The sequence below is a fragment of the Phoenix dactylifera genome, chromosome 18 (genome assembly GCF_009389715.1).
Source record: "Phoenix dactylifera cultivar Barhee BC4 chromosome 18, palm_55x_up_171113_PBpolish2nd_filt_p, whole genome shotgun sequence".
Classification (NCBI taxonomy): domain Eukaryota; kingdom Viridiplantae; phylum Streptophyta; class Magnoliopsida; order Arecales; family Arecaceae; genus Phoenix; species Phoenix dactylifera.
The window spans coordinates 7,775,099-7,898,956 of NC_052409.1; the positions used below are offsets into that span (position 1 = coordinate 7,775,099).

A 123,858-nucleotide genomic window follows, 5' to 3' on the forward strand; every position below is an offset into this window, starting at 1 on the left:
AAACTAATCCCCAACCCCCTGTTCCTAGTTCCTCTAGAACTGGTGAACCGAGTGAAGGTCAAACCTCTTCTCGTAAGAGGACTAGTACTGTATGGAATGAATTTGATAGAGTTATGGTTGAGGGAGTCTGGAAAGCTAAATGTAAAAAATGTGCCAAACTTTATAGTTGTAGTAGTAGTGGGGGAACAGGGCATTTAAAAAGACATCAAGAGAGTCATAGGATACATGATTCTCATGCTCAAACTCAAAGTACCCTTAATATACAAGGGGGATTACTTGTAGGTAATTTTGCATATAATCATGAAAATCAAAGAAAAGCACTTGTAAAATGGATAGTTAAGGATGAATTACCTTTTAGTTTATGTGAATCTTTTAATTTTGAAGAATATGTTCAATTAAACCTACAACCTGCTTACAAAAGAACTAGTAGGCGTACATTTAGAAGAGTAGCTATGACCAATTTTTTAGCAATGAAACAAAATTTAATTGAAACACTTTCTACTTTAAATGTAAAAATTTCATTAACTTCTGATATTTGGTCAGCATCTGCAGGTAGTAATTGTTTTATTGCCATTACTGCTCATTATATTGATAATGATTGGCAATTAAATAAACGTATTCTTGCTTTTCGTGCTTTTGATTTTCCACATTCTGGGCAACAAATTTCAAATATAATTTATCAAACTGCATGTTCATATAATATTAATGATAAAATTATGTCTATTACTTTTGATAATGCATCTAATAATAATTCTGCTGTTGTATTATTAAAAGACTCATTGCATCCCATATTAGATGGAAATTTACTGCATATTAGATGTGCATGTCATATCTTAAATCTTTCTGTTCAAGCTGGCATGGGCATGATTCAAGATGTGATTTCAAAAATTAGAAATGCAGTTTCTTTTATTCATGCTTCTAGATCAAGACTTCAAGAATTTAAGGAATTATGCATAAATCATGGTAAACGTTTTAAAAAATTTAAACTTGATGTAATTACTCGTTGGAACTCCACATATAGCATGATACATGATGCATACCCATATAAAAATTTATTAAGTGCATATATTAATGATCGTGGATTAGGATTTACATTGACTGAAACTGATTGGAATAAAGAAAAAATTTTGGAAGATTTTTTGCTTAGTTTTTATAATGCTACCAATGTTCTTTCTGGTATTTATTACCCTACTTCATGTTCATTTTTACAACAAGCATGTATAATTAGTCAAAAATTTGCAGAACATAGATATGATGATGTTTTAATGCCTATTATTGACCTAATGGAATCTAAATGCAATGAGTATTGGGACATGATATGTCCTATGCATAACTTAGCTGCTGTATTTGATCCTAGAGTTAAATTAAATGGCGTGCTAATTTTACTTGATGCATACTCTGAAAATATGAATCAAGATGCTGAATCTGCTAAAGATGAGGTAAAAAAACTTCTTTATGATATTTATGCTATATATGATGAAAAAATTCGTGGATCTAGAACACAAATACAAACCTCTATTTCTCCTTCTAGTAGTTCTCGTTCGTCATCTATTTTTTCATTCATTGCACAGAGAAGACACACACATGCTTCAAGTTCCTCTTCATCTTCTTCATCTTTAAGTAGTGAACTAGAATTTTATTTACGAAATGATCTTCATTCTGCATATGATGAAAATCAAATAGAGAATCTAGATGTATTATCTTGGTGGAAGAGTGTTAGAAATCAATATCCTGTTATGTCTGCAATTGCACGCGATATTTTAGCTGTGCCGATGTCCACGGTAGCATCGGAATCCGCTTTTAGTGCAGGTCGGCGTGTTCTTGACGAAAAGAGAAGTAGGATGACGGGCGAAACGGTGGAGATGCTTCTCTGCTTCAAGGATTGGCTGGATGCTGAGGCAAGACTTCAAGATAAAGGTGGACATAATACAACATCCTCTGATGATGATGATACAAACACTACTGAAGACTGAAGACTGAAGACTGAAGAGTGAATACTGATTCACTGAATCACTGATGATTAGTAAGATTTCTTAATTTTTTATAATTGTACATTTTTATTGTATTCTGGAGGTCAGACCAAGGTCCAAACCTCGGCCCTTTCTTAGTTTCTTATTGTATTCTAGAGGTCAGACCAAGGTCCAAACCTCCCTTCATGTACCATTTTGATTTAAATTAATAAACTGGTAGGGGTCTATGCCAAACCCCCCACCATTAAGGTGGCTTTATATTCATAAATCATAAATTCTTAGTGTTCAATATTTATTAATTTATTAAAAAAATTTATGAAGCATTAATTTTTATCGGGCCGAGCCGGGCCCAGGCCCGGACCGTGCCAGCCCGGCCCAGGCCCTTATGGGCCGTGCCGTGCTGGCCCGCGGGCCGTGCCGTGCTTGGCCCGCGGGCCTAGACCGGGCCGTGCCGGCCCAGGCCCGAAGCGGGCCGTGCCAGGCACGGCCCGCTGGCCAGGACCCTCTAGCCCAGCACGGCCCTCTCAAAGGGGCCGTGCCAGGCACGGCCCGGCACTGTAGCTGGCGGGCCGTGCCAGGCATGGCCCGCTTCGTGCCGTGCCGTGCCGGGCCGTGGGCGGCCCGGCCCAGTGCCCATCTCTACATTCATGTCAAGGAAAAGAAATTCCTTCAGAAATATTTCCCTCCACGTACACAGAGGAAAAAAATTTAAAAAATTTCGAATTTGAGCGGAGGCTTCTTATTTTAGAAAAAAATAAAATTTGCAGTTCTTTTTGAAAGCTGTTAATGTTATTGTTAATGTTCCTTTTGAAAGTTCTTAGCACAAAAAAAAGTTGTTAATGTTAATTATTTTAGGGAAAAAATTATTGGCCGTTCCGAGTTCACACACACAGTAAAAAAAATTGAATTAGAATTATTTTAGAAAGTTGTTAATTATTGTAAGAAGCCTTATTAAAGTTAATTATGAAAATTTTTCTTTCAAAAATTTATTTTACAAAGCCTTTAATTAATTCAATGCATGCGAAGAAAAATTTGAAAGAAAATTCAAATTTGAATTGGACTTTTCTAATTGTTTTTAGGAAAGAATTATTGATCATTTAAAGTCTAAGGATATAGAGGAAAAAAATTCAAATTTAGAGTTATTTTAGAAAGTCATTAATTATTTTAGGAAGCTATTATTTACGGAAAGTTTTCTTCCTCGATCCTTACAAAAGGAAAAAATTTTCTTTTAAGAATATTTCCCTCTCCGGATGCAGAGGAAAAAAATCAAATTAAATCTCAATTTTGATTGGAGTCTTATTAATTATTCTTATAAAAAACAAACTAAGCTTTAAGAAAATAATTATTGTCTATTTAGAGTCCGCACACACGTACAAAAGTAAATTAAATTCAGAGTTATTTTATAAATCTATTAATTAGTTTGAGTATCCGTGATAGAGTTAATTACAAAAAATTTTCTTGGACTTATCTAGAGAAAATAATTTTAAAAAATTATTTTTGAAAGCCGTTTAGGAACTTATCCGTATTTTTTCTTGCATTTAATGTATCAATTCATGCCATAAAAGCTAAAAAAAAGTTCGTTTCTATTTTCTGAATTTGACCCAAACGAGGATAGATGGTTGCAAGACTCCTATCAAACATAGACTCTTTTAATTTAATTCAAATGTTTGACTAATTCAACTATAATTTAAATAAGGCTCTTACTAGGCTAGAATTTTTTATAATATATGAAAATAGAGTATAAATCACTTAAGACTCTTCCCACATCACACGAGACCTCAAATACATAAGGAATTAAGAACTCTTTAATGCCACAGACTCAATGTGACTTGATATGCCCCAAACATGGACTCAATCCACCACATGCTCAAGAAGATTTCGGCTCAATGCTCCTACATCAAAATTATTTGGTACATTGCACTTACTTTTTTATTTAATTTTCTGAAAAATTATTTATTATTCTATTATATGAATTTATATTTATAAAATTTAATTCTTTAGAATATTATATATATATATATACATATATACGTGTGTGTGTCTATATATATATATATATATATATATATATATATATATTACAGCATAGCGTATGTGGGTGCCACTTATGCTAGGTCGGATCTGCACCCACTACTTTGGAACATTTGGAGCATGGGAGAGGAGTTAGATTTATTTCGAATTTCGCATGTATTTTGGGAGGCTAACAGTGCTCTAGACTAGGTCGCCTTCTATGCAGCCCACCATTTCGGGTTTGTATGTTGGGATCCTTCTGATCGGGTGCTGCAGGCATTGGATTGTGTTTTGTTATGTAATTGTTCTGGACTTTTTTACTAGCAAGAAGCAGATTCACTTAAGTAATTAAAAAGAGAGAGAGAGAGAGAGAGAGAAGGGACGGACCTGTAGATTATATTAATTTTGATTTAAAATTATTGTTATGCGATGCATCCATGATCCGGGAATTAAACTCGGAAGTTCGCTTCAGTATCCGAACGCAATCCGAAACTCGACCCCAAAGAATCCAAAAACGACTTGGATTCGGAGTTTGTTACCCTTTCTTATCGTGACTGGCCTGGAGCACCGTCACAGAACCACTACGCTTTTTTTTTCGTCAACCTTTTTTAAACCCTTTTTTGAATAATTTTGTTTATACTCTCTCTTTTCTCTCCAATAAGCTCTTTCGACTCTTCGCTTTTCTCTTTTCCCCACCTCTTGCTTCTCCCTTCTCTCTCTCGGTCTCCTCATGGTTCCATTCAACCTATTCGACGGTTTTCCCTCCCCATCTCTCTGAGGGGAAACCCTAATCGTTCCCCGAATCGGCGAGTCTATTTCTTCGGAGGCATCAGGTGAGAGATTGATCTTGAAGCCCTCGATATCGACCTCCGGCATTCCCCGATGCCTCAGAGTTTGGTTTTTCTTGTGCTAAATTTTGAATCTTTGTGTTATTTCTAGTATGTTTGTTTTTTGTGGGATTGACGGTGACAAAATCTAAGGGTTTGTTTGGTTTCGATCAGTTGCTGGGATCTTTTTCGTCTTTGTTGTTTTTATTGTTTTGAGACTGAATTTTCTTGGTGTTGTAGGTGGGTGAAAGAAAGGCGGATTTATGTCCTTCAATCAATCCAAGGTGGAAAAGAGCGAGGGCCAGCAGCTGAGGAAGACCGATCGTTCCGGCAGCTCCGGCCAGCAAAGAGGATATTCCGGCGGCAGCGGCGGGAAGGGCGGCGGCTCCGCCCCTCCTCCCCAACTCTCCTCTTCCTCTTCGTTTCCCTCCTCGTCGAACAACCCACACATCTTGCCGAATCGGAGGTAAAGATTTTATCTTCGCTGCCGCCCCCATGATTCTTGATGAAATAGGCCTTCTCGTTTAATATGGGCACATGGGCGCCCAAAAGTTAGGGTTTTTATTATTTTTTGTTGTTGTCTTCCAGTTTCAAGAACTCCGGAAATGGACAAGGAGGGTCGTCTAGGGCGAATTCATCTAATTTGAGGGCGAGTGATGCTGTTGCCCCTGCAGCTCCCGTTGCTCTGCGGGGCGCGCAGAATGGTGGCCATGTCCAGCCACCCTTTCATGGTTGTCCAAATTCTTTTTTTTCTATAATTATTATTTTTATTGAAATTTACGTGTTTTGATTGATTTCTTGGATGAAGATTATGATGAAGAGTAGATTAGAATGCAAAAAATAAAAGAATCGTGCTATACTCTTAAATTTATTCATTATCATCTTGTTCAGGACCATCTGATGCACCAGCATCAAGTGCTTCAAAACCTGTGGATGTACCCATCCCAAGAAACTCCCGAGCCCATCCAAGGGCTCCAATTTCTCAGTCTGCTGCAGGACCTTCCAATTCCGCAACCCCTGTGGTTCCAGCCAAAGGTACTTTGTTGTGCATTTGTTCACTTTGTTGTTTGAATGCTTATGCCAGTGGATTATGTAGGTTTAGACGTCTTTCCTTTGTTCTGATAACTTTTGCAAGTTGGTTCTTGATTTTCTGCAACTGATGATTTTTTCGGGGGTCATCTTCATGCATTGAAACTATTCTTTTAATTTATCATCCTGTCAGTCTTTTTGGTTCACTGCTTCCTTCCTTCAGGTGATGGATCCAAGACATTTACTCTTCAATTTGGATCTATAAGTCCCGGTATTGTGGATGGAATGCAGGTATACTTCTCGCATTTTGCTTCAAGTTGAATTTTGTGTTTTGTGTTGGTTCTTATTCATGCTCTTTTGCAATGTAGCTTCTGATTTGGCAAAATTTGTTATGATCATTGTAGATTCCTGCTCGGACTTCCTCAGCTCCACCTAATCTGGATGAGCAGAAGCAAGGCCAGGTGTGTAGATATTGTACTGGATCTTTAAATTTTACTTTTGAGCAAAGAAAAAAAGTGGGATTGAAATTGATATCTAGACTAAGTTTGCTTTGATGATAGGTGAACTGACATTATATTCCTGTAGTTGTTCATCTTGCACATGACCTTTATCACTTGGTAGCTTTACAAATTTAGCTGAAACATTCACTTTATATTTTTTTTGATCGATCTCAAGCAGATATTCTCTGGCTTGGGTTAGGTCATTTTATCCAAATGTTGAAGTTCTACATAGGAAAATCTTGATTATTGTCAAATAGATACCTAATAGAAGTCATTGCAATCTTTGTTGACATTTTTGTGAATTCTCAGTTTGTCATCATTATTTACTATCTTTGAATTCCATCATGCAGGGCCGCCATGGTTCATTTAGGGGAGCATCCAAAGTGCCTATACCCACTGGACCACAGCAGCCACAACCTCCTAAGAAGGATGCAGGTGGTATTAGCCAATCTAATGCTGGAGGGTCTCTACCTCCTGCCCAGGTAAAACAGGATATGCACTCACAAATTTCAGCTGCCCCTGCTGTACCACTACCCAAATCTTCTGTTCTTCCTATAGCTGGGATATCTATGCCAATGGCCTTTCAACAGCCCCATGTTCCCCTGCAATTTGGTGGCCCCAATCCTCAGCTGCAGTCACAGGGTGTTGCAGCAAGTTCATTGCAAATGCCTATGACATTACCTGTTGGAAATGTTGCCCAAGTACCACAACAAATGTTTCTTCATGGTCTCCAGCCTCATCTTCTGCAGCCTCAACCGATGATGCACCAGGGACAAAGCTTGGGCTTTGCATCTCAAATGGGTCACCAACTGCCTCCTCAGTTAGGAAACCTTGGAATCAGTATTCCCACCCAACAGTTTGCGCAACAGCAGCCTGGAAAATTTGGTGCTCCTCGCAAGATCACTGTAAGGATTACTCACCCAGAGACCCATGAGGAGTTGAGACTTGGTAAAAGGACAGACTCATATACTGATGGCGGTTTTACTGGGCAAAGGCCCCTGCCCAATGTAGCCTCTCAATCTCAACCTCTTCCGCCATTTACTCCCTCCCATTACGGTCCTCCATTGCAACCAAATGCCTATAACCCATCCCAGATGCTCTTCCATACCTCCACTTCTCTTCCTTTGACAAGCAGTCCAATGCCTTCTGGTTTGCAGGCACCAAGATATAGCTATTCAGTTGGCCAGAGTGGCCAAGCCATTTCAATCACGAATCCATCTGTCATTAAGCCTGTGCCTGGTAGCAAATATGGGCCTCCTCTGCATAGTCTTTCTGAATCGCTGAAAGTGGAAGCTGTGCCAGTCTCTGCTTCATCAGCTCCAGTTCAGGGGATGGCAAAGTCAGTTGTTGGTTTGCAGGGAAATAAAGCTGGAACTTCTTCAGTGACAGTTAGCATGCCCATAAGCAATGCCGAAGCACCTAGGGTGTCAAAGCATTTTGGAGAAGCCACGGCTTCTCATCCACAAAGAGACAGGAAGATCACTGTAGAAAGTTCTGTTCTGCAGTCCAAATCAGCTTCTCAGTCATTGCAGACCACACAGGCTACAACTTCATCAGTTCCTGTTACTCCTCATGGGGATTTTGAACCTGATGAGACAGGAACTGATTGCGGAGGAAAAGAACCTGTCCAAAAATTGGACTTATTGAAGGATAACCACAAATTGCCTAATAAAAGGGACCTCGGACATTCACTACACTTGCAACAGGTCTGACATTCTGAATGCTTCTTATTCCTTCTCTTTTCATCTTATCTTGTTGAAGATATATTTTGCTGCTCTTATGTATAATGCAATTTCTATTTGTAACTTCTCGACATGATTGAATGGTGCAGAAAGATGCTTCTGAATCTGCAGATGGATTGTCCAGAAACTCTGAGAAAGTTCAGGAATTTTCAGGGGCAGATATGTCGATTGCTACCACTAGCTTGTCTTCACTTAGTTTGAGACAAAAAAGTTCAAGTGAAATTAGAAATTCTAAAGCTGTTGAAAGTCAATTAGTCCCTACTGAGTCAGAATCATTTGGGGTTAATTTGGTGAAGGAAATATCACAAGATGTTTGTTTGAGAGCTGACAGTGGAATTCTACTTGAAGAGAAAGGTTCTGCCGAGACATCAACTTCTTTGGGTCTTGAGATGGATGAGACTGTACCTAAGAAGTCATATCCTACTTTTGGTCAGGACAATTCTATCTTGTTAGATGTTGAACCAGGACAAGAAGCACATGCAGAAAAGGAACATGGGGAAACTGAAGTGTTTAGTGATTCCTCACGAGATACTGGTAATGCTAAACCATATCGAAAATCTGTTTTTACAGAATGTGTTGAAGTTGGAAAACCAGTTGAGTTGGCTGAGCAAGATGGGGCTGGAGGAGATAATTCAGAAATTTTGACTGCCTGTGGATCTTTTGATGCTGAAAGGCAACAGTCCGGTTCCTCCAATGGAGCAGTGGGGCAAAGCTTGGTGGTTGAGAAGACGACTGAGGAATCAGACATCTCTGCTAGGACATGTTCGGACTTCACCAAAGCTGAAGCAGTTTCTTCTAGTCACCTTTCATTTTCAAATATTGAAGAAGAAAAGCCTTCCTCTCCAGATGCCATCGCAAATACAAGCAAAGAAATAGACAGCCAGGATGTTGGCTCGAGTAATCCTGATGTCTTGCAACCAGGGATAGCTGTTTCAGCCCCTGTTACTTCTAAGGTGACAGAGAAACTGGAAGAAAAAGTTACAGAGCTGTCTAGTGAAGATCCAGCTTCAGTTTTGTCATATGGGCCAAAGGACAAGCCTGTTTTAGAGCCTCCCAGGGTCAAGCCTTCTTCTGGAAAAAAGAAGAAGAGGAAGGAAATTCTCTCAAAAGCTGATGCTGCAGGAACTTCAGATCTTTACAATGCGTACAAGGGTCCTGAGGAAAAACATGAAACTACCAGTAACACAGAAAGTGTGGATAGTCCTGTAGTAGTGGATGCTAACCAACATGTGACTGCAGATACCAATAATGACGTTGTTGCTGGTGAGGGAGATGGCCGGAGCAAAGTTGAAGTGGATGATTGGGAAGATGCAGCTGATATCTCAACTCCAAAGTTGAGAATACCTGAGAATGGACAGCAAGCCAGTCGAGCAAAGACATATAAGGATGATGACAGAAATGAGACCGTGAACAGAAAGTATTCCAGGGATTTTCTGTTAACATTTTCAGAGCAATGTACTGATCTTCCTGAAAGGTTTGAGATTAAACCTGATATAGCTGATGCTTTTATAAGTGCATCGGTTGCTGTTTCCCGTGTTGTTGACCGCGAAACCTTTCTAAGCCCCGGAAGGATTACAGAGAGATCTCCAGGAATTTCCCGGGTGGAGCGCTATATGGTCGGCATTGTGGATGATAAATGGACGAAGGCATCCAGTTCCTTTGCTTCTGTACGTGACCTTCGGCCGGAGGTTGGACATGGAGGAGCTGTTATGAACTTTCGGCCAGGACAAGGAGTCAGTCATGGGGTTTTAAGACATCCACGTGGGCAATCATCTGGTCAGTTTGCTGGAGGCATTCTTTCTGGGCCAATGCAAGCAATGGCATCTCAGGGAGGGATACCACGTAATGGTGCTGATGCAGACAGGTGGCAGCGCTCTCCTGGCACTCAGAGAGGGTTAATACCTTCTCCTCAAACTCCTGCACCAGTAATGCACAAAACTCAGAATAGATATTTAGTCGGTAAAGTGACTGATGAGGAAGAGACAAAGCAAAGACGATTAAAAGCCATACTGAATAAGTTGACGCCTCAGAATTTTGAGAAGTTATTTCAGCAAGTCAAAGAAGTTAATATTGATAATACTGTTACTCTTTCTGGTGTAATCTCGCAGATTTTTGACAAAGCTTTGACGGAGCCAACTTTCTGTGAGATGTATGCTGATTTCTGCTACCATCTTGCTAGTGAATTACCTGATTTCACTGATGACAAGGAGAAGATTACTTTTAAAAGGTTGCTTCTGAATAAGTGCCAAGAGGAATTTGAAAGAGGGGAGAGAGAAGAAGCTGAAGCTAATGAAGCTGAAGTGGAAGGTGAGGCTAAACAATCTGAAGAGGAAAGGGAGGAGAAAAGGATCAAGGCACGGAGGCGTATGCTGGGAAATATTCGATTAATTGGTGAATTGTACAAGAAAAGAATGCTGACGGAGAAAATTATGCATGGATGCATCAAGAAGTTGCTCGGGCAGTATCAGAATCCTGATGAGGAAGATATTGAAGCCTTATGCAAGTTGATGAGTACAATTGGCAAGATGATAGATCATCCCAGGGCCAAGGAACATATGGATGCATATTTTGACATGATGGCAAAACTATCAACACATCAGAAGCTATCATCTCGGGTTAGGTTCCTGTTAAGGGATGCAATTGATCTGAGAAAGAACAAATGGCAACAAAGAAGGAAAGTTGAAGGCCCGAAGAAAATTGAAGAGGTGCACAGAGAAGCAGCTCAAGAACGACAAGCTCAAGCAAGTAGATCCACCCGTGGTTCTGGCATTAGTGTTGCCTCAAGAAGAGGACCATCCATGGACTATGGTACACGGGGATCCACTATAGTACCTTCTCCAAGCTCCCAGATTGGTAATATAAACAATTTGCCACCTCAGGTCCGTGGGTATGGATCTCAAGATGTTCGATTGGAGGATAGACATCCATCTGGAAGTAGAACATTGTCCTTTCCCCTTCCTCAAAGGCCTTCTGATGATGATTCACTTACCCTTGGCCCCCAAGGTGGACTTGCTAGGGGTATGTCTGTTAGAGGACCGTCTTTGATCTCAAATGTTCCCTTGGCTGAAATTTCTCCCAGTGTTAATGACCAACGTAGGATGCCACCAGGTCCAAATGGTTACAATAGGACGCCTGATTGGATACCTGCCAGCTCAAAAGAAGAAATGCCAAAACATATGCCAGAAAGGTTCTCTGGGGCACCACATGATGTAATGAATCCTCAAGATTGTAATACTTACCATGGGAGCAGGGACAAGATTTTGGATCGTTCTTCTGATAGGTCTGCAGCAACTATCCTTCCTGCAGGTCATGCACAGGGATCTTTAAGTGGCAGTGCAGGTGCACATTCTGAAGCAAAACAGTTATCTGAAGAGGTTCTTTGTGAAAAATCAATGTCAGCAATAAGGGAATTCTATAGGTAACATCTTTGTCTTATCTATTTTCCTTTACTACTTGCAGAATAATATATATGTTATCATGCATCATGCATACCATTGGTTTTGTGTCTACTGGGAAAAATTACTAGACAAACAGAGGTTAAACAATAATAGGGCTGCATGGGAGTTGTAACCCTTACTTCCTGTTTAGGGTCAACATCAAATTTGTTTGATTATGACCATGTAAAAAGTTTAACCATGTAAATAATGACACATGGTTATGGGATTACTAACATGCCCATTTTGCAGCTAACCTTTCATTCTTTCCGAAGGGGATATTTAGATATTTAAATTTATCTTTATTATTAGCCACATATATTTTTCTTGTCCATATGCAATTCTTTGAATTATATCATCCTTGAATATTTCTGTCCATGCTTCTCAGAAAATGATGCTGTGTCATCTTGTCTTTCTATGCCATAATTCATACTGCTATAATTCTGTTGAGAATCTTATCATTTGGTCGAGTTATTGGACATTGTTTATTCTTAATCCTTTTTTTTTTTACTTGACGAAGATATAAGCCTATGTTTGGTCTTTAATTTTTTCGCCTTTTTCTACCTTCTAACTTATTTGCTGGTTTAGCACTCTCTGCCTGACCACATCAGAATAGTTCTCTTGCCAGCCACATAACTTATATTACCAACTAGTGATCTTTTTCACATTCCCTAATTCAGTATTGAAAATGGCTTCTTAAGTGCTTAAGCAGTCATTTGAACAGTTTTTCAGTGCGTCGCCGCTTGAAGTGGCACTTTATTTTTGGTAGAAAGCCCTTAGGCTGTTTTCATTTAACTAATTCTCCTCAAAACATGAGTGGTTCCTCTCCTTCTCAATGGTAAAAGCTAAAAAAGATGGATATGAGAGAGACCAAGAAGAATTATATCTGGCTTGCAAATCATAACTTGCTAATAAATGAGCGCAATGGTTTGTGAAATGACTAGAATATGAGATATTGAGGTGACAAAATTCTTGGAGGAGACTTCTGTGATCAGCAAAAACATGGGATATTTGACAAGGAGGACTACTGGAACCCTTAGAAGCTGGACAATGGACAATGCATCTCCTTCCAGGATAGCATGATAGACATTCATCTGCATCAACAATAATATCCCCTTTTTGAAATCTTGTGCTTCAGCTTGCTCAGCAGTGCAGGAAGGCAAGACAATATAGTGGCTATTAGTATGATCACCATTTGAGTTTCCTGCTATTAATTCTGCATTAGAACCCGTAAGATTGGTGCCTGCATCCATGTTACATTTTTCCCAATCATTAGAGAAAGTATTCAAAGAGTCAAGCAAAATCAATGGATATGATGTGGAGCAAAATCAATGGATATTAGCCAACTGTTTTGTAGAGATTCAATCTGGCAATCCATAAATGAGAAAGCTTTATTTGCTACTTTCAAGGGAGTCAAGCATATGGATTCAAAAAACCTTGGACTTCCTAGCTTTCCATATGTGTCAGAGAATTTTAGCCGCCAAGATAAAGAGATAAATATCATATCTCACTTAAGTGGCACTCTTTTAAACATTCTAAGAAGCTGTTCAATTTTTGTAGTCACTTTAGTGCTGCTTGAATTGTTTAGCTCAGACTAGAATGTTATCATGCGGAGTAGAAGTTCAAATGTTTTAGCAGCCATTTTATTTGCTCAATCATTTAAAAAATTATTTATCAGTTGATATTGGTATAATTCTGTTCATATTCATTTTAATATCAACTACAGTTTAGAATATAATATCCAATATACTAGTTAAATTTTTAATGCATTGATTCTGCATAATTTCATTTGTTGTTTTATTCTTGGAGCATAATTTAGAATATGTAAGTATATAAAAAGCAAGCTAAGAATAGCAGAAGGTTTGCTCTACATGCGCTCTTAAAGGAACGGTGTATCATCTCTACCTATGAAGCAGGGGCATGGAATTTGATGATTGATCGGGATATGCATTATTTGAACATGCCAAAATGACAAATTGTGAGCATTCATGATACGGATATGAGGATATTGCAATGAATAGACAAATACTGTAGAAATACATAATTACATATCACAAACATTTGTTTGTTAATATTTTGAACTCTGAAGCCACAAGTTATGATTTTTATTTATAATTTCAGCATATCTAATTTATTTACCAAGGAAAAGCCAAATTTCAAATGAAGAGGTTCAAAATAATTTAAAATAACAAAGTTTTCAACACCAATTCAGTTCTTGTATTGATACCCAACTGGTATAGGGTTGGCATGGTCTAGTTCTTGCAACCGACACTTGTTCCAGGGGATGTATGGGGTATCAACTCCATAGTAACGGCAGTTGGTATGGTCAAGTGCTAAAAACCAACGCAAAAGATATCCCTTAGTTATAACAATTGTCATAAAAGTATAAGTTCCTTCTTACTGAGAAAAAGTTGCCAGTGGAAACACATAATACACTGGAGAAAAGTTTTCAATACTAGTTTTGGTACACTTACCGATACCCAACTAGTACTACGTTGGTACGATCTGATTCTCGATTTTGACACTTGGAAGGGTGCATACTGAGTATCAGTTCCCTACTGGTGCAAGTCAATAGGCTTGATACGGATTGATACTGTTAGATACTGAAAACCATGCTGTGGAGGTAGTCGTATCTAGTTATCCACGATCCATTTGAGCCCAAAGAAGAAAAAGAAAAAAATCTGGAATTAGTACTTTTTTTATGAAAACTTTGTTATGCTGCATCCTTCTTTTTATGCTATAACAGAAGACCTAAACTAGATGCTCCAGTGACTAGGACTTGCGTACGATCAAAATTGTAGAAGATAGAAAATAAGGAAATATACAAAGTAGAAACAGAAAGGTGGTTGGATAGCTTCGGCTGCCAATCACCCTCTTCTTTCTTTTGTTTCCTGCTCTCCTCTCTCTCTTTCCTTTGCTTTCTTTCGTTTCCTATATTTTCCAATTTTGCTTTCTTCTTCTTGCACCTAAGAGGAACTAAGCATCCCTCTATCCTGGCTATGAGATGAAGGGGTACACAACTTTGTAAGCCTTCTCATTAGATATGATCCTCATTAAGTTGTCTTGTCCTCTATTTGATGATTGGGATGAGTCATCGCTGACTCAGACAACTCAGGGCCCATATATCTCTTGAGCAAGAACTATGCTGACATTTTCTCTCAGTTGTTGAATGCTAAAACTCCTGAAGCTTTTAGAAGCCCCTAAGATTTGGTTGGAACCTTTTAGTCTCACATAATGTAGAAAGTAACTGAAAAAAATAAATCTATTAAGATGCAATAAATTTAGGACTACTTCTATTCATGATGTATCTAAGGTAGGTAAGCCGAACCGTGCCGAACTGGCTGGTTCGGGCTGTACCAAATTGGCCCAGTTGGCTATTGGCATGGTTCAATCGGTTGGTTTGGGTTATAAGAGGCCGCCTTGTTCGAAGGCCTAATCTCCTCTATTTGACACTCCCCATTGGAAGAAGCCCTTCATCACTACCGAGTCCACAACAATGACGGATGCCAACTTTCCTTACAAGTGAGTCTTTTTCTCTCTCCATCTCCCTTTCTCTCGGTCCCCATTACTGGATCCAAAGCTCTCGAAGCTTCTTGTTGGTGGCTTGAAGCTGCTCAGCCTCTCTATCTCTCTCTCTTCTCCCTCCCTCTCCTTCCTCTCCCTCCTCTCACTCTCCCTCCTTCCTGCCCTCTCTCTCTACCTCACTCTCCTCTCTCCCACACTCCCTCTCCTTGTTGCGCTATGCTCGGCTTTGGATGATATTAACCCGTACTGTGTCGAGCCAGTTGCTGGCTGGTACAAGCCTCGGTACTGGTCTGGCAAACCTTGATCTAAAGCAAAACTGGCTACTTAACATACATCCTACAAGGGTTGTGCATGATACAAACCTCTTGCTCATGAGTCTCAGCTCATTTTAAAATCTCTTCACCAATAACATTTTGATCCTGGCCCATCGAGCTCCCAAACTTTTAAAGCTTGCAAATTATTTCTCCTTTGCTCCTGCTGCTCATCAAGCTCCTACAACTTCAAGCTTGCCAACTTATTTCTGCTTTGTAACTATCACTTGTCATATGACCTATTTGTTGACTTGCAAGTACAAAAGTTTGAACATGAAGTTCCTCTCTTAATGGATTTCTTGCTTAACCTGAGCCCATATATCTGTTAGTATAGAAAATTGATCACTGTTCATATCACCTAGAAAAAGAATTACTGTTCTATCTGATATAGGCCTAGCCATCGCTAAGGTCAACTTTCCTCAAAGATAAGTCTTGCTGTAACTATCTTGTTAAAATCAGGATTGAGACAAAAAATGTGGAATTGGTTAAATTGGTTGGGTCGTGGATTGAATTGCAGACTGAAAGATTTTTTTTTAATATTTTTTTTAAACTAAAATTATAAAAGAAACATGAAAATTGTTAAGTAAGTCGATTATAAAGTTGATGAAGATGAATGAAGAATACAAGGACATGCATATCAGATGTTCAGGTTCCACCATAAACCCCATATTAGCATGTTTGGTGAAACAAACATCATGTTGAGTTATTTGAGGTATTTCTACACAACCTATCAATTCATTTTTTACCAAAATATTCTGATGAAAAAGATTTTAACAAGTAGTTGTGAAAATATGTATTTATTGACTCTTGTTCTGAATTTCATTAACTCTAAATCTTTGACTTCTAACACCCTAACGAGCTTGCTAATTTTACGTTCTTGTACTTATTAAAGAATAACGAGTAAATTCAACTAGCCACAAAGTCCAATTTTGTAAAATGTACTTCTATATGATTTAATATGTGACATGATAAAGTTGGATCTTATGAACCAAGGGAATCTATGATGCATAATTCAGATTTAGATCTTATGATCTAATTAATCCCAAACTGAGAATAAGATTCAGATAATTTGGTGCTTTTTTTTATCCGGATCATGAGATCGTGGATCTTAAGATCTTGGGATCGCTAGGATTTTATAGCTTTGATCCGAATCAGGATCTTCTTGTTGGGCCACTGTATTAGGTCCTTCTATTGGCCTATGGTCATACAAACTTTAATAGAAAATATTTTTCTCTAAGATAACTTCCATTAAATTATTGGCTTGTCTTCCACAATCAGCTAGTAGCCTTTTTTGCGTGGTACCTGATCCAATGGTAGTACAATCAAATGACTTCTTCAATTTAATGATTATTTATGGGGGCCTGTTTGGGTGCGTGGAGTATATACCCCAAGAAACAGGAGCCAGATTTTCTTCCCTTGGATGAGGCTTGATATCCTGGAAGCGAAAATGTTCAATTTAATAATCCTAACTTGTATTTGGATACTGTAAGAAAATAGAGATTATACAATAGAGGTTATGTACCAGGCTGGCACATATGATGATATTGGTCAAGGGATCATATAAAATAAAGATTACATAAACAAAGATTGTATAAAGCAAAGATTAGTTAACATATTTTGTCCTTTCCTAAGAGGCCAATAAAACTTGTTTTTCCTGAATCAGACCTTAGAGAAACTAGATACAGACTATCACGGTCTATGCATAATCATAGTTCTTTCCATATTTTTAACTCCTCATCAGCAACCTTGTCCATCCTTGGAGGAGGCAGAGTGGTGCTGGGTCTTTGGTAGTGGAGGGGTGGAGTAGTTGTGATGGGCCTTTGGTGACCAATGAAGTGAGAAAGAGGTGCGGGAGGTGGGGTGGAAGGGACACTGGGCCTTGGTTGAGAGGTGATGAGGAGAAGGACTAGGGTGACATCGATGAATGCTAGAGGTGGTGATTGCAAGGAATGGACCGGTGCTTGTGAGAATTTCGTGCCCTAGCACTTATCACAAGCTTGGTTTTTAAATGCTTCTTGAATCCTTGCAAGTTAAAAAAGGGTTGACTAGTGGATCAGGCCATATTAGCAAGGTCTGGACCTCTGGACTGAGGATTCAAGCGAAGGACGTAGTCCAGCATGAGCCTTTTCTTCAAATCGTGCATTTGGAAGCCTGTTCAGAAGAAAAGGCCTGTGATGGACTAAACTATGTCTTAGCCTTGAATTCTCTAGACTTTAAGAATTGTTTAAACCCTTAAAATGCTTGTGATGGATTGAACAACTATGTTGACAAAAGGTACCCTAAATTCTATGTTTGTTTGTCAAAGCCACAATTATACTACTTACTATAAAGTTGCAAGAATTGTTTTTTAGGAATAATTGCTTTGATTATTTTTCATATCATGATCATTTCTTGTCTCAACATGATTTGTTAATTTAGCTTATTCATTCAATATATTTTTAATAATCAACTATCATGGTTTTGACATGATGAATTATTGACAATCATATTGTCCAAAATAATCTGATAGTTTTTCTTCTTGACTAGTGAAACTTTATGTGAGGATTAAAGAATCACTTATTGTGCCTGTGCCATAAGGCGTATACTATGCAAATCGCCCTAACACTTGGCATGCATTGACATGAAAAAATGTTTAATTTTGCAAATATAATGGCAATATATTGTATTAAAATTTTGACATTACACTCAATTTTAATAGCTTTGTACAAGTGTATAAGAATGAGTGCTTTAAACAAACATAGTTCCTAACTAATTTTAGTAATATAATAATCCTAAAATTTTATGTTCTTTGTTCTCTACCATTTGGGCTGCTTAGCTTCAACTGACGGGGATAAACTAATACTCATGGTTTTATGTGGGTCTAGGTGCTGGACACCCTGTATGCACTAGGTGGGCGCCTAGGTGCTTAAGTGGATGCTTAAGGATGAAATCCTTCCAAGCTTTTATTATGCATATTTTTAAACATATGCATAAATAAGCATGTGCATATATCATATATAATCTCTTTTCATCATATATAGCGTTATGAAACCTGATTTTCATACTTAAAAAAGTCCAAAGATCAAAATACACTAGAAGGAGAGTGACAACAGTGTTGCTCCCACTGTAGCAGCCAGCAGGCTGTAGAACATAGCTAGTTAGCCGGCATCTAGCAAGAAGCGGGAGGAAGACAGGATGCAGCAGCCAATAGGCTGTAGGGCCACAGCCGACGACCAACCATCAAGGAGGCAAGCAGAACAAAGAGGAAAAATTAGAAAAAAGGTTGAGAATGGCTAGATGGAGAAGAGATAGGATTAGAAAACAAAGAGGAATAGAAAAATCAAAGGAAGGAGGAGGAGGAGAAGAAGAAGAAGAAGAGATCGGTCTAACAAAGAAAGAAAGAAAAAAAATATAAATCTGGCACTAGTGCTGGCCGCCGCCACTTGTAGCTGTTGGTTGGCTTGCTAATAGCTTTGAGCTCACTACCTACTATTAGGTTGGTTGTAGCCTTCATTGCCCTCCTACATGTCCCATATGGGGTTAAAATAGGTACTCGAATGGGCTGCTAGCAGATTTGTTGGAGATGGCAAGTTAACACCGTGGGGCCTAAAGAAAATGTGAAAAGAAACGTTAAAGAAGTAGGATTTAAGCGGGCTTAGACTAGGCAGCCTAACCAAATTAAGCGCCTAGGCAGCCACTTTTAACAACATTGCTAATATTATCATCTTTATTTACACATTAATAAAATAAACAAGCTCAAACTTTGTGCTCATGTGATTGCTTGTGGTGTGGGTCTGCACACGCATGTGTTTGCTTGTGGAATTATGTCCATGCTTGATAGCTGATTGATGGAAAAGTTGTCAAATTCTAGCGATATGTTGGGGTTTCTGAAGGTCTGTATCATGAGATTTAAGCATGTGTGTTATTTTGTTAAATAATAATCCTCAATGTGGTGCAAAGGATGGATTGGAGGAAGGATGGATAGGAAAGGATGGACCCATCCATCCTTCCGTATGTATGGTGAAACATAGAAAGATGGATTGGAATGATTTCATCCATTTGGTATAGAAGGAATGAAAGGGAGGTGGATGATATTTATATGACATTTTACTAAATTATCCTTTGATAAAAAAGTATTATTATTATCATTTTATAGCATTTATTTGTACTAAAAAAGTAGGGCAATATAAACTTAATCTATTTATAATTATATAAAAATTATGTAAATATTTAATTTTAATTTAATTTAATTAACTAAATATTTTATAATCTATTTTTTATTTATATTAATTATATAATTATTTAATTTATAATTTAATTTAATTGTTAATTAAATTTATATAAATAATTAACTAAAAAATAGTGAATATAAATAGAAAAATAGAAGAGAATTCTAATTATTTTGTTATAATTATGGAATTTATGCACTAAAATTGAAATAATTAGTAATAAAATTTAATAGCATAGGGTTAATAGTATAGATAAAATAAAAATATATATAAATAAAATAAATGAAAAAGCGAAGAAGTATTAGGGGTTTGTCAAAAAATTAATGAGTGGTCATTTTGTCAATGTAGAAATCCACCTCTCACGTGCTTTATCCATCCTTTCTTGCATCCTCCCAAATTAGGAGGATGCAAATTGGTGGCCTAGGATGGATGGGCAATCTTCTCTTTTCATCCATCCTTCTTGAGATTTTCTGAACCAAGCGGTGGATGGGGGCCATCCATCTTTCCAACCCAATCCATCCTCCCTTTTATGACCCCAACCAAACACAATGTAAATCTTAGACAAGTGAATTATGTTTAAGGGTTTAAATGAGCTGAATGTGAGCGAGTTGGCCTTGGTTTGAGCTTGGCTCAAAATGTTATGGGGTCAGCTCGAGCTTGTCTCGAGCTAGGATGGACTGGCTTAAACTCAGCTTGTTTATTACTAGGCTAAGCTCGAGCTAGCTTGGATGGGTTCCTACGTGGCCGTGAGGATGAGAAGAAAGAAGATGTTGCTATTACCATATGGGTGGGCTGAGTTAGCTGCATTAAAGCTGGAGGAGTAGGCCGGCACTTGTGCCGCACGGACCGCATTGAGACCGCTAAGTTCGTGACAGCTAGCAAGCAAGCAAGAAATAAAAGCTAGAAAAACGTACTAAAGCGCACTCCAAAATTAACATCTAGATCTCTACTTGATTAAAAAAAAAAATCTAGACTTCTATCTTATTGCTTACTACAGTCCAAGGTCAGTTGAATCATCTCAAATCGGACGGTTCTGGTCGTACCGAGCCGTACTGGTGGTGGACTGGGACGATTTCGGCAATGAAAACAAAATTTGTTGCCAGAGGGGGAGAAGGAGAAGGAAAGAAAGGTAAAGAGAGCGAGCGGGGGAGCGAGGGAGAGGGAGGGAGGACGGCGCCCGGACAGGAGGGCGGCGGCTACGGCCGGGTCCCCTATTTCAAACCCTCCCTCCCTCTCTCCCCCTTCTTTCTTTCTCTCTTTCTTTTCTTTTCTTCCATTTGCCCTGTCCGCCTTCTCTACTGTGTCGGTACAGGCCTGGCACGGCACGACGCGGGCCTATATCGATTTGTGCCGCTGAGCAATCGGTCTGGTGCTTGGTATTGGTACAACAGACAATGCTACAGTTACTATGCCATTTTTGTTAATGGCATGACATTTGGTAAAGGAAGCAAAAAAAAGAAAAGAATGACCTTGTCCCAATGCGTTGCTGTATGTTGTTGAGGAAGAACAAGAAGGGAGGAGGAAATTAGGGAACCTTGATCTCAAGGTTTGATGTCATTGAGCTGGAGAGGATGTTTTGCTGACTAGAAGTTTTGATGATTAAGAATGGAGAGGAAAGGGAACTTGAGAATGGTTGTGGGATTGTGGCTTGTGACACCTTGAGGGCAAGGAGCTGCTTGGGGGCTAGGGCAACCTCTAAAGATAAGAAGCTGAGCCATTTGAATGCAATGCAATGGCTAATGTTGTCTCTTTTTACAAGTCTTGTTCGCCCTAGATAGCTTTAAGTGTGTTCGCTGGCCCCCCACTCTCTAGTTATAACCACTCATATCTTAAAACTATTTGCACCTCATACACTTGAGAAAGGTAGAAGTACATCTCACAAAATTGAGGGTGTGTTTTTGACTAGAAATAAGATTTTAGTATTAAATTTAGTGGAGATCATAGTTCTTTTTTTCTTGGTGAGTAGAGATCATAGTTGACCAACAACATGTCATATGCTTAATACTAATATAATATATATTAACTTTAATTATTTGTAATTTTGAGTTCTATTGAACTAAAATTGAGCAAGTTGAATCTAAATTGTGTTCAGCTTATTTATTTTTTAAGCTCAAAAATTTAGCTTATATTTAGCTCGTTTACCAGTTGAGTAATCCAATTTCAAGCTGAATTTTGAGTGAAACACGAGCTGCTTGCAAACAGCTTGTTTGTTTGACGGCCCTAATTGTGTTGCCAACCTCAAATTAGCTGCTCTTTCTTCATGTTTCGCCTAACTATGATAACCATCAAAAAATTTGTCTGGATCTTCTTAATATTGCTTTGGTTTTACATTAAAAAAAATCTTTTAGCAGTCCTTGACGTTGTTAAGCTCTGTTTTTTTGGGTGGCACTTGACCTGCTAATCCCACCGCAATCCATTTGATCAAGGTTGAGCTACTAATCTTTTCATCTCTATATGATGAGGCATTTCAGAGTTTGCTAAGATCCCTTGAGTTCTTTACTTCAAATTCTATTTCTATTCCAGGGGGTGGGGGGGAGTCTTAGGGTTTAGCCCCAAATGGGCCGTTTATGGATGGTTTAATGACTAATTTATAAAAGAACTTAGCAGCCCTGCCTCTTTCTTCTTTCTTTCTTTCCTTGTTCTTCCTCTCACAATCTTTTCTGTTATATGGGTTTTTGGTTATACTTGAACTCTTTACTGGTCTGTCAATTGCATGGGCAGATGACCTAATAGAATGCACCACCTTCCTTGTGGCAAGTTTTTTATGTGTCTTCCCAATCTCTTCTTTTCCCTCTTGTTTGTGCAGCATGATCTTGGACCTCTTATGTTTGCTTTATTTCTTTAAACGCTAATTTTTGTTCTTTTACCGATCATCCTGCTGTTTTCTCTGTATGCTAGACTATGATCTTAGCTTTTCATTCTTGATTGCCTTAATAAGCTTTGGTAGCGACCATATGTTTTTTGTAGCAGTATAGCCTCCTGCCTCCTTATTTCCATGTCTAGTATATGTATGTATGTGTGTGTGTATATATATATATGTATATATAGCGAGAGAGAGAGAGAGAGAGAGAGAGAGAGAGAGAGAGAGAGAGAGAGAGAGAGCTTGGCTATGCTCGAGTGGATAGTTTCTCAAATTAAGTCAGGTCTAGATCGAACGATACAGGTTCCGCATTAGTGATCTGAGTTGTTGGATGTAGTCAACTAGCTCTAAACTACTTATACACCCTAAATCATGTGATTTGGAGACCCCCAGCTTATGCATCAAATGGACAAAAAATGTATTAATTTTTTGACCACTTGATGCATAGGCTAGGAGTCTCCAACTTGACGTTTGGTGTCTAAGCAGTTTTGAGGTGGTAGATATTTTCTGATCTAGACTTAACAATATTTGAGTGGAGAGCCAGCCAAGTGTAGCATCTCCCATACACACATGCATGCGCACACAGACATATACATATATGAATATATACGCATATATATATATATATATATATATACATACATGCATGCATATATACACACAAACATATATACATACATATATACACACATACATGCACATATATATTTATATGTATATGTGTGTGTGTATATATATGGAAACTATGCAAAATTAGCAGTTTTTTTGTGAGATGATTTTTTCTTAATCTTTGAAATTTTTCTTTTCCTTATGTATGTTGGATTATTTTTTCCTAATTTTAATGTAGTTCGCGGAATTAATTATTTTGAATATCACTAACTTCACATGCATCTTATTCAAATGTCAAACTTCTTGCATAAGCAGCCATAGCTGCTTCCCCTTTCTTTCCCTGTATCTTCTCCTCTTCTGTCTATTTTTTCCTTCTCTCCCAAATGTCATCAAAAGCAATGGAAACTACTAGAAGCTGTCAATGATCTGAAACAAAAGCTTTTCCACATGATTTTGACAAGGGTCATTAGACATTGAGTTGGCTGTTAGAAAGGGTCAAAGTTGGATGTTTTACCATGATCAGTGAGGCATTTTAGTTCATAAATCCAATAAAGAAGCAAACTTTTCAATTTCTGGTGGAAAAATTGTTACTACTAAGGTAAACTAGGAGCAAGCTTGTGTTCTTATGTTGCATACAAAATTCTTTTGGAACGATGCAAGTATTGAGATATGCTTTATACTTCTGGTGGGAAAATTGTAACTACTGTGCCCTAACTAGAAGCAAGCTTATGACTTATGTTGGATATAAAGTTATTCTGGAGTGACCCAAAAATACGCTATTCTTCTATGGTTTCATTGGATGCATAAGTTGTCTATGCACGCCCAGGGTTGGTGACATGACTTTCCCTGAACAATTGGGGTATTTGGGTGAGGGCCGGGGTGGGAGGCTGAGATCTGTCTCCATAGAAGCATATTTGTTTTGTCCTGGGTTCTTTTGTGATTTTTTTGTATTAATTTTGTTTTATTATGGTCTTGAGTGGCTTCTTTTTTATAAGTCCAAAGGTTGTACGTATTTCTGAAATGAATTTTAACTTTCTCAGACCTCATGCTTTGGTTTATGATTCTCAAGGACCTGAATGCCCTGTCTTCTGATCAGACTGATCGTGATGCATGTTGTGTTGAAATGTCGGCTGTATCTCTCATGATTTGTTTCCAAATGTTCTATCTTGATTATATTTTGATTGCTGAAAAAACGTTTTTCTTTTCATCTCACCAGTGCCAGAGATGAAGGGGAGGTATCTCTGTGCATCAAAGAGCTGAATTGCCCGAACTTCTATCCTGCCATGATATCACTGTGGGTCACAGACTCCTTCGAGCGGAAAGACATGGAGAGGGATCTCTTGGCTGCACTGCTTGTCAACCTTTGCAAGTCTCAAGATAGCTTGCTTGATCAAGTACAACTCATCCAGGGGTAAGAATGCCAGTTGCTAAATCCAAATAAAGATACAGAAGCAAAATTTGATTCGATGAATGAAATCTTACAGACTCTCACTTTTTTGCCAGGTTTGAATCTGTTCTCACCTCGCTGGAGGATGCTGTTAATGATGCTCCTAGAGCTGCAGAGTTTCTCGGTCGCATCTTTGCAAAAGTTATATTGGAGAATGTGGTTCCGCTCAGAGAGATAGGACAGCTTATCCACCAAGGTGGGGAAGAGCCTGGGCGCTTATTAGAACTAGGGCTTGCATCCGAAGTTCTTGGCAGCATCTTAGAGGTGATCGAAATTGAGAAAGGGGAAGCTATTTTGAATGAGATCCGTGTGAGCTCCAATCTTCAGCTGGAGGATTTCCGACCGCCGCATCCAGTCAAGGCAAACAAACTGGGTGCCTTTCTTTAAAGATGAGGATTCTTTGTTTTTGGTTAGATTATTATGTATAGGTCTTTTAGGGTTCTCCCTTTGGAAATGCTTGTCCTGTAAGGGTTTTTATTATATATATACATATATTAAAAATTTTCCAATGCCTTGATACAATTCACATCTTCAATACTGTGAACTAGGTATCATCGGAGCAGCTTAGCTTGTGAATTAGAGTCGGAGAACGTCAGTTTGCTTTGTCCTGGAAATTGGGGGATGTATAAAATTCTCGCTTGGGGGCTTCGGTTTGCCTTTTGCTATGGCATCTAGTCCATGCCTTCTTGGTCTGTCGGAGCTTCTATGTTGCAACGCAGTTGGATGCTCAACGCTGTCTGCTGAGATTAGTGCCAGCCTGCTTGTCATGAATATGCCTGTATTTGTGTTCCATTACATATTTTTTGATGGAACCAACCTGATTTGAATACATGCATGGGATCAAGAAGAAATTCCAGATTTTTACTCAAATCATTGGAGGATGCCAGGATGATGGATGCCCCAGCTTGCTATGCAAAGATTATATCCTGCTGAGCAAGAAATCAGTTTGGAGGAAAAGATTGGAATTTCTAGGTTTTCGGATTTTGCGGCCTTTGAAATTTTGAAAGATTTCAGAGAAGAAACAAGGAGAGGAAAAAAAAGAAGGGGGGGGGGGGGGGGGGGGGGGGGTGGCCGGAGCCACCGTCCTTATTGTGGAGTTTTCTTGTAAGAAATAAAAATATACCATATATTTGAACAAATGTTATAATAATTTTTGAAAAATACGAATTAATCGCATTGTAAAAAATGATATAGCGGAGCCAAAATGAATTCATTTAATATAAATGAAAACTTTATATAAAGGAAAACAATAAAAAATGAAATAATAATAATAATAATAATGTAGTATTAAACTATAGATGTTGAGTTTTGGTGTAACTAACTATAAAAAATTATTTAGAGGGATTTGGATGTGAATGATTATAGCCTTTTCAAATTTAGTCTCTCAATTTATCACTAGGCACCGACAACTTGTTTCGAAATTTGCTTTTTTTTTTTTTTTTTTTTGAGGTGGCAAAAATTGACTAAACGTACTTAGGTTAGTGCTTATTTGGGTTGGGTTTGGATCAAAGTGATTTTAGTTAGGGTCAAGTATGGTTTAAAATTTCTGACCAAACTTTGAGTGGGTCGAAGCTTTGACCCAACTCAAGCAATGAGTGCAAGGATCTATTTGGGTTGGAACCGTTTAAGTTGTCATGATTTTGGATAAGAATTTAATAGTTCTTTTTTAACATCAATTGTTTAAATCATTTTGGTAAAGAGTAGGTAAGAATTGTAAGGATTGGATTTGATATGTTAGGTCTATTTGAGATTGAACCACAGAAAAGAGATCAAGCTGGGGTCAAATACGTCATTTCAGACCATGGGTAGATCTCAAAATTTGTTTAAAGAAAGTAAACATATTAACAACAAAAGGTTTTGTCACGAGGAAATGTGAATTAAACAATATCTAGTACATAGTTAAGCATAGTTAGGTTTAAAAATATTTGTTGTTGAGTCTTAAGGTAACTCCTAAGATGCTTAATTCACATAATTCTTACTCGTTTTTAATCATTTCCTAGAGGAGTGACGTTTAGACTTATTCTGGAAATTGAGAATTCAAAACAACCTATAAAAATTGATTAGTAATAATTTTATATTTTTATATAATTAAACTTTTCTTTGAAGAGGTTTGTGAAGGGGGAGACTAGCCCCATGAAATCAAGTTCACGAAGAAAGTACAAAAGTAAGCCATAAGGCAAGGTTCGCAGCATACAAAACAATAGCAAAATTAGGAGGGAGATATAGTTTACAATAAAGAAGATAATTTCGAGCCAAATTTGCTATTTTGATACTAGATCTGTATTGGTGCCACACTAGTATAGTATTAGTATGGTATGATACGAAATTTTTTTTGGCACACCGAATGGTGACATACTCGGTACGCCATCTGTATCGGATACTGGTACCATACTAGTATGATACGGTATATTCTGTACTATCTAGTTTGGGCCGATATGGTCTACCTTAGTTTCGAGGATAACAACTAGAACTTGGAAGGCCTCTCTGCATTTAGTGGGGTGATGGCTTCCTAAGAGAGGAGGATGGGAACTGTCTATTCTGAGAACCATCTAGTAGTTACAAGCCCTCTCGAAGAAGATGCACCTTTGCCACCAAGGTGGTAGCCTAGTGGTACTGGGCGTAATTTCTATCCTCACGGTCCCAAGTTCGAGTCGCTGCGCGCGTTGATTAAAATATGACTTCGGCCACTGCTTGGACATAAGGCATAGGAACGCTTCTTAGACCTCTAGTAGCCGGGGTGATGTCAGGTGTGACATACTCACACGTGGAACTCGAGCCAGAGCCCAGAGGGATAGCTGAGCCGGGCCCACGGGTGGGGAGGGTATGAGTAAAACCGGTCGGGGGTGCCCAACACACGACTATTTCTGCCCGCATCGAACATTCTTCTGGCGGGGCGAGGGCATAGTGGAAGCTGCTACGCGAGGGTGGGCTTGTCCCCCCCCCCCCCCCCCCCCCCCCCCCCTTCTTTAAGTAAAGAAAAAAGAAAAAAAGAAAAAGGAAAAAAAAAGAAGATGCACCTTTTCCTTTCTCTTTAGGTGATCAGCCACTAGCTTGCCGTAGAACATAAGGCTCCCAAGGCCAACTGGGAGGACTTGGGAATGATTGAAGTGCAGGCTCGGCCACATTTTTCCTAATGAGGCTCTATTTTTGAAGCACAAAGTCATGTTTTAGGAATTTCTGGGAGGAGTTGATAGAATATAAACCAATAGACAAATTACTGATGCAGATCTTTGAATTCTATGATATTGGACCATGATTCAGCATATTAAGGTGCCTTGAAGGCATCAGTTCTTTGATAGCAAAGTCAAATCGTTTTTGATTTTTTTTTAAACTTATTTTGAAAAACCGTAGATGCAACATGGCATTGGTATATGTTTGTCAACTAGGATGTCTGTTGGATCCAAACAAGTTAACCTCATTGTTTCCTTAGTTCTCTATATTAGTACCCAAATAGTGATTGGATTAGAAACAGTAAGTAGCATTAATTGTATAAATGTTAACCCTCGGATTGGTAAATTGAATTGCTTTCTTTGTCGATTAATTCTTGGTCAGAGCAGTTATTCAAAATGCTTTAGATGCTAATTTAGTGGGTTATATTGGTAAAAAGTATGATGTCAAGTAGATTTGTGATAATTTGACAATGTATGTTGGATCCTCAACTTAGAACAAGGTTCAAATGGTTAGGAGTGCAAATGGGTCAAGTCAGATTGGGACATGAGTGACTCCGACCTGATCCGGTTTCGTGCTCGGGAATTAATGTTAGACCTAGATCTAACCTAATAGAAGATTGGGTCAAGATAGGTTGGTCCATGGCTAAAGCATTTGATCGAATGGATTATTTGGGTCAGGTTGTATCCATATAACCTGTCCCATCTCGAAAAAATTGGATTGGGATCAGACCGGATTGGCTGTGGATCGGGTTTAGATCACACATATGGAGTTTTAAAGTGAAAGAGTTAAATTTGGACAGAAGAAAATCTTAATTTGATCATAAGATATGAATATCTTTTTGGAAGTACGTTATGACACATTCAACATAACAATATTTTTCCAACAAAGCTCAAAAAATAATTGAAAAGAGTTCTAAACGTCAAGCATTCCTTATGGATTATACAAATTATTATGTTTAAATATATCTAATAAATTGAAACAAAGTATAGATAGAATGCCAAGTCACTCACAGTATCCATCTAGAATCTAAATATCAAATTTTCCATCTAAGGATATTAATCAACTATTTAGTTTGACATAACATCCCCTATGTCATGCGAATAAAATTATATCAAAAACCTTGGATCGGTGGGATGATGACACTATTTATTTCAAACTCATTAATTAATGATAGATGCCATCATTAAATAGTTCTACAAATTTTGGCATACAATTTCTAGTGCTTCCGAGCACTATACTTTCATTTCTACTATATTGTGCATGGGTGATGTTTATAAATGCAGTTTATATAGATTTTCTACATTCTAAGACTTGTATATAAGTTAAACCATCCATTAAAATAAACTTGCACAACTTGGTTTATGATTAATTATTTAAAAATTACGGTGTAAAATAAGGAACAAGGTTAAAGAATCTAACAACAAAGGTAATTAAAGATTTCATCATTTATGGTGTTCAATTTATTAACCTACTTTTTTTGTTAAGCCATTCCATAATTGAAGTTTGTTCAATATATACTAACACAAAACCCACAAAACTTGTGTCGGATTGGATAATAGTCAGAAGACTGTAAATAGACCCATGTCACAATCAAATCACGTCAGGTCATGCTAGAACTCAAATAAACCCAAACCTGACTCGAAAGATAGAACAGATCTGAATTTGAAAATCCAACCTGATCCCACATATCCTTAATCTGGTTTAAGTAGGTTGGGTTGGGTTGACCCAACCCATTTGCAGCCTTACAAATGATGGTCCCAACATTTAGCTAAGACCAAGAAGACTACATGTGTGTATTCACTCTAGATCAAAATAAGCATATATTTTTTCTGCATCTTAAATGATAAATTGTATAAAATGGAGGCTTATTTTGTGAATGGCTCTCCATGTACAATGAGGAAGCTAGTATTAATGAGTCCGTTATTGATATACTTGACCATATAAATGATATTAATATTAAAATATTTAGTCATCATTAAATCCATTATTTATTTGCAACATATATTAATAATACAGGTATTAATGTCCTTAGTAATTATTAAAGCTTATTAGTTAATATATTAATAGAAATTTGGCTGTTGAAGCCTTCTATTATTGTTTATTAAATTGTTACATTATATTTTAAGTATAGTTGGAATATTGTGCAAGATCGGTATTGTTAATTCCAATATTAGCAACGGAAGTTTTAGCATGGAGATGATTCTCCATTCACAAAGTTTTGTTGTATCATCATTAAATTCATTGCTTGTTGTGTAACAAAAATTTGGACTTTTGAAGTCTTTTGTTTATTATAATTTAATACATTGTTCTATTACATTCGATGACATACAGGATCGGTATTAGTGATATTAATCTTAATGACACCAGTACTATTGAATTTTTTTGATATGATGTACTAATTTAAATCATATTATGTTCTAATTCAAATCATTATGCTAGCATAAATATTTCTGGTAATTTAAACAATATATAGCTTTCAAAGTTGTAAAAAAACAAAATTGCTGAATCCTACAGCATTTGTGCAGCAACTAAATTATCCAAGCACAAACTTGACATGCCAAATTATTCCCTCCCTCTCTCTCTCTCAAAAAAAAAGACATGTCAAATTGTCCTAAAATCAACTTTAGGACTTCGACAAGGAGACAGAACTGAAGAGGATTTCCAGGAAAATTCCTCGTTGGTTCTTCACAGGAGAGTGATGGGTATGTGGTGAGCTTGGACATCCCCTAGAAATAAACAAATTTTGAGGCAGGATCCCAGAACGAGCTCTGTTGAGACCAAAACAAACTGTCCCCACTCCACTATGTTACAAAACACTTTTGACTTTCCAAAAAGAAAGATTGAAAGAGGGATACGGAATGAGCAAGGATCTTCTGCGGTGCACTAAACTCCTAAGATAACTCCTAAGATGCTTAATTCACATAATTCTTACTCATTTGATCATTTTCTAGAGGAGTGACGTTTAGACCTACTCTGGAAATTGAGAATTCAAAACAACCTATAAAAATTGATGAGTAATAATTTTTATATTTTTATACAATTAAACTTTTCTTTGAAGAGGTTGGCAAAGGGGGAGACTAGCTCTTTTACATCGAGTTCGCGAAGAAAATTCAAAAGTAAGCCATGAGGCAAGGTCCAGAACATACAAAACAATAGCAAAATTAGGAGGGAGATGTAGTTTACAATATAGGTTTGAGCCAGGTTTGCTATCTCGGTATCGGACCCCATACTAGTACCATATTAGCATAGTGTCAGTACGTATGGTACGAAATATTTTTTGGCGCACCATATGTCATTAAGCCACTCATACTGGATATTGGTATGGTATGATATGTCCTGTACCATTCAGTTCTAGCCGATATGGTGTACTTTGGTTTCGAGGATGATGATCGAAACTTAGAAGACCTCCCCTACCTTCAATGGGGTGATGGCTTCCCAAGAGTGGAGGATAGGAAACTGCTTGTTCCGAGAACCATCTGGGTAGTTACAAGCCCTCTCGAAGAAGATGCACCTTTTCATTTCTCTTTATATAATCACCACTAGCTTGCCATAGAAAAGAAGGTTCCTAAGGCCAATTGGGAGGACTTGGGATGGCACATTTCCCTTCATTTAACCCCCATCCTCCTCAGAGATAATTTGAAGTTGAAGTGTAGGCCCACTCACATTTGTTCCTAACGAGGCACTATATAAACCAATAGACACAAATTATTGATGTAGATCTTTGATTTCTATGATATTGGACCAGGATTCAACATATTAAGGGGCCTTGAAGGGCATCAGTTCTTTGATAGCAAACTCAAATAGTTTTTGATTTTTATTTTTTACTTATTTTGAAAAACTGTAGATGCAACCAGGCATTTGTATATGTTTGTCAACTAGGATTGTCTGTTAGATCCAAACAAGTTAACCTCATTGTTTCCTGAGTTCTCTATATTAGTACCCAAAGTGATTTGATTAGAAATAGTAAGTAGCATTAATTGTATAAATGTTAACCCTTGGATTGGTAAATTGAATTGGTTTTCTTTGCCGATTAATTCTTGGCCGGAGCAGTTATTCAAAATGCTTTAGATGCTAATTTAGTGGGTTATATTGGTAAAAAGTATGATGTAAAGTAGATTTATGATAATTTGACAATGTAGGTTGGATCCTCAACTTAGAGCAAGGTCCAAATGATTAAAGGTGCAAATGGGTCAAGTTGGATCAGGACATAATTTGACCACGACCTGATCTGATTTCTTGTTTGGGTCCTAATGTTGGACCTAGATACAACCTAATAGAAGATTGGGTCAGGTTGGGTTAGGTCCACGTCCAAAGCATTTGACCGAACGGATGATTCACATTAGGTTAGATCCATATAACCCAGTCCCATCCTGAAAAAATTGGATTTTAATCAGATCCAGGTTGGCTCTGGATCAGATCTGGATCATACATATGGAGTTCTAAAGTGAAAAAGTTAAATTTGTACAAAAAAAAATCCTAGTTTCATCATAAGACATAAATATCTCTTTGGAAGCACGTTAAGACACATTCAGCATGACAATATTTTTCCAACAAGGCTGGGAAAACAATTGAAGAGAGTTCTATAAGTCGAGCATTCCTTATGGATTATACAAATTATTATGTATAAAGATATCTAATAAATTGAAACAAAGCATGGATAGAATGCCAAGCCAGTGACATTATCCATCTACAATCTAAATGTCAAATTTTCTATATAAGGATATTACTCAATTATCTAGTTTGATAAAACACCTTATGTCATATGAATAAAATTAGATAAAGAAGCTTGGATCGGTGGGATGTTGACACTATTTATTTCAAACTAATTAATTAATGATGGATGCTGCCATTAAATAGTTTCTACAAATTTTGGCATACAAATCTTATTGCTTAGAAGAACTATACTTTCATTTCTATTGTATTGTGCATAGGTGATGTTTATAAATGTAGTTTATAGATTTTCTACTTGCTAAGATTTGTATATGAGTTAAACCATCCATTAAAATAAACTTGCACGACTTGGTTTATGATTACTTATTTATAAATCATGGTGTAAAATAAGGAACAAGGTCGAGAAATCTAGCAAATTAAAGATTCAATCATTTATAGTTTTCAGTTTTTTAATCTATTTTTTTTGTTAAGGCCATTCCAAAATTGAAGTTTGTTTAATTATGTACTAACACAAAACTCACAAACTTGTGTCAGGTCGGATTATAGGTCAGAAGATCCATATAGACCCACATAACAATCGAATCAGGTCAGGTTGCGTCAGCACTAAGTAAACCTGGCATGACTCGAAATATAGAACAAATCTAAATTTGAAATCCAACCCGACCCCAAAGATCCTTAAATCAAGTTTAAGTAGGTTGGGTCGGGTCATAGGTCAACCTGACCCATTTGCAACCTTACAAATGATGGTCTTGACATTTAGCTAAGACCAAAAGATTGCATGTATGTATTCACCCTAGATCAAAATAAGCATATATTTTTCTGCATTTTAAATGATAAATCATATGAATGGAGGCTTATTTTGTAAATGGCTCTCCATGCACAATGAGGATGCTGGCTTATTAATGATATTAATATTAATATATTTGGTCATCATTAAATCCATTATTTATTTGCAACATATATTAATAATACAGGTATTAATGTCCTTCATAATTATTAAAACTTATTAGTTAATATATTAATAAAAATGTTGCTATTGAAGCCTTCAATTATTGTTTATTAAATTAATATATTATATTTTAAGAATAGTCGGAAAAAGAAGAAAACTTGTACCTCGCATATTGTGCAAGATTGGTATTATTGATGCCGGTATTACCAATTGGAGTTTTTGTATGGAGACGATTCTCCATTCACAAGTTTTTGCTCTATCATCATTAAATTCATTGTTTATTATGTAACAAAAATTTTGACTTTTGAAGTTTTTGTTTATTATAATTTGTTGCATTATTATATTACATTCGATGAAACTGTACCTGGTATATCATGCAAAATCGGTATAAATGATATTAATATTAATAACACTATTACTAATGACGAATTTTATTTAGCTATCATTAAAGTTCATTTCTTACCGTACAACAAAAATTTGACTATTGAATTTTTTTATTATTGCAATTCAAGAACAGTAGAAAAAAACATATAATGCACTAATTTAAATCATTATGCTAGCATAAATATTTCTCATAATTTAAACAATATATAGCTTTCCAAAGTTGTGAAAAAACAAAATTGCTGGATCCCACAGCATTTGTGCAGCAACTAAATAATCCAAGCACATACTTGACATGCCAAATTATTCCTCTCTCTCTCTCTCTCTCAAAAAAAAAAGGACATGTCAAATTGTCCTAAAATCAACTTTAGGACTTCGACAAGGAGACAGAACTGATGAGGATTCCAAGGAAAATTCCTCGTTCGTTTCTTCACAGGAGAGTGATGGGTATGTGGTGAGCTTGGACATCCTCTAGAAATAAACAAATTTTGATGCAGGCTCCCCTGAACGAGCCCTCTTGAGAACAAAACAAACTGTCCCCACTCCACTATGTTACAAAACACTTTGGACTTTCCAAAAAGAAAGATTGAAAGGTGCACGATTGTCTTTCTTCCATGCTTTGCTTGTGATAACCATTCATCTGATGATGATGCCATAGATGATGATGATGATGGCTTCGTATTATCATAGATTGTACTTTCGGTAGCACAGCTATATCATACTTCAAATCTGGAGCGTGACATAGAATCCTTTGCATCCATGCAGGGGCGGCTCAATACATTCTGGGGCCTAAGGCGAATCCAATGAACGAGGCTTTTTTTTTAATAATTTTTTTTAATAAATATAAAATACTTAAAAAATATATAAAAATAGATAGCTATCAAGTACACTATTTTAATAAAAATACATGAATCTAACAAAGATAGACAAAAAGCCTTTTTTATTTAATATAATTTTTGAATGGAAGTACATAAAAGTAATTATACTAAATGAAGGGCCATGAAACTGATTAAATAACTGAGATAATGCTTGCAATACTGTTTACCATGTCAAGCAAGAGCCAAATAGGAAAAGGTCATCCCATGGCTCTTCATAGTCAAGATAAAGGAAAGAATTTTTCCATAAAGGAACCTCTCTATAAGAGAAAGTAGGGTCATTATGGGAAATTCACCCCATCCCACCATCTCCCCCTCAAGTAAGTACCCAAGCGGCAACTGCAACATCACAGCACAGCAGCCATTAAACTCCCTCCCTCCTTTTCTCTCTCTACCACCCAAGAGGGGAGAAGAAACCGAGAGGAGAAAACTAAAAGAATCTCCACCCTCGAAGAAGTCCATCTCCAATCCCCCAATCTTCTTCCGGATGGCCCAGCTGGATCAGGAGTAATGTGAGGGAAGAAAAACCAAGACCAAAACCAAAAAAGAGAAGGGATGAAAGATAAGAGTGGCTTCAGGTGTCTATCAAGCCAACCAAATCCCTCCCCACTCTCTCTCTCTCTCGCTCTCCCCACCCAAAACAAAACTACTGTCCCCAACATCCCAAATTGCCCCTCTGCAGGCCAGGAAACTCTCCACCTCCTTTCCATCAAGGGAGAAGACTCGTAGCCAGCCCCAGAGCAGAGCCTTTGCTTCCTTTTGGTCAGCCTCCCGGGGGCCTTGCATTAGCTCGGGTCCTTAGGCGACCGCCTCAGTCGCCTAGGGCCCGGGCCGGCTCTGCATCCATGTTGCACATCATTACTTTATGATCTTTTATCTCCTTATCACACCAAAACCACGCTAAAAACTTGCTTCCCATGTAAGCAAAATCTCATAGCATTTTGCGTGCATGTTTATGTACTTTATATGCTGACTCCGCCATCAACTCACCTCCACCCTGATGTCATCTCGAGCCTTTCTTTGTATTTAATTAAACAATCACATCCTTTGCGGCACCAAAGGGTAACCAGAAAAGGACTTCAAAAAAAGTACCACAAAAGATCTCCGCCCGGTTTGTCTTCCCGTCTACATCCATTATCTTGGGGGGAACACAAAGAGGAGTAGTTGGGATACTGAAGCTGACATTTACTTCACATATTGGCCAGGGGGCCCACCATAATCCATTCAAGATTGTGTTGCCTTGTGATCTACACTCTTAATGCTTCTAGTTCAGGAATAAGTTATTATGCCAGCTAGAATAGTAGTACTATTCTTATTTCATTATAATTGGGAAATAAATTTGAGTAATAGCTTGTGACAACTTTCCTTGATTGTTATTCTTGGCACTGGGGCAAGCAAATTTGAGTCCATAAATGTTTCTTGTTCATATCTTTTTTAAAATTTTTTGCTAAATGAAAGGAAAATTAACCCCTTGGTTTCTCCGATAAGAAACTTACCAAATGAGCTCAACAATTCATTGTGAAAAAATATCCAACCATGAGCAATTCATTGTGAAAAATATCCAACCATGAGCAATCCCGTGCGATCTAATTGGCTGGTTGGTTCGCCCGATAAAAAGGATCATTGTTGTATCTTTCGCACAAAAAAATAAAAAAATTCTTCATGTGAATCTACCATTGGATGATGCTCCAAGATTTGAGTTTTCATGTGCCTCCTAAATAATTAAGCTTTATACCTTCTTTATTCCCAGATAAATTGCTTCCTGACAGACTCAATCCCTCAAAAGTTGGCAAATCATGAAGCAACTGACTCCACTTGATCAAACGGTCGTAATCAATAAAATCTTAAGTCCTTTTAATTGCTGGAAAAATCTTGCGTCATCATGGAATAAAGAACAATTTAGAGGAATTGAACATGGGCCGTAGACCGGGTCCACCAAGAAGTAGAAGAGGAGTTTGTTCCTTGCTCTTCTTAACCTTTTTCTTAATTTGTTTAATTATTCCTTATCGTATATATACTTTCTCCCCTTTTCTAAAGAACCATTTCGAATCCGCGCTTCTCTCTTTTCTTCCACATTCGACCGTTTTTCGAATCAGGGATTCTATCTCTTCGAAGGCTTCAGGTGAGAGATTGATCTCAAAACCCTCGAAATCGAATTCGCCAATGCGTTAAAATTGTTTCTTTTTCCGCTTTTTCGTGATGTATTTTGATTCTTCTGTGTTTTTTTTTTTTTTTCTTTCTGGGATATGGGGATGGTGAAATCTTGGATATCTCGTCGGTTTGATCGGTTGATGGGATTTGTTGTTTGTTTTTTTTTTTGACATTGATTTTTGGTGCTATAGGTGTGTGGAAGAAAAGACGGATTTATGTCCTTCAATCAATCCAGGGCAGATAAAAGTGACGGCCAGCAGCTGAGGAAGAGTGGTCGTTCCGGCAACTACGGCCAGCACAGGGGATATTCCGGCGGCGGCCGCGGGAAGGCCGGGGGCTTCGCCCCTCGTCCCCAGCTCTCCTATTCCTCCTCTTTTCCCTCTGCTTCATCGAGCCACCCGCCCCTCTCGACGAATCGGAGGTAAAGACTTTATCTTCCCTGACGCCTGTGATGCCCTTTTTCTTGATGGAGTACACCTTTTACGTTGATTTGGATAAATGGGCATTCAAAAGTTCGGGTTTTTATTGCGATTTTCTTGTTTGTTTCTAGTTTCAAGAAGCCTGGAAATGGACAAGGAGGTTCATCTACGGCAAACCCCTCGAGTTCGAGTCCGGAGGCGAGTGTTACCGCTGCCGCTGCAGCTCCTGTTCCTACGCGGGCGGTGCAGAATGGTACTCATGTCCAGCCACCCTTGCGTGGTTGTTCAAATTTCTCCTTTATTTATGATTATTATTTTTATTGATATTTATCAATTTTGGTTGATCGCTTGGTTTGAGTGGTACCTGAGAAGTGTAGATTGGAATGGTGAAAAAAAGGGAAAAATATTTATACCCTTAAATTTTACTCATCTTCCTGACATTCAGGATTATCTGATTCACCAGTGCCAAGTGCTGCAAAACCTGTGGATGCGCCCATCCCGAGAAACTCTCAAGCCCACCACCCAAGGGCTCCAATTTCTCAGTCTGCTGCAGGAGCTTCAGATTCGGCAGACCTTGCAACTCCAGCTAAAGGTAATTTGTTGAGCATTTACTGACGTTTTTTGAATGTTTACTCCAGTGGATTGTGTACGCTAGGATGTCTTTCCTCCTTTCCATACCCACTGTTATAATTGGAAGCATGGTTTGCTGCAATGGTGATAATGTCTCTGCAAGAGGTCACATGTAAAAACTTTCTTTTTTTAAATTTATTATTCAATTAGGCTTATTTGGGAAATGATTCCTTCCCCTCAGGCAATGAAACCGAGACATATACTCTTCAATTTGGGTCTATAAGTCCTGCTCTCATAGATGGCATTGAGGTATATATTCTTGCTTCATGCTTTATATTCTTGCTTCATGCTTCTTGTTGAACTTTATGCTATTTATTTCGGCTCTTGTTTATTTTTTCTTACGTAATACACCTTCTGACTTGGCAAAATTTATTATGATTGATATAGATTCCCACTCGGACTACCTCAGCTCCACCTAATCTGGATGAGCAGAAGCAGGACCAGGTTTTGTGCTGGATTTTTAGAATTAACTTTTCACACGAGAAAAAAAAAGTGGGCGCTGCAAGTTGATTATTGAAATAACTTTGCTTTGGTGATGGATGAACCAACATTACATTCCCGTAGCTGTTCATGTTCTACATGACTTGTAGTGCTAGATAGCTTTATTAGTTTGATGAATCAAACACCATATGACTTTTTGATATGTGTCAAACAGATGCATAACTACTCTGGCTTGGGATAGGTTATTTTGTCCACATGTTCAGTCTCCATTATGAGGAAGTTTTGATCACTGTCATATAGACACCTAATAGCCGTTATTCTAATTTGTATATATTTTTAATTTTCTAATGTTATTCTTTCATGATCTTGAATTCCACCATGCAGGCTTGCCATGGTTCATTCAGGATGATGCCGAACATGCCTATACACTCTGGATTGCAGTATCCGCAGCAACCTAAGAAGGATAGAAGTGGTGCTAACCAATCAAATACTGGAGAATCTCACCCTCCTGCCCAGGTAAAGCAGGATGTGTACTCACAAATTTCAGCTGCCCCTGCTGTACCACTACCCAATTCTTCTGTTCTTCCTATAGCTGGAATATCCATTCCAGTGGCCTTTCAACGGCCACAGCTTCCCTTGCAATTTGGTGCCTCCAGTCGTCAGATGCAGTCACAGGGTGTGGCAGCAAGCTCACTGCAAATGCCAATGACACTGCCTGTTGGAAATGTCTCTCAAGTACCGCAACAGATGTTTCTCCAGGGTCTCCAGTCTCATCCTCTGCAGCCGCATATGATGATGCACCAGGGACATGGCTTGGGCTTTGCACCTCAAATGGGTCATCAGCTTCCGCCTCAGTTAGGAAGCATGGGAATTGGTATTGCCACCCCACAATTTGCCCAAAAGCGGCCTGGAAATTTTGGTTCTCCTCGCAAGACCACCATAAAGATAACTCACCCAGAGACCCATGAGGAGCTGAGACTTGGCAAAAGGATGGATTTATATACAGATGGTGGTTCTCCGGGGCAAAGGCCCCACCCTAATGTACCATCTCAATCTCAACAAGGTCCATCTTTTACTCCACATTACTATCCTCCATTGCAATCCAATGCTCATAAGCCATCACAGATGTTCTTCCCTACCTCAACTTCTCTTCCTTTGACAAGCAGCCAGATGCCTTCTGGTTCACAGGCACCAAGATATAGCTATTCAGTTGACGATAGTGGCCAAGCCATTTCATTCATGAATCCTTCTGTCCTTAAGCCCATGCCTGGCAGCAAACCTGGGCCTCCTTTGCATAGTCTATCTGAACCTGTCTCTGCTCCATCAGCTCCAGCTCAGGAGATGGTGAAGCCGGTTGTTGGTTTGCATGGGAATAATGCTGGTACAGCTGTAGTGACAGTTAGCGTGCCCACAAGCAATGCCGAAGCACCTAGCATATTAAAGCCTTCTGGAAAAACCACAGTTTGTCATCAAAATGACAGTAAAATCAGTCCAGAAAGTTCTGTTCAGCAGCCCAAATCAGCTACTCAGCCATTGGAAATCTCAGAGGCTGCATCCTCATCAGTTCTTGTTGCCCATCATGGGGATTCTGGACCTATTGATGCAGGAATTGATGGCAGAAGAAAAGAACCTATTCGAAGATCGGACTCATTGAAGGATCACCAGAAAAGGCTCAGCAAGAAGGATCCCAGACACTCGCCACACCAGCAACAGGTGTGAAATTTTTGATGTTTCTTATTCTTTTTATTTTTTCCCCTCTCATTTAGAAGATATATTTTGTTGGCATTATCTATGGGGCAATATTTATGTGTAACTTTGAGACATTTTTGGATGGTGCAGGCAGATACATCTGATTCTGCAGGTAGGGTGAACTTGTCTTCATTTAGTCATGGTGCTTCTGGAGATGTAACAACAAGGCAACTATCTAGACTTTCTGAGAAAGTTCAGGAATTTTCCAGGGCTGATATGCCAACCACTACCACTAGTTTTTCTTCACTTGGTTTAGAACAAAGTAGTTCTACTGAAGTCAGAACTTCGAAAGCTGTTGAAAGCCAAATAGTCCCTACTGAATCAGAAGCATCTGGAGTTATTTTGGTGAAGGAAATTGCACAAGATGTTTGTCTGAGAGCTGACAGTGTACCTCTAGTTAAAGAGAGAGGTTCTTCTGAGACATCAGTTTCTACAGGTCTTGAGATGGATGAAACTGTAACCAAGAATTCCTATCCTACTTTTAGTCGGGAAAATTCTATCTTGTTAAATGTCGAACTGGGACAAGACACAGTGGCAAAGAAGGAAAATCATAAAACTGGAATATTTGGTGATTCCTTAAGGGATGCTGGTAATTCCAAACTGTATCCAATGTCTGCTATTACTGAATGTGTTCAAGGTGCAGAACCAGTTGAGTTGGTTGAGCAAGATGGGGCCGGAGGAGATATTTTAGAAAGTCCAAATGCCTGTGAGTCTTATGATGCCGAAAGGCAACAGTCTGGTTCTTATGTTGAAGCAGTGGAGCTAAGCTTTTTGATTGAGAAGACACCTGAGGAATTAGGCATCTCTGCTGGTACATCTTCAGATTTCATAGAAGCTGAAGTGGTTCCTTCAAGTCCTCTTTCATCCGTAAATGTTGAAGAAAAAAAGTTTTCCACTTCAGATGTCATCACAGATATAAGTGAAGCATTACACTGCCATGATGATGGCTTGAGTGGATCTGAGGCCTCACATCTGGAGACAGCTGCTGTTTCAGCCCCTGTTACTTCTAAAGTGACAGAAAAACTGGAAGGAAATGTTACAAAGCTTTCTAGTGAGGATCCAGTTTCTGTTTTGTCATCTAGGCCCAAGGACAAGCCTTCTTTGGAGCCTCCCAGGGGTAAGCCGTCTTCAGGAAAAAAGAAGAAGAAGAGGGAAATTTATTTGAAGGCTGATGCTGCGGGAACTTCTGATCTTTACAATGCGTACAAGGGTCCTGAGGAAAAACATGAAATTACCTGCATCTCAGAAAGTGTTGATAGTTCTGCAGTAGTGGATGGAAAACATGTGACTTCAGATACTGATAAGGATGTTGTGGCTAGTGAGGGAGATGGACAGAGCACAGTTGAGGTAGATGATTGGGAAGATGCAGCTGATATCTCCACTCCAAAATTGAGAATATCAGAGGATGGACAGCAAGCAAGTCAAGCAAAGAATGATTGTGGAAATGAAACTATGAGGAGAAAGTATTCCAGGGATTTTCTATTGACCTTTTCTGAGCAGTGTACTGTTCTTCCTGCAGGGTTTGACGTTATATCTGATATAGCTGATGCTTTGATGAGTGTTTCGGTTGGTGCTTCCTATATTGTTGATCACGAACCCTACCCAAGTCCTGGAAGGATTACTGATAGATCTCCTGGAGCTTCTCGGGCAGATCACCGGATGTTTGGCATTCTTGATGATGATAGATGGATGAAAGCATCTATTTCTTTTGCTTCTGCACGTGACCTTCAGCCAGAGATTGGTCGTGGAGCATATATTATGAACTTGCGTCCAGGACAAGGAGTTAACCATGGGGTTTTAAGACATCCACGTGGGCAGTCATCTAGTCAGTTTGCTGGAGGGATTCTTTCTGGGTCAATGCAGTCACTGGCATCTCAGGGAGGGATACCACGTAATGGTGCTGATGCAGACAGGTGGCAGCACGGCACTCATAGAGGGTTAATTCCTTCTCCTCAAACACCTGCACAAGTAATGCACAAAGCTCAGAATAGATATTTAGTCAGTAAGGTGACTGACGAGGAAGAGGCAAAGCAAAGACAACTGAAAGCCATACTGAATAAGTTGACGCCTCAGAATTTTGAGAAGCTATTTCAGCAAGTCAAGGAGGTTAATATTGACAATGCTGTTACTCTTACTGGTGTAATCTCGCAGATTTTTGACAAAGCTTTGATGGAGCCGACTTTCTGTGAGATGTATGCTGATTTCTGTTACCATCTTGCTAGTGAATTACCTGATTTCACAGAGGGCAATGAAAAAATTACCTTTAAAAGGTTGCTTCTGAACAAGTGCCAAGAGGAATTTGAAAGAGGGGAGAGAGAGCAAGCTGAGGCTAATAAAGCCAAAGAGGAAGGTGAGACTGAACAATCTGAAGTGAGAAGAGAGGAGAAAAGGATCCAGGCACGGAGGCGTATGCTGGGAAATATCCGGTTAATTGGGGAATTGTACAAGAAAAGGATGTTGACAGAGAGAATTATGCATGAATGCATCAAGAAGCTGCTTGGACAGTATCAGAATCCTGACGAGGAAGACATTGAAGCTTTGTGCAAGCTGATGAGTACAATAGGTGAGATAATAGACCATCCCAAGGCCAAGGAACATATGGATGCGTATTTTGACATGATGGCAAAACTATCAAAAAATCAGAAGCTATCATCTCGGGTTAGGTTCATGCTGAAGGATGCAATTGATCTGAGAAAGAATAAGTGGCAACAAAGGAGGAAAATTGAAGGCCCGAAGAAAATTGAAGAGGTGCATAGAGATGCAGCTCAGGAGCGACAGGCTCAAGCAAGTAGATCAGCTCGTGGTTCTGGTATTTCTGTCTCAAGAAGAGGACCACCTGCTGATTATGGTGCACGGGGATCCACTATATTGCCTTCTCCAAGCTCCCAGATTGGTAGCATACGCAACTTATCACCTCCGGTCCATGGGTATGGGACTCAAGATGTTCGATTAGAGGATAGACGTCCATTTGAAAGTAAAACATTGTCACTTCCCCTTCCTCAAAGACCTACTGATGATGATTCAATTACCCTTGGCCCACAAGGTGGTCTTGCTAGGGGTATGTCTGTTCGAGCTCAGTCTTCGATGTCAAGTGCTCCTTTGGCTGATATTTCTCCAAGTGGTGGTGACAATTGTATAATGCCATCTGGTCCAAATGGCCACAGCGTGACACTTGATAGAATACCTTATAGCTCAAAAGAAGAAATAGTGCCAAAATATATGCCAGATAGGTTCTCTGGAGCACCCCATGATCAACTGAATCCTCAAGATCGTAATACTTATTTAGGGAGCAGGAACAAGATTGCAGATTGTTCTTTTGAACAATCTGCAGCAACCATCCTTCCTGCTGGTCATGTGCAGGGATCTTTAAGTGGCAGTGCGGGTGCACCTTCTAAAGCAAAACCATTGTCCGAAGACGTTTTGCAAGAGAAATCAATATCAGCAATAAGGGAATTCTATAGGTAACATCTTTTTCCTTTCCCCCCCTTTTCTGAATACCGTTGACAGATCTCTATGTTATAATACAGCATGCGTAGCATTGATTTTGCTCCTGATGGTAAAGATTACTTAAAAAGGCTGGATAAACAGTAATAAGGTTACATGGCAGTTGCAGGCTTACTGCCAGTTCAGGGGAACACAGAATTTAGTTGTTCATAACCATAAAGATGTTCCAACTAGTATATAATTTCACATGGTTATGGATATTAACACGCCCATTTGACATCTGACCTCTCATTTTTCTGGAAGGGGATATTTACATATTTAATTTTTCTTTATCAGGATACTTATTGTTATATAGTTTGCTTGTCTGTATAGATTGCTTTGAAATATATCATCCTTGACTATCCTGTACGTGCTTCTCATAAAGTGATATGTTGCTATCTCGTCATTCACTTTCAGAAATTTCTACTTCTAAATATATCATCCTTGGAGTATTGGATAGTAAATTTGACTTCTCAGGTTTTTTTGGTTTGTTCAGTACTTAGACTAACCACTAATCATAGCTAGAAGAAAGTTAGTGATCATTTTTTTTTTTTGATGTTAATTTTTACTTGTCTAGGACATCAATTTGTGTGTGGTCTTTAATTTTTTTGACCTTATATTTTATCTTATTCCTAGTTTATAATTTTCTACCAGACTGATGGCATTCTTCCATATTCTTTCACTAGCAGAATAACTCTTACAAATCACTTATTTTATATTACCATCTGCTACTCTTTTTTACATTCCCTTGATCCATATTCAATGTGGCTGCTCAAATGCTTAAGCAGTCTTGTGAACAGCCATGCAATGCCTAACGGCTTCTGTGGCACCCATTTAAACATTCAAGGAGCTGTTCAGTTTTTGTAATCATTTAACTGTTGCATAAATGTTTTAGCAGTGACTAAAAAATATCATCATGCGGACTAGAATATAAATGATCTGGCAGCCATTTAATCATAATCATTTAAAAGTCATTATCTAGCTGTTGAAATTGGAAAATATTTATTTATCAACTATTCAAAGTGTAATATCTGATATAGTAGTTAAATGATGCAATAATTTAACTGTGCAGTTATTCCATTTAATGTTGCTATACTCAGGATGTTACATAACTAGGAACATGTTACATGTAAATGCATAAAAGCAGGCTAAAAGGAGGAGATTGTTGTCTTTTGTCCTAATGTACTCGCCAAGTATCGGCTTATCATCTATATGCTTCTGTCAATGGGATAATTGATCAGGATATTGCATTATATGAACATGCCGATCGCACAAAGTTTTGAGAAAAAAGGATAATGATCCCAAGACACTGCAACAAATAACAAATATTTTACAAAACTACTTGTGGCGCATTTATTTTTGTCGGTTTTTTCAAAAACTTTAAATTCATAGATTTGTCCATTAACTCTCATTGAAACACTTAAACTAATGTCCTTGAGAAGCCCTATTATAGAAGTAGAAGGAATGTTGAAATCACCCTATGCAAACTTAAAGGTTTATGATCCCTTTTTCCACATCTTTCCTAATGGTATAAGGTACTCTTTTTAAAGAAATCTGTTATAGAAGAATTATGAATATCTTCATCACCATGTCTTTCGAAGTGTGCCAAAACTCACATAGCCAAGTGAGAAGAAACCATATGAATGTTCCATTTCAAAACCAGGTGCCTTCGCTTGTTAAACCCCCTGAATCTCTTCATTCTACTTGTACTTTCAACCCTGGCATTTCAGGATGGATGAAAAGGAGATCTTATAAGCTAGATATTCAATAAAGAAGGTAGTTTACTTATTGTTTTTTTGTAAAAAAAGAATGCTTGGGAACCCTTTGGTGCTCATATGATCCCAAAAAATGGGATAACTTTTATAGTCCAGATGTGATGAGATACTTGCCACGAGTGCACGCAGGTCTTACACTAAAGGCAGGGAAGCCTCCCTTTGGTTGTGGATTTGGTGATAGAACTTATGCTTCATGCTCTTAATTAAAGCGAGAGCCACCATAACCTTCTACATGGGAAAAGATAAGGCCAATCTAATGTTGATTCAATCTGAATATTGAATCCATTGAAAGGGCTAAATCTAAATTTGGGAGAAGATCTGAGTTTTTGGTTGAATTGGGATTACCTTTCCATTCTTTCTTGCTGGAAAAAAAAAGACGGCAGGAAATTATATCCAGTTATCCATGATTTAGGCTGAATTTTTGAGCCCAAAGAGAAAAAAAAGAGATAAAAAGTCTAGAATAACTAATTTCTTTTAGTCATGATTTAGGCTGTATCCTTCTTTTTTTACACTAAAAAAAATCGTAGTCTAGATCCTATAGACCCTAGGACAGGTTTATGATTTAAAAGACAGAAATAAAGGAGAAAGTACACAGCAGAAGCACTTAAAGGGACAGCAATAGTGGTTGGACAGCCTAGGCAACAATCCAAGCTTTCTTTCTTTTCTTTCCTTCTTTCCTCTCTTTTGTTTTCTTTTTCTCTCTCTCCTTTTCTTTCATGCTTTGTTATTTTTTTCCTACTATCCTTTTCATGTACCTAAGAGGAACTAGGCATCGCCCTATCCTGTTCATGAGATGAGAGGGGTGCACGACTTCCAGGGCCTTTCTTCTTAGCAATATGGGTCCCGTTAGGTTGGTTGCCCTTATTTGGTGCTTGGGATGAGTAATTGCTGACTTGGACAACTTAGAGACCAGATAACTGTAAAATCACAATTCGGCTAAAATTTTATCTCAAATGTTGAATATTAAAATTACTGGAACTTTTTTAGAAACCCCTAGGGACTTGTTTGAGCAATTTAGCTGGAACAGCAAACCAGTCTCGCTGGGTTTGTGGATTGGACAGCTCATCTGGGCACAACTCTTGACAACCCACCCCAGCCTGTATAATGCGGTGTTAAAAAAAACAGCAAGATACAGGCTTTGTTTGGGAGAAAAAAAAGGTGGAGCGGTGGTGGTTGGGTCAGATTGATGTGGGCCTTGCCCAAATGGGCTGTCCAATCCACGAGTCCAGTTGGATTGGTCTGGTTGTTCCCGTTGAAATATGCAATGCTTTACGCAATCCCATATATTAGATGAATACTTACACCAATAGCTATGCTCAGCTGCAATATTACTTGGACACATGACACTGATGCCAAGTGTCCAAGTGTCCAAAAAAATATTATCCATGTTCTTAAAAATAGATGCGGAAGCATGTCTATATCTTATACATGCATGTGTAAATATGTATTGATGTCTGTACATAAGGAAGTATAGGCTATGTTTATGCTCCTTAGTTCATAGATGGTTTCTAATTATCATGTTAGAATTAAAAACTTTAATAGAGAAGTGCCAAAAGTAGATACATCATCATAATTTGATGGTATAAAGAGTCAGTGAGTGTCATGAAGTGTCCAAGTGTCCAGAATATCGGGAAACCCAAAATTTGGAGTGTTCCAGGTAACACTGCTTAGCTGCTTATCTTTCACATAGCTTGAGATAAGCTTCCAGCACTTGGGTGTTTAACCTGTTGTGTGGCATAAGACTCGTCTTTCTTCTTAGTTAGCCTTTAGCATCTACTGCTGGCGTATCTCGTCTGCTTATGCTACATGGGATTTTTCTGGCCATTTTCCTTGCATTCAAAAATTATCATTAATCCTTAACCATCAAGAAAATGCACCTAAATTCCAGCATCTTCTGCATGTTGGGCTCTAATGCCTCCTTTAACCAGTCTAGATTAGTGGTTGTTGTCCTCACTAGACAATCAGCCACTTAAGTTTCCAGTAGTGCTTTTTTAGTTCGTTTCTCCTCCTCGAGCCTGCTGTTCCAGCCTTGTTACTTATGGTTTCTATTGTGGGGTCACCAGATTAGCTTCTCTCTCTGGCAGCAGCACCATGACGAGGAGAAAAGTCACTTTGCTTTTTTCTTATAGGTTTTCTATATTGTTGTTATGAGACACATGAAAACCTTTTGACATTAGTTATCTTATCATATAGACTAAGTTAGGGTTCCACCAACAGATAGAGTATAATTTAATTCCACGGTTGGATCAACAAATTTCAAGGATGTTTGCTACTAGCCCTTTAACCTAAATCCTAAATATATTTATTTTCTTCTCTGTTTGATAATATTTGGCACTCTCTATGTAGAATTCATGACTAGCGTGCAAGAGAACTTTTCAGCTGCCTACATCTTTTATTTTCTCCCTTCTCCATGTCATTCATTCTCGTCTGTTATTTGGGTTTGTTTGATCTCTCTATTGTTCTGTCAAATGCGTGGGAAAATGACTTGGTAGAATGCATCATCATCTTTCTTGCAAGTTTTCAAATTGCTCCCATTTTCACTTCTTTCCTCGTTTGTGCAGCATGATCTCGTTGTTCTCCTTTTTGCTTTATTTCTTTAAAGCCCAATTGTCTTCTTTTCCCTATTGCTGTGCTCTTTATTTGTATTCCATGATTAGGCATATAACTTTCTATTCTTAATTACATCAGTATGCCTTAAGAATAACCGTACGTTTCTTATAGTATATTAGCCTCCTTATTTCCCTATATATCCCTTTGGAACTTTGTGAAATTAGTGACTTTTTTGCGAGATGAGGAGCTTTTCCCTGTTTCTTTTTGAGTCTTGAAACTAGCATTTTCTCATTAAATGTATTTTTAAAAATTAATTATTTTATATATAACTAACTTTACATGCATGTTACCAAAAAGTAGAGCTTCATGCATAAGCAACCATAGATTGCATTCCCACCTTGCCTCTCTTTTCCTATGTTTTCCCCCTTTTTTATCCTAATCCTTAGCAAAATCAAAGGATTACTACTATTGCTATCAATGATCCAAATAAAAATCTTATGCGCTAGATTTTGCAAAGGAAGATTATAGACATTGAGCTGGTTGTTCGAAAGGGTCAACCTTGGATGTTTTACTTTGATAAGTAAGGCATTTTAGCTCACAAATTAATGTAGTTTATCATCTTGGTACCAGACCCCATATTGGTACCATGCTGGTACAGTATAAGTGTGCTCGATATGGGTGTAAGTTCAACATACTGAGATTTGGTACGCCTTCGATCAAGTCTTGGTTTAGTACTGTTTTGGTACAGTATGCCCGATATTGGGCAGTATGCACTAGTACGAAGAATCATGCCTATACCAAGGTCCGCAAAATTGGTACTAAGAACGTACTGTATGTTGTTAGTTCAGTATGGTATGGTATGTACTCCATGTCAAGACAAGCTTCCAACATTTTTCTCAGTTTCTGCCATGGTGCCGCTTGAAACTAGGTGGTATGGGTCGGTATCGGGCGGTTTTGCTTGATTCAGGCTAGTTCTGCTCATATACCTATCTATATTAGTACCGTAATGGTATCTTATCGGTATGATATGGTACAATTGGTATGGGTCGGTACGGCAAAAGCATGGTCTATACGGAAGCAAACCTTCTTAATTTTCTGGTTGAAAAATTGTGACTATCACAGGCAAACTAGAAGCAATCTTATGTTTTTATTTTGGATATGAATTATTCCAAATTGATTCAAATATTGAAATACACTTTATTGTTATGATTTGGATACAAAGCTATGGTCTGTACACTCATTGTTCGTGACGTGACTTTTCTTGAGTAATTAAGGTTTTTGGGTGGGAGGCTGATAGCTGTCTTCCTAAAGCATGCTTGTGTAGTGGATTATCTGTTATGGGTTTGTTACTTTTTTTATTAATTTTGTTCAATTTATGAGCGCGAATGGCTTCTTTTTACACGTTATCTGAAATGAAATTTTTCTCAAACCTTATGCTTTGGCTTTCAATTCACAAGGGCCCGAATGCCTTGTCTACTAATTGCCATGCATGTTAAGTTTGAATTTGCGTGGATATATTTTCCTCCTTTTTTAAAAAAAAATTGTTATATCTTGATTGGAGTTTGATTGCTATTTTTTTTCTTTCTTTCAATCTCACTAGTGCCAGGGATGAGAAGGAGGTATCTTTGTGCATCAAAGAGCTGAATTGTCCAGACTTCTATCCTGCCATGATATCATCCTGGGTCACAGACTCCTTTGAGCGGAAAGACATGGAGAGGGATCTCTTGGCTACACTTCTCGTCAACCTTTGCAAGTCTCAAGATAGCTTGCTTAGTCAAGTACAGCTCATCCTGGGGTATGAATGCCAGTTATTAAACCCGATAAAGTACAAAAGCAACATTTGTTTCAATGAATGAAATCTTACAGACTCACATTTTTGCTAGGTTTGAATCAGTTCTCTCCTTACTGGAGGATGCTGTAAATGATGCTCCCAGAGCAGCTGAGTTTCTTGGTCGCATCTTTGCTAAAGTTATATTGGAAAATGTGGTTCCACTCAGAGATATAGGAAAATTAATCCAGGAAAGTGGAGAAGAGCCCAGGCGCTTATTGGAGCTCGGGCTTGCATCTGAGGTCCTTGGTAGCATCCTTGAAGTTATCAAAATGGAGAAAGGAGATGCTGTTCTGAATGAGATCCGTGTGAGCTCCAATCTTCGATTGGAGGATTTCAGACCGCTGCATCCAATCAAGGCAAAGAAACTGGATGCATTCCTTTAGAGATGTCTGGTTAGATTATTATGTTTAGGCCTTATAGGGTACTTCTGCAAAAATGCTTGTCCGGTTCTTTATTGCGTATTGTTATTTTATTTTTTATTTTCGAATGCCTTATTGAGTTCACATCTGTCCTTGGAAATAGAGCATTATTCAAGAAGCTTGTTACAAGCATAAGCCGGCAATTGTCTCTTATTGATGGAAAGAGAGTGGAGAAGAGTTCCTTTAGCAGGCTGTCTATCTCTTATTGATGAAGGACAACGTGGAGACGGTTTTGTTCAAGGACCTTTCTTTCTGTTAAAAAAAAGGAAGGAGCGACCAACCCTCATCCAGTTTATTAAGTAATAAATTAAAAGTAGTATGGGCAGGACTTGAAAATAGGTCCCAGGTACCATGACTTCCAGTGTCTTTACAACCTGAACCAACTTGCATCTAAATACATTTAGATCCATTTTTTATGCAAATGTATATAGATATGGTTATAAATTTTCATATTTGACTAATATATGTATCCATATTTATATGTCAAAAGAAAACAATCGTATATGTGTGGATACAGGATAAACAAATATCTGATCTGTATCCGAATATCCAAATATGTTTGCAATCCTCTTTATTCTTATGTATCTCTCAAACTCTAAAGTAATGTAGTGACATTATCAATGCCTCTATTAATTTTTCTTTCCTATGGTGATCATTTTGATTTAATGGATTGTATGCTTGACAGGCAGTTTTTAAATTGAAGTGTGCAACATGGTAGAATATTTAGGATCCCTTAAAGGAATCAGGTGATTGAGTGGATATGGCTATGCCTTTCCTGTTTCTCGTACCATCATTTGTTTGTTGTATTTAAATAATGAAAAAAAGAGGATAGCATTTTACACATAAAGTGTAATATATGAGTTACTTTTGCATTTATATTCAATATCCTAATCATATTCAATCTGTGAAGCAGATATTGCAGGCTGAAATGGTTGTGCCACCAGTGCATGCTAGCCACCTGTCTCCTGCTTGAACTTCTGATGGAAAATGAAAGCAAAGAGAGGACTAATTCTCTTACCAGAAATCAAAAGGCAGACCGATTTCAATCTGATGATGCACTTTATGATGCAAAATGGCTTACTTTCTGCACTCTTTTATCTGTTACAGCAGAAGGATTCTTGCCTCCAGTCCTGTAGTAGATTGATGTTAACTCTCTACCTTTCAGTTCTATGTTAAAAGGAAAAGAGAATTTGTGCTAAAAATGCTTTCTATCTTTTGTTTTAGTGAACTCAGATCAGGCGGCAAGAAGGGGAACTTTCTGAACATATATTGGTTTGGAGGGCTGTTTACCAAGACCATGCAACAAAATAACAAGCTTTTAGATGTTCCAATTTAGGTTTGCGGTATCAGTGGAACCAAAACGCTGCGAGCTTAAGGGAAGAGTTCAAGGTCATTTTCCCACAGTTTAGGAGATGCAGAAGAGGATGGAAGGAATCAAATTCTTGAATTTATAGAGCTGATTTGGGAGAAATAGTAATTGGGATTAGGTCAGCTAATTTATTCATGAGAGAGCTTGGAAAATTGCATGGGCGGTTACAGCCACTTCAAGGGAAGGTTAGGGCTCGTTTGTTGAAAATACTTCTCTTATAGATTTGACAGTTCCACAGAACCTTTGTGTTGTTCATTATTCAATGAAGCTGACTTCTTCTATTGCTCAACTTGTAATATACCATCTGGACTCTTCCTTTAACATACAAATCACTAAAATCCTTTTATAAAAATTACACAAACTCCATATTAATCCTATACTGAAACGCCGTGTCAATTTTTTACTATCATAATGACCAAACTATCGAAAATTTAATATGCACAACTTTTTTAGGTTATGAAGGTGCTTTAAAAATAATCCTCAGCATACCAAGAAGAAAGGTGGCTGACTTGTAAGATCTGAAAATTGACAAAATCCTACTTCCAGTATGAATACTTAATTTGAAGAAGAATCACCTTGGAAGTGGAGCTACGGGAAGCGAAAGAGAATTAAAAAGTTTAGGGAAGGCCATAGGCCCCTTGAGCTCAGAATCTTTAGCCTATTGCAATACTTTGTACAATATGCACCATTCTCAAAATCCAGTGACAGCAGAATTAAGCCTGTTTACTCTCCCTCCTCCCTTCACCAACCTCGAACCTGGCTGTTTGCCAACCAGCAGCAGAAAGCTGCAAGATCTCAAAATTCCCAGAAGTTCACATATATTAGAAAACACCCAGAAAAGTTGGTGCTCAAATCTTGGGGTTGCCTGACTGGTAACTTCTCCCTTTCGCATTTCCTTATTTGGTTTTTCTTGTGGATTTCATCGGTCATTACATATTAGTGTACTTGGATAACTAATGGGAGTAGGAACATGATGGTTCAGATAAACTGCAAGAAACCCAGCTTCAATAACAGGATACAAGATGATGATATCTCATCTCCGGTTCAAGGTAGAACAGCATCAGTTGGGTCCACTATCAGATTGATCTCAAGTATAGCAGATTACTAAAATTGTAGGACATGAATGCTACTTGTACAGCCTGAGCCATCTCAAACTGCATCATTATCAAATGCTTTCAATAATCCTTAGTTGCAAGAGCTCGAGATATATAACTGAAAAGATAATCGCCACTCCTTCAAATTGCATAGTTTATCAAATGTTTTGCAATACTCCCCAGCAGCAAGAGTTTCAAATAATTAACCAAGAAGATACCTCTCCCTGCTTGCCAAACTGTCTTCTCAATTTTTATGAAAGGTTCTCTTTATCCCACACCCCCCCAGATAATATAAGTAAAATATGTATTGCACGAGTTAATAATAACACAACCATTAGCAAGGAGAGGTAAACAGAGAATCCTTAAAATCGCCGAATCCCTAGTGCACACAAACTGCAAAGAAGTAGACCAAGAAGGAATCGAACATGCTGCATGATTGTGATAAGAGAAGGCTGGCAGGAATGCAACTCATAAAGAGAATGGCTTGCTGTATGCATCAAACATAGTGTTGGAAGTCAGCTGTGGATCCTGCAGATAAAACATGGAAAATGATCCTTAGTTTATTTAAATGAACTGTAGATTAAGTTCACAATATTAGAGCTATCGATGGGCTCTCCGGCCTGAGCAGCCTGATGACCCGGCTGAGAGAAACTGGGCTTGGGTTGACTTTTTTTATCCCAAAAGCCCCAGCCGGCCCTAAATCAAAGGGCCTGACAGATTCCAGGTTGGACCCAGACAGAAATCTTTCTCAAAAACCTACAGGGGCCCAACTTAGGCCCTGCTCGGCAAAAAATATTACCAGCAATTGGGTTGGACCTGGACATGACGCTCTCAGGCTCTCAGGCTTGATCCAAGCGAGCCATGCTTGGGCCTGAGCTCTCAGTTTGAGGCACTTTGAGCCTTGGCCCACCCGGCTCATTGACAGCCTTAAACAATACGTGTACCCATAGTTACTGAACCCAGATTGGAGATCGATGTGGCCATGGGTCTGAATCATTGGGTGATTGGTTTGAGTTGGGTCAGCCAGCCGATTCAGGTTCACATTAAAAGACATTCTAAAAACTTAAGAAATATAAAAATAATTAATAAAAATTAAATATGCGTAACTATTGGTAAAATTTCTACTTTAAATACTATTCTATAAATTGCATGGTCAACATTCTACACTATCCTTTAGTTGCAGCATAAATAGAAAACAATCATGAATCACTTGATTTTTCTAAAAATTATAAAAAAATGCATATGATATAGGAAAAAATATATGGAACTAATTGATATTTGTAATATTATAAATATTATTTTTGGTAAAAGCAAAGTTTCAAAAATATCGAAAAATGAGTGAATATATATTCATTTTCTACCAGAGGAAAAAAAGAACTGATATATTTTTCATGAAAACAATTGATTATGAAAGACCTATTTAAAATAGCTTCACCTAATGACATAAAATAAGTATAAACAGCATCTAGATAAAACAATAACCTAAATTGTAGTGGTTGAAAGATTTCATAGAATACCAAATGTCAAAGATTCAAATCTCCCCCCCCCCAGGTTAAAGCACTACTTTTTTGACTCTATAAAACCCCAGTTCACCTGGTTTTAACCCGCCCGGTTCACCAGCCTTTTCGAAAAACATGTTGGGTTGGCAATTTTTGACCAGTCTGATAGCATTTCCAGTCCCAATAGGAAACCAGACTGGTCAAGGTCCGGTTCACCAGTTGTCTAGTCCGACCAGCCAGTCCGGTGTGTGTTAAAAAGCTCTATGTATGTAAATGCATAGTTAAAGAATTCTCTGCATGTTGAATGGCCATCTTCATGATGGCCATGGATGGACCAAACTGATCTATATGTCAAGCAAGTACAAGAGTGATACGTGGAAAAATACCTGTCGCAATCCACCACCTAGACTGCCTCCAGTCAACAGCATGGTAAGGAGTGATGTAACAGGACCACCACTCATTGTATTACTGGTGTTTCTGATGGTTGATCGCATGGAATTTAGCATACTTCCATATGTGTTTTCATTTCCCTTCTCGATGGCTTGGATAAAACAGTAAGTCATGGCGCCTGTTGAGGTGATCCTTGACAGAGCCTGTCTCATATGAAACATGACAGATTTAGTATATCAGGTTAGAAGAAAATTGGAGAAGCAAATGATACATGTTTAAGGAAACAACCACAATCTTTGCTAGTTTGTTAGTATAGATAGTTTGCATAGCCTATGCAGACTAATAATTGTCAAACAGTCACCTCTGAACAAGCTGAGAAATTTTTGCTAATTTATAATCATTAACAATTTAACAGCACCTGTTTACTGACTCATGAGATAGTATATTTAATGATTTGATAGCAGATTTTTAGCTAATGATTAGTCTGCAATAAAAACTGCTCAGGACTAATCTGATACAATTCTTTTATCTTTAATAATTCAAAGAAATTATTTTATTGAGATTCACAGCATTATAGTTAGGTTCTGTAGATGAATACTTCAGTTGTTTGAGATATTTTCTTAGGCTTTCAGAAAATCTAAGAATGAGCGATCAGAATAGTCAAACAACAGCATAATTTTCATCTTAGAGAGGTGAAGAGCAGACCGCCACACTGTTGTCACTCTAAATAAGGCAGATGATATGGCCAAATCTAAATTTTCACATTATCTGGAATATCTGATCAAGTACCTCAAGTTATTTAAAAATACAAATTATTTTAAATAAACTTACTGGGTTTTGGCAAAGCATACATCTGTGCTGCCTAAATTCTGCTTAATTCAATATATTTCTGGTTTTGAACCCATCTGCTATATTTATTGACTGTATATAAAGCAATAAGAGGTTACCGAGGTATCAGCGGAGGTTTGGTTGTCATCACAACCGCTGAAGGAGATGACTTCACCACCACTTGTACCTTTCCAAATACCAGATCGTGGGCGATGATCTTCCCATACATACTCCCCACTCCTACATCAAAATCCATTATAACTATTACATTTAGGGGACATATTTTAATGGCCCAAAGCACAATCTGAATTCAGGAACCGTATCACATCTCGGTATTATTCTGTGCCAATATTATCAACAAAATGCAACTAAATAAATTCTAAGTGCCTATTATACTTGACAAGAATGCAAATTTTACTTATAGGAGAAATATGGAAGTTTAGAAGAACTCAATGACTAGCAAAGAAGAAGAACAAGATTTAGGAGAAGATAGTGGATTACCATTTTGAAATGAAAGATAAGACTTGCAAGCAAAGTGCTGACATAATTGTTGCTTTCATTCTTCAGATAGCAGCAACTGGCTTGTTCATCGACAAGCCAAAATCGATCATTGTTGCAAAAGCCCCTTTCATTCTTTGAAAAGAGCCTAGAGAAACTTCGGGGAAAAGATTTGACAAACTTATAGGTTATTTTATTTAATTGCAAGCCGTTTTAAGCTTTTGTTTTTCTTTTGATTCAAGAACTTTAAAAAAAAACAAAAGCTAGTGAATGTTTGCATTTGTTTCAATGGTCTCTTCATTTAAATTAATAACTTTTTATGTGACTGAAAAGGTGACAATTAAACTCAAATTTTGGGATCAGCAGTCACGACCCTTCTTTTATGTTCATTTACATCCAAGAGCAGCTACTGCTTCAAATGTTTTCAGATTTCAAATAAAAATGTCATTTGCAGGCCAAAACACATACAACAATAAACATCAGCAATAAACTTATTTGGATTCCAGAAGTGACTATTGTAATTGATCAAAAGTAACAGTGATATTGAACCATCATTGTAAGAGACCATATGATTGAATAGAGAATGAATGGATGTGTGCTGCAAGCCATATCTCTTAGACAAATTTCATTTGCAAACTGAAATATAGCCTGTTATACATATAACCGTATGTTCAACGATACAAAGAAAGCCCAAATTTCAGTATTTCAGCATCGCTTCAAAAAATCACTAGATCCAAAAGCAATTTAAACAAATTGAATCATCTTTCTTTGGGAAAGTCCACTACAGCTCTCATCAACCACACTAGAAATATTGTAAAATAGATTGTGAGCAACACAACTTACAAAATAACTTTTTATCAAAGAATTTAAGTTCTCGTTGAAAAAAAAACAACCTTTAAAACATAGCATAGTTATCAAATTATCACTGAAAAATTCAAGTGAAGGTTCAATAAAAACATTTTATAGAGAAATAATGAAATCAAAAATTTTGGTATGGAATAAAACGTTAATTAAAATACAACTTCAAAGAAAAATTAAAATAAATAGAGTAAGATCTCTTTTTAAGCAAAGGTTCAGAAAATAATTTAAATAAGTTCATATTTTATTATAAAAGGTTTACTTATATCCTCAAGGCTACTTATATCCTCATTGCTTATGCAACTCTACCTATCTATGTCCCTATATGCTTGCTAATAGTTCAAATGAGACCACTAATACCATTTTTTGCTAAAACAGATGAGGCCACACATGTCCTTGAGGTCTATTAATATTAGCTAGTTAAATATCCACTTGCATCCTTGTTGATAAATCGGATGTGGCTGCATATACCATCTAGTTGCAGGTCCACTTGTATCCTCTTTAATAATTCAAATAAGGTTACTCATACCGCTTGCAAGGGGTCTACATACATAGATACATACATAAGTGCATGCATACATATATTTCATACATGTATCTGTTTATAACTTTCCAATAAATACATGATTTCAAGTCAAAGGACATATACGAATTCAAAGACTTGCATGATTTCATAATTTTCAAGGAGAAATCAAACTAATTCAAACTAACTAAAGCCCATATTTCCATACAAGACTAGGTAAGGATTTGACAATTAAATACAACTGTCAAAACAATTTTAAAATTGGAACCAATTCTAGAGCCAGGAATTTCAGGAACCATAAACTTTTGACATGATTGTAAGGTTGAAACTTTAGAACAACTTATGAGCTTAATATTGCCTACAGGTTTTAAAATTACAAATGAAAATTAGTTTAAAACCGCATAGAAGAATTACTTGTGAAGGAAGCCATAGGTTTTCAAAAGGAACATAGGGTTTAAGGATTATCGGAGAAAGGGACTCAGAAAAGGAAGCTACTATTAAAATTTTACATTTTAAGAGCATGGGAGAATCACTTACAAGGGTATACATAATTTTGAGAAAAAAAGGACCATATGCTTTAGAACAGCATAACACATAAGCTACAGAGTTTTGCAAGATTAAAAAATATGTATCTTAAATTAAAGATGCATAGAGGAGCTACATGCATATAATACTAATGAAACTCAGAAGTCCTTGTCCGGCCTTAAAATAGCCTCTGGAGTCTGGACCATCTTGAGTGCAGAGCTAACCCAAGGGCTGCACCACTAGATCATTGATGTGCCTTTACAATCCAGCCATGTCCAAACCCTCTAAATTTATTTATTTATTTCTCGAATTTAGTTGATCAAAAGAAGTATTAAATCTTACAAAACCCATTATTTAACATAATTCATGATGTGCTGAGGTAGGCTGACTATAATTATGACAAATGCCTGTTTAAATGATGGCAAGAAAAGGACAAATTTTCTCAACCTTTACAAGAGATATTAATGCAAACCCAGTACTGACTAATGTATTTGAGTCTTGTATCAAAAAACTAATTTAGAGTCCGAGGAATCAAAAATAAAATGGAGGAGATTCTAATCTTGCAAAAAAGAAGAAAACCAAGAACCGCCAGTACAAGTAATGTCGCTCCTGTTCTAATTGTTAATTTGTCATCTGCTAAGCAAGACAAATTACAAAATAAGAGACTAGAAGAGATGGACTTTCTTTGTCATGGCTACACATTTAGCATACTTCTGATAGGCTCTATGACATGTACTGTCCTACTTCTTACAATTATAGCATGCTGTTAATTCATGGAAGATTCAAGCTTGTGAAGATATACTCTGGACTCTTTTAATGATTATAAAATATTAAAAATCCATCCCGTGAATGAATAAGGCCATGAAATTCAAGATATACTGCATTACCCAGAAGAACAAGGATTACTTTGATTGATACAATATATTGTAGCATCAACTTTCAGAAAGCTCTCTCCATCTTGGAACTAACTTGCTTAAAACCCATTAAGTACTATGGTTTTTAACATTGCATGCTAGACATGCCTATGCTCATGCAGGCACTTTGTTAGCAGTATAGAGTTTCCTATTTGTTTTTTTTTTTGAAAACAAGGAGAAAACTCAAACATATCAAACTCATTTTACTTCCATGGAATGGCAGATATTGATTAAGAACATTTACAAAGTCCAGCCACATTCTTTTGCCATGTAACCATGAAATAGAAAGTTGGCATCAAATGTAGGAATAAACAAGAAAAATAATCATCAAGAGCAGTGAGTATCTCTCAGCGTTCTGCTTCCATGTGGTAGTCTAGAGATCATATGAGTTGAAAACAATCAGAACAGATGTTCCTTGAAGCAAACTTAAGTTAAGTGGGTGTTCTATGCTTAAAAATAGTGTAGAAAGAACTAATAAATAAAATTGTGCAAACTTGTATTATTTTTGAATGCTGTAAAAGCAGATCTATAAAGAGACCAGGCAGCCCCATTACAGGAAGGCTCACATTAAAGACTGCTTCATAGTTGACACTACAAATTAAAAGTATACAATAACAAGTTCATCATCAGGTGAAAATTTCACATTTCCTTCTAGAGGTTATAGTTCAATTTATGCATAGATGAATAAAGTTATTCGGTATCATTTCCTTCTAAAGGTTATAGTTCAGTTTATGCATGCATAGATGAATGAAGTCACTAGGTATTAACTGTCAATTGTCCTACAACATAGCAGTAAAGGATGCTAGTACTAGCATAGTTCTTATATCTAATCCTGCAAAGTGAATTTTGTTGCTTGTTCTGAGCAGGGAGAAGATATAAAATGAACAAACATGATATTGCCATCATCCAATAAGAATAATAACAAAGGACAATAGAAAAGACAAAAATGGCTTTTGAAATAACGATATAATAGAGATAGAGAATAAAAAACAACTATAACAGATTATTGACCTGTTCATTCTGCAAAGATATGGTAGATCTAATACAGTGCCACTGTGGCAAGCATCTATAATAGCATGAAGCTTGACACCAGGAGGAAGTGGTCTGACTATGGTTGCATTGATTTCATCATCAACAATCATTCCTTGTCTTTCAAAGTCCAGTGGACAGAGGGTCTCATCATAGCCATCAACTTCATCTCCACTATAGTTTCGTTGTTGCGAACCATGACCAGAGTAGTGGAATAGTAAAGAATCTCCCGGTTGACAACCTTGTACAAGCCAATACAATGCCATCCTTATATTTTGTTTGGTTGGAATCCTATGTGGATCACTTTCTTCTTCTGCAAATTAACTTTCAAAGGAGACAATATTAGAAGCGGCAAAAAGGGATATCATAAGGAGGGAGACTAAAATCAATGACAATCTAAACCCACATTCAACTAGAATGTTGAATATGTTATTCTTATGCTAATTACATGAAGTACTCTGTTGTACCTTGGAAATGAAAAGAGTTATGAAAAAGAGATGAGACCTACATTTGAACTAGCAACAAAAAGGATCATTTACAACTTTGAATTTTAATGGTTCGTTCCTATAGAGTTTTTATTTGAATAAGTGGAAGTCAAATTCAAAAACAATATGCAACCAAACTTGTTATCAAACTAAAAGATGTCAAGGACTGGTTGGACCCAAGCATCTCCTATGAAAATCTAATGCTAAAAGAAAACTAATATTTACAAATGAGAGTGATAAAAACCTCTATTGATGACTAAAATAAAGCTGACATTCTTACTAAGATAAACAAATGAAGGTGGTATTCACATCCTTTTCCACAGGAAACAATGGAGCTTCTCATGTGGCAGTCATGCTCTAGCTGAACAAAAGGTAACGTCGTTAGAGGAAGTGAGGAACATTGTTCAATACAGTGATTTCAGAAACTCGGAATAAACTTAAGCTGATGTAAAGATGGATGTTTCTGTGTGCATGTTTGGCGCTAATATCCGCATTGGTATGATCATACTGGTGTCACAAATACCTAGTTATCAAGAACAGGTTACAGCTGTGATAGATTCATCTTCTCTTGTGTTTCCCATTTGTCCTTTGGTACGTATCATCATGGTGCACAGATTGCCAGCTAATCTTATCCTAATAATTGTAAATTTACAAGATTATTTACATTGATGATATGATAAGAAGCAAGGTGGGCTGAACCTTAAGAAGTATAAATTACATACTGAGTATACCTACACTGCTAACTCTGTTTATCACAGGAATAAAATCACACAAATCCTTTATCTTTACATTTATAACAAACCTGAACCATCCATTGAGATGCTCTTGTCTCAGTTAAGAAAAAAATGATGGATTAGTTTAAAAATTAACAAGATTAACCTTAATCATCTTGTTCATGACCAGAAAAGATATGAGAGTTTTTTAGAATTTAGAAGGCCCTTCAGAGATATATGGACTTCTCTTAATGTTAGAAATTCATGCATACTCGGTACACTTTGTATTTTTCTAATTAACCCTTTGTTCCAAGACTCAATCAATCTCCTTCAGTTGTCCTTGAGCTTCTAATAGCAGCATATGGGTCATGCCAGGTTGATTGCGGTCCACTTTATTGGATTTTATAAATAAAATATATATTTTCTGTAGTCTAAAAAGTGGCTCAAATTTAATTATTTAATATTTCAAATTCTCTTATGTCTTGAATGGACATAATTTTCAGTTTCTCGATTTCTAGAGGTGCCTCTAAGAGACACATTTCTTGAATCCAGCCCAAAAGACACATCCCTTAAATTATTAGTTATGGCCAAGGGACAGACCTTTTAAATAAAGGGTGCCTACAAGACACATCCATTAGGTCAAACGGTGCAACCTTTTCTTGATACACCTTTTCACTTTTGCCACCCCATTTCTATAAATAAGTTGTGGATCATTTGGTCCCACCCAACCCAAGAACTTGAGATCCAAAGTGAGAGAACAAGAATTGATTACCACCTTATTAAGATTTGGGCAAGTTTGGGTGAATTAGGGGTGAAACTTGTCATAGTTAGCATCTAATTGGGTGTGCATAGAGAGAGTTACACAAGCCACTTTTCTTTAAAGATTCTTTTAAAGTTTTTAGGTGTTATATGGCATTTATGTCAAAGAATTATAAGCAAGGTTTGTCATACCGGTTAGTATCGTCCTGTGTCTGGTGTATTGTACCATACTAATACCGAACTAGTATGTAGTCTCGTACAGTACCGTATCGACACTCGGTACCTCTCGCCATCTTATACTGCACCACATACCGATACTGTAATAGGATGGTACAGGTACAGGATCTGGTACCGAGACGGCGAACCTTAATTATAGAGTTCGTTTATGATATTATTTAAATGGATATTTATTGCCCAGATAAGCAACCCAAGAGGGGAGGGTGACTTGAGTTTTTCAAAAACTTTTACAAGTATGTGCAGTGGAAAACAATTTTTTCAGATTATATAAGTTGTGCAATACCAAATATATATAACTAATCAACTAATGTATGAATGCAACAAGCAACAGAATTAATAGCATCACTAACATAAGGATTTATAGTGGTCCAGTGCCAAACCCAGCACCTATACCCACTTTCCAAGGTTCCCGCCTTGAACATTTCCAATCCACTATTCATATTACCATGAATACAAACATCGGATACTACCGACCGAAGTTTCTCGCTTAACCTAAGCTAGTCACTCTATTTTCCGGGCACGGATAAACCTTTACTCTTTGTTTTAGGGTACGGATCAACCTATCCCCAAGTTTTAGCTCCCCTTGAAACTTCACAATCCCAAATACAATTAAAAGGAATAAAAAAATTCTACAAATGATTGCTCCTAATTTGAGCTGATTTGCACCCTTTTTGATGTGTTTGAGTATTGGAGGGAAGCTCTTGATTGCGCACTTCTGGATGGAATCTCCACTTAATGCACAAGAAGGTTGAAGGTTAATCAATGTTGGGCACTTGTTCTCCTCTTTTCTCTCGTTTCTCTCTTGATTTTGGAAGTATTTATACCATCAAGAATGGCTGCAAAAGCTCCTTTGGCCATTAGAGAGGTGAAATTAGTTGTTATATGGCATTTAATGCAGATTGTGCTCGCTGAAAATTAGCCATTAGAGATGTCATGCATAGAGGGGTCGACTTCTTGTTACCTGAGATCGACTCCTAATAGACTGAAGTCTTCTATTTTCACCCTGTGGCCTTCCAAAGGTCGACTTTTAGCTTCTTGGGGTTGACTCCTAACTTGTAAGGGTCGACTCCTAAAATGCTAAAATTTCAGCATCTTCGATTTTTACCTCATGGCTTTCTGGTGTTGACTTGTGACTAACTAAGATCGACTCTTAAACTTGTGCCGGTCAGCTCCTGTGTGCCAGGTCCGACTTCTGGAGTGTCGAGGTCGACTCCTCTATACTTGGGGTTGACGCTTGAGATCCTACAAAATTATAGGCTTCTGTTGGGACCGTGGTCTTCCAGAGGTTGACTTCTATCATTCTAGAGTCGGCTCCTTTGCTGCAGGCGAGTCGATACAAAGGAAATCCTAAATTTGTTAGCAGTAGAGTCGTCGATACAAAGGATCCCTTACATATTGTTCTCTTTGTGGGAAAACACGATTTCTTTTTAATAAGGAAACTGTGTGTGTGTAATAATAGGAAATCCGGGAATCATTGTATTTATGGTGTAAATTGTTATGCTTTATTTAGGAAATTTTTGTAGTTATGACAATCCCTTGATTGTGGTGATCAATCCCTTAATTGTGGGGATTTAAGTTGTGATAGTTTTCTATTTTAGTTAGTCTCCCTAAATGTATAAATTCAAAAACTGTGCAGCAGATTTGAATAAGAAGGAGAATAATTTTTTCTCCAATTCTTCACACTCTTAGGAAAGGATAAAGGCAGTTTTGCTTTGGAATTGTTGCATCATTCACAAGAAGTGAAATCATTGTCAAGTAATCGGATGATAGAAAAAAGGAAGATTCATGAACTCCAAAGAGATCAGTCATCAATCTAAGAGCATTTTCTTCCAATGGCCAAAGGAATTCGCATAATAAACCCTTGCATCCACTTCAAAATCCTCCCACAGCATCATTTCAACGATAAAAGTCAACATTGTCAACATTGTCATCATATTCATTACTGACCATCAAAACCTTTATTTTAGGAGCCTTCAATGCATCTGTCGAACAAGAAAAACAGAAAGAAACCAATTCAAGCAAATATTCAAACCCTTTAGATTAATTGGTTACAGGGAAAGAAAGGAACTGATGTCAGTACCTATAAGCATGAGGATCAAGGACTTGAGGAAGTGAGAGCAGTTGATCATAGTAGTTAGATGTCAAAATTCAAAATAGCCCTTATCCTCTGTATTGCTTGGCATCTTGGGGATGCATTCCATTTCACGGAGAAATATTGCACTGGCTTTTATGGCAACCAGTGGACTAGTAAAGTAACTGGAAAAAGATAGATATCTCAAGGAATGATCAACATCTTTCTTGAGACCAAGGTTGGTGTAGCATTCACAATCTACAATTATCCAAGTATATTTGAAAGCTTATTATGAATGTTATAATTTAAGGCATATGCAATAGCAATAGTACATGAATTGGAAGCAGAAGGATTGCCCCATGAAGATCCTAAGTCTATTAGTAATAGAGTAATCAATTTAAAACTCCACTGAAGTGGATCCACTAGCCAAAAAAGGGGGGAGAAAAAGGGAAAAAGGAGAACACATAAAGCATAGAAAATAGAAACAGTAAAGTGAGTTGGCAGAAGAAGCAAATCCAAAATATCACCTATATCATGCTACTAAGGAACAGTTAAGGCAGAGACTTTCACCTTGATATCCAGCATACTCAAGTGAAAAGAGGGCAAAAAAAAGAAAAAAGGAAGAAAAATCCAGAAAGCTCAAAATAGATCATCCACAAAGCTATAATCAGACCATTTTCTACCGATGATGAAAGCAACACGCATATTGAACACATGCTTCCACTTCTAAATCCTGCCAGCAGAGCATCATTCCAACATGCAGAATCAATCAATAACCAAATTCCACTTCTAAATCCTCCCAGCAGAGCATCACTCCAACAATGAAGAATCAATCAAAAACCAATTCAAGAGACGATAACAAGCAAAAAGTCAAAATGCCATCATATCCACAACAACAGCATAAAAAAGATCTCAATTTTAGAACCAAATCAAACAGATGCACAGTAGTAGTTAGATCGATTGGTAAGCACCACCTGTGAGCATGAGGATCGAGGCCTCGGGGAAGTGGAAGCGGTTGACGAGGAGGTAGCGCATGCACTTGGCGTCGTTGAGGCAGCCCTTGAGCTCGTGCCGCGAGTTCCGGTACGATATCCCGCATATCACCGCCCTCTTCCGCCCGTGGGCGGCCGGTGGAGGTAACCACGGCGCCGGCGACGGGAGCGGGGGTGGGCCTTGCGGCAGGTGCCCATAGGAGGGGCCCGGGGGGCCGGCGATGCTCCTGGGCTCCGCCACGTGGGTGATAGCCTGGCAAATGGCGCACCGGATCGACCTCGCCCCCGGCGGCAGCTGCAGCGGTGTACGGCAGAGGGAGCAGTCTATCAGCATCACCATGGCGGACGGAAGGCTGTGATCGGAGCTCGGCCGGAGACGAGTCGGGGAAGAAGAGGAAGAAAGGGGAAGAGGGGATAAAAAGTCTAAATGGAACTGGGAGTCGTTGACATGGAGCTTCGAGATGGTCTTATGGTACGCCGTAGGAACAGGAATTATAACATAATGCCTTGGCTGATTGATAGATCTAGACCGTTGGATTGGTATTTAGCCGTTGTCCAGATCTTGGGAGGGAGTGCTGTTATTACGAGTTCCCCGGAGCAGCATATGAGAACGCGGAGGGAGAAGGCGTTTGGAATTGGTGGAACTTGGGCTGGTCGCTGTCGGGCTCCTGGTGGAGAAAGACGACACAGATCGTTGGCCCGCTCCTCAACCCCATGACAGCAGACGTTGCAACCAAGAAAATGCACTTCAATGCCTTCTACTCCAAGGTAATCTGGTCAAAGTGATCCGCTGAATCTAAAAATGTATCAGTGATGCTAGAGATTTTCATCTTCTGCTCCGAAACATCTAAAGCATAGCTAGCGATGATATTATCTTTTGAGTGGAGCGCATATACAAGAAGGCTAAGAAGACTGCAAACTGAATGGCTTCTTTTATGGCTAATCATTTCGAAGGCTTCTCTAAACTGATAAGGCAAAGCTGCTTAAGACGCTTTTTGATTTGTTATATTTTAATTTTTTCGAATGTCTTTGTACTAGACTTACATGAGTCGTTCGGTGTAAAAAAAAAAAATTAAAAAAAAATGCACTTCTTTTCCGATTAAGCAGGGCCACAATTTAGCTAAAACCTAACTCGCCAACTTGCTTAATAAGCGCATAGGCAAAGCCAGAGCTAAGCTTGGCTATAAACTGCTTAATCATTAGTATTCCTAGTGTATGTATCAAGTAGTAAAAAACAGCATCTAGATAACAGATCACATTCAACAGCTTGCATCATCAATATTAAACCCTATCTTTCATTCACATCATGAGATCCAACTTAAAAGATGGAAGATCAAATCCTAGTCCACCTTCATGTAATAATATATACTTTTTGATACTGTATCGATAATACACATTTTACTCAAACTCTAAAATTCTAATATCAACTACAATGTTTATTTTACACAGTACTTTCAAGCTATTCATGTGTGTCAACAAAGCAACGTATTGCTAGTTACGTGCTTGAGTATTCACGAGTTGTTTGGCAAAAATGAGGACTCTTATCTACCATTTTGACTTTAGATATCAGACTTATGAATGCATTTGTTTGCAATGTAGTGTTTCCAAATTCCAATTTACTAAAGAATGCATGCAATACAAATTGCAAACAAAGATATTAAAATCCTATTTACTAATAATGACAGGTATTGATGTTTTAAAAGCCGGATCGTTGCTCAAACCAGAAAAGTGACCGGGTTATCATTCATTGCTTCAACCATAAAATTAACCAGGATGGGCCATGACATAATAACAATATAATAAATATATTAATTATTAATTAAATATAAATATTATATCAAATTATAAAAATCTATAAAATATTTAAACTTTTCAATTATGGCTGTTCATAAATGAAATGAACTGCCTTTTATTTCACATAAACATAATCACACACATACTTGTGTCCATACGTATGCATATATATTTTTATTATTTAGCTAATATTTTAATATACTCTGATGAAAATGTGTTCTCTTATTCTGATTTAATGCAGTGGAGCAACAAATTTTCCCTCAACCTTATTATAAAGAAAATTTATATTGAATTTGTTTTTTTTTTGCTTGTCACTAATCAAGAATTTATATTAAAGCATTTAAATTTTTCATCTAGCTCGTATTAGTTACATTATATTGGCTACTGATTTCTAAACCTATATTTTGAAAACTGTGAGTTTAAACTTAACTTAGACTAAATCTAAAATTCATTTTAAAAGCAGATTTTAGTATAAATACTGAAAAAAATATAGATTTTAGTCATACTTTTGGATGGCTAAGATGAGCTCAAAATAAGATCAGGCTGATATAAAATCTAGGGTTTCTACATAGGGGTGAAAGTGAATTGGATAATATTTATCCGAATCCATCTGAATATGGATAAAAATTTGAGCATCCGACTAATATACGTATATGTATCTATATCTGTCAAAAAAAAAAGATATGAATATGGATAGACAACTATCTAATCCGTATTCGAATATCAGATTCGATTTGCAACCCTATTTCTATACAGAGAAAGAGAGGGGTCATTTTGCTTCATCTAGGGTTACTACATCGCCTTCCATCTCTTCTCAAAAATGGTATGCATTTGAATCTGCTTGCCATTTTATCATTCTTGTTTCTCTCTTACTTCTCTTCGCCATCCATAATGGAACAGTAATGAGACAAGCTCTCAACTTGGGAACGAATTCGATTACTTAGGCCTCATTTAGAATTATGCCAGCAATAGAGCTTTTAGAGCTTTTAGAAGTAGGGCTTTCAGAAAATAGAGCATTTAGAACTAGAGCTATAATAAAAATCTATTTGTTGTTTGGTTATTATATTTCTAAAGAGTTGTGAAGCTTTAATATATATTTGGTAACCAAAATAAGAAAGTACTTTTGGTATGATAAAATAATAATAAAAGATATTGCATAGTAGAGTACAATACAATATAATATTAAACATTGTTATATATTAAAATATTATTATTTTGTATAATATTATTATAATATAGTATAATATAATATTGATTACTATAGCATAATAATATAACATAATATGATATGATATAATAATATATTATTAATAATACAATATTACTACAATGTAATTGTTGCTGGTGGTCCAAACCGAGAACGATTGGCACTGCGGTGTGAACGGGGTTCCGTCTGAGTTGTCTTGGTTGGTGTTGGTTGCGCTCCACCTTCCGCCAAGAAACCTGCAAACAAGCCTTGCACCACCACCAGGGTGGTGATGGCCCTCCGACGGTCAAGTCAGAGGAGATTGGAGGAGGAGGAGAGGTGATAATCGCAAGTAAGAGAGTGCTCTGGGAGATATTGCTCACCCCCCCCCCTTCTCCCCCCAGCCGCATATATACCTGGCTGGGGGGTCTCTCAGGGGGGTTCGTTATCGTGGGGCACGATGGTGTGGCCACTGACATGGCCGTTACAGGGCGTCGTGGAGCAGCACCGGGTACGGCCACGTCAGGGCATAGTGGGGCTCCGCTTTGTACGGCTGATGCAGGAGATCGTGGAGCAGCATCGGATACAGCCGTTGCAGGGAGTAATGGAGCAGGAGGCCGCGGCGTGCCTCTGGGGAATAGCCTGTCGTTATCAAGAGATCTCCGACTCGGGGTCGGAGCGCTGGATCAAGGGGCAGCCGACTCGGGGTCGGGCTGCGGAGCCGAGGATATCCGACTCGGGGTCGGATTGCTGGATCAAAGGGCAGCCGACTCGGGGTCGGGCTGCGGAGCCGAGGATATCCGACTCGGGGTCGGATTGCTGGATCAAAGGGCAGCCGACTCGGGGTCGGGCTGCGGAGCCGAGGACGTCCGACTCGGGGTCGGAGCGCTGGATCAAAGGGCAGCCGACTCGGGGTCGGGCTGCGGAGCCGAGGATGTCCGACTCGGGGTCGGATTGCTGGATCAAAGGGCAGCCGACTTGGGGTCGGGCTGCGGAACCGAGGATGTCCGACTCGGGGTCGGATTGCTGGATCAAAGGGCAGCCGTAGTCTTCCTGGGCGCGCGTGCCGGTCACGTGGGGCATGGCGGCTTATTTCCCCCGTAATAGTAGCCCCCCACTTCCGAGCCTGGAACTAGAAGGGGAACAGGTGAAGGGAGTGATGTTTCGGGATTGCCGCCGTTCCTCGGAGAGGCGCGCGCGCTTCGAGCTCCCCGCCCTTTTTATGGCGTATGGCGATTATTGCTGACCTGGCAGTCTGAGGATTTCGGCGGACATCCTTCCTTAATGGTGTCGATTCGCCTTTGGGGCGCGAGCGACCCTTCGGCAGCCAGGCGTCCTCTGGCGTCATCGAGGCGTCACTTGCCTTTCCGCCTATTTAATCGGGGGCCTTTCCCCGTCCGTCTTCTTCTTTACAGATATTTTCAAGTTTCCCCTTTGCGCAGCTGTTGCTGCCGTCGGACTGTTCACTTGTTTCTCCTTTGGCGCTCTCGGAGCCGTTCTTACCTCTTTTCCGGTGAGTTTTCCCCATTCTTCTACTTAGGGCTCTCCATACTTTCCCCTCTTATACTAGTGTACTCCAGTCGCTCCGGTCTTTCCCCCCTTCCTGTCCCCGTCCTGACCGTAGGTTTATTGGCCATTAGGAATGGGCGAAGTGAGAGCAGACCAAATTAAGTCGGAGCTGGTCGCCACAGACTTAGACAGACTCGTGGCTCGGTACCACCTTCCCGAGGCCTGCAACGCCACGCTCCCGGGGCCTGAGGAGAGGATGTCCCATCCTCCTCCAGGGAAGATCGCCATCAATGAGGGCATTCTCCAGGCCGGGTTCCGCTTTCCCCCTTCGGACTTGGTCATGCAGGTGCTACGGGGTTTAAGAGTGGCACCGACGCAACTGGTGCCGAACTCGTGGCGGGCCCTGACGGTCTTCCAGGTTCTCTGCCGTATGCACGAGATCCCCGCCACCCTGAATGTTTTTTGGGAGTTCTACAGCCTGAGCGGCCACCCCCAGGACAAAGGGTGGTGGTGCTTCGCAGCGCGGCGAGGATGCGGCCTTGTCAAGGAGGCTCCTACCTCCATTCACAAATGGAAGGAGCGCTTCTTTTTTGTTGATGCAGATCCCTCTTGGGAAATCAGGGCGACCTGGGAGACCCCGATGAAGTCTCCGATCGGCCTATCGAGACTGTCAAGGGAGGAGTCCGATGGCTTGGCCGCCTTGAAGGGGTTGGTTGCCGAGGGCCAGCTCCCCCCGGTGGCCCGCCTTATTTCCGAGGATACTTTGGTGAATGTCGGTCTGAGCTCGGTCCCCACCGACCGTGAGTCCGCCACCGATTCTTTCTTGACTTTTTCCCTTCTTTCGTCCCGTTCTTTCCTTTGGTTTCTCCGTCTCCGACTATCCCGTCCTTTTTGCAGAGATCGACGACGTCATGCGGTCGGTGAAGACAAAGGCTGTTGGTAGGGCGTCCCTGCTGGAAGCAGCCCAGAGGAGGAAACGAGCTCTTCCGAGCGGGGCCCCACCGGCGAAGAAGTCCCGTAAGGAGGTGCCTCCGACGCCGACCGACGAGTCTGGGCCCACCGATCAGGGAGACGTCGTGGGCACGGACCGGCAGCTGACGCTGTATCAGCCCTCCGGTGGTAAGATTGCCGCTACTCCGGAGGTATCATCCGAGCCTGCCCGAGACGGACGGGTCGGACGTGATCGGTCCCCGACCCGGCCTTCGACTCGGTCGGCTCCTGATGACTCGAGGAGGGACGCGCCGAGGCCCCGACCGAGCGGGACCCTATCAATTCCTGGGGTGACCCCCGCCCCGAGCGCGATCGGCCGGACTCTTCCCCAGGCGATGGATAGGGGTAAGGCTGCAGAACCACCGTCCGGCTCTGGGGAGAAATCGGGGTCTGCCTTCACTACCGATGGCGCCCGAAATCTCATCGAAACAGTGCTGCTGGAGAAGGACCGTCGGCGGGTCCGGGAGTTGGAGGTCTCTGACGTTGGGGCTGCCAGCTGTGTCTGTCTCATGTCGGTGAGTATTCTTCTGGCCGCTTTTCACCATTTATTGGCTCTGTTGTTCTCCGCCTGACTCCCTTATTTTTCCTATTTCTTAGCTCGCCCAGTACATGATCCGTCTGGAGGAGTGCTACAAGGAACAGGCGGGGCTTCTGGCGAAGGCCGAGGACCGGCTGAAAGCAGTGGAAAAGGGAGGCCAGGCTGTGGCAGGCAGGACGACCGGGGACTTCGAGGCGAGGCTCCGGGAGGCCGAAGAGCGGGCACTCGGCTTTGCTGCCCTCGAGAAGCAACTGTTGGAGGCTCAGGAGCAGCTCAAGGTTGCCTCGGGTCTCGAGGGCGAGGTCAAGAAGGCGGATGAGCGGGCCGAGAAGCAGTCCCGGAAGGCTGCCGACTACCGGGAGAGGTGGGAGAAGGCCCAGCGGTCAGCCGACAACGCCCGCAACCGAACCCGGTCTCTTGAAGCTAAGCTGGGCGAATTGGAGTCGGCCTTGGAGAAGTCCCGTGCGAGCGATCAGGAGCTTCATTCGCGCCTGACGGAGGCTGAGGCTGCTCGCATTGCTGCCGAAGCGAAGCACAAGGAGGCTCGGGCTGAGCTGCTGAGGGTCTCCACCGAGGCGGAAGGCCGGATTGTGGCGAAGGTCTTGGAGGCGAAAGCCCAGATTATGGAGCGGGCAGAGGCGGCACTGGCCGAGAGGAGTGCGGAAATCGGGCGTCAGGCGGTAGAGGCTTATCGCCAGTCCGCCGAGTTCGCTCATGATATGTCGGAGGCAGTACAGACCTATCGTCAGTCCGACGAGTTTGTCCGTGACGCGTCGGACGCGGGGGCCGAAGCCTTTGTCTTAGGCTTCGAGGAGGGCCTGGCAAGGGTGTCGGCTAAGTACCCCGAAGTTGACCTGAGCGAGATCTCCCTTCTCGACTCCTCTCCGGCGCCATTGCCTGTTGGTTCTCCTGCTGCTTCCCTACCTCCTGCGGACGAGCCCGACGTTCCCGACCCGGGAGTTCCTCCAAGCTGACCTCTTGTACCTTTCGTTGTCTTCTTTTTTTTTTTTGTATACCGGCGTTTTGCCAAATTGTATGGGCCTCGGCCCTGAAACAATGAAAATTAATGCAAGTTGAATGTTTCTTCATCTCGCCTTCGTCCTTCTTTTTCTTTTAACTCTCGGTAGCGTCTTGCTGACTCCTGGCTCCCGAAATTCTTCCGGCGCTAGGCCAGGCATCCGAGGGTTAGGCCTCAGGAAACTCTTCCAGCGCTAAGCCAGGCATCCGAGGGTTGGGCCTCAGGAAATTCTTCCGGCGCTAAGCCAGGCATCCGAGGGTTAGGCCTCGGGAAATTCTTCCGGCGCTAAGCCAGGCATCCGAGGGTTAGGCCTCAGGAAATTCTTCCGGCGCTAAGCCAGGCATCCGAGGGTTAGGCCTCAGGAAATTCTTCCGGCGCTAAGCCAGGCATCCGAGGGTTAGGCCCCAGGAAATTCTTCCGGCGCTAAGCCAGGCATCCGAGGGTTAGGCTTCAGGAAACTCTTCCGGCGCTAAGCCAGGCATCCGAGGGTTAGGCCTCAGGAAATTCTTCCGGCGCTAAGCCAGGCATCCGAGGGTTAGGCCCCAGGAAATTCTTCCGGCGCTAAGCCAGGCATCCGAGGGTTAGGCCTCAGGAAATTCTTCCGGCGCTAAGCCAGGCATCCGAGGGTTAGGCCTCAGGAAACTCTTCCGGCGCTAAGCCAGGCATCCGAGGGTTAGGCCTCAGGAAACTCTTCCGGCGCTAAGCCAGGCATCCGAGGGTTAGGCCTCAGGAAATTCTTCCGGCGCTAAGCCAGGCATCCGAGGGTTAGGCCTCAGGAAATTCTTCCGGCGCTAAGCCGGGCATCCGAGGGTTAGGCCTCAGGAAATTCCACTCGTTGGTCGACCAAGGCTGGCGCATGCCGAGGCAACTGGTCAGGGCTTCAGGCTAGTCTGCTCCCGGGATGGTCATCGGGTTAGCCTGGCATCCGAGGGCCGAGCCTCGGGACCTTCCACTCGTTGGTCGGCCAAGGCTGGCGCAAGCCGAGGCGACCGGTCGGGGCTTCCGGCTAGTCTGCTCCCGGGATGATCATCGGGCTAGCCAGGCATCCGAGGGCCGTCAAGACTCAGGAAATTCCGCTCGTTGGTCGGCCAAGGCTGGCGCAAGCCGAAGCGACCGGTCGGGGCTTCAGGCTAGTCTGCTCCCGGGATGATCGTCGGGTTAGCCTGGCATCCGAGGGTTGTCAAGCCTCAGAAAATTCCACTCGTTGGTCGGCCAAGGCTGGCGCGAGCCGAGGCGACCGGTCGGGGCTTCAGGCTAGTCTGCTCCCGGGATGATCGTCGGGTTAGCCTGGCATCTGAGGGCCGAGCCTCGGGACATTCCGCTCGTTGGTCGGCCAAGGCTGGCGCAAGCCGAGGCGACCGGTCGGGGCTTCAGGCTAGTCTGCTCCCGGGATGATCGTCGGGTTAGCCTGGCATCCGAGGGCCGAGCCTCGGGACATTCCGCTCGTTGGTCGGCCAAGGCTGGCGCATGCCGAGGCAACTGGTCAGGGCTTCAGGCTAGTCTGCTCCCGGGATGGTCATCGGGTTAGCCTGGCATCCGAGGGCCGAGCCTCGGGACCTTCCACTCGTTGGTCGGCCAAGGCTGGCGCAAGCCGAGGCGACCGGTCGGGGCTTCCGGCTAGTCTGCTCCCGGGATGATCATCGGGCTAGCCAGGCATCCGAGGGCCGTCAAGCCTCAGGAAATTCCGCTCGTTGGTCGGCCAAGGCTGGCGCAAGCCGAAGCGACCGGTCGGGGCTTCAGGCTAGTCTGCTCCCGGGATGATCGTCGGGTTAGCCTGGCATCCGAGGGTTGTCAAGCCTCAGGAAATTCCACTCGTTGGTCGGCCAAGGCTGGCGCGAGCCGAGGCGACCGGTCGGGGCTTCAGGCTAGTCTGCTCCCGGGATGATCGTTGGGTTAGCCTGGCATCCGAGGGCCGAGCCTCGGGACATTCCGCTCGTTGGTCGGCCAAGGCTGGCGCAAGCCGAGGCGACCGGTCGGGGCTTCAGGCTAGTCTGCTCCCGGGATGATCGTCGGGTTAGCCTGGCATCCGAGGGCCGAGCCTCGGGACATTCCGCTCGTTGGTCGGCCAAGGCTGGCGCAAGCCGAGGCGACCGGTCGGGGCTTCAGGCTAGTCTGCTCCCGGGATGATCGTCGGGTTAGCCTGGCATCCGAGGGCCGAGCCTCGGGACATTCCACTCGTTGGTCGGCCAAGGCTGGCGCAAGCCGAGGCGACCGGTCGGGGCTTCCGGCTAGTCTGCTCCCGGGATGATCATCGGGCTAGCCAGGCATCCGAGGGCCGAGCCTCGGGAAATTCCGCTCGCTGGTCGTGCGCTTGTCGCTCGCTGCCCGACGGGGTTTCTCCGTGGCCAGCCGCGATCATGTTTCTCCTTTTCTCTAAGCGTTGCCTGGGGGAACACGAGAAGGGCATTAAACGCTAATTAATGCGTTACCTGGGAAATCGGATAGCCAGCTGCTGCTTGCGAGGAGTGTTAGTTGAGCGGCCGCGATACGCGGGTTCTTCGAGGAGGATACGGCCTGGGCGCGAGCGGAGATATGTGGACCTAGGGGTACATGACACCCGGATTGTCCTGCACAAAGAATGCGGTTTAAGGAGAATGACGCTTAGGAAATCGCGGGGAGATACGCCTCGGAAGCCGGAACGGCTCCGGTTTCAATGCGCCTGCATTTATTGGAGCCACCCGCATCGGAACGACCAGGGGGCCGCAGTTTGGCTATAAATACAGGTGCAGGTACGATGGAGTTTGCCAAGCCGGAGCTGTTCAGGTTGCCATGGATCGCGGACCTCCTCCTTGGCATATGACTGAGAGACTCCTGTTGAAGGAAAGGGGAGGCGCTCCCCTTGCGACTTCAGCCAACTAGCCGTTTCATCTGGGATCAACAAGGAGGGTCTTCCCGGCGGAACTCCGCTCTAGGCGTTTCATCCGGGATCACATCTCCCCTCCTTGAAGTTCAGCCTCCCGATTGAGCTCTGCACCAGACGCTCAGTCCGGGACCGCGCCTCCATATGCTCTTCCCCCTCGAATTCCTTCTCTTTCCTACCACTGGGGAGGATGGGAATATCCTTTGGAGGCGGCGTTCCCCTGGGGGCAGCGGGAGCTTCTTCTGCGGCGGCTCCTCGTCTTTTTGGTGAGGTGCTGGATGGCGCCTCCGGTTAGAAGCACCCACTTCCGGTGGGATTGCAGCTGCTTTGGGTTGAGGGTTTGGGATCCTCGGTCCTCAGCTCCACGGATTCTCCACCTCTTCTTTGCTTTCTTTACTCCCTAATTCCCCTCTGGGAATTCCTTGTAATCACACGAGCACGCCATTGTAACCAGAAATTATTGAAATGAAAAGTGTTGCACCTTTTCAAATTGTCTTTCTGGCCTTGTTGTTCTACTGGTAATACATCCGCAGGTTAGCGGAATTCCAGCCCCTTGGAATTTCTCGGCCATCTAGGGCTTCCAACTGGTAGGAGCCAGGTCGGTTTACCCAACGAACTTTATACGGGCCTTCCCAATTCGGCGCTAGCTTCCCACCTTCCGTAGGTTGAGATGCCTTAGCTCGCCTCAGCACCAGATCTCCAATTCTGAAAAGCTTCGGTCGGACTTTGGAGTTGTAATATCGGGCCACCCTCCGCTGATACATTGCCATCCGAACCTGCGCCATTTCCCTTGCTTCTTCCAAGAGATCCAGGTTCCCTCGGAGTTGCTCCGAGTTGGCCTCGGGTCGGTGTGCGGCTACCCGAGGTGAGGGAAGTCCGAGCTCTACGGGGACAACGGCTTCCGTGCCATAGATTAGGCTGAAAGGCGTCTCCCCGGTAGGAGTCCGATGCGTGGTCCGATACGCCCAAAGGACATTCTCGAGTTCCTCGACCCAAGCTTGCCCCGTCCGTCCGATCCGCGCTTTGATACCTTGGAGGATTGTCCGATTTGTGACCTCGGCCTCGCCGTTGGTTTGGGGATGCGACACGGACGTGAACCGATGTTCGATCCCGAACTCCTCGCAGAAGTCTCGGAAATGCTTGTTATCAAACTGTCGACCGTTATCCGAGATGAGGACCCGAGGTACCCCAAATCGGACAATGATGTTCTTCTTTACGAACTTCCGGACTTGCGCCTCCGTGATGGTGGCCAGTGGCTCTGCCTCCACCCACTTGGTGAAGTAGTCGATGGCGACAATCAAAAATTTCCGCTGGGCCGAAGCGATGGGGAATGGTCCGAGGATATCCATTCTCCACTGTGCAAAGGGCCAGGGGGCGGTGATTGGCGCCAAGGGAACAGAGGGGACTCTCTGGATGTTGGCGTGGCGCTGGCAGGCGTCGCATTTCCGTACGTGATCCTTTGAGTCTTCCAATAAGGTCGGCCAATAGTAGCCTTGCCTCATGATCTTATGTGCCAGGGACCTAGCCCCCAGGTGCGATCCGCAGATGCCTTCGTGGACTTCGCTGAGGGCGTAAGCCGCTTCCGAAGGGCGGAGGCACCTTAAGAGGGGGGCGGTGAACGAGGTCCGATACAGCCTCCCTTCGTAGAGTACGTAGTGGGCGGACTTCATAACAAGTCGCCGAGCTTGATCTTTATCTTCGGGGAGGATCCCTTCGGCGAGGTAAGCTACAAGCGGGTCCATCCAAGATGGTTCCGGATCAATTGCCATTACCGCTTCAGCCTCGCCGATGCTCGGGGCATCTAGGGTCTCCAGGTATATCGCCCTTGACAAGTTGTGTGCCTCAGCGCCCACCAAGCGGGACAACCTGTCGGCCCTAGCATTTTCGCTCCTTGGGACCTGCTGAATGTCAATACTGCCGAGGTCGGGAATGAGTGCTTGCACCTTCCGGACGTAGCTCTGCATGGTCGGGCTCCGTGCCTCGAACTCCCCTCGAACCTGCCCGACCACCAGCTGGGAGTCGGTGAAGACCTTCAGACGCCGGATGCCGAGCTCCTTGGCGAGTTTGAGTCCCGTGACTAGGGCCTCGTACTCCGCCTCATTGTTGGTCACTGGAAATCCGAACCTCAAGGCATACTCGGCTATCACTCCATCGGGATTGGTAAGGACCAGCCCAGCCCCTCCACCTTCAGGGTTCGACGACCCGTCAATGTGGAGCGTCCAGATCGGGAGATCGAGGCTGGGTGTTTCCGGCGGCCTAGGTTCCGCCTCCTGCACAGTGCACTCAGCGAGAAAGTCCGCGAGCACCTGGGCCTTGATGGCGGGCCGGGGCTGGTAGCGGATGTCGAACTCACCAAGTTCTACTGCCCACTTCACCAGCCGTCCCGCATTCTCAGGATTGCTGAGGATCTGCCGCAGTGGTTGATCGGTCAAAAGAGTGACAGAATGAGCCTGGAAATAGGGGCGAAGCCTCCTGGTCGCAGTCAGCAGCGCGAAGGCGATCTTTTCAGCCTTCGTGTACCGCGTCTCGGCATCCCGGAGGACTCGGCTGGTGTAGTACACGGGCTTCTGAAGTTTTGCCTCTTCCCGAACCAGTACTGCGCTGACTGCGGTTGGGGAGACCGCCAGGTAAAGGTAGAGCATCTCCCCCTCTTGCGGCTTGGACAGCAGGGGAGGAGACGCCATGTACTCCTTGAGCTGGTCGAACGCCACTTGACATTCAGCCGTCCAGAGGAAGTCTTTCGGGCGCTTCAACACCTTGAAGAACGGTTGGCAGCGTTCGGCCGATTTTGCCACAAATCGTCCGAGCGCGGCGACCCTCCCAGCGAGCTCCTGAACCTCCTTCACTTTGGTCGGAGGGGACATATCTTGGATGGCCTTGATTTTGTCCGGGTTGGCCTCGATCCCCCGCTGGTTGACAATGAAGCCGAGGAACCTCCCGGCCGAAGCACCAAAGGCGCACTTCGCTGGGTTTTGGCTTCATACGAAACTTCCGCAAGGTGGCGAAGGTCTCCTCCAGATCCGCAATGTGCTGATCCGCATGGCGGCTCTTTACCAGCATATCGTCCACGTACACCTCCATGTTCCGGCCGATCTGCTCCTTGAAGATTTTATTGACGAGGCGCTGGTAAGTAGCGCCGGCGTTCTTCAGACCGAAGGGCATTACCTTGTAACAGTACAGCCCCCTGTCTGTTATGAAGGCCGTTTTCTCCTCGTCCTGTGGAGCCATCATTATTTGGTTGTAGCCGGAGAAGGCGTCCATGAAAGACAGCAGCTGATATCCGGAAGTCGCGTCGACCAGTTGGTCTATTCGCGGAAGCGGAAAGCTATCCTTGGGGCACGCCTTGTTCAGGTCGGTGTAGTCGACGCACATCCTCCACTTCCCGCTCGCCTTCCGGACAAGTACGACGTTTGCCAGCCACTCGGGGTAGCTCACTTCCCTTATGAAACCTGCCTCCAAGAGTTTGTCTACCTCCTGGTCGACCACCCGGATCCGATCCGGGGCACAGTGTCTCTTCTTTTGCTTTACTGGTCGGTGGGTCGGGTCGACGTTGAGGGCGTGAGAAATGACCTCCGGGTCGATCCCAGGTACATCGGCCGCCGACCAGGCAAACACATCAGCATTGGCTCGGAGGAATTCCACTAACCGGAGCCGAGCTTCCAAGTCGAGGTTGGCACCGACCCGGACCGTGCGGTCCGGGCGGCCTTCTTCGAGGGGAACTTCGATTACGCCCTCGGCCGGCTCCCCGTGCCGCAAGGCCACTTCGTCTCTGGCGTCAAGGGACTCGACGCTTAGGGCCTCCATGGGCTTCTTCCCTTTGAGAGTTGCTAGGAAACACTGCCGTGCGGTTGGTTGGTCACCTCGGACCTCTCCAATCCCGGCCGCCGTGGGGAACCGCATGAGCAAATGGTAGGTAGAAACCACCGCGCGAAGGGCGTTCAGTCCGGGTCGTCCGAGGATAGCGTTGTAGGCCGAGGGGACACGGACGACCAAGAACCCGAGTCGCATCGTGGCTTCTGCGGGTGCAACGCCCGCAGTCACAGGCAGCTCAATGACACCTTCGGCCGAGATAGCGTCTCCAGTGAATCCTATGAGGGGGGTGGATGTTTTGTGCAACAATTGTCGGGACAAGCTCATCTTTTGGAAGGCCTCGTAATACAAAATATCAGCTGAGCTTCCACTATCCACAAGAACACGCCTTACATCATAGTTCGCCATAGTGAGAGAGATCACCATGGCGTCATCGTGGGGAGTCTGAACCCCCTTTACATCTTCATCACAAAAAGCGATTACATTTCCGACCCGCTGCCTCTTCGCGACGGCCACTCCTGATGCTTCCGCCGAGCCCCCTGCGTTCCTCACGGGCCGAGAGCAGCCCCCAGTGATGGTGTGGATCACTCCCGCAACGGGTCGATTCTGCTCCCGAGGCTCCTGAGGGGCCGGGTCGGCCGGACGCGGGTCTGCCGGGGGACGTCGGTCGTTTACATATCGACCGAGACGCCCTCGGCGAATGAGAGCCTCGATCTCGTCCCGAAGCTGGAAGCAGTCTTCGGTATCGTGGCCGTGGTCTCGGTGGTACTCACAGTACGCCCGAGAAGGCCTCCTCCCAGGGATCTTCTTCATCTGCCTCGGGACCGGGAGGTCCTCCCGCCCCTTGACCTCCATGAGGATCTGGGCCCGGGGGGCCAGGAGTGGGGTGTACCGGTTGAAGCGTCGGTGCGGAGAACGAGGGCGTGTGGCGCCGTGGTTCCTTGCTGGTGACGGGCTTCTGCGCCGGCGTTGAGGCGTCGGGCTCCTCCTCTGGGGTGCCTCTTTTCGCCTTTTCTTCCCGGGCTTTAGAGGGGCCTCGGCGGCCTCCTTGTTCCGGTGGGAGGCTGCCTCCTCGGCGTCTGCATACTGGTTTGCCCGAGATAACAGCTCCGGGAAGCTCCGCGGCAGGCGTTTGTCCAGGGAGAAGGTGAGTCTGCCCTTCCGGAAGCCACGCTTCAGGGCTGAGAGAGCCACTTCCTGGCTCAGGCTCCGGACCTCCAGTGTAGCCTTGTTGAAGCGGGTGAGATAATCCCGCAGGCTTTCTCCCTCGTTTTGCCGGACATCAAAGAGGGAGTCGGAGACCAGTCGCCGCCTGCTACTGACGGCGAAATGGCTGATGAAGAAGCGGGTGAACTGGTCGAAGGACTGGATGGAGTTAGCCTCCAGGCCGGCGAACCATGCCCTTGCCGGGCCACGGAGGGTCGCCGGGAAGGCCTTGCAGAGGAGCGGATCCGATGCTCCATGGAGGAGCATAAGAGTCCTGAAACTCTCCACGTGGTCCCGCGGGTCCGCCGCCCCGTCGTAGGATTCGATCGCCGGCATTTTGAACCCCGGCGGGTTCGGGGACCGCAGGATCCTCGAGGCAAGCGCCGGCTGGGAGGAGATCTCCAAGTCAGCGAAGGGATCTTTGGAGTGGCCCTTCAGGACCTGGAGTTGTCTGTGGAGATCGTCCACCCGCCGGTCCAGGGAGCGCGACCGGTGGGTGGGGGACAAGGAGCGGCGCGAGGGGGACCGACTGGAGTGCGGGCCCCTCGAGGACTGGGGTGTCTGAGAACGCGCCCGGGTCCGCCTCTCGTACCCCGCACAGCTCCGATGAGAAGGTCCTGGCAGAATGGACCGCACTCGAGAATCCTCCTCGCGCCGGCGCTCCTCTCCATGGGAGAGGAAGGAGCGCGGGTTGTGAGGAAGAGGCGAGTGCTCGGGGGGCAGCGGCTCCTGAGCCCGTTGCGGCACCCGAGAGATCACACCCTGCAGATTCTGCACTGCCTCCGCGAGGGTGCGAACCTGCTGGGCTAGCTGGTCGAACTGAGCAGCTTCGACCGTCTGAATGGGAGAAGGGGCGGTGGAGTGCTGCTGAGAGTGCGTTGGGGACGCAGCAGCCTCTCGGCCGGAGGCGCGAGAGGCTCCGCGACCGGAAGCATTGGAAGCTCCACGACCACCTCGCCGTGCCATTACGATCGTTCTAAGATTCGGCCCCTCCTTCTAGCGCCAACTGTTGCTGGTGGTCCAAACCGAGAACGATTGGCACTGCGGTGTGAACGGGGTTCCGTCTGAGTTGTCTTGGTTGGTGTTGGTTGCGCTCCACCTTCCGCCAAGAAACCTGCAAACAAGCCTTGCACCACCACCAGGGTGGTGATGGCCCTCCGACGGTCAAGTCAGAGGAGATTGGAGGAGGAGGAGAGGTGATAATCGCAAGTAAGAGAGTGCTCTGGGAGATATTGCTCACCCCCCCCCCTTTCTCCCCCCAGCCGCATATATACCTGGCTGGGGGGTCTCTCAGGGGGGTTCGTTATCGTGGGGCACGATGGTGTGGCCACTGACATGGCCGTTACAGGGCGTCGTGGAGCAGCACCGGGTACGGCCACGTCAGGGCATAGTGGGGCTCCGCTTTGTACGGCTGATGCAGGAGATCGTGGAGCAGCATCGGATACAGCCGTTGCAGGGAGTAATGGAGCAGGAGGCCGCGGCGTGCCTCTGGGGAATAGCCTGTCGTTATCAAGAGATCTCCGACTCGGGGTCGGAGCGCTGGATCAAGGGCCGAGGACGTCCGACTCGGGGTCGGAGCGCTGGATCAAAGGGCAGCCGACTCGGGGTCGGGCTGCGGAGCCGAGGATGTCCGACTCGGGGTCGGATTGCTGGATCAAAGGGCAGCCGACTCGGGGTCGGGCTGCGGAACCGAGGATGTCCGACTCGGGGTCGGATTGCTGGATCAAAGGGCAGCCGTAGTCTTCCTGGGCGCGCGTGCCGGTCACGTGGGGCATGGCGGCTTATTTCCCCCGTAACAGTAATATAATATAATATAGTACTTTATAATTATGAAATAATATATATTACAATATTATATAATAATATTGTAATATAATATAACAATATAATATAATATAATGGATTAGAATCTAATCCAATAATAGATTATATTATATTATAGTATAATAATATTATATTATTATAATATAATCATATAATAGACTATAATATAATACAATATAATCAAATATATTATTTTTTATATTATTAATAGTATATTATAATATTTTTATAATAATAATATTGTCACAATTTGATTGATTGGTCTTCTGAAGAGCATCACATATTAATCCAGCCATAGTTGATGCTATCAGAAAGCATTTGACCAGCCAGAATGAAAAGCGAAAAGGAAGAAACCAGCCCCAAGAAAGTTGGTCTACATAACCTAAGCAACTTATGCAGAAAGCAAACGAACCATGTAGCAACAATATGATCTGATGGCCTTTGGACCCAACACATGAATTGCTTGACTTACAGGCCAAGCAGACATTTCCCTGCCCCTGCTGTGAAATATGGAATATGCATATGAGACAGAGGTCCCATGGGTTTTCATAACACTGCTGCACAAAAATGAGACACATGAACTGCTGGTAAAGATTAATCCAAATCTACTTTCAATCAGCATCACCACCATAACCCAAGGAATACTCTGAATCAAAATTTAAGTATGTCTCCCACTAACAACCTTGGAGCATGATAAATAAACATCGTCTGTGAAGTAGAATAATAAAGAATAAGGCAAAAGTATTTGCCTCCAAGCAAAATGCTAGTCTGAGACAACTCTTTGTTTTGATAACATTTCTGTTTTACATACAATACAATTCATAAAATGAGGTTCAATTCACATACATGTACTTAATAAGACTCTTTTTACAAAAAAAACAACGTAAAATTATGGGAAAATCCTACCCTCTCCACATTGATGGCCACTCATAATATCTACACATAAGAATTTAAAAAAAGAACAAAAGGAAAACCCTGACCACAGTCGGTCATCAACTGGAGGTGACTTTGAGCAAGGATTAGTTATCTAATGCTCCAGAAAAGGATTGAAGATAAAAGGAGTTCCATAATGCACAGCCGGAAAATTCTTCTTGGTATCAGTTAATTCAAATGTTGCTTCCACTGACTTGAACTTACGCAATACCAAGCAAGGTGTCTTCCACAAGTAGGGTTGGGATGCCAACACCATCATTGGAGGCTTGGTTCTGAACAGCTTTAACTGCTGCAGCCCTGGCTGCCTCAGCTGCTTTATTGGCCGCTGCAACAGCCTTGTTCACCCTATCATCAACCCAGGGAACATCAAATGCCTTTCCTGCTGCCCTCCGCGCTTCCTGATGATATGGAGGCTAATCAGCATGACTGTACATCTCATGTTTAAATTCACTTGCCTCTTAATTTTTAATGTAAACTGTAATAGAACTGTCATTTGTACAAGTAGCAAGCCTTGTTCTACCGAAGGGGAAAACTAATGTCTTGTTACCTGAACTGTGTTCAGCACTTTGGAATGATTGACAGCAATTGAAGACCCAGGCAGGATGTTCTGTGTGCTAAAAATATCAAGAACACCATTTTGCCAGTGACCTGACTGTGTCTCCCCATTTCTAAATGTGTACATCCCCAATCCCTGTCTTCTGCCCTCATGCCAGGCACCCTCATATTGATGCCCATTTGCAAAACGATAAACTCCAAAACCATGCATCTTGTCTCCAAAGTATTCTCCAGCATAGGTATCCCCATTCCTGTGTGAAATAGATAATTAGAAGTTGGCAATGAAGCATTAAACAATTGAATTTACAGAGAACTGCTTCTAGCACAGCATGCGAGTTTCGGTACATTGAAACATATACTAGATGCAATTGCGTAGCGACTTTATTTTGTTGTTTGCCTTATAATTCAGCATTATGCCTCATCATCTAGGTTTCTTCCGAGTCAAGCAGTCTTGGGAAGTCTGGATTTCTCGGTTGAATATGCATGAACTATCTAACATGAAAATAAAAATTCCTTGCAACTAACTTCTAGGTTCCATGGCGGCCCCCTATTGCAAAATGCTCCTTGACTAGGACATTAGATTGAAAAGATTATTAATCCTCAATGTAACACTTTGATCCAGAGTAATCTCATATAGGTGGGATAAGACATGCTAAAAAGGAAATAGTAAAGACTAACTGCAATCATGAAACAACTTTGATTGCTACCAATTGACAAAGTCATTAAATATTGATAGGTGTCAAGTGGCTGGGCTCAGGCCCAGTATTTTCATATTTTAGAATTGGTTGGACCCCAGTTTGATACACTAATAATTATCATTTATAAGGTGGCTGTTGGTAGCATTTGAGCACAATGAAATTGGGGAATAGACCAATTATTTTTATTCAAAAGGTTTGGATGCAAGTCAAGGAGGCCATATAATTCATTTAAATGTCAGTGTTTCATTTTCTAGAGGTCTCTTTCCTTTAGCAAGTATCAGTTCAGTTGTCAGAATTATCATGTCATTATGTCTGGCCAAAATTATCCATATATAACTACTGTTTGACATATTACTTTTGTCAGTTATGGAAGCACATTATTATTCTGGTAATACCCAGATTTGCAACAAAAACAACAACAAAACCAGGAGGACCATAGGAACAACAAAGTTTGATCAAATGACGAACTCATCTCAGTTAAAACACTTTATGAATAAGAATCTCCATCGGGTGATTCTAAATAATAGACAGAGAATGCTTCAAGATGTTCTAAAAATTATTCCAAAACACATTTTTTTCAGGATGTGAATAATTTTACAAAGAGATTTTAAAGATTCTACAGATCTGCCAAGAGTCCAATTCTCGTATCCGTAAGGCTTCCATTTTCTTTGCTGACAGCTGAAGAGATGATTTGGAGGCTCTTCTAAGAGGACATTATGGTTTTAAAATATCTCTGGATGCTGTCCACAAAATTGCTGCAGGCAGTAAATCCGAACATGACTGCTGGAACTGCTAAATCATGTTCCTAGGGTTGACTAGCATGTTCTAAAGATAAGAAGGGAGATTTTTTAGCTGTCCAGAAATTCCAGAGCACACTAAATCCAAAACCTCATGCAACAACCATGACATTAAGACCGAAAAATGATGTATCTATCATAGGATCACATATAACAGGTAGGAAAAATAAGTTCACATGAGATCTCAGCATCAAAAAAGATAGAGCAGCAGGTACGAATGATCTTTTAGCAAACAATAGAAGTAAATTAAGCAATCACGTGAGTGAGAGAGAGAGAGAAGTAAGGGGAAGACAGGACAGAAGGGATGCCATGATGGGTTAACGAGGGGGAAATTCTTTCCAGCTTCTGCTAGATATCACTTGTACATCTCAACCCACAGTACTTTTGCATGAGATGTGGTACACAGCCTACATTTCTTACCCAAGTTCATTAAAGAAATCAAGTACAAACAGACAATCAATATATTTTACCAAACTTTTTTCAAATGAATTCTAAGCAAATTTCTTTTAGTAAGGAAAGGACATAAGCATTTGAAAGCCTTGCATTTGGCTTTTGTCTCTTCAAAATCCATACATTATTATCTACACATTTTTCAATTCTCAAAGTTTTTAAGTGGGATTCTTTTAGACGATAAAATGCGATATCATATTAAACAAGTTCTTAGCTATTGATTAGTGGAACTACCAGTGCTTGGGTTGTGTCGATACCCAGAGTGGAGAACCACTAGATATTTCAAATTGAGTGAAAGTACAACTATTTGAAGTACTAAAAATTATTTATCCGAAATGTCTGAAAGTTTATATTTAAGTATCACAACTAATTGTTATTAGTTTAAGATAAAATTCAAACATGTTACCAAAAGTATTATTAACAAAGTCAACTTAATCCCAAGGTAAGCCAAGATTTCCACATCGGAGGGGAACTAATGTATTTTCTTACTATAGGTCCAATGTTTGGTTGACTGAAACAGAATATTGTGTTTTAAATTTACCCTATACTTAATTATTTATTTGTTTGTGCAAAAATAATAATTTTTAATTGCGACTTTGGATTTTCTTTGTTTATGTTGATGTATTCAATGAGGGATAACTCTAAGCTATTGGACACTAGAATAGATAAATGCCAAGATTAATAAAGACCACTCTTTTTTTTCTTCCTATAGCACATGTAGGATTTCAACATTAATGTCAATAAAAGTTAAAAAGGAGCCCTTAGTTTATATACTTAATAATCAAGGGCATGATATGCCGTATCGGCCTGAACCGAACGGTACGAGGCGCACCGTACCGTACCGGTTCGGTACCGGTATCCGGTATGAGTGGCATACCAACACTCGATATGCCAAAAAAATTCTGTACCGTACCGACACTATGCTAGTATGGCATTAGTATAGGGTCTGGTACCGAGACGACGAACCTTAATCAAGGGCATCAACTATTTCCTCAATACCCAGCAATCTTCTCTTTTGGACAGCCTAACCATAGATATAAATCATATATCTACAAAGTGAAAACAAATATTAAATGGATATTTTATCCGGAAGCAAGGAGCATACATAGAGAAATTCATCAAAAATCCTACAATGCACAATCCAAAAGGCGCTAGTCAGCCATCATTAGTGTTGGAGCCTCAATGCCCTAAAAGATTGTAAAGTTGGCTGGTAAAGAGAGAGGGGGCGACATCATGGTATTGGTAAAAGGGAGGGATAGGAAGGGCAAGAACAAGATGAAGTGTATTATGGTCCTAGTCTCCTAGATTACTAAGAACGAAAGAGAGATTGGGAATTGAAAGAGGTTAGCTGAAAAGGAATGTTCCTTAACATGACACAAGTCCCCATATCATTCTTTTTTTTTTTTTCTTTCTTGTTCTTTTTTATTTGATGTGGACCTAGGTGGGTTCAAGGGTGAGGTGACCAGCGCACTCTCACACTTAACATGAGAGTGGAAAATAGTGAAGGGCCCACACAACACTGCAAGTTGCACAAGTTGTGAGGGTGGGGGAGGGAGGTAGAGCTGGTAGGGCATTCCATGCTACACCAAGAGATGCACAAAAATGGGAGGGGTAAAAGACTATCTAGGTCAATGAGGGCATCCACTCTCCCCAAACCCCATCCCCACCCCGTGGCACCACCCCTATACATGCCTAAGTTAGCCCAGAACTCAGTTTTATCTTATACAGCAAGGCATGAACTATCATGGTTTGTGTGTTTTTTCTAACCTGTTCTCAACATAGCATTATCCCTTCATGTAGTTCTCTCAAATTCTACACAAAGAAACTTTGGACAAGGGGAGCCTATATAGTGTTGCAAAAATTGGTTTATACAATCACATATGCGGATGCAATTCCTTGACCCCACGAGATACTCTATATGCAATTACTATATGCAGCTCACTGAGTAAAGCATGCCCACTTTTATGAGGGCCCTTGCAGGCAGGGTGCGTTCATGTGGATGATTGGATTAGATGCAAATAGTAGTATAATTGAACCAAGCTTGACTTATGACTAATTACAAGCTTGAAAATCGAGATCAAGCTTACTTGGTTGTCATTTGATCAAGTCTAATTTAAGCTTGATAACATCCATCAAGTTGAAATTGATTCAAGCATTATCAAGCCAAGCCTGATTGAGCCAGGTTGTTATTAGGCTTGGCTTGAAATTTATTTTGAGCTGATTAACTAGTTTCGGGCTTGGCTCAGTTATGGTAAAATTAAGCTTGATTTAAGCTTATTTGAATTAAGCTGGAACCAAGTTCAAGCCACTCGAATCAATTGATAGTTCTAGATGCAAGTTTCAAGTGGCAAGATGCCAGTATTGTCACTAATACTAATCCATTAGTAATGTTACAAATATTTCTATTAGGTGTTAAGTATTACAAAGCACTTATTAATCATCAATTCTCATAATTATTAACATTGATGCAATTATTTTTTTGTTACTGATACACTTCTATGTATTTTTTTTATTTTGCTTTGCTCAATTTTTTCTGTGGGAACATCTTGCATGGCTGAGTTGTGCCTCTATCCAGCATCATTGGTCCATGGATTCGAGTCGCAGCACTCACTCAGTTCTTTGGATCGAATGGGTCCACTACTTATACTAATGATTTTTTCCTATTTTCTCCACTGCTCCACCCTCCATTACTTCCTTTCTCTATCAAAATCATACAGTCTGATGTTGTTTTATTTCCCAATTAATTTCTTCTTTTCCTACATCATTTAAAGTATGGACTATTATAATAGTTGTTATAGTAGAAGGTCAGTTATGATATATATCGACAATGGATATTTAAATAATGGTCATTACTTTACCATTTCCACGGCCATAATGGGAGTAACAACTGTTATTTACTAGTTGCATTTGTCAATTGGAAAAATTATTTTTTTTGATTGAATAATTTTAAAATAATTTCTTAGTGCTATTAATAGTGATTTTCTTAAACATAGCATCATGACTTCATTATTTGCCATCGTTTCTCGCCATACTATTATAACAATAAACGGTATTATAGAAACCTTTCTTTCCTCCATCAACTCATATTCTTGTATCTTTCATATACCATGCAGATGATATTCAGTCTTATCTTAAAAAATTGATATAAGAAGGAGATGGATTGCATTGATCCCCTTTAAATAAAACTTTGTGGTTATTTTTCCCTCTCATAGATGGGATTCATAGTACAAGGTTGGAATTTTTGGCTAGAGGTCAAGTGTCATGAGCTTGTTTTGAACCCCTACAGGTATAGATCTTACATGGACTAGCCTGCTTCATCAATGCTGCATACAAAAGCACTTTTTTTTAAGGCATTATTTTTCTCTCAACATAGTAGTATGAATTATTTAATTAGAATGGAAGAAGATTCAACTTGCTTCCAAAAATGGATAACTCTAATGTTTTAGAAGCAATCATAATGATTTTGAGAGATTCCCTATTATGTTATACATATATAAGGAATACCAAAATAATAAATGGCCAAAATGTAATTGTAACTCCATTGTAATGATTGTTATATAATATATTAGTAGTTAATAATAGACAAATAATAGCTATGGTTCATTTTTTAGTTTCTGTCTTTTAGACAAAATAGTTCCTGGATGACAAGCATAAAGGTTATCTTATTGATGATATCGATATTGATGATAGTGACGATATCGATATTGATGATGACCTTGATACGGACAGCGGTCGTCATTGATCAAGAAGGAAATCTAAAAGGAACTCGAGTTTTTGGTGCGATCGCTTGGGAATTGAGACACCATGGCAAATCTTTGTGAAATAACTTCCGATGGAAAGAAAAAAGAAGGCGTTAAGAGACGCTCCTGGCCCAACCCTAGACATTAGCAGTACTTTTTATTCTTTCCTTTCATCCCTCGAGTCACTATGTGCCAATTCTTTAAATGATGCAATATGCCACGAAACTTTACAAAATGTAGTGACTCAGTTACTATATTGCAGGACTGCATACTTATTTGATGGTTGTTTTTCCAGCCATATACACTTATTCAAGATGTTGTTTTCCTTAGACGAGATAGACACTAGATCATTTGATAATAATTGAATATGTACTGAAACTTGGTTATGCAACAAATAAAGATGAAAAGTAGCCTATGCAACTAGACAATTTTGACCAAATCGATAATCTGGCATATACTTATTTCTTTATTTTTGCCAATGAGACTTAGGTCATCAAATTTTAACTAAACTACTCATCTAACTTTTTCCGACTTCTGCACATGGAAGTGTCAAAAAATATCAGATTCTTTTAGAGGACAGGGATTCCAACAAGATGATTAAAGTCCTATTGGCAAAAATAAATAAATAAGTAAATGCCAGATTACTGATTCAGTCAAAATTTCAATGTTACATGGCCTACAATGCATATTTCTTTCTAATTACAAAACCAAATTTCACTACAATAATTTAATTATTATCAAATAATATTTATATTTAGTGTATATCTTATATTTAAACAAACAACCTTTCGAGTATGCATATGTAACTAATAAAATGGGCACTTGAATAAGCATATAAAGTCTAAAAAACAGTCAAATGCCTATCAATAAACAGCATATTGTAGCGTGTAAACAATTTGCACATATTGCAACATGAAAGAAAAGAAAAATAAAAATGCTAGTTTTTATTGTAAATTCTAAAAATAAAAATACACAGTGTAGCAAAGCTGTTTTTCTTGCTCAATATCGACAGTTTTTGCATAACACTGGGATGGCTCCTTGCATTAGCATCACATGTTATGCTTTTCTTAGCTTTTTTTTTTTTTTGATTTCCAAATGTTCTATATATTTACCTTATATTTATCCCACACAACTATACATCAAGGATGCAGGTTAAGGTGAACCTTTACCTATCCATTATTCACAACTGGTCTTCAAGATATTATACTCTTTGTCATTTGTGAATTGATATCATAACATGACAGACATTGTGCTATACCGTGTATTTTACTAAGCATGAAATAAAGGAGGAAATATTGCACTACCCAATCAACACAGACCACACGCTAACTTGCAAAGCTTTGTGTTACTGTTAGTGACTTTTATACTCATTGTCACCTAGATATGGCAGTCCTCAGCCTTTCCCCAATTAAATGACGACCATTATTATATAATAGCCTTTATTGGAGCGCTCCTTATGTATGTACCATGTGCAATTCTATGTACCATATAACAAGGCATCTTCCAAAATCACAATAAAAGCCATCATAGACCCTTCTTCCCTTTTTGGTCAAGTTAGATGTCATGGCACTAGGACTACCCTTATCTGAAACCAAAATGAATCTTTCCACAACTCTAATTAAATAATTACACATATAAATAGAAAGAAAAAAACAAAGTTTATACAATAAAAATCCCTCGTAAACGCCTTAACTAAAAAAGACAATCTTGCTTGAGATTTTTGCTTATAAAGTGCAAACGAAGCCCATGGCCCTCCATTACTAGCAAGACATATCGCTGACCTTGTTTTGACATGCATGGTTACCTATGATGGGGAAAGATAAAAGAAAATGATCATGCTATTTTATCTAGAGGGGATCGAAGCCATCCATCTCCTTTTTATAGCATCCTGAATAGTATATAGAAAACAGAAAGATGACAAAGAGATGCACAAATTGCATTAAGCCAGCCCACAATCAGCTCAATGCAACTTGTCTATCAAGTAGTCTAATAATTACCCAATTTATCGATTCACTTGGTCTGCATCTAGGTTTGCATTTTGCAATTTACGTGTCACAATGAATGGCATTTTCTTAGAGTAGGATGAAAAAATTCATTTTATTTAATTTGTATAATGAACATCAAAATTTATTTTGATCCACTGAAAGCTTATCATAAAATACTTTGATGAATTAAAGCTCTTCATATGGTAAGTAATATAAAACTGCCTCAGAAGAGACATAGAAGACAAAAGGTTTATGGGATACTAGCTCACTTATCTTTTCATATTAAAGTGAACCTTGTGATTCAGTTTTGGTTTTGAACAAATTCAATTTTTTTATAGTTTTGAAATGATAATGTCATAGCATTTTTTACTAATGTTAAAGCTTAAAATTTTATTTACCATTATGCCCCTCTAGCCCTTCATAGAGGAGCATAGCTTGGTCTTAATCCCTAATTAGCTTACTCATCATTTTTTACTTTCATCTCCTTCATTTTCATTTGTAGCAAAATAAATAGCTCAACATCCCCTTTTTGCTGGCTTGTAGCCATCTACTCGGGCACCACAGGATACCTAGAGTTGGACTCATCATCATTCCACCTAGTCCCAAGCTATACACATATAGTTGGGGGATGGTGATGGGGTTGGCGATGGTTGGTGATAGTGGGGAGGTTGGAGAGAGCGGTGATGGCGACAATCTAGGCATGGATAGATAGATGGATAGAGGAGAGCAAAGAGTAAAGTGGAGGAAAAGGGGGACACCACCCTCCTCGAGGATAATTTTCTTGTTATGGTCTTTGTCCAAGGCACAGATGGCCTCGATGCAGTTAGTTGCCGCGCAGGTAATGGCCTAGAAAATGGCGATGGAGCATCTAACTTGAGAGAGGATAAGACCATGAAAGACAACTTAGAAGTTAATGAAAACTTTTCGGTGCTTTATTTTTCTCAAGGGCATACTTGTCCATCTATATAAGTTATAGCTTTTTTGCTCTAAAAATAGTAAAAACTACTTTGTCATTACCATTTCCCTATAGTTTAGTGAATGTATATCTTTTGACTAGCTTGAGGCGGGGCTCAAAAATGAAGGCCTAGCTCAAATTTGGGCAACGCCTAAGCTAGTAGATCGTGGGCTGACAATCTAGGTGCTCAATGGCCCCATCCTGAACCATATACATCTCATGATGTATAATTACCTCATGTATTCAACTGAAAAGACAGAGGTATTTGTTGAATGTATATAGTACAAATGCATCGCATCTTACCTATCAATTAATAATGTTCCTTTAGTTTAAGAATCTTGTCTTTAATTCAATTTTAAATGGACTAATTATAGAGCTCCTTTATTATTTGATTTTGATTGAAAGAAATTTGAGATAATAATTTGAGTTGACAACTTAAAAAGAGCCTTGGTCCTTGGGTAAATTCCTTCTCTATTGCAAAAATATAGAATTTCACTTGGGGCCCAACCAGCCTCACACATAACTTCACTTAAGTTTTTGTCCTTTTTTCAATTTCTAATGAGTAACCACTCCATCCAGCATTTCCTTTATCTAAAAGGCTGTTTTCTTGGACCGCCTCCACCTTTTCCTTTTTTTCTGTTTTTTACTGCAATCAGCTTCCTTCACAGTCTAGACTTTTGCTTGAGCATGTGCATCACATCTGCAAGGCTCTAGTGTATGGGTAAGGAAACTCCAAAAGATGATCTATTGTTTCTAAGCATTACAAATGTTCACTCATGATTGGTATAGATTTCAACTTTGATATTTATTTTTGATTTTCTACAAATTTCGGCCTAAATCGAACCGATAGGATCTTAGGTAAAATATTGTGAATGGCTTTCAAGTTCACAAGACATAAACAACCTAATTATGCCATGTAGTCAAACTACATGGTTGGACATCCAAATCGATAACCCACTACCCACCTGGCTTATCATGATCTATAAGGTCTAAAATGCCTATTAAAAGTGCAAACTTTCAGGAGATGTTACCTATGCATCAAGTGATAGCTGAAGGAATTGCTTTCCAAAAGGAATGGGTTTCCAAAAAAAGTGAACTAAATATTTTTTTGGTCTATGGTTGGAGCTATCTTAGTCGCTTGACCTTTTTTTTAAAATACATGAATGCAATAAAAAAGTGTGGAACTAGGAAAAGTCATTATCATATTTCAGCATCGGACATAACTAAGTTATGCCTTGGAAACATTAGAACCAATGTAGTATGTACATAGCTAAAAGTATGCATATATGTTTAGATTAACAAATGCTGAGTGGCTTTTTTTTGGGAAATTTAAAGCATCATGGATTTATTGAACACCTAGGCTATATAGTGCCAAGTGTCTAGGTCATACAAATATTGCATAACTTAAAAACAAGCAAGGTCAGACATTGTGAATATCTATGGTCAAGGTATAAACTGTACGATAGTTAAATCATACTAGATCATGGATCAAAATGCAGATCATAGGATTATTTGTGATCTCTTTCAAAATTTTTATATAAAAGAATTGCAAAGTTTGTAAATGAGTCCATTATGAAAGGGATCTACGTAGAGAAAAGACATTTCAAGTGATAAAAAACATGTCCAAATCCATACATATCAGTTCAACTATCCAATTTCTAGAACATTTCAGAAAAAAGATTTTAACAAATGGTTTTAAAAATAGGAAGACTTGCTTCTTTCTTTTAACTCCAAAGAAACCTCAAATTTTCTTTTTCTCTACCTTTTAGAAGTTGGAAACTTTAGTAATTCTAAAACCTATATGGTGAAAAAAATAACAAAAGGATGCCATATACATAGCATGTAGATAACATGATCAAGTTGCACATTATGGTCAAGGATGCACTATTAGTCTCTTTCTCTGAGCCTCTTTATCCCCATGGTGATGTCCTGGGATGCATTATCAGCTATGCTGCCTCTTTGAATCTATTCTCTGGTTTAGGCCACAAGGTGGAAGATAGCGATGGTGATGTAATTCATTGATAACACTTTACTCTTTTGTGAAGCCGGCAGAATCCACATTTCTATCTTGAAGATCTTCCTCCATTCCTTCAACTGGTCATTGCCCTAAAATATCAGCAAGAGCATTCTCAACTGCCTAGGACAAAACCTCGAGGTCGAAGGTACTCGGCCATGATATTCAACTACCAACTCGGTGAGTTTCCATTGCATTATCTTGGTCTCCTTGGTCCATGATGACCCTCTTTGAAAGACAAATTGGCTACATTTCATCAACAAACAACTCAACCATTGGAAAGCCAAGTTCCTCTCATTTAGCAATATATCGACTCTCATAAATTCAGTCCTTCCTTATTACTTTATGTCAGCATTTTACCTTCCTAACTAGGTTTTCGATCAAATCAGTCAAATCTGGCAAGCTTCTGTTAGAAAGGTGCTTCAACAGTGAACAGTGGATCATGCCGTGTTAGCTGCAACAAATGTTGGTTGTCTCTCTAAATATGAGGGTGGCCTAGCCCCAAAAGATTAAGAAATTTCAATAATACTCTCAAACAAATGGCACAAGCATCTTCTTTCTCCATCGCATGATACATGAGAACTCCATATTAGGAAAAGCTATTAGAGAAGAAGAATATGCTGTAGTCCTCTTGCTTCACTCTCCTCCTCTGCATCATCCCTTTGGTGTAGTGTTCTCAAAAGAAACACATTTCTTTGCAATCTTAGCAGCTTCAAGCTTGGGAAGGGTACCCTTACACATTTTTGGTTGAAGTAAGTTGATGAATGCCCTCTTTCCAACCTATCTGAGCTTTGTGAGAACCCCAAATGCCATGGTTGGCTCCTGTGCTAACATTGTGGGTGGTGTTACCACTTGACTGCCCCAAATTCCAAAGAGAAGCGGACAACTCCCTTGTTGAGGAGCCTCTTTCCCTCAACAGTGTCTCCACATGCTTATCTCACTAACTCTGTTGATAGTGCCATTTGGAGATGGATTGCCTCTAATGGTTTCTCGATCAGATCAAATTACAAATTCTTAAACAAAGCCATAATAATATATACTGACATCAAATCGATTCATGGCATTGGTACCCTCTAAACTTCAATAATTTTTCTTACTAGCTTTCTACAACAAAATTCTCACCCAAAAACATGTCTCAAAATGTAAGTGGCTGGCTCCTCCATGCTGCTTGCTTTGCCCAAGACTATGGGAAACCACTGACCACTGACTTCATAGTTCCTTTCCGCTCCATTTGGAAAACTTCAAAGGTTGGAGAAACCCTTTACCACCCTCTGGGGCCCTGGTCCTCCAAAAAAAAAATCAACCTAGTTTCCCTACGCTTGAGCTCTATCTCTTGTCATGTGCTAATGTTTATGCTTGAAAACAACAAGTGGATCAATTTCACCAACAAGGCCAGTAAGAAAGAAAATTTACTTTGCATAATTACCAAAATGTTGAAAGACTGGACAAAGTTTGCTCTTGCCAAGATCACCAACCCCATCTCTTATGTGTCTTGTGCTGTTCCTTTCCCTCAACTCATCATCTTCTTGGTTCTTTCTTTCAACCCATCTCTTTCTCCCTACCTATTTTCTCCTCCTTCTAAAGGATTTTGTACTCCTCTTTCATTTTCTTAATAAAACCAGGGTGGGTTTTCCCCGTTCAAAAAAATAAAGACTAGGTGCAGCAGTCATCCAGCAGTCTAACTGTACATAATTTGGTAATAGAGTTTATAGTTCAAAAGTGATTCTAGTGTTCTGGTGACATTCAAAGAAACTCTCAGATGATATTTGCACTACTGAAACATATTATGACAATAGATCTTAGGTCAACTTTTGGGAGCTTGTTTTTTAAGTTATGAAGATAGATAGGCCGTCTTTTTTCAATAAATGATACTATTTTTCTTAATATTCTTTAGTCATAAAGAGTCTGCTTTTAAGTTATACAAATCTTCATAAACTTCTGAGAGAACATTGTGTAGTTGTATCTCGTTTCAATTTTAATACCCAATTTTAAACTATTCTTTGTGTTTAAGGTCTTATTTCAAGTAGGACTAAGGATCTTTAAACATGGTAGAACTGATTTTTAAGGTCATTTTGTTGGGTATGGAATTATAATTTTGATATTTCCAGAAATTCTTTAATTATACTTTGTTATGAAAGGATAATGGAGTTTGTTTAGGCTACAAACAATTGAGGAAGAAGGCTTTTAAGCTGCAAAGAAGAACCTAACATTATGCTTTCATCAGATTATGACTTGAATTGAAGTATTTACTAGTTATTTTTCTGCGGCTTCATTTTTTCCTCTGTTTGCCTCACTTATAATTTGAGGTTAGCCTCAGATTGTAAATATCATCAACCTGGGAGTATCAATTTGTTCGAGAACATGGATTTATTTTCCATCTCTAATGTTTGCAGATTTGAGTTAAATTTCAGAGTTCTATTATGTGTAAAACCAATCATCAAAACCCTTTACGCATTAAATGTTAGCTCATTTTGGCATACTAGTTCTCCGATCCCAAGCTTCTAAAACCTAGACCATGATCATGTTTATGTCTAAACAAGACATGCATCAACATTCCATGGGTTTTTTTTTTCTTTTTTGGCAGCTAAACAAATATCTTCTTTGGGGGAACTTTCTTTATTAAGATCAGTACAAGAAATCAGTAAGCCCCCCCAACTTTGTTGAACTACACATGCTTCTGTTATTCCTAGACAATTTTCAAAGGTAATAGCAAACCAGTGTTGCGCGCCTCCCACTAGGGGAGGATAGTGAATTTTTTCAAAGGTAATAGCAATCAAAGTTTTTGCTTCCATTTAGGAGGACTATAAAGGAAACCTGAAACTTTTGGTTTTCCTTTAATTTTCTTACTATGTGCAATGATTCATTTATGTCAAAGCCATCTACAGTAACCCTCTTTTTCCATGTTTTGGACCTAGTAATAAGAAAAATCTCAAAATTCAATACATTAATCTGGGTTTCCATTTCAGAAAATTTCTTAGTGAACTGATCTATCACAACAACTGTGAATGAAGAATATATGACTTTGTAAGTAAATATTAAGTGTAATCCAAGAGCATGGGGAAGGAAACAAGGAGATGGGTATGAGACAAGGGAAATGAGCATGAGCAAAAGGAAATGGAGAGAAGGAACTGAAGACTTACACGAATACTTTTATTTCAGTTTTTAAGTTTTGGCTGAAATGGATTGGCTTCAAACAAGATCGACCCAACACCGACCCCAAATTTGGGTATCAATCAAGTTCAATAGTTTCGGTTCTTTTTGTCTAACACTGACTAAAATTTCGGTCTTGCTTCAATGGTTCAGCCAATTTCAGCCAATACTGTCCAAAATTAACTATGAATCAATTGATAGCGGACGGAAGCGAGGAAGAGAGAACCACACCCTATCAACCGCATGCATTGATATTCAAAAACTTATCCTTTGAATTTCTAAAAGAACGCAAATGGACATGAAGTCTTACTTTAGAGTTTACTATCATATAGAGCTATTTCTTTATCTCTTTAAGTACATAAGCTACATAGTCAATTTTTGATAGCTTCTACATTTCTTTTTCTTGAGTTAGATGATGGAATGGATGATATATTTAACCCTTGATAGGTCAAGGCCTCTAAAAAGGCCCTTATTAGAGTACTTAATAAAGACTAATGGAGACAACTAACTACAAGACACCACCATTTGCAGTAATAACATATCTCCTTATATCTAGAATATCTAGCATTCTATAGAAAGATGTAATTAATTAAATAATAGCTTAAACCTCAAAATTATGAGAAAGAAATGTCAAATATAGTTGAGTTCTAACACCACCCCCCCCCCCCCAAAAAAAAAAAAAAGAAATGATGAAGAAAATTTATCACACTTGGCATGGAGAAGCTTCACAATTGCTAAACTACGAACTTTTTTTGGCCAACTAAAATTCGACAATTAAATAGCATATATCTTCAAGGTACAATTTATTAATTTTACTTTTATGAGAATATTCACTTCAACCTAAAACTATCAAAACTACCAAATAGATTATCTATATATCAGAAAATGCTCTGAATGCTGTTTAATAACTTTCCTTAACTTCTTTTACTTTGCTTCTATTTTTATCTTTCTTTTTGCCTTTTTCTACCGAAACTCTGAATCTTGGAGTTGAACTGTTGAATACACCAAAATTGCCAAAACCACCGAAACTACAAAAAGCAATATTCCACACACCCAAACAAACCAGAACTGAAACCATGTTTTAAACTTTCACTTTAATTGATAATGAAATTATGACTAGTCTCTGTCTAGGTCATCAATAATCAATCACTTGGTAATGGATAAACTAGAAATGACCCCAAAAACGACCAAAACCACCCACTTGAACCCATCCATATATGCAATACACACAATTAGAATCCTACCACATAGTTCTGGAAAAAGAAAAGGAGCAGCAACAAGGGCAGGTGGTAAGAATGAACAAGGAAATGTCTAATCAGATGTGGTAACTGCAAATCCAAATATACAAATCAAAGAAATTAAAATCCCGATTCAATTCACAATTTTTTAAAAAACATTTGGAGCAAGATCTTTGCCAAAAAGAAAAGAATCTGCGAGCCCAAATCTTCAGCCAGAAAGATAAATTCGAAGTACTCCAAACATCAATTTATTACACATTCCCAAGAAACATCAAGAACCAAAAGCCCATTTATTTAATGCAATGCAGTTATAAGTTCCACGAAATCCTTACCTGAAATGATAATGCCCAAGCCCATGCTTGACCCCTAGCTTGAACTCCCCGACGTAACGGCTCCCATCGTCGCATGTGTGCACCCCGTACCCATGGCTCTGCCCATTGAACCATTCCCCGGAATACACATCGCCGGTGTAGAACCGATAGACGCCAAACCCATGCCGGAGCCCCTGCCTGTACTGCCCCATGTACCTGCTTCCCCGAGACCATGTCTCGACGCCATGCCCGTCATACTTCTCGTCAACCCAATCCCCCTCATACTTCCCACTCATGTGATAGTGGTACACCCCGCTGCCGGAGCACTTCCCGCCACGGCACTCCCCCTCGTAGTGATCTCCATTGCTGTAGAACCGGACCCAGAACCCAGAACTCGGGCAGTTGTCGGATTTACGCTTGCCGATGAACCAGAAGACGGGGAGGCGGCGGCCGGGGAGGTGATGGTAGAGGGGGAGGAGGGATTTGGAGCGGGAGAGAAGGAGGCGGAGGGAGGGGAGGGAGAGGAGGTTGAAGTAGACGGCGGCGAGGAGGAGAAGGGCAGAAGAGAAGGCGAGGGCGGAGAAGAAGGCGAAGAAGAAGGGGCGGCCGGCGGCGGAGGAGGAGAGGAGGAGGTAGAGGGAGGGGAAAGAGAGGAGGAGCAGGAGACGGAGGCGGAGGCGGCGGAGGAGGTGGCGGAGAAAGGACCGGAGAGCTGCGGCGGAGGAGGTGAGGAGACGGAGGTCGGGGCGGGGAGGGGCGGCGGAGTAGGTGGGCCGGAGAGAGGTCAGGGTGTGGGAGCGGCGAGCGGCGGCGGCGGCCGAGGTGGCGGTGGGGCTGGGGCGCTTGTGGGGGCCATGGATCTCCGGCGATAATAGGGGATTAGGGTTTCGGCTAGGGTGGTCGGAGGAGCGTCGGAAGCCTTCTCCGGCGACCGGCGGGTCGGATTTTTTCAGATGCATTTAACTGAGTGGGAGATTAGCATTGGGAAGGCCGTTGGGAGCATTCAGCGAAATGTAACGTAAGACTGAGGCTGCTTTTATAGTTGGGATGATTTGTTCTGTTTTTCTTCTCTTTGCGTGGGCAGTGAGCTCATGGATTGTTGGTTTGTGAGGGGAGGGTTGGGGGGGAGGAGGAGGAGGAGGAGGAGGGAAGGGAATGATGGTGGGGTGTCTTGGTAGGGGGCTTCTGAAAAATGGACCTTGATTTGCCTAGAATATTCCTTGAAGCCATTCATTTGTCTTCATTTGATTCATTTTGCCTTTCTTAGTAAATTTGGATAGCTTAGATTACAAGAAAGATTAGACAACAAAGATTTTTGTTTCCATTTGCGCAAGAAAAACTAACATGTACACAAACAATATGGGGAACATTATTATATTAGACTATGAGTCAAGAAATTCAAATGTCCTTTAAATGTTTTATGATATACTTTAACTTATAAATATTAAATTATTTTATAATGCCATAGTTAATCTCATGTAACATTGCCTAGTTTTTTTATATCATTTTTGGTATACCTCTTAATTGAATTATTCAGATATGATGATCTTCTTTTTTAAGCCTTTTATTTTGGTTAAGATATCTTGACATCTCATCATCTTAGTATCACCCTCCTGTAGAAAAGGGCATACAGATATCAATCTTTTAAGTTCTAAAAGGAAACATATTTGGGTTTTCAAAATCCTGAGGCGTATTGGTAGAAGTATATATAGAATAGTCTTTCATAGAGTGCAAGCTATTGAAAATCTCTCTCTTCAAGTTAGTCTGCCTCAATATACATGATAGATTTATGAATTAAATGGTTCAGCAAGTTTAGGCGGCTTCTGTCGTATAATACATTTTTATTTATGAGAAATATTGGTGAATGCTCCTATTTGTCACTAATAAGATCACCTTTTTAAAAAAAAGAAGGGGAGAAAACCCAACCTATTTATCAGACAGAAAAAATATATATAAAAACATCCAAAAAGAGATCAGAAGAAAAAAAAGGGAGCACAATTAGGTATCAAAAAGAAAATAAAAGGGAAGCTACCAAAAGGATAGGGAAAGCATAACTGAAGCCTTACGGGCTTAGCTAAAGGTGGACAAACGACGAACTTTTCTCTATGACAAGCCAAAACTAGACAAGTGTCTTAGATTACATAAGGTAGATCACAGCGAAGAATCCATTAATCCCTTACTCTATCCGTCTCTGACATGTCTTGTTCTCATCAATGAACTTATCATTGTTAAAATTATTATCTTAGCTGCTAATTTTCTTTCCAATAACTAACACCTCTTGAATTGTACTGCACTTGTTCCCTTTTTTTCTTCATATAAATGATCAAGGTTCAATCTAGTAAAGCATAACCGATAGATTTGAAATTGTTAAAATTAAGAAATATGGTTTTGAGTAGTTTTCGCGCGAAAATATATGTTTTCATAGAAAATCTAGGTTGACCGGCAATCTAATGTTTTTATTTGATAAATTTAGAACATTTCTCATAACATATGCTTTTAATACAAACGTAGCTGTGGAAATAAGAGCCTCACCCATCGCTTCACTCCTAGGCTCAAGCTGCAGATGCGATAATCATATAAGGCTAAGACATGTCCCCCATTTATTAAGCTGAGTTGGCTAGGGCATCTGCTCCACCAAGAAGCCTGTCAAGCATTCAGTACCCTGATGGCTATCCCAGGAATTCTGAGTTCTAACCAGACGCACAAAAGAGACAAGGTACAACAAAGAATTGGGAAACAATGAAGCACTCCTTGGAACAAAAGAAACAGTAGGGGCGAAAGGAAGGAGAGATAGACCAGATGCTTATAAAGAGCTTGGGTGCAAGAGATATGCGAAGACAGACAGACCCTGCACAGACTAGAGTGGTAACGAAGCTCAGCAGCCACACTCCCATGCCTTCAAGTAGCTGCTTGCAATCTTTTTTGATATCATCATCTGGTTAACTACTACATCTTACCTTCTCAACAAGCTGCACCTGTGTCTGAATGGTATGACTTTCAATAGTGAAGTGCAGAGAAAGCCCCTCAATTCACAGGCAATAATTTAAGCAGAAAAAAAAAATCATCTTGCAGCTCCGCACTAAAATTCCTTCACAATGCATCTGAGTGATAATCCTATAAAATTAAAAACAGAAGCACAAATTAAACCTATGATAACAATATTCATAACATTAATCAACAGCCAGCAAATTACATCTGCTGGCATTATAGGTACGGTAGATGACAGCAGCAATTAGCACGCAGGAGCACATGCCACAATAATAACACTAATTGACATCACTATTTTGAAGAGAGAGAGAGAGAGAGAGAGAGAGATTATGTATGCAAACATGCATCCAACCATTGAAGGGCAATACAGAATGTTACAACAATGAAGGCAGGAAAATAATCCTCAAACCATAAAAATTAAGAAGGCGCTCCCGTTACAGCTAATATTGAATAAAACAATAGCTTCCTTATAGCACAGTGAATAGATCAGCACATTTCAGATGTTTACTCATATAAAACGGGTAATCAGTTTGATCCTGCAAACTAATCACCTTGCAGTTTTGCGCTTGCCAGAACATCTCTAATAAAGAAGAATGAGGAAAGCTTATGAGCTGTTTCTGATAGAACAATCCTCCTCCAACATCATGGTTTGTGAATTTTAAAGCCAAACACTCTTGGAACGTATCGCTGTGATGGCTTTTGTGGCTTCAGGTGTCCGTATGTCATTAGGAACAGGTGAGGGAATGTGGTGCCAAAGTAAGCTCCATCAACATCTATACAATGTCAAGAAAAAAAATCCCATAAAAGAAAGCCCAAACTAGAAAAGTAGCCCTGGTTTTTTAGTTTTTATCAAAGTTTCATAATAAGCAAAAAAAACTCATCAAAGCTGTCCAACACACAGCTACATAGCATGGAAAGCTACAGATGCATAAGCATGGTTTAAAATGTCAAAACAATGCAAATGTTGTATCTATTGCTTCCTTAGGCAGATTGGGCTGCCATCCATGCATTTAGGCAGCCCTCGATGCTAATCACTAGATCTAACATGGAGCGTCAAGAATATCTGATACGTGTCTGTCTGTGGGGAGGGAGGGATGTAGGGAGGGAGGGAAGGAGAGAGGGAGAGAGAGGGAGACTTGCTGAAATGGTCTGTCTTAATTCCAACAGTGCAAAATCAAATAATGTGCAACAAAACAAGAAAATTTATATCATTGATCAGGACCTAAAACATTTAAATAGCAAACATATATTTTGTATGTCTGCTACTTGTGCCTAATAGAAAGAACATGTATAGTTTGAATGGCATGGCACGAAGTTTTACTTTTGACTTTCAGCTTTGAAGTACAATCCACAGATTTCAATCATAAGATTTAACATGAGTTCCATGTCAACTGAGGATTGCCAATTCCTGTGGTCAGCCAAGCACACTAACTTTCCTGGTACCATCCACGTTGTATCCATAGTCACAAGTGCAGCATTTGAAAACAAGTAGGCATGGGTTGAAAATTCAGAATTTGAAAAAAATCAAGCAACCTCGCCGAAAGTTTAAAAAGAGTTCGGATAGTTAGACATTCAAAAAGAATTGTGAAAAACAAAAAACAATTCCCGAAATATTTATTTATAGAATGAGTGAGGCAAGAACAATAAAGATCGACACAAAAACACGAGCACCTACACCAATATATAGTATCATTGCATTGTAATCCATAGATATATAGTATCAATAGCTCATGAAAATCAAAGAATCCGTGTATAATTTAAGAATTTAATAATGCTTGATTATTTCGATTATACAGGCATGACTTGAAGATTCATTCAGCCAGGAAAAAAAGCAAGAATAATTCCAGATTTTTCCCATAAATCAGAGAACATTGCTACTATTCATATCCACTTGATGTGTAGGAAAGCATTTTAAGCATTTTAAATCATGATAAATGATGCAGGTCCTCGATTTAGATGGTTCATCTTTCATTTTACACTGATAGGTTTCTTCTCTTACAAATTAAGATTCTACGTGCATATGCATGTAAAGATATATTTATTTATTCATTTATTAATGAAGAAGTTAAAAGTTCAAAAAATATTGCTAAATTTAAAGGATACTGCCTTGGTACTTAGATCTTGGGTAGTATATATCTTCACACTTTGGGCAGTAGATTTTCACAGTACTAGATCGAGGAATGTCTGATTGCCCAACTGGAAGGCAGGGCTGACCGCAGCAATAAACTCTTGGGCATCTTCCAAAGTCATAATTCTTGTACTTGTCTAACTGTAGAAGTTGTCATTTGAAGCAGTCATTTTCAAGCCAATAGGACTATCAAATGCAACTGGTAGACTAAACCAAACAACACAATCATCAAAGCCAAGAGATAGCTTACCATTGCAGCCATCCCCTTACTGGTTAATATGTATCTTACATGAATCAGACCATATAACATCTCCGCTGCCGATTCAACCAACTCATTTTGTTCCTCAGTAAACATGTCACCTGGGCATTTGCATGGCCAAAACCAATTATAATTAGCAGACTGTAAAATTACATACAAACTTACATATGCACACACACACACACAAACACGGAGAGCAAAATGCCAGCTCTACTTTTGCAAGAAATTCGCTTAGCATATTAATCATATAGTGTGTCATAAACTAATTTTGACACCAAAGGAGGTACAACCAGATCTCCATATCAGCAGATATGGCATGAGTTATTTTTTATTAGTAAAAAATGTAATAGTTGCATACTTCCAAACCTTAAAAGAGTACCACCAATGAGTTTGAAGGCCTAAGGTACAGGAAATTGTTTATATAACTGGCCAAAAGTAATGTTAAAGGTCATGCATGTAAAAATTTGGCACACCCTTGTGTTGGGAAAGAAAATAAAAGACCAAGAACTAACTTATTGCCATAAGATCAGCAATTCTAGAATACATGAGGCCAGTTAAGTGATAAATATCATTTAATAATAATAATAATAATAGTACTAACAACAACAATAACAACAACAACAATACTAATTAACTATAGCATTTGTAAGTTCCATGTGACACTTATTGACAAAACTTATTTGGTTACTAGCATGTGTAGGAATTTCGAAAAAAGACTACAATGAAAAAGAGTTTAAATGGAGAAATATGATCATTCATCTGAGGTTTTTTTAAGTGTGAAAATATCTTGTTGAAACAGTATAGTTCCCCATGCTATGCAACTTCAAATTTGTTTTGTTAGGAAAAACCACAAGAAGAATGGAATTAAAACCTAATACACTGTCAGGAATGCAAGTGTATATGGTAAGATATAAACCAAGTTGCAATATTTAAATAGCAAAATAATCTAATGATATGGGGATGTTATGAAAGATACATGCAGTCTGTGCAAACACACTAAACAACGAAAGCTCAGGAGGCGCACAAAAAGTCAAGTTTGAAGTCTTTGAAATATGACAGATACAATACTAACAAATGCCTATACGGTAAGTACAATCATCAAGCCTTATCCCAACTATTTGCATTAGCTTTACCAGTCCTCTTTTACCAAGCATTCCTATTTGACACTACCTCGAATGCAATTTCAAGCTTTTCATATGCTTTCCACAACTTCCATTTTTATCACCTTAGGTACTTCCCCATTTTTGTATATCATTGAACACATATTAAAGTACCCTTTAATACTGAGCCCCCTCATATCTTTGTTGTGCATGCCCAATACCATCTCAATCAATTTTTGATTACTTTATCTTTAATTTATGAATCTCTTGTAGCTCCTTCAATTCTCACCTTTCACCGTATCCTGCAAAGATTACCCTACATCCATATCAACATCATTCTAATACTACCACATTCAACTTGCTTTCTTAGGCCCTCTTTGCGCAATATTCTAAGCGATAATAATATCGCAGAATTTAATGCCATTGCATTTATTATTTTTTACACACCTAAGGCAAACTAGGAAATGATTAATAACATTATCTAGGAACTAATCTAGGAATTTATTAACTAAAATTTCCTACCAAGGACCACATTGCTTGGAATTCTCAAGATCAATGCTTGCATCAGCACCTTCTAGGACACGATCAAATCTCCACCAAAGATGGCATCATGGCACCACTCTGTACTAGGTATGTTAGGCCAGGTTGTCACCTTTCTCCTATGCTGATGGCTCGAGGATCATCTTCAAATGATCATAGCATTAATATCTTAGAAGCCTGTCATTCAGTCCAAATTTAGTTGGAATCTACTGGTTGTTGTATGAAATCCCAGTGAGTGAACACATCTTGGATCTTGTCGATGTCAACAGAAGAATCTGCCACTTGGCTCTCTCCTAGGCAAGTACATCAGCTCGGGGTTTTGGTCTCAAATTTTCTGAACATCCTGAAATATTTGTGTGCCACATGCACTACAAGGGCTCCTTGCACCAAACAATATACATTCAAAAAGATATGAAATGGGAAGGTAGATGTCCTTCAACCCTTGAGCCACATCCTTTTCAGTTACATGGTTAAAAAATTTCAGCTAAATCATAGGATCATGAGAGTTGATTATGAGCATCACGAGTCCTAGAAGGGCAAGGATTCAAGAAGTGGTCCTCGAGCAAATTTGCCCAGAGATGTGGATAACCAAAGAAGGCTCGCTCCTCACTACGCCTGTAAAACCCTTATACAAATAAGCTAAGATTGGTTGAACTAGAAAAGATTTCGAGATGGTGTTATTAAAATTTTCCCCCATTGTGAAAGGATGGATAACCTAATTGATGGCCAGTCCCTTAAGCCAGAAGATCTAAGGAGACCATTAAAACCAAAGATATTAAGCACAAGTTGAAGGAAATCTTGAAGGTAAACATGGCTGCATGCTACATGAATGCTGGCCTATTTTTTCTCAAATGGGCACTTTACATTCTTTTTGCAGCATGTACAATTAATTTATTGCCCCCTTCAAAATAAGAAGAGGCTGCTAGTTTAACCTTATTTGTACAAGAGCCTTTCTACTAAAACAAAGTTCGCTCTTCCTTGGCTCTACCATGAGTCCCACCATCTGAATCAAGTTAAAATGACTTTATGCAGGCTTTGATCAAAATTAATCACCCAAAAAGGACAAAGTGATTACTGCAACGCATCATATGAAGAGCCCCAGAAAGAAGATTCTTCGGGAAAAAAAAAGTAACAGCTAATTACTCATCATTCAATATCTTGAAAGCAATATGATTCACCCGATATTACAAGGCTATAGGGGCCACTATCATGGGAACCACCATCCATGGTAGAGCAGCTCAGCTCTCATCTACCAAGGACCTCTCAAATGGATGCTCTAGGAAACTAGGCTCAAAAGGACTATACTGTGTGCGAATCATGTTGAGACAATCGCTGCACAAGCATTCGCTGAAACTCCAGGATAAATTTGTGAGGAGAACCCATGGACTTGAGGCCTATTTATATAGGCCTTTCAACCCAAGACCAAACAAACTTCAATTGCAGCAAGAATCAACCAACGAAATAAATTTGCTAGTTTGACTGAAGGAAAGAGATCCGCGATCACAGGAAAGAAACTGAAGGAAACTCTGGAGTATAGAGAGAGAGCCAACGGCTAGTTTGACCGGCGGTGTTCGTGAGGCGATCGGCCGGGGAACTTAGCTCCGGCAGGTCGCCGTGGTCCACTCGACTGCTGGGGTTGCGAGACCGGGGCTCTGAATCCCACTGAGCGGTTCCGACTCCCTCAGCAAGTCAGGCAAGGGGCCGAGCGGAGGAGGGAGATCACCGGCGCCTAAAGGGATCGGGCCTGCGGTATCCTGAGAGTGCAGACCTTCACGGCTGCCATAGCCGGGAGGGATACTTGGTAACTTGGCTATTACTTGCTTATATTGACCTCTGTTTCAGGTGGACGGCCGTAATATGGGGAAGCAGCCGGCCACGACGGAGACGAAGGAGGCGAGAGGCAACGGTAAGCAACCGGGTCGGGGGGGTCGTCCTGCGGCCTGGTCGAGGCCAGGGCCGTGGGTTACCCATTGGCCCACGGCCGAGGAAGTGGACCGCCTGAGTCGACGCTTCCCGGATGTCTTGCGGCCTCCGGAGGAGCCGATTGAGGCGGCTCGGCAGTTGTGGGAGGGCCGGGCTCTGATCGCCCGCAGTTTTGGCCGCCGGATTCCGGCGGAATGGGTGGCCAAGGATGTGGCCGCCCGCACTAAGCTCAAGGAGGTAGTGGCCGTCCCGCTTGCGGACGACTTCCTGGCTTTGAGATTCCGGTCGACGGAGGACCGGGATCGGGCTCTCAGTGAGGGGCCGTGGGTGGTGGCGGGGCAACTCCTCGCCATGAGCCCGTGGGTCCCTGATTTCGAGCCTGGGGACGACACGGTGAAGAGGGCTTTGGTGTGGCTCCGGTTGCCGCGGTTGCCCCCGGAGTACTGGTCGACCTCGACCATACTTCACATAGCGGCGCGGGCGGGCCAGCCGGTGGCAGTGGACGGCGTCACTGAGCAGCAGGCGGCGATGGGATTCGCCCGAGTAAAAGTGGCGATCGACACCACTGAACCACTGCGGCCCGGCGTTCTGATACAGGGGAAGACGAAGGTGCGGTGGCAGCCCTTCGTCTTCGAGAATGTCCCGACCATTTGCTCTCGCTGTGGGCGGATGGGGCACGTGGGAGCGGCGTGCCGTTTTCCGGCGGAGTCCAGCGCACACAGGGAGGCGCCCCCGGTGGCTACGGAGATGGGGGGAATGGCGGATCCACCGACCCCGGGTGGCGGTGAGGAGGCCCAGGGGCCGGTCTACGGCCCCTGGATGGTGGCTACGCGGCAGAAGATCCCATGGGGGGATTTGCTGCCGCGGCCGGGGGTGATGACCGGACCCGATCCTGGGGCTGGGTCATCCTCGAGACCACCGCCATCTCCGGCGAACCAGCAGCTTGCGCCGACTGCTCCGGTGTCCCCGGCGGACACGGAGGGCTGGCAAAAGCCAGCCAAGTTGGCGCGCCGCCGGTCGCCACCGGCGGCGGAGGGGGATGGGCTTCTTTTGGCTCCTCCGCCTGCTTTTCCTCAGGACGACCCGGCCGACTGGCTCGGGGACGACCTGCTCGAGCCGACAGACTCGGTACCGAGTCTTGACTCGGGGATGAGCTCTGAGCTCGCACTGCCGCGGGCTGATCCGGGGACGGGTGGATCAGCTGCGGCCCGGGCCCAGTCACAGAAGAGGCCCAGGCCGCCAGCGGCCCAGGGCCTGCAACGGGGCCCGGGAATGATGGGCCCGCTGGCCCACGCGCATCACGCGGTGGGCCAACGGGCTGATCTGGTGCCGGCCCAACGCGCCCGGGCCCAGGGGACGGGGCGCCGGGGTCGCGGGCCGGCGGGTGCGACCAGAGGCGCGCCCGCAGCGCGGGGCGCGCAGCGTGCCCGTTCAGCCCCGGGCCTGCGAGCTTCTCCAGCGGTGGGGGAGCGGGCCCGGGACCTGATGGGCCACGCAGCCCTGCCTGTGAGGGCTGAGGGCGGCCCATGGGTCCAGGGCCCACACGCCCAGGGCACGGGAGATCTACGGGTGCTCCTCGGGGCAGGCCCGGAGGCCCAGTTTCTGTTGGGCGATCGCTCTCAGTCTGACATGGGGGTGGAGGCCCACATTGCGTCTGACCAGCAGGCCGGCGGCAAGACGACTCCAGTCTTCCGTTTTGGGCCTCTGCCTTCAGACTTGGGTCAGCCAGTGGATGCGGCCTCATGCGGATACGAGGCGGGGGGTCTTTCCGCCCCTTCCGCGGAGGCCGAGCCACTACTGTTGGGTGGGGGTACGGACTTACCCACTGTTGTGCAGCGTGTTAGGGCAGCAGTCATGAGTGCTGCTCTCTCTGCACACGGGGGGGAGGAGGAGGGGGGCGGCCAGGGCGTCGAGCCGGTGGCCGTCCCTGTGACCCTAGGGGAGGATGGGTCAGAGGCCGACTACGTGGACTGTGACCCATGATGATTCTAACTTGGAATTGCAGGGGGGCGGCCAAGCCGTCTTTCATGTCATCCTTTAAGCGATTAGTACAGGTTCACTGTCCGGAGATCTGTTTCCTATACGAAACCCGATTATCCGGTGAGGGACTTGGACGTTTGAGGCGACGTTTGGAGAGGGATTGGGAGACCTACGCAGTTGACTCTCGGGGATTGTCGGGGGGCATTTTGGTCCTCTGGAGGCGAGGAGTGATGACAGTTGATGTCTTCCACAATTGCCCCCAACAAGTAGTCATGATAGCGGCTCCGTGGGTGCTGTGTGGTGTGTACGCGAGTACAGATTACAGGGCTCGGAGAGTCCTCTGGCAGGAGATCACCAACCTTGCCACCCAGGGTGTCCCGATGGTGATGGTTGGTGATTTTAATTGTATTCAGGGTGAGGATGAGAAGCGGGGGGGTGCCGCCTTTACAGATAGGATGGATAGGAGGGAGTTTCGCGATTTTATATTGCGGAACGGCCTGGTTGACCTAGGTTTTTCCGGACAAAAGTTTACCTGGTGCAATAACCAGTCAGGTAGCGCTAGAGTCTGGGAGCGTTTAGATAGGGCCCTTGCATCCCCTGATTGGGTCCTCCGTTTCCCTACTTCCCGGGTCAGGCATCTGCCCCGGATTGCTTCAGACCATTGCCCCTTGCTTCTATCCACTTCATCGGCACATACCCACTATAGCCCCTTCCGCTTTGAGAAGGTTTGACTATCGTACCCCCAGTCGTGGGACGTAGTTCGTGACGCATGGCGTACTCCGGTGCGTGGCGATGCCATGCAGCAGGTGTCGCGCCGACTGGAGTTGACTAAGAGGCGTCTCCGCCGTTGGAATCGTGTGGTTGTGGGCGACATATTTCGGCGTGTGGAGGGGGTAGAGTCCTCGATTACGGAGCTGCAGAGGAAAGAGGACCTGAGGGGTGTACTCTCGGAGGACGATATGTCCAACCTCCGGGGATTGCTAGCGACTCACCACTCCCTACTACGGCAGCATGAGATCTTCTGGCGTCAGAAATCCCGAGTGCAGTGGGTGAGTGAGGGCGATCGCAATACCAGTTTCTTCCATCGGTCGACGATTATTCGGAGGCAGCGGAGCATGATTCACTCTTTACGAGATGAGTCGGGCCACCGGGTGGAGGGCGAGTAGGCGGTCCGACAGACCTTATTTGATTTTTTCCGTGCCAGATGGACGGAGGATGAGGAGGTCAGTGATGGTTACCGCCCCCTGAGGGTGGAGACGGGTATTGGTGATGTCGAGAGGGCATCCCTGATCCGACCGGTGTTGGCGGAGGAGGTGCAGGAGGCGGTTTGGGCGCTGGCAGCAGACAAGGCCCCAGGGCCCGATGGTTTCCCACCTTTTTTCTTTCAACAGTACTGGGGCATTATCCGCCGAGGTGTGGTGGAGGCTATCCAGTGTTTCTTTTCTCGGGCTGCTATGCCTAAGGATTGGAAGGCCACTTTCGTTACGCTTATACCGAAGCGTTCGGATGCGGTTGAGCCCAGTCATTTTAGGCCCATTAGTTTGTGTACGACTTTATATAAGGTTGTGGCAAGAATAATGGTGGGCAGGATGAAGCCCCTTTTGCCAGGCATCATTAGCCAGGAGCAGGGGGCGTTTGTAGCAGGTAGAAATATCTCACACAATGTTTTGTTGGCTCAGGAGATGATGTGGGACCTTCAGAGAGCATCGAAGCGGCGCAGCTTGATGGCCATCAAGCTGGACATGGAGAGGGCCTATGATAGGGTCAGGTGGAGTTTTCTTGAGCAGGCGCTGGAGGCATATGGTTTTCACAGACAGTGGATTGGATGGGTCATGGGGTGTGTACGGGGACCACAGTTCTCTCTCTTGATCAATGGCACGCCCTCACTGTTCTTCGAGTCCACATTGGGGCTACGGCAGGGATGCCCTTTATCCCCTTATTTGTTTATCATTTGTGCTGACATCTTGTCACGAGCTTTGCAGAGAGTTTGTGCTAGCCGGGAGCTGGTGCCGTATAGTCCGGCACCGGGTGCCCGACCCCTTTCCCACTTATTTTTTGCTGATGATTGCCTTCTTTTGACCAGGGCACGAGTGGCTGATGCACGGGTTCTCCGCAGGGTGGTGACGGACTACTGCATGGCGTCTGGCCAGAGAGTGAACTTCCGGAAGTCAGCTATTACTTTCAGTCCCAGTACGGAGACCAGGGTTCGTCAGGAGATCCGGGGGATTCTACAGATATCTGAGCAGGAGGGGACGCTGACTTACCTGGGAGTTCCCATCAGTGGCCGGCGGCCGCGAGTGGCAGAGTGCTCGGGCCTGGTGCAGCGGGTACAGAGCAGGCTTGAGGGATGGAGAGCATCTTCCCTATCCATGATGGGGAGATTGACCTTGATTAGATCAGTGTTGGGATCCATACCTTTGTATCTCATGGCCAACACTGTTATGCCAAAGACGCCCCTGTTGAGGATTGAGCGTCTTCTTCGGAGTTTCTTGTGGGGCTCACACGGTGGGGGCCATGGAGTGCATTTGGTGGCTTGGGAGCAGGTTTGCCGCCCTATTAGTGAGGGTGGTCTCGGGGTGCGGTCTCTGATGGAGAGGCGCGAGGCTCTCATCGCTCGGCATGCAGTACGGTTCCTACTTGAGCCACAGAGCCTTTGGAGTCAGGTGATGGTAGCCCGATATGGCCGAGGGGGCCTAGAGAGGGCATGGAGGGGCCGCCGAGTCTCTTTCATGTGGCGTGAGATTGGGAGACACCTACCGACTGCATTATCGAGCACCAGGTGGCTGATCGGCGACGGGCAGAGCATTGATGTGACCAGTGAGCCATGGGTGGACACCTTGCCATTGAGGAGTTGGCCGACCATGGTTGATGTAGAGGCAGTAGAGGGACTACGGGTCAGTGACCTTTTGGCAGGAGGTGGAGCAGAGTGGGATGATGCTAGACTTCGACAGCTATTTGGGGTACACCTTGCAGCGAGGATCCGGTCCCTTCCGTTACCAGGATGTGGGGGGCAGGATGTCCGGGTATGGGGCACATCGAGCCAGGCCAGAGTCAGGCTAGGCGACCTCTCCCGTGTCCTCCAGTCAGAGCAGGAGAGGGGGTCGGATTGCACATGGATCTGGAGGCATGGTCTCCACCCGCGTTTAGCACTCTTCTTATGGAAGGTGTTCTGGGATCGCCTTCCGACGAGAGCAGCGCTGAGCAGGCGTGGTTGGGGGATCCCTGCAGAGTGTGGGACGTGTGGGGCCGTGGAGTCGGCAGACCACGTGCTCTTTCAGTGTATATGGGCGAGATTGACATGGCAGTGGGCCGGGATCCCGCAGGAGGCCCGGAGTGACAGGCCACAGTTTCTTCATATGATACGGCAGGGGCTACCTAGTTCGTGGACGTGTCAGGAGGCCATTAGAGCGACTTGCACAGCATACCAGATTTGGCTGGCAAGAAACGCTCGTACTCTCGGTGAGCGCAGGGTGTCACCGAGGTTTGCTGCGGAGCTTGCTCGTGTTCAGGCTTCTGAGTTTGTACCTACCACCTCTTCAGATAGACCTTTGATAGCTCGGGATACCTGGGGCCCCCCTTCTGCTTCGGCAGCCCACCAGATGGTGTTTTTCACCTGGGAGCCCCCACCCCCGAGTTTCCTCAAGGTTAATTTTGACGGGTCGGTGCTGGGACAGTGGTATGCGGGGTGGTGCTGGCTTTATTATACGAGGCCCGCATTCCAGGGTAGTTGCAGCAGGTGGCTGTCAGCTGTTCGACACGTCGGTTCCGGAGGCAGAGCTTCGCGCAGCCTGGGCGGGTGTGCGCCATGCGAGGATGATCCTGCGGGCCAGGTCGATCATTTTGGAGGGCGACTCCACCACGGTTATCGGATGGATTCGGAGGGGGTCGACGGGTGATGGTACAGACCACCCCTTGATCCGCGACATAGGGAGTATGATGAGAGATGTGAGAGCCTTTCAGGCTCAGCATGTATTTAGAGAGGCCAATGGGGCAGCCGACTGGGTGGCGGCCCATGCGGCCCATCACTCAGGGTACACCCTTTGGTCAGGGGAGGAGGAGCTGCCACATGCGCTCCGCGAGTTGCTTTATTTTGATTTTCTTGGATGTATTCGTACACGTATTGTATGAAATACACGCTTTCAGCAAAAAAAAATAAAAAAATAAATTTGCATAAACTAATTAGATGGCAAGTGCTTAGCCATCCAAAATTTTAGGCAACATTGGCCAGGTTGTCCAATCAGAGTTCAAATCCAACACTGATTCAAAGATCTAAGTTTTCAAAAAATGTGGGACTATGTAGAATGTACAACACATATAGCAACCTTTTAAAGCTTCGGATGATGGCTTAAACACAACCAATTTTTTCAGGATTTCTGAAAAAATAACAAACCAAGAAGAAATATAGAAAAGGAAAGAATTAAGAGAAAAAGGGGGAAAAGAGAATAAAAAACAGGAGTCTTCTTTATAAATTAAACCTTTCTCAGGCCAACAGGAGAAAGAATTTTTTTGTATAAAAAAGGGATTGTCCCCTAAAAAGTCTCTCCCTTAAAGAGTCTCTAATTTCCAAGTTCTTTTTCAATTTTCAAGTTCTTCAATTAACCTTGTACAAGATGCATTTTGTTTCCCAATTTAAAGTTTAGCACCAAGGCACGCCTCAATAGCATGGTATCTAGAACACATCTCCACTTCATCCAATTGACTTTAATTCTATGACATATATCTTCATCTCTCTCTCTCCATTAATTTTGTACAAGAGATCATAAATGGACAAAACCAATAACTTTGTGATATCACATGTCCATGAACTTTACTAGGTCGCATATTCAATTTGATTTTGCTAAGGATTTAAGTGTCCATGTCATTGGCTAGCATAGCATGTGCAAACCATGCCAACAAACAAGCCACATCATGTCGAAATACAAAATGGACCTAAAGACCTTTTATAATATTTTTTTAAAAAAAAATAATAAGTAAGTTCCATGTCAAACTATTCTAGGAGTCAATAGTGACATGGTGGGCCCAATGGGGCATCGATGCACCAAATTGAGGAAATTATCATTCAAGTCCTCACGTAGATTGTCTTGTCCAACAGAAGCGAGTGGAATTGGAGCACCTTTGCCTTAATCCATAACAACATATGGCATTGCTTGACTAGCAAGAGATTGCATAACTTGGTGCGCCCACACTACAACATAAGGCTGGGATTGAAGCGCTTGAATGAGAGCAAGGAGAGCAGACAAGAAGACCCATTGGAGGATGTTTTGTCTGTGATGAAAAGGATCCTCTGCTTGGATGGGTTAAAGATCAGCAGGCTCAAGACATGGCTGTGCTTGATGAGCCAGGGAGTCCTCCACGAGTAGACAGAACCATGACAAAGGAGGAAGGAATGCGGAACCAAGCCGAATCGGCCAGTTTCACCGGTTCCGAGCTGTACCGGTGGCTCACCGGTACGGTTGCGCCATTGAAAACGGCTAGTTACCAAAGCCGGAGAAGAAGAAAAGAAAAGAAAAAGAGAGAGAGCAGAGGAGGGAGGGAGAATGAGCGTCCGCCGCCGCTCAATCTTTCTCTTCTCGTTCTCCGGTTCCAGCATTTTTCTCTCTCGGTATGGGCCCAAAACAGCATGTACCGACTCGTTCCGCCGAAGAACCGATACGTTGTCCAGTACCGGTTTCTCCGACCTTGCAAAGAAGTGTGCACAACCTGGGCAGATGGGTAGCAGAGAATATTTCACACACCATGTGTGAGACCTGACAAGAGATAGAGTATTCTGATAGGCCATTCAATCGCCATATGTTCGAATCTAGCTGCAGGACATGAGCCTCCAGGGCCACCAAGGTGGAGGTTCTAACTAGCCAAGCGCATAAGGAAAGAGTAGTAGGAAAGGCAAGTCGAAGGGAAACGAGTTAGTTGTTGATCCGATAGGGTACAAGAGACAAAAGATTCCATCTCAACGGAAGAGCGTGTACACGATGTGAATAGATGTGTAGTGAAGATATTTCACACCACAAGTGAGACCCGATAGGAGAGACAGAATTCTAATTAGCAATTCAATTGCCATATGTTTGGGTCTAGGTGCGGTGCACGAGCCTCAAGGACCAGTTAAAGTAGAGGGTCTAGCCAGCAGAACGAAAGGGCAGTAGGTATGGGAAGTCGAAGGGAAAAGAACCAATTGTCGATCCAGTAGAAGCAACTGGCGACATCAATTTCGGATGATGATAGAGACACCCGAGCTATTAGATCCCAGCTTGCCTAGATCATCCCACTATACTAGTGATGGTGCTAATGACAATTCTAGTGTGGGTCTTGAAGTCGAGGTGGACAAGGTGGTAAGTATGGAGGTGGTGGTAGTTTTCTCAAAGGTAAAGCCCATTCATCCATGAGGTACAGTACACGCATGCCATGAGGATCAAGAACACAGGACTAGGACAAAATCCGGACATGACAAGGAGACAATCTCATATAAGAGGAGAGGATCTAAAGGAGATGCAGGTCAAGGCACATAGGATCACGATTATGGGGATACATAGAGAGACCAGAGGATCAATTGCAAGAAGTTATGTTTGGGGGTAGGAGAATTTTATGCGCACTTGCAAATTGGAGTCTTAAGTGAAAAGAATTTAATGGGAGAGAAAAGATGAGGAGCAGCACCTAGATACTTGAGAGGTTTTATGTTGATCGAAAGGAATGGGCGTCAAAAACAAATTCTTCAAGGCATCGGATAGCTATAGTGGAAAACATATCCCATCATATGTGGAAGGCAGATCTCAGTGCATTAGATAGTCAGAGTGGGCAATATGCTCCATCCACATACAATTCGTATGCATTCTTCTAGTTATCATATTTTGGAGGATGTGACTCTCCACATTACCCCTCCTACAGATATAGGTATGGCTAGGGGTCATTGTACGATGCTATCCTAAGTAGGGATAGCCAAGCTCCTATCACTACAAAACTTACAAGCAACCACACTATCAAAAGCCATAGTCAGGTCACTATCAAACATCATATGACGAGCAAGGATGGGGACAATATATAGGCTGGTATAATCTCCAAGGACCACTAACAATACCCAAATGTCTACAAGGACCATAGACATTCAACCTAAGATAAAGTGAATGGGCATACTTCTTTTTACAATGCCACACCTTATTTGCCATTTTCACTTATAAAAGTTACTTGTTTATTGATCCACGTTGATTGAATAAGTGTTAACACCAATATCAACACTCCAGTATCGCACACCAATTCAAATACCACTAAAACATTAAAAACAAAACAAAAGAAAAGCATATTAGAAATTTAAATACCAAAAAAATACAAAAAATGGACAAAACTACAACCTGGTATGGTACCAATACACAACCCTGTATCATGAGTTAGTGCAGAGCGGGTCTATGTTGTATCGGTCCGATAGAAAATCAGTACCAGCCACAATACCAGTTTTTGAATCCTTGTCATAGACTAATTTGGAAATTTGGATTAGAGACATATATATTGGAAGACCATAATAGATATATCTTTGAATATATTCTTTTATAAATTATTTACTACATATTAGTTAAAATTATTTTTTTTCACATATCCCGTATCTCCTTTATTTCCTCTTGCTAAGTCAGACTCTTGGACATATGTCAAATTCATTTTTCATGTTTGGGTCCATCCAAAATCCTTATCTAGTCTGAAGGAAAAAGAACCAAAAAACAAGTTTTCAACCTTGTATCAAATTACCCAATCCAAAAATAGATGATTTGTCTCCAATCTACAAGAAAAGAAGGCACCATGAGCTGCAACATATGATGAAACTTTATTCTATTTTCTGATCATATACAGGCAAAGTTTAACAGCTGACTTTTTTTATTTTTTTAAGGCTTCGTCTAGTGGAGGGCAGCCTTGATATATATAGACATGCAAAAGCATATTGTTATAAACAAGGTTTAATACTTCTAATTTTTTAGGTTTAGTTTGGTGGAAGGATGTGTCTTCATGAACGATGATCCTTTAGTCTTTCTACCCTCTTACCAATCAGGCATGGGTTCTTTGTATAATTTTTCTTCAATGTAGGATATTGCTTTTTACTTTCTGATAAGTTCTTGATGGTTCTAAAAAGCAAGCTATGAACCAAAAGCTATATATCTTGAGTGGGTGTCAATGCCAAAAGAAATGAAGTCTAGAAAATGTAAGTAGGATGTACAAGTACAAAAATATAATAAAAGAAACAATTTATCTATTAAAACAATAACTATGATGAAAATGTTGATAATAAGCTATTAAAAGTCTACATGCATGCAAACCAAAAACACTTAAAGAATTTACAAATGCTCCCAAGTGACAAGACTGTACGAAGTTGCAATCACCCAGGGGTCATTCACTCATGTTGTAGAAGCAATAATTGCCATTACTTTGAAATTACAAAAGAGAATTTCTTCATAAGTTAAATTCATAAAGACACATTTATGCTTACCATGAGAGGATTCAACATCCAAAATCAGATCGAGAGCATAGTCATAGTAAGGAACTTGGCTGCTTAACCCACAAAGATTGAAGTCATCCTGTATGTACTCGTCATCGACTTCACAAAAGAACTCATTCCCTCTTAAGTTACAAAACCATGAAATCCAAGATGTGTCCTCACAATCAGAACCACTAACATCTGACTCTTCACTATCTGTTTCAGATTCTTCTGTAGAAAATGAAAAAGAAAAAGGAAAGCATAACTAAACGGATCGAAAGAAAGCTCAAAAAGACAGCATGGCCACATTCTAGGCAACAGAGCTTCAACACATCATGCACATTATTGAAATGTGTTTATAATTTTCTTAACTCTTATTTTTGAATTGTCAAATCTCCCAGCGGACATCAAAATAGACAACAATTTGTAACATAGTCTAAATAACATTGTCACAGCTTCAAGAGTAATATTTATGGGTCATAAATCGGCAAGTGACTATAAAATAAGAACACATGAATTGTTACAGAGAACAGTAAGAAATGTCTTGGTCAATCATCGGCAACCAAAACTAGTAACTTAATTTCCACTGCACAAGTCTTATAACAAATAAACCAAATAAGTTTTTTTTTATTTTTTTTTACATTTTTCTCTTAAATTGAACTAAAACTAATATAAACAACTAGGTTCTTCTCCTTATCTTCGATAAGCCTAAATTATCTCCAATTCTGACAGATATTCTTAGACAATAGAAGGCATTAAAGTTTGAGTTCATTAATAAGAATTATATAAATTAATTATATAAACCTTGCTGAATTTCTTGACAGTGAACTTCAACAAAAATTAATTTATAACCCAGATTTCTTCGTTGAACTACACAATATAATGTTCACGATGACCAAAAACAATCAAACATATCAGAAATTAGCATATATGTTGCTCTCCCTAGTGCGGAGAAATCATCCAAAGTTTCAAAGTTTCCGTCTGAAAAACCTCTTGTATACAGGCGAAAAAAATAGGGACAACATAGAGAGAACCAGAAAATATCTTCCATGGCACAATATCAACCACCATTACAATATTTAAGACAAGATTAAAATCAAAAGAATTGCAATTGGACTAGAAGGGAAAGAACGAAACCATCTGAGCATTTGTTCTTGGAAAGAGGGGCAGAGCGCTGGTCCCGGTGGTGGTCCGGCTGCTTCCCGGCAGAGGTGGACGGCACGGAGAGCCGCTCCTTCTCCCTCCCGTTCAACCCCCTGGAAGTAGACGGCGACGATTTCTCCAGGTGCTTGTCTAGGGCATCATTGATCCGCTTTCTATCAAGGGTCCCAGTCTCCGGCTTCGACCCGCTCCCTCCTCGATCCCTGTACATCCTTCCGCCCCTAGCAAGTACCCTTTCTACCCTTCGGATCAGCTCAATCCACTCGCTCCGCCATGCTAATTGAGAACAAAATAAAAAATTTCGAACCCTAGACCGCCAGAGAAACCGATTCGAGATCAAAGGGGAAACTAGTATCAGCAAGAAGGGAAAAACGAGAAAAATCACAAAATCAATGGCGGAGATCCCGTATATTTAAGGAAAAGGGGGAACAATCGAGCTAGAAACCGTATATTCTGGTATTAACGAAGGGGGAGGAAGAGAAGGGAAGAAGGATTAGGGTTTTAGAGGAGTTAGGGTTTCGTTCAAAGGAATAGAGAAGGGGGGGAGGAGGAGGGGAGAGAGAGAGGGGGGGGGAGAGAGAGAGAGAGAGAGCCGAGCTCTCTGGGTTTGGGCGGCTCGAATGGCTGCGGGAAGAGCACGTGAAGAAGAACGGGAGGAAGGGGAAGGCGTAAATGGTTAATGTGGAAATTGTGAGGGTTTTCTTGTTAAAGTTGCACTCATGCTCATGAGTTTTTATAGTACACGAGTACCGACACACCTAATAAAAACTGCAAACAAAATATCGCAGAGAGCCCGGGGAAGCTCTCCACCCTGCATCCATAGAGTGCCACATAAGAGGCCACCTAATCCGCGGCCCCATTGGCCTCCCTATAAACATGCTTGGCCAGGAAGGCCTCCCTATCTCTGCCCATGGCCCAAATGTCTCGGAGTAGGGGATGGTCCCACCCCGACACCCTCGGCCCCTCCTGGATCCACCCTATAATAGTAGCTAAGTCGCTCTCTATAATAATGGATTTGCCTGCAACATTCATCGTGCATATTGAAGACTCTCCCATGCAGCCCTCAGCTCGGCACTGGGGACCGAGGTCTCCGCAAGCTGATAGCCACCGGCCGCCACCACTCGCGAACTCGAGTCCCTAATGACGAACCCGGCACGCTCTCTACTCCCTCTGTCCTATAATGACCCGTCGAAGTTAACATTGAGGAAGTTCGGGGTAGGGGTTCCCTGGTGAAAAACACCAAACGAGATGTTACTTGAGCGGAATGGGAGTCCCAGATATCCCGAACTATCAAAGGCCCACCTGACGAGGTCCTGTAACTAAGCTCCTCTGTTTGTACCCTCGCACGCTCTACTACAAACCTTGGCAACATGCGGCGTCCGCCAAAGGTCCTAGCATTTCTGGCCAGCCAGATCTAGTAAGCCATGCATGTAGCTCCAATAGCCGCTAGGCCAGCTAGGGGCTGCCAGACCAGCGTCGCATGACCCGTAAGAACTGATCCCTCAATCCCCAGACATCCTATGAAATTTTTGCTAGACACCAGGTCATCCTCGCCCACGTACACTGTAACAACACATGCTCAACTGTCTCATCGGCCCCACGCGTCGGGCACGGGGAGATCCTCGCCCCACAGCCACTGAGTACCGATCTCGTCGGAAGGCGGTCCCAGACCACCTTCCAAAGAAACAGTGCTAGTCGCAGGTGAAGGTCGAGCCGCCAGACCCAAGCACAGTCCGGGCCTGCCTCAAGATCCTACTGCAAGACTCGGGCTACATCCTCCACCCTAACTCTGATCCTACAAGAAAACTGCCAAACCCGAACGTCTAAACCCCACCCGAGGTTCCATTGGCTTATTTTAATGTGCACGGCTCGAGGAAGAATATTTTTTTTTACTAAATTTTTTTTTCAAAAAAAACTATGTATGATGTCAAAAAAATAATTTTTGCATATTTATTGGTCATAAAAATAATATATTTAAAAATAATTTATATTTAGTTGAGCATTTATTTTCTTAAAAAAATTATGTAAAATATATATTATACCTTTAACAAAAGAAAAGAACTTATCCATTCTATTTAAAAGCTTAAGAGTATTTCGAAAAAAAATAACCCAAATTCCAATAGGATTGGACATTTTTTATGTTCTATATAGCTTTTTTTCATAAAATATGAGAATTTTATTTTTTGAGAAATCTACTTTCTCAAAAAAAATTTAAAAAACTGCAATCAAACATAAGGTATTTTTTTTATTTCTTTATTGATCATACTTTTCTTCTTCTCTTCCCGCAAACAAAAAACGAGTCCATAGTGAGCAGTGACTATTGGGTTGCTACAAGGAATGAACAACAACAGCACAAGTATACAAGGAGAGGAATGATGATCTCTTAAATATTAAATAATACATCAATAATTCGGATCCAAAACCAATCAAAATCATTGAATTTAATTAATAAAATCATTACTTCCTAAGTTATGAAAATCCTTCCTATCAAAGTGAAGGAGATACTTAACTAGGGTCCTAAAAGAAGCAGGGCCAGTGACTCCATTGCTAGATCTCATCACAATCGGCATTCTCAAAAATAAAGATGAGTTATCACACAAGGTATGATAGCTAATAAAACTAATATTTTTTGAAAAAAATTTCGAGATGGTATCAGTCCTCATTTCTACCGGTAGCTAATTTAATAACATTAATCTCTAGGGCATCCATTGTGTAGGTGATTAACATTTTTGTAGTTGCTTCTTCTTTGACTTCTTGAAAGAAGCAACATCAACTTTTACAACCATATCTCCTAAATAAATATAGAGTCCAAACCGACTCTCATCTCTTAATAGAGTTCGAAATATGAATTGCCAACTCCCTAATGAATTCTCAAGTATAGCCGATCAAATTATGTCGAAACTATATATTATAATCAAACTTATTAAACTTGAAATGTATTGTTAATCTTTTTTTATTTGCTCAAGGTTTTAGGATCAGTTGACTAGTTAACATGCTATCAGAGCTTAGGTTTACTGGAGATCATAAGTTTGGATTTCTATTTTAGTTATTTTGGTAATTAATCCTGGTTATCTATTATTTTTATTCTTTTTCCTCCACATGCATAGTTGGACCGAACATGAGAAAAGTGTTAACCCCAATATATATTGTTGATCCTTTTTCTATCAGCTTAAGATTTTAGAATAACTTGATTAGTTAACACTATAAATTGTGGCTTCTCTTTTATAATATACAGAGTCTTTTTCATTTTAAAAGAACTCTAGGCATTCTCCTACTCAAAGTTCAAATATATGGAGTGAGTTCTTTTTTCCTATTTTTTATTTCTTTACTTAGTGGGATCACGTAGCTTAGACCCATCTCTCTCTCTCTCTCTCTCTCTCTCACTCAGATATCTTGGATTGGTTGCAGACTTATATCGGATGTGGCCTATATTTTCTAATCCTTCTCCCTTTTTTCTTTTGTATTATTAACATATGGAGGGGAGGGGGGTGGGTGGGAGAGGGGGGAGATATACAAATTTTGCTCACATATTTTCAGAAAACAATAGGACAACAAAGGCATTGGCTAAAAAGTGATAAACAAAAATATGATTTTTTTTTTATTTGCTTTCACAAGCAATTGATCAAGAGCCTGATATGCTTAGTGTGATTTGAAAAAGGAGCATAATATCAATTACTCTAGGTCTTAGAAAATAAATGGTTATAATTTGCATCCCTAGACTTGTAGTCATAGGAGAGCATATGGACAACTCAATCAAATGGATCGTGGTCCATGAGAAGTGTGCCCATCTAGACCAAAAATCATTGCCTTAGTTGATTAGCTTATAAGAGACTTAAATGGGAATATCTAAAAGTAATTTTTTCCCTTTTAGAGCTATTACTCTAACTAGGTATTATTTTTAAATAAAATGGAGTCCACATTAGGCTACATAAACATAAATCCAGAAAAATCAAAGAGCAATTATGTTTTGTAGGAGAGATGAGTTTTTCAGATACATCATAGTCTATTAATGTCCTTACTATGTTAAAGAAAGATAAGATAGTCTTTTCCTAGTTTAATTATTATGATAGGTCCGTTATAATTTATCTAGGAATGTTAGTTTACAATAATAAAAGTCGTATATCAATAGCTAATAATTTTAAGAAAAAAATATTTAGACACCTTCTCTGCTTATATCCAATTTCACTTAGTATCCCTTAATTTTAAAAAGTTTTAAAGTGGTTATTAAAGTTGCTTAATTGTTCAATATGGTCTTGCCATCCATCTTTGTTTACCTGGGACTTTTAGGACTTAAATACCTTTATTTTTGTTGCACTTTTTAATGATGCTATAGTCGAAGATAATGGGGTATTAGCTAATGTTGTGGTCCTTGATCTCCGTGCAACTCATGACCATTGATACACAATGGGAGATGGAGAGGGCGACAATATTGGGTAGGGCGGTCTAGGAGATGCTATAAATGAGAGCAACGACAGTAGTGGGGTGGCAGAGGCGGCAATGGAGAAGAGGAGGTTGGTGATGCGATAGGAGAAGGAGACAATGAGGCGAAGGTTGACGGGAAGGAGGGATGAGAAGAGGAGCTGGTGGGGCTCTGGACCAGATTAGTTGGAAAGAAGGGATGCGGATAATGATGGAGCTTGGAGAGAAGAAAGAGGTGTTCGAAGAGGAGGTGGTGCGATTGGGTAGGGTTTGGAATCGGGTCAGATGAAGAGGAGATGAGGATAGCAATAGGATTTAGAGAGTAAGAGGGGGTGTTGGAAGAGAAGGAGGTCGTGTGAGTAGGTGGAACCCCTATGGGACTCGGGACAAAGTTAGATGGAGAGGAGGGATAAAGGGAATGGATGAGGACAGTGACGAGATTTAAAGAGGAGTTGTTGGAAGAGAAGGAGGCGATGGAAGTGGATGGAGCTCGGAAACTAGTTAGATGAAAATGAGGGATAGAGAGAAGGGATAAGGACTGTGGCAGGATTTAGAGGGGAGGAGGTGTTGAAAGAGGAGAAGGTGGTGAGTGGGGAGGG

General features: G+C 41.3%; 5 protein-coding genes across 10 annotated transcripts; 2 read left to right on the forward strand and 3 right to left on the reverse strand.

Annotated features, from left to right (window-relative positions):
• The first annotated feature begins 4,423 nt into the window (after positions 1 to 4,423).
• LOC103716354 (eukaryotic translation initiation factor 4G-like) lies at positions 4,424 to 25,137 on the forward strand. Its single transcript, XM_039115585.1, has 10 exons — positions 4,424 to 4,813; positions 5,048 to 5,273; positions 5,396 to 5,538; positions 5,699 to 5,842; positions 6,060 to 6,127; positions 6,241 to 6,297; positions 6,687 to 8,042; positions 8,168 to 11,496; positions 24,242 to 24,436; positions 24,529 to 25,137. The coding sequence occupies exons 2-10, from the start codon at positions 5,071 to 5,073 to the stop codon at positions 24,857 to 24,859; spliced, it is 5,826 nt and encodes a 1,941-aa protein (XP_038971513.1). The 5' UTR covers positions 4,424 to 4,813; positions 5,048 to 5,070; the 3' UTR covers positions 24,860 to 25,137.
• Positions 25,138 to 36,514: 11,377 nt separating this feature from the next.
• LOC103716336 (eukaryotic translation initiation factor 4G-like) lies at positions 36,515 to 50,600 on the forward strand. Of its 3 annotated transcripts, none has more exons than XM_008804290.3 (10): positions 36,515 to 36,641; positions 36,862 to 37,091; positions 37,221 to 37,342; positions 37,535 to 37,681; positions 37,901 to 37,968; positions 38,107 to 38,163; positions 38,545 to 39,873; positions 40,000 to 43,370; positions 49,318 to 49,512; positions 49,601 to 50,600. In XM_008804290.3, exons 2-10 carry the CDS (start codon positions 36,886 to 36,888, stop codon positions 49,929 to 49,931), a joined length of 5,826 nt encoding a protein of 1,941 aa, XP_008802512.2. In that variant the 5' UTR covers positions 36,515 to 36,641; positions 36,862 to 36,885; the 3' UTR covers positions 49,932 to 50,600. The 3 variants fall into 3 exon arrangements, with proteins under 3 accessions (XP_008802512.2, XP_038971514.1, XP_038971515.1); XM_039115586.1 differs by having other exon boundaries at positions 37,553 to 37,681; positions 49,601 to 49,995; XM_039115587.1 differs by lacking the exons at positions 36,515 to 36,641; positions 36,862 to 37,091; positions 37,221 to 37,342; ... (1 more) ...; positions 37,901 to 37,968; positions 38,107 to 38,163 and having other exon boundaries at positions 38,210 to 38,676; positions 38,753 to 39,873; positions 49,601 to 49,995.
• A 1,943-nt stretch (positions 50,601 to 52,543) lies between these two features.
• LOC103716337 (metacaspase-1-like) lies at positions 52,544 to 65,181 on the reverse strand. Its single transcript, XM_008804293.4, has 5 exons — positions 64,734 to 65,181; positions 59,477 to 59,807; positions 55,267 to 55,387; positions 54,316 to 54,522; positions 52,544 to 52,958 (listed from the first exon to the last, which is right to left on the reverse strand). Exons 1-5 carry the CDS (start codon positions 65,089 to 65,091, stop codon positions 52,899 to 52,901), a joined length of 1,077 nt encoding a protein of 358 aa, XP_008802515.1. The 5' UTR covers positions 65,092 to 65,181; the 3' UTR covers positions 52,544 to 52,898.
• Positions 65,182 to 82,255: 17,074 nt separating this feature from the next.
• Positions 82,256 to 100,406, reverse strand: LOC120104430 (radial spoke head 10 homolog B-like). The gene is made up of 3 exons (XM_039115588.1): positions 98,334 to 100,406; positions 82,967 to 83,225; positions 82,256 to 82,817 (listed from the first exon to the last, which is right to left on the reverse strand). Exons 1-3 carry the CDS (start codon positions 99,269 to 99,271, stop codon positions 82,620 to 82,622), a joined length of 1,395 nt encoding a protein of 464 aa, XP_038971516.1. The 5' UTR covers positions 99,272 to 100,406; the 3' UTR covers positions 82,256 to 82,619.
• A 505-nt stretch (positions 100,407 to 100,911) lies between these two features.
• Positions 100,912 to 119,425, reverse strand: LOC103716339 (casein kinase II subunit beta-1). 4 transcript variants are annotated; one of them, XR_605508.4, is made up of 6 exons: positions 118,817 to 119,425; positions 117,692 to 117,910; positions 103,679 to 103,788; positions 103,407 to 103,569; positions 101,852 to 102,073; positions 100,912 to 101,426 (listed from the first exon to the last, which is right to left on the reverse strand). XR_605508.4 is itself a non-coding variant. In XM_008804296.4 (5 exons), the coding sequence occupies exons 1-5, from the start codon at positions 119,049 to 119,051 to the stop codon at positions 101,943 to 101,945; spliced, it is 858 nt and encodes a 285-aa protein (XP_008802518.2). In that variant the 5' UTR covers positions 119,052 to 119,425; the 3' UTR covers positions 101,628 to 101,942. The 4 variants fall into 4 exon arrangements, 2 of the variants coding, with proteins under 2 accessions (XP_008802518.2, XP_008802517.2); XR_605507.4 differs by having other exon boundaries at positions 103,404 to 103,569; positions 118,817 to 119,423; XM_008804296.4 differs by lacking the exon at positions 100,912 to 101,426 and having other exon boundaries at positions 101,628 to 102,073.
• Positions 119,426 to 123,858: the final 4,433 nt, after the last annotated feature.

Coding starts and splice junctions, on each gene's coding strand:
- LOC103716336 (XM_008804290.3), top strand. CDS start 36,886: ATGTCCTTCAATCAATCCAGGGCAGATAAAAGTGACGGCCAGCAGCTG. Junction 37,343..37,534: donor TACGCGGGCGGTGCAGAATG/GTACTCATGTCC, acceptor CCTGACATTCAG/GATTATCTGATTCACCAGTG. Junction 39,874..39,999: donor ACTCGCCACACCAGCAACAG/GTGTGAAATTTT, acceptor TGGATGGTGCAG/GCAGATACATCTGATTCTGC.
- LOC103716354 (XM_039115585.1), top strand. CDS start 5,071: ATGTCCTTCAATCAATCCAAGGTGGAAAAGAGCGAGGGCCAGCAGCTG. Junction 5,843..6,059: donor CCCTGTGGTTCCAGCCAAAG/GTACTTTGTTGT, acceptor TCCTTCCTTCAG/GTGATGGATCCAAGACATTT. Junction 24,437..24,528: donor CAAGTACAACTCATCCAGGG/GTAAGAATGCCA, acceptor CTTTTTTGCCAG/GTTTGAATCTGTTCTCACCT.
- LOC120104430 (XM_039115588.1), bottom strand. CDS start 99,271: ATGCATCTGAAAAAATCCGACCCGCCGGTCGCCGGAGAAGGCTTCCGA. Junction 83,226..98,333: donor CTTGGGCATTATCATTTCAG/GTAAGGATTTCG, acceptor TATTTCACACAG/GAATGGGGATACCTATGCTG. Junction 82,818..82,966: donor AAGTGCTGAACACAGTTCAG/GTAACAAGACAT, acceptor CCATATCATCAG/GAAGCGCGGAGGGCAGCAGG.
- LOC103716339 (XM_008804295.4), bottom strand. CDS start 119,051: ATGTACAGGGATCGAGGAGGGAGCGGGTCGAAGCCGGAGACTGGGACC. Junction 103,789..117,691: donor GGATGTTGAATCCTCTCATG/GTAAGCATAAAT, acceptor GCAAATGCCCAG/GTGACATGTTTACTGAGGAA. Junction 102,074..103,403: donor AAGATCTAAGTACCAAGGCA/GTATCCTTTAAA, acceptor GACATTGTATAG/ATGTTGATGGAGCTTACTTT.
- LOC103716337 (XM_008804293.4), bottom strand. CDS start 65,091: ATGGTGATGCTGATAGACTGCTCCCTCTGCCGTACACCGCTGCAGCTG. Junction 59,808..64,733: donor CTCGATCCTCATGCTCACAG/GTGGTGCTTACC, acceptor GTTAATTTGCAG/AAGAAGAAAGTGATCCACAT. Junction 54,523..55,266: donor AAACCTCCGCTGATACCTCG/GTAACCTCTTAT, acceptor CATATGAGACAG/GCTCTGTCAAGGATCACCTC.